A 108,905-nucleotide genomic window follows, 5' to 3' on the forward strand; every position below is an offset into this window, starting at 1 on the left:
ACAATTCTCCTTTGCCACATGTCCACACATGACCTTTCAGACATTAGCTGGGATGGTCAAAATGAATCATTTAAGAGAAATAAAGTTAACTGTGGAGAAACTACTATCTCTGTATAGTAGTGATAATATCTAAATCGTTCCTGAATCCTAAGCTACTTTACTATTAAAAGAATAACAAGGCAAAATGTCTTGATAGCAATTCAGATTTTTTCTCAGTGAAATTTATGCCTTTCAGATCATACCTCTGAGGTATGCCATTAATATTTGAAATAACACATACGTGCTATACAAAGTGACCCTGAAAAAATAAATTCCCATATTCCAAAGAAATTGAATACCCACTAGACAAAAAGATTGGAAACAAGAAGAATGCGCTTCTGTTGTAGAAAAAGTAGTCATCGGATTATTGGCTAAGTAAATATTTACTACTAATTAGCACAGCATGAGATGGGCAGTGTTTTTTTATGGCATAATGTTGTGAGGTTTGATTTTAAAACAATTACAGATGTGAACAAGGTGCTAAACTGGAAATAAAAGAACAAGTGGGTTAACCTCATTTTGAAATCTAGTTGTTGCATTTATTTGTCTTTTGCAAAATAGATAATAAATGTATATTGTGTTTGCTTGGGCAAGTCAATCTATGATCTTGCCTACACTCACACTTATTCAGGAAAAACTTTTGTTGCTCCGGGTGTGAAAAAGACATCCCTAAGTGACATAAGTTTTGCCAGCATATGTTTTTGTGTGGACAGCACTATGTCAGCAGAAGATGCTCTCCCACCAACATAGCTACCGCTGCTCATTTAGATTGTTTTATTATGTTGGCAGGAGAGCTCTCTCTTTTCGACATAACACGGTTGCACAAGTGCTTGTGCCCGCAAAACTTATGTCACTTGTGGGTGTTTTTTCACACCCTGTACAACAAAAGTTTTGCTGGCATAAGTGCTAGTGTAGACAAGGCCTTTGTGTGCCAGTTTACATCTCCAAATGGGAATAATGAAATTTAAACACCTTGTGGAGGAGGGGGGAGATGATTTAATTGTTTTTAAGGTGCTTAGATATCCTCAGATGAAAATATTATAGAAGAGCAAGGTATGGTTATTAGTAATAAAGAATAGCAGGGAAGGTCAAGACACACAATAACCTTCTCAGCAAACTGGTAAATTCGTTATAGGGTTGCTCCAATCCTAAGGCCCTCAGCCCTTGCCATATCATACTCAGTAGTAGAGTACTGCGCAACAGTTTGGAGAGGGTTGGCACACACCAAACTTGTTGATGTGCCAACTCAGTTCAACAATACACATCGTCAAATGAACTTTCTGACTGATTCCTCTTTTATGGCTTCCAATTCTGAGCCACATTGCTCTCCCTTACATCAGGAGGGATAATGCAGCTGGGAAGCTGCTTTACAAGGTATGTGCCAGCCCACACTTGGCCTTGTTCAATTACCTTTTTAGTCCCCCAGCCATACATCTTTCATCACAAACCCTCAGTGGTTGAGACTGCCAGTGCCACACCAGGATGTGACAGGAGTCCCTGTGGTGGGAAGACATGCTTAACACGAACCACCAATCAGTTCCTTGTCACAGACCCCTACTGCTCATCTGCCCAGCTTTGGCCTGCCACGTCATCAGTGGGCCCTTCTTAACTGATTCCGGACTGGGCAAGGCCAACCAGCAGCCAACCAGCACTGTTGGGGTCTTTGAGACAATCCAAACTGCAGCTGCGGCACAGATCAAACAATGACACACATTGTCAAGGAGTGCCCACTAACCAAATTCAGCGGTGGGCTCCGAGAGCTCCACTTGGCCACTAAGAATGCTATTGCTTGGCTTGGTGAACACCCAAATGCGAAAGAAAGAAAGAAAGAAAGAAAGAATATAGTGTGCAAAATCTCATTACATCAAGAGCTGCTAATTCATAATATCTTATTCCTTAATGTAAGGAAACTAGATAAAATTCAGTAGACATCAAAATCATTGCAGAAGCAATTGTTATATTTCAGAAGCAAGAATCACTTAAAACTGCAGATAACTATCAATATTGTCACATGCCCACTCTGTCCTGACATGTCCCACATTTTTCTCAGTGCTCCCAGTGTATCCCTGCAGATCTTTCTAGGCGTGCAGGAGTTGGGCACACATTCTTCATTCCTTTCTTTTCCAAGGTAATTACAATAAGATCCACCAGTAGGTACTAGGCAGCTATGCTCTAATACCTTCCTATATAAGGATTAGCAAAATGTGCCATTTGGTAGTGGTTGTCTCCAGAGATAAACAGAAATGTAAATATCTGCATTAGTCCCTCTTTATTTTCTGTGAAAAATATTTATATACAGAAAAATATACAGGAATAATGAATAAATGGGCATAGTCTTCTTTAGACACAATATAGCAGACAAGTCAGTTTACTGCAAAAGTAATTTATTTAGCTGCAAACTTAGGTGGCATATGTGACAAATATGGCAATTTCCAATAATATCTTTGGGAGATCTTACTGTATGAAGTTTATGTATCATCATGGGTCAAGGACTGTATGTAATTCCATGGGGGAACAGGACCACAGGCCTCCAGGAACAAAATACAGTGGTGGTGATGGTGGTGGGGGGGTTGTAACAACTGGGGTCCAGTGGTCCCCCCCCCCCCCGAAAGCAATTATATCAACTGATAGTATACAAGAGAGACAAGGTGGACAAGGTAATATCTTTTATTGGACAATTTCTATTGGTGAGAGAGACAAACTTTCGAGCTTTAGATCTAGAGACCTGAAGAAGAGTTCTGTCACTATGTAAGCTTGAAAGCTTGTCTCACCAACAGAAGTTGGTCCAATAAAAGATATTACCTCACCCACCTTGTCTTTGTAATATCCTGGGACCGACATGGTACACCATTGGATACAACAATGATTGTATACAATGTTATTATACTATAATACATATTCAATAAGGTCTTTTATGAAAGCCTGTAATGTTCTCAACTTGATGGTTATTATGAGGTATGAATACAGACCATGGTTATCAATATATACATGGATATATAAAGACAATTATAAATTGTAACTGTGGTGCAACTTTAGCGTCATTTCACAATAGGGTGCCAAAGCAATCAGCAAGGGAGTGACTACCTCCTATGCCAGTTGTTTAAATGAAACCAGCTTCAAGTTCCCATCAATTGTACAATGCAGGAAAAGTCTAGGATGGGCCATTAAAGTTAATAGAAAGACATTGAGACAACTGGGGATTTCCCCACTTTGAATACTTATTGTGACTGAAGAAAAGAAAAGCACCCTACAAACTCTTTTAAAATGGAAGGGGATTGACGTGAAAGACATCCAGAAACTGAAGAACAGCCTCTAGGCAGGAAGCTGTCCATGAAATGTTGGATCTCTGGCCCTATAGTTAAAGGATATGCTGGGAAACCATTCAAAAGATATATAACTTGTATTAGTCTGGGATTTCGTCTAATATTGAAGTGTAAATCCTGTGGTTGCATCTGTATCTTTATTTACTGTGTAACTTGTATACGTTTGCTCTCCCTTACTATTTTGTCTTTGCATCAGTGGTTTTTCTATTAAATAAACCTTTTGTTTATTTTACCCCAAGTATGTCTCTGTTGTGTAAACTGTGTGGAGTGTGGGGGCCAAAGTAATCTGGTATCTGGGGATCTGGATTCATGCCATCAGGGGTGATGAACCAGAGGGGAAAAGTCTGACTGTCTGGTAGTTAAAAGAACCCAGGGAGCACAAATCTATAAAAACTTGGGACCGGAAGGCCTATTGGTGTCATCCTGCAAGGAGTAACTAGGCTGGTGGAAGTCAGGCTGAGACCTTGTCTGAAGGCTACTGGTGTCAGGGATCTGAGCCATAGCAGCACAAAATTAAGGCACCCCAAGGTTACAGGACAGGCAGTTACAGAACCCCTTACTGTTCTGGGTGATCCCCAAAACTTCTTAGAACATGGGATGAGAACGTTTCCAAGGGTAGGGCTTCTCAGGGGGAACCTGCTAAGGTAGCTCACTGGGAAAGGAAACCAAGGAACAATAATCATAGGTGGGAGAGGGTCCGAAAAGGAAGAGCATTGAATGCCAAGTCTCAGTGAAACCTGGCCCCCATGGAAGTACTTCATCAGGTAGCAGCAGAAGCCCCATATCAGAGGAATTATGTGCTATTATGAGGAGGGTTGTCATGGTTTGACCTCTGTGAGGACCTTGTTGATAACCGAGTTGATAACAAGAGACCTTGGCTCCAAAAGAGGAATGCAGGTCAAGAGGGCCTCATTGGTAAGGGGCCTAGACAAAAGTGGTGTTGATCGACTAAGATTAACTCAGCCTTCTCCAGCAGAGATGCTAGAGTGGAGGCCTATTTGTATAATGTTCCACCTTTAAGTTAATTAAACTAGACCCAGGAAGGGCACTGTTCAGTATACAAAAGCTTCTTTAGACTTATGGAAGCCCACTAGGGATAACTGATGCAGAGATGTAACTGAAAAGCTGAATTGGGCTGCCCAGGGTTGCTCTAGGAGTGAGGGCCCCCACTACAGTCCTTAACTGTATGACCTTTCACTTTGTACTATTACATTTCATTCTGTTAGTCCAATCCCCAGGGTCAACCAATCATTCCTGTACAATATTCAGATCCTCTTCTGTATTGGCAATGTCTCCCAAATTAGTGTCTTCATCAAATTTCAGTAGCATTCTCCTACTTTTTGTGCCAAGGTCACAAATAAAAATATTAAATTAGATTGTTCCTAAAACTTGTAAATCCACAGAAAAGTAATTCTATTTTCAAAGAGTAAGTACTTCATAAATAATAAAGTGTTTAAGTGCCAAACTCAAATTCAGCCTTAACTATGAAGCTGTAACTGGCACCTCCATAATACAAGAGCAAGAAAACAGTCTATGAAGTCAACAAATTTAAAAGTGATAAAATACCTTTTTACAGATGGCATTATTAACCTTTGATACATTGCTACAAGAGATCAGAGGCCAGGAGTCTAATAGGATTCAAGAAAGAATAGACATTCACATGGATAATGAGAACACCCACTATTATACTAGAGGATAAAAATATTATAAGGAATATAAACCCCTTCTACTTCAGAGTTAATGTCAACCAGGAAATTACAGGTATTAGGAGGAAACTTCCTTTATGGATAGCTCATTCCATTAAGGGTTGTTAGAGTGGGGGGCTGTTTACATTTTGCACCTTCCACTGATGCATTTGGTACTGGCCACTGTTATGGCCAAAACACTGGATTAAAGGGATCAAGTGGTAGCCTGCATAGATTGTATTAGATTAATAAATTAATTTAATTGTATGCCACTTCTTGGGAAAGATCTGTAAGATGTAAGTTTAGGTGCAATTCAGAAGAAGATATAGAATTCCAGGAGAGATCTCAGAGAGACAAGGTGGATGAAGTAATATCTTTTATTGGAGCAACTTCTATAGATAAGAAAGACAAGCTATGAGCCACACAGAACTCTTCTTCAGGAGAGATCTCAGTCAGTTGATATTTAAAGTAAATGCATAGTAAAAACTGGCCTGAAAATGAATGCTTCAAATCATGTCTACACCAGTAGCAGATATCTTCTTAAGGATTAATGCAGTACATTGCTATATTTCCACTTGTCATATAAACCACATTATTGATACAGTGACATTGAATGATGACTACAAGAGTACATTTTAGTTGTGCTGGTGTTGAATTATGTTTACAAACATTTACATCAGAACTACATTTCTGAAGAAGGAAAATATGCTAAAAAATGTGACTATTCCATGAAGCACACTACTAACACAAGTTCAGATCAGTGGGACGTAAGCACTTGCTTAAAGTTAAGCACATGTATAGGAGTTTTACTGAATTGGTGCCTGTGTTAAATGGTGTTAAAACCAAAAACTTTAACTCAAACCTTTGTATATTTGTACAGCTACATATCAGCTCAAAGCACACAGCCAAGTTTCAGGTTTTATGTGGGAAAGCAAACGAGAACTTCTGGTCATCAGATTGTCCTCTAATGATCTAGCTAAACAAAATGTTAGTGTTTTTTCAGCAGAATTTATAAAGTGGAGTCCAATAACTCCTGAGTCTGTGACTGATTATAAATGGAACCAATGCAAAACCCACAAAATTCCAAGACTATTCACGAGCTGTGGTAGCAAGAGAGATGAATCTGAAAGTTCCAGAGAAAATGTCAATTTCAGGGTGAGGTAGGAGGAATAAACACAGAGTGCATGCAGTGCTGAAATCTCCAGTTTAAGTCTTGCCAAATCATATAAAATCTTGGAGAATGGTTTGACCCTGAGCTCTGAAACTAGACTTACACACAGATGTACAAACTGTGCACAGATGAATGTTTTTTATTAAAGAAATAGAAGTCCTTTCATAAAACTTGGCCTACAACCGTTGTTAATCTGCCTTATATTGTACTCTGTGTCTGCAAAAATGTGCATTGACCACCACTGATAATACTACAGTGCATCCTTTCTACAGAAAGGAGACTAAAACTAGACAAATTCCTTGAATGCACTGCTGATTTTCTTGAGTTACATCTGGAAAAGAGACAGCAGCAATTCAACTTAAAGGAACATCCCTGCAGGTCACATGATTTTACTATAGTTTCAAGGCCACCCCAAAAAAACAAAAAAACAAAACAGCTCTGATATATCTGGAAATATATTTTTGGATTTCCAGATTTACTGGATTCTTTAGAAACCAGCAGACAAAGAAAGGAGTTTTGGATAAATAGTGTGAATTTAACCCGATTCAGGGACTTCTTTCTGATCTAGCAAATTGACAGGATGTTCTGTCCAAAGAAGGCCCCAATCCTTAAGGCAGGGTTGGAAGGACTTGATCTATTCATGGGGGTTCTGATTCTGAGCTAAAGGGGTTATGAACTTGTAACCACAGAAAAACCCTTGGCGGAGTTTGAAGGACTCTACTTCTGGAGCCCTTGTTGAAGTTGGGGGTGGGGGAGGAGTGATCTCTGGTAAGCTTATTAGCATGTTTATAGGTTCTTATATTGATTTAATATGTTTTCCCTAATGCTTTCACCTTAAGAAAAAATGTGCTTGCTTTCAAAGTACTATATGATAACTGAGGGGAACTATGCTGTTTATAGCTTCTAAGGAGAAGGCAAAGCAGGCATGCTTAGGTAGTGTGACTTGCTGGGGAATTCATAGTGTAGGTAGGGAACTGTGCAGCCTGGAAAAACCTTGCTCAGTAGGGAGAGATGCATGGGTCTTTATCCAAGACAGGTGACATCTGAGGAGCCTGGAGCCTAGAGTGGGTACCCTTTCTAGACCACAATGGTGAAATACAGATACAGTTGCCCTGAACTGTGACAGCATATATAAACCACCAGATGTTCACTGTAATTCTGTGTTCATAAAATCATAAAAATGTAGGTCTGGAAGGTCAAGAGGTCATCAAGTCCAGCCCCCTGCGTTAAGCCAGGACCAAGTAAACCTAGACCGTACTTGACAGGTGTTCATCCAATCTGTTTTTGAAAACCTCCACTGGTGGAGATTCCTCAGCTTCCCTTGGAATCCTGTTCCAGAGCTTAACTACCCTTATAGTCAGTAAGTTTTTCCTAATATCTAACTTAAATTTCCCTTGCAGCAGATTAAGCCCCTTACTTCTTGTCCTACCTTCAGGGGACATGAAGAACAATTGATCACTGTTCTTTTTATAACAGCCCTTAAGATATTTGAAGACCGTTATTGGGTCCCCCCTTGGTCTTCTTTTCTTTAGACTAAACATGCACAGTTTTTTAAATTTTTCCTTACAGGTCAGGTTTTCTAAACTTTTTATTATTTTTGTTGCCCTGCTTTGGACTCTCTCCAATTTTTCCACATTTTTCCTAAAGTGTGGGGCCCAGAACTGGACAAAATACTCATACCGAGGTCTCACTAGTGCCAAGTAGAATGGGACAATTACCTCCAGTGTCTTATATACAATACTCCTGTTAATACAACGTAGACTGATATTAGTCTTTTTCACAACTATACCAAATTATTGGCTCATATGCAATTTGCAATCCACTATAGCCTCTAGATCCTTTTCTGCAGTACTACCACTTAGCCAGTTATTCCCTATTTTGTAGATTTTTCCTTCCTTAGTGTAGTACTTTGCACAAGTCTTTACTGAATTTCATCTTTCTGATTCCGGATCAATTCTCCAGGTTATCAAGGTAACTTTGAATTCCAATCCTGTCCTCCAAAGTGCTTGCAACCCTTCCCAGCTTAGTGTCATCTGCAAATTTTATAAGCATAGTCTCCACTTTATTATACAAATCATTAATGAAAATATTGACTAGTTCTGGGACCCAGGACTGACCCCTGCAGGGCCCTACTAGATACACCTTCCCAGTCTGACAGTCAGCTATTGATAACTACTTTTTGATTATGGTCTTTCAACCAGTTGTGCACCCACCTTATAGTAATTTCATCTAGATCTCATTTCCCTAGTTTGCTTATGAGAATGTCATATGGGACTATGTCAAAAGCCTTACTAAAATCAAGATATATCAGGTCTACTGCTTTCCCCACATCCATTAGGCTAATATCCTGCCTAAGAAGGAAATTAGGTTGGCTTAGCATGATTTATTCTTGATAAATACATGCTGTCTATTCCTTATAACCCTATTATCCTCTGGTCACTTACAAATGGATTGTGTAATAATTTGTTCCAGTATCTCTCCAGGTATCGAAGTTAGGCTTACTGGTTTATAATTCCCCAGGACCTATTTATTCCCCTTTTTAAATATAAGTACTATGTTTGCCCTTCTCGAGTCCTCTGGGATCTCACCCAACCCCCTTGAGTTCTCAAAGATAATTGCTAATGTTTCTGAGATTGCTTCAGCTAGTTTCCTAAATACCTTAGGATAAATTTCATCAAGCTCTGCTGACTTGAATACATCTAACTTATCTAAATATTCTTTTAAGTGTTCTTTCCCTGTTTTGGCTTGCGATCCTTCCCCCTTCTTCTTAATATTAATTGAGTTGAGTATCTGGTCACTATTAACCTTTTTTAGTGAAGACTGAAGCAAAATAGGCATTAAACACCTCAGCCTTCTTGATGTCATCAGTAAGGTTAAGATTCTGTCGTGAATATTTTTAGTAAAAGTCAGGGACAGGTCATGGGCAATAAACAAAAATTCACAGGAGCCCGTGACCTGTCCCTGACTTCTACTAAAATACCCCGGGGCAAGGGGGACAAACAGAGCGCTGCTGGGCTTGCAGATGCTCCAGCCCTTTACTGCTCCTATGGCAGGGGCTGATGGCGACTGCTCCAGCTCCATGGGCTGACCCAACCCTCTGGCAGGCTGGGCCTGCTGCAGCTGGCCGTCGATCAGCTGTTTGGCAGCTCCCAGGGCTGGACATCAGTCAGCTGTTGGGGCCTCAGAGCTGGCCCCTGATCAGCTGTGTGGCAGGGGGGTCGGGGAGCTGGCTGCCAGTCAGCTGTTTGGGGGCCTGCAGAGCTGGACCCTGGTCAGCTGTTGGGGCCCTCAGAGTTGGCCCCTGATCAGCTGATCGGCGCAGCTGGGAGGGGCTGGCCACTGGTCAGTTGTTCAGGGGCCCCAGGCAGCTGCCACCGATCAGCTGTTTGGGGGCCCCTGGGCAACCACTGCCAATCAGCTTTTGAGGCCCCCAGGCAGCTGCCACTGGTCAGCTGTTGGGTGCTCCCCCTATGCACACACCGCCGATCAGCTGTTGGGGACCCCTGGGCAGCAGCCGCTGATCAGCTGTTTGGCGGCCCTGGGCTTACAACTGCTCCAGCCCTGCCCTAGAAGACTGCAGTGATCTCCGTGACAGAATCGTATCCTTAGTCATTAGTTATTAGCTCTCCTTCCCTGTTGAGTAGAGGACCTACTCTTTCCTTCCTCTTTCTCTTATTCCTAATGTATTTAAAGAACCTCTTCCTATTGTCTTTTATGTCTCTTACTAGGTGTAAATCATTTTGTGCCTTAGCCTATTTTGATTTTGTCCCTACATGCTCATGCTATCTTTTCTACTTCTCCTTAGCAATTTGTCCATGTTTTCACTTTTTGTAGGATTTTTTTTTAAATTTTTTTTATTTTCAGGTCATTAAAGAGCTATATCTTTAACATGAAGTAAGTACGGCTTACAGTGTAATTTTCATATACATTAAATTAATGGATTTTGCTTGGGTGGATACACAGAATAGCACAGAGTGCTAAAAGGTCTACATATGCGTATGCAATGTAGTAGCAAAAATGTTTCATATTATATTGCATAATTAAAGGCAGGGTTGATAGCACCACTTATTAAGGTTGCCCAGCACTTCCTATCATCAGACCCTGTTTTCAGTTACTTATAACTTTGCTAAATTATAACCATCCAGGCTGAAATTTTCCATGCTAGATATCTGTCTCATGCTGAATTGTTTTGGAAGGTTTCAGTCAAAAAGATTCTGCCATTTCTGAGAGCTAGGCTAGTTAAAATATATTGTTTTGCCCATTTTAAAAAATTCTGCTGACCTTTTCTTTGAGAAGCTCTAGTGCCCCTATGCTTTGGAGTAAGGGCTTAAAATTTGGCGAGGGGATGGACTTTGTCTCAAAGGTGTGCCTTTTGCTATCTCCATGAAAATCTGCCCAACTTTGTCCAAGTTACAGCTTTGAAAAACTGCAGTTTGCACATGCTCAACAGAGACTTGCTCAACGGTGAAAATCTCTGAAGATTTCATCTTCACTGAACATACTCGAGCCCTGGGTTTAGCCAGGCTACCCTGCAATTGCAGCTCTGGGTTGCTGAGGGTCATGCTATGTTCTGGCACTGGAATTGAAAGCAGAGAACCTGTCTCTCCTTTATTCTCAATTCCCTCTCCCCCACCAGTAGGTTGAGGCTGCATGAGGAGGGAGCTGCTTGATTTGAATTCACTGGGAGCAAGAGTCAGATTAGGGAGAGGGGTTGGTGGATGGAGAATTGAGGCTGGCGGCATGTGGTGGAAGGGAAACTGGAAGTGGGAGTTGGGATGAGGGGGGACTGGGACTGCGACACAGGGAGGAAATGGGGAGGGAAACTGGAAGGCAGATGGGAGGGAGATTGAAATTGGATGAGGAGACTGGAACTGGAAACTGGTTGGGGAGAAGGGGGACAGATATGAGGAGTCAAGGTGCAGAGGTAGAATTGGCACGGGCTGGGCAAGGACACTGGGACAAGAAGCCAGGGAGTGGGGAGATTGGAACCAGGAGCAGGGAGAGATGAGGTGAAGACTGAGACTAGATGAAGAGTGCAAAGAGGGAGACTGAGGCGGTGAGCCAGTGAGGACAGGAAATGTGGGTGGCAAGGACAGCAAATGGAGGGTGGTTGGGAGTGGGGAGAACTGAAACTGTCTGGGCAAGGAGAAAGGAACTGGGAGAGGGTGTGAAGTCTGGGCATACGGGGGAGACTGGGACAGGGAATCTGGATGGGGAGCGTAGGATTGACTGGGTAAGAAGACTGGTATGAGAAGCTTGAGATATGGAGAGTGGCACTGGCTAGATGAGGAGAATGGGACTGGGGCGAGCAGAGCAAAGGATGAAGAAGAGACAGGACAGGGACAAATTGGAGGGGATGGGAAAGAAGGAGTCAACTGTGAGGGGAAATGGGCAGAAGAGCCTGGGACCAGTAGAGTACACTCTCCTCCAGAGCTTGAAATGGAACCCAAGATTCCTTAATCCCACCATTCATCTGCTGTAAAAGTCATTGGCACAGTGTGAGTCTGTTATGATAATTGGGCCTATACATTTACCTTAGTTGTAAGCTCAACTTTCAAAAGTATGTGAAAGTTCGTAAGATGTCACAACCTATAATAATAAATATTTCTGGGAAAAGGTACAAAAGCAAGACATACTGAATTAGTCCAAACAAAAAGGTCTACTGATATAACTCAGGGATTGTGCTGAAATCGTGCGTGGTCAACAAGAAGAGTGTGGAACCAGAAGTCAGTGAACCAAAATTGGTGTGATGAAAACTAGGCCTAATTGACGGACAAAACAATAAGGGAATGGGCTGTTCTGCCAACTATTCCTTTGTAGGTTCTTAAAGAAAGAGACTTTGGGAGAAAAATTGGCTCCTGGAGCAAGCTTCACCATAGCTGCCACTCCCGTCCCCTCATCTTCTGGGATTCCAGGCCTTTGTTACCCTGATCCTGAGAGATGTCCCAACCAGATCAGGTAGAGCGAGGGACCCGGAAGATACCACCACCTCTACCTGCTCTAGCTGACTCCCAAGCAATGCGTGAGATGAAACAGGATCAGATTTTAACATCAACAGCTCCAGCTCATTTCAACTAACTTCCATACTTTTCCCCAAAAGGACAGGTATTACCATTTTTATGCCATCTCAGTGTTATTCAAATAACAAATGTCACAGGATCTTTTTCAGGGGATAAGGCAACAAGCCACGTTTATTGTGAATACAGAAATTTGGTAAATGGTATCAATAGAAAGAAAAGTATCAACACTGTAATAACATCAATATTGTTCTTTACTTAGTGAAATAGTATCAATAATGTAAATACTATGAAAACAATATCAACATTGTGTCAATACTACAATTACAGAGATTCTTGTTAATAAAGTATACTTCGTTGACACATGTTTCAAATGGTACTTTCATTCACGCTCACACATACTGACAGGCGTACACAGACAGGGAGACAGACAAACATACATAGGGGGTCTCACAGATGTTATAGTTACCAGCCTCTTGGTGCTCGTGGTAGTCACTGGCCAGATGACTGTAGCACGAGGGTGAGGAGCAAGGTTCTGCTGATGCACACCGGTACTCCTGGCTGGTGTGATGATGTAGACCCGAACCTCCAGCCTTCATCTTTCTGTCCCATTTTATAGGAAAAAGACCCCATGTAAGTCTATGGGTTTTTGCTTTGTCATGCTGCATCTGCGTTTGGTGTGATCCTTAATCACCCACATTGTTGCAAGTCTGATCAGATTTTGTTCTTTGAAGTGGACTGGCTCCAAAGTTTATCAGGGGACTCCTCTTCAGCCATTTGAATGGTACAAGTTATTATTTTCGCTCCTTTCTTTTTTCCTCAAGCGTTTTAGGTGAGGCTGGTGTTTTCTTCGTGTCTGTTTCAATATTCCTTACTGAGACCAATTGTTCAATTACTCTTCCTGTCTACATCCACCTCAATTGCTCAGCCATTCACACTTTAATTACTCAGTGCCAACTCCTAGCTGAAGAAATCACATATTATTTTTAAAGCAAACATTATTTCATTTTTGCCAGTATCTTTCACAATTAGATAGGTATATTACATTTTACAGTGTGGTTTTTTATACTTATAATAGGATTTTTACAAATATATTGAGAGTGGGTAAAATTAATAGATAAAATGGTCAGTGGAGTGGTTTTACAATTTTAAACCAAATAGAATTATACAAAATACAGACAGACTTGAATGTTATGCAGTAAGTAGATATTTTAGAAAGACTGAAGTGAACATTTCAAAGGGTAGAACAATAAAAGTCAGTTGAGGCTTTAGCTTTTGATTAAAGTTACAATGTATCAGGCTGAAGTGCCTCTTGGTAGAAAGAGTGTGGGGGAGTGTTTGTGGCTCTGTTCTTTCATGAAAACAGGATTGAGCCAACATCCGAGACTGTCTAACAAAGGCACTTTTCCATGCAAAAACTCTCTCCAGCTAAAGTGAAATGGAACAAGGGATGTTATTAAAATGAAAGCTGTATTTAATACTTCACATTTAAAATGCTTTAACTGTTTCTCTTTAATTAAAGGTTAAAGGATTTTGAATGGGTCTTTGTCATGGTACTAAGCAGGCTCGAGGTCTCTGTATACCAAACCCCGAACCTTGTTTAACAGTTTCATGTTGGACAGTGACTAGGTTATGTTAACACCTTTGACCTTTTTTTCTATATAGTCCATCTAAATTAATACAACACATCCCATCCCACAGAGGATGACAACCTACAACTGCTATCATTCACTTGATTAGCTTAAGTGGCAGAGGTCTATGTAATTGAATGCATAACGGTATTATATTGTTCAGCCACTAGGTGGCGCAGTGTGTAACACACATTATTTAAGGTAACCTCAGTTTTGTTTGGCAGTACATTTAAGGATCTCTGATGTCTCTCTCTGAGAAGGAGGCTCTGTAGCTTACACCTGGTGTAGGAGCCTGACCTGCTAGTACCAGCCCTGCAGCCTACCATGTAAAATGTATACATGACATGGTGTCAGGAGTAAACTAGTGTCAGAGGAGAACAGACACAGAAGGAAAGCAGCAACAAAACTTGCAAACAGAAGGAACAAAGGTTGCAGGATCCATCTCATCAACGCACCACTCTTCAGAGTGCCAGAGAGCTTCAGTTTTAATAAACCTACAGAATGGACAGACTGGAAACAGTATTTTGCAAGATCTTGCATTGCGACCAAACTCCACAAGGAAATGGAGACATCTAGGTCTTTAATTTATGCTATGGAAGCAGGCAGAGCATATCCTTAAATCTTTTGCCTTTACTGAAGAAAGTCATAAAGATGACTATGAAAGGGTTCTGGCTATATTTGATGCATACTTTTATACCTCAGACAAATGTGGTTTATCAAAGAGCATGTTTTCACCAGAGAATTCAGGAACTAGGGCAAAATGTTTAAAGTTTTATAATAGCTCTGTATGCATTGGCTAAAAACTGTGATTTGGGGACTGCAAAACATGAAAATTTCAGAGACAAGCTGGTTATTGGGTTAACAGATAAAAATCTTTCACAGCAGCTACAATTAAAAGCATAACCCTACTTAATCGTAAACACAGCAATACAGATAGCAAAGCAGGCTGAATGAGTTAAACAGCAGAACAAAAGGCAGGAGCAACTTGATAAATCTGAAATTAACTCAGAAGCAGTAAAGAGACTCAGCATAACTGATAAAAGTTATTACCATAAAAGCCTTGAGGCTATGAGGAAAGTCCAGGCAAACTACAAAGCCTTTCAGAATAATGTACAATAATTTCATAGCTCAAGACGTGAAATATGTAATAATGCACAAAATATGGACATTTTGTAGTTGTTTGCCACACTAAGACAATGAGAGAGATAACTACAGTTACAGAGGTCAAGAGCCATTGTTTCTGGGATCTGTCACCTTGTGATGACCCAGAGCCTGCTTGGAGAGTAAAACTGAATATTCATGGAAGACTATTGACTTTAAAATTGACTCTGGAGCTGATGTCACAGTCATTTCAGAAAGGATTTACAATCATCTTCAATCCCTCCCAAAGCAAAAGTCATCTGACAATGCTCTCACTAGCCCTGGGGTATTCTGAACTGCATGGGCCAGTTCATCACGGAAACAACTAACAGAGACAACAGCTTTGCATTCAGAATTTATGTGATCAAAGGATCAAAGACCTTCTCAGCAGCAGTGTGGCAGCCATGATGGCCCTAATGAGAAAGATGAAAGGACTTGACAGAGACAATGCTTGACATTGACAGAGACAATTGACAGAGACAATGGTGAATCATACGGAATAACAACATCTCTAGCGGACAGACCTTGTAAGAGACTAGCTGCAGTTTTATGCTTATTCAGAGGACATCATTACATAGTTGTAGTGGACTCTTTTTCCAGGTATGTAGAAATAATGTACTTGAAAGACACAACTTGTTGCAGTGTTATCGAAAAACTGAAGTGCACTTTTTCTTACTTCTGTATTCCAGAGCAACTAGTGATGGAGAATGGACCACAATTCACTGCAGCAGAATTTTAATCAGTCTGACTGAAATATGATTTTGATCATATTACTAACATCCCACATTACCCACAAGCAAATGGAGAGGCTGAGAGAATTGTACAGACAGCCAAGAAGATCTTGGGAAGTTCTAATCTACAGTGGGAAGATGTAATCCTTGCTCTTTGAGTTACAGATCAACACCAACAGCAGCAGAGCTCCTGGATATAGTCTGGCACAACTCCTGATGGGAAGACAACTCAGAACTACAGTTCCAACTTTGAAAAAGAATCTATCTCCAAAGTGGCCAGGCACGAAGAGAATAGCCAAAATGGATAAAAAAGCAAAAAGAGCTTGTAAACATTTTTATAACAGACATCACTTGATCACTTGATTAGAGAACTAACGGGACTAGAACTTGGTGATTGTGTTTGTGTCAAACTGGATGGAGAAAAAGGATGGACAACTCCAGATGTTGTAAAAAAAAAAGAATTCAGTGCCCAGATCATATGAGATCGAGTTCAACAAAAGCTGTTGACATCTACAGTTTGTTCCTGAAAAAGAACGATCAATAGAGCAGACTTTGCAGATGGTACATGCAAAACAGAAGAAGATTCCAAACGGGACACTGTCAGTCATTGCAACTAATGGACAGCCAGATGACCAAGTAGTTATGTGTTCAGGTTGTGTAATGAGAAATACAGTATGATTCAGAAACCTTCAACAGACTGATATGTACTGAACATTAGAGATGGTATGATAGTGTGTATTTTATAAATGGTATTTTATAAATGGCCATATTTAAAGGGGGAGATGTAATGGAATGCTAAACTGAATTGTACTGCAGCCACTAGGTGCCTGTGTGTAACATACCTTATTTAAGCTAACTTCAGCCATGCTTGGCAGTACATTAAAGGAAATTATGCTGAACACATCTCTAGTATATCTCTTTGAGAAGGAAGCTCTGTAGCCAGTCTATGGCTTTGTCTAAACTAGCACTTATGCCGGCAAAACTTTTGTTGCTCAGGGATGTGAAAAAAATACATAAGTTTTGCTGGCATAAACACTTGCGTGGACAGTGCTATATTGGCAGGCGATGCTTTCCCGCTGACATGGCTACCGCTGCACGTTTAGGTGGTTTTATTATGCCTTTGCAACCTTAACTCAGTTTCCTTGAGCTTGTGCATTATGATACAGTCTCTAATTATATGATCGCATACTATATTTTCCACAGGATCCCCGCTTCCTTCAGTGCACAGGCTGGATATGCTCTGAGGATGAATCAGATTTGTGTACAGAAGGAGGCAGTAAGACCCCTGCCTCATTTGTTGCAGAAATCGGAAGGTGCGTAGCGAGTGAGGCAGGGGATTGCAGGAAGAGAAAGAATGGTCTCAAGGTCAAGACAATTTAATGCTGCCCTGGAGAACTGAATTCTATCGTTGCCCCTTGTGATGTCCCCCCATACAAACCCTGAAGGAGTTAAGGTGGCTAGTGGGCCAATTAATTGCCTCGGCTGCCCCTGAAGGAGGAGCCAAGGAGTAATGAGGGTTAATTAAAGCAGAAGCGCAGCTGGACAGGAACAGGTGGGGCTTGTATAAAGCCCAGTAGCTGAGAATAGAAGGGGACTGTAGAGAGAGAGAGGCTACAGTCACTTTCAGGGAGAGAGAAGGCTGAATAGGAAACAGCCCACGGATAAAGCAGTAAGGTTTACAATTGTGCAGACCTTGATTACTTGTTGTAGGGTCCCTGGGCTGGAACCCAATGTAGAGGGCAGGCCTGAGTTCCCCTACCAGCCACTGGGGAAGTGGCACCGTTAAGGAAAGAGACAACTGCTTGGGACAGTGGGTCCTGAGAGACTTTGAGAATGCAACCCTCCTTCCCAGAGGGGGAAATTACAGTGACCTGGCCAAAGGACCCAGCCACGCAGCGAGAGCAGTTGAATCCCGAGACAGAGAGGGAGTGATGGAGTGCAACCGCACGAAGGGGCATTGCTCTGGCAGAGCTAATCCCCAGACATGACCAGAAGGAGGCGCTCCAGCAGTGAGTAGAACATCCCATGACACCTCTGCCAAAGAGTTCCTAGTGATGCTAGGCAAGTCATTTCAACTACATTTTTCACAGCTACTCACTAATTGTGTGTTCCTCAATCACTTGGTGTCTGACTTGATACTTTGGGGTTTGATTTACAGAAGTGATGAACAACCACAACTGAAGTCTTGGGGCTTATACTTTGAACATATGAAGTGCTTTGCCAAGAAACTCTGAAAAAATCAGGTCCTAGGGGTCACAAATTTTTACCCAGAATTAGTGGATACTTTTGAATTTAAATCTTTCTGATTCAGCTCCCTAGCTGTAAAATGAGGATAACTCCTCCCTCACCTCAAAGGGCTGCCACGAAAATAAATTAATTAATGTTTGTGAAGCACTCTGATTCTATAGTGATGAGTACCATAGAAAACCCCATCAGGAAATTAATAATTCTGACATCAGAGCAGGCTTTGATTATTGTGCTGAAAATCAGATCTGGGACCATACACAGAAAAATGAAGAGAAAACAAAATATTGAATAGTGAGCAATGTCTGTCCTGTGGACTGAATGAAGTCCTGTGGGGGAAAAAATAGGATGTGATCTTGTAATTTTAGACTGTATCATAATTAATCCACACCAGCGGGCTGAAATAAGGTTATTAGTTAACTTTAATTTTGGTATTTCCTAACTTTTGAGTGCTTAACTTTGTAACCTTAAAGTTCTTTTAACATAATTTTTTGGTGTGTGATTTTAGAAATAGACTGTGATCATGTAATTAAAGGCTATATATATGCATATATATAATGCATACTCACCAAAGATAGAGTTTGAATTACAGACTAAAGAATGAGCAGACTTTGTTTATTTTGTATCATATTTTTAAAAATCTGGTGTTATGGGAAGGCTAGAATAAAGAAGAGAAGGAACTTTAAAGGAGTTAAAAAGTTTATGGTCATCCCCTATCTTTCAGGGATGGAGTTCCTGATTTGCTGACCAATTGCTGTGAAAGCTGTCTTTCCTACACGCATGAGTTCACTTTTGAGGTTGGCAGTTTAAATTTTCCAGTGGAACATAGCTGTCATAGGAAATAATGATCACAGAGGGTGAGATGGTCCCTGAGCAATATGCTGTCTGTTGGCCATGTTCCCTATCCCAGAAAAATATAGGTATAATACATAACTCAATTCACCAATCTTTTTGCAATAAGAAATAATTGATTGCCAGTAGCTGAGAAACCCTATACCTGCCCACATTAATGTAACATATTAAAAAGTATAATTGTATATAAAGTATTTGAATAAGTTTACATCTAAAAATTTACTGGGAGCCTTAAAGCATATATTTTCAAAAACATACTACTCAGTTTGACTTTAATGAGCAATGCAGCTAAAATTTCATCCAATCTAAGAGCCAAATTTGCAAAATTACTTTAACCCAACTGCCTATAATTTGCATGCACTATCAGTTGTGCAATGAAATAACAGAAATTGCATGTCCAAACACAGACAGTGGAAAACTACCTATGTATTGGGGTTACCAACTTTCCAATTTTTCAAAACCAGACATTACAAGCTTCCCCACCCCCCGTCGCTTACATCCCCTTGCTGCCTGCAGAGCTGGGCTGGGAGGAGCTGATGCGGAGCCTGCCTGCCTGCCTGCCCAATCGTGGCATGGCAGAGTGTGTGTGGGGGGGCAGTTCCCAGAGCTAGGGGCTAGAGAGAGCTGGGGACCTGGAAGGTGGGACAGGCCATCATGGGTGGTGAGCCTGGCCCCCGTTCCCCCCTCCTCAAATGCCGTGTGCTGTCAGGATCCCTCCTCCTCCAGCAGCAGCTGCTCTTCCCGCCCTCCCGGCACCAGAGGCCGATCGCGGTTGCTGCGGAAACCAGACTTTTGGTGTCCAATCAGCAGTACTGACCGGACACTGCACAGGTCTCCTTTCGATCAGACTTTCCAGTCCGAAACCGGACACATGGCAATGCTACCTACTCTGCATGAACAGATGATAGGTTCATGAAGGTTTAGAGATATTCTTGGAAATTTGACCTACACATTGTAGGACTAGGTTGTAGGGTTTCCAACCCTCAAGGATTGTCCTGGAGTGCCCAGGAATTAGAGATTATGTCATGTGATGAAACCTTCAGGAATACGTCCAACCAAAATTGGCAACCCTATTTTGTACAAATATAAATTCAGAAACTCCTAATTTTGAACAAAATAAAAATTACCAGCAGAAGCTGACAATAAAATACTTTTTTCCCTCCCTCTTAATATTTAGAATCATTTTAGATATTGGCAGAAACTTTTCCCCTTCAGAAAATAAACTTCTGATTTTCCGCTGTCTTTCTCAGGCACGTTGATCTGACAGCTCCAAAAGCAAGATGGCTGCCATCAAAAATCAGAGGCTTCAGCTGAGGGTCACGTGACTTAGTCTTTCTTCTTTAGGATCTGTGTGAACACAGCAGCAAGCAATCCGGCAGCCTGTGCTGCAAGCGGAATAGCAATCAGTGTAGCACTCAGACTTGCTGAAAGCTCTGTAGACTTGGAGGTTTTCTGCAATCTATGGAGCATCAAGAATACAGATAGATGAAATGCATGTTGATTCTATTCCTTGGATGCTCTGTCCTATATTATTACAGTTTTTAAAGAAACTTGTGCTTGATCTGGGGGTACACTCACAGAAGGTCATATAGGATTATATGGTGGTTTTTTGGTTCACTGAAGACTGGAATGGTATCTGTTTTAGGATTTAAAAATTTATATTTCATGGGAAACAGCTGGTGCTCTGTGGAAGCCACTGAACATTCATTTACTTTCTTCTGAATGGAATTTAAGTGTCTTCTTACTATCAAGTGTCACAGTGAGCAAGAACATATATGCAAAATTAATTCATTTTTCACTGTAAGAAAAGTGGATAGAGTACATAAGGACAGCTGTAGGGGACTTGGCACTGAAAAAGAGATGCTTTTCCTCTCTTTTGTGAAAAAGCTCAGCAAAGACTGAGAATAGGGGAAAAAACATAGCTGATTGTTCTTTAAATTTTCCAATCCTATTTTATTGCACAATAAGTTGTTTTTTATTGTGATAACCTGCTGGAAGGGTAACATATGGTGTGGACTGAATTTTTCTCATTCATGTTTGTTGCAGTAAAACATGTTGAGGAAACCCTGTGGCATGAAGAAACAAGAAATATGGAACAAGGCAGAGTTAGTTTTTTTCCTTCTTTCCTTTCCTGAATATAATGATTCATGAAGTAGAGACATGACAAGTCAAAGCTGCTTTCCAGGACACAAATTCAGTGAAGACACTGTTAGATACAATGAACTTGGCTTTATTCACAAAAGCAGGATTTTTTGCCTGTACGCTCTGTTCAGTGAAAAGCCTTGGTTCAATAATGTGTGATTATTAGGTAGAGAGAAGGAAGAAAGAACACTCACCATGGGGTACAATGGAAGCTGGATTTCAAGAAATGGAAGTGACCATGCCCTCTATCAGGCTGTCACCAGAGCTTTAGAAATTAAGAATGTGTCTAATACACACATTTTGTGGAACAATGGAAGCTACAATGGGATTGGTACCTTGGAACATGGGGAGTACAGTGAGGAGCAAACCTACAGACATTTCACTACCACTGTGCAAATTGTCATCTTTATAGGCTCTCTTCTGGGTAAGTAAGCCTTGTTGCACTTTTTCTGTTATGTGGTTTACTGATGGCTGCAGTCAGTGACCCATGCACCCAAAGAATAATTACTGTGGTCACAAATTACTACCACATGGGCACCTCTTGATTGTCATTTCAGGTTTTTGCTGTCTCCTCAAGTGGAATTAATCAGCTGTGCCTTCAAGTTTTCTGTAGATTTCTGATGCTCTGTGTAATATGGATTACTGCTATCAAAAATTAGTCAGTTGAAATTGCCATGATATGCATATGTATTATTCAGCAAACTTTCCCTTGGGATAGGGAATACAAATAGATGAGAGGATAATGCATTAATTATGCTCTTATTTTCACAGGTAATGGGATATACACTAATTATAATAGACATTAATTTAAGATGTTTTCCTTAAATGATCCTGAATTTATATTTGAGACTAAATTAATTTTACATTGGTCTTTTGCAGATTTCAGTTGAATCCTTTGTAATCTTTGTGCTGTACATTCTGTTATCCATGTGATATTGTACTTGTATCTCATCTGTTAATTTAACAAATGAAGTTTAGTTAAAAATCCGGTACAGTGTAGATACATGGTAGTAACGGCTAATATATTATTACATAACTTTACACATCTGTGTATATTTGCTTTCTAAGGATTTACAATGTGGCATTTTGTTATCAATTACGTTTGTTTTTTTTACAAGAGACAAGCCTAGACAGGCATTTGAAGCCATTTAGTGCTGTCATACCTGTAGGTGATCTTGATTTGTACAGTTTGGGAGATTAGTAAAGTAGATTTAAATAAAATGTCACTTGTGGGTAAGTCATTCCAAGCTAATTATTTTAATAAGATGAGACTTTCCACATAGGAGAGCTGATCCTGAGAGCTACTGAGCACCCTGGCTTTCACGGAGTTCTAGGGGACTTGCAGGTGATCACCACCTCTCAGGATCAGGCCAGTCTTTTGAACACAACTGACTGGACGTTTTCAATGGTGCTAGGATATATTTTTATGGTGGTGATGGTTTTTAAAATGAACTTATCCCTTGTAACAATTCATATATCTTTAGTCTAGCTCAAATGATTATCCTGAATAGTTTCCTTTCTAAATGCAGAATAAGGATGGTCTTGTGGTAAAGACATTGGTGTGGGGCTCATATACAAGTTCAGTTCCTGGCTCTGCCACAGACTTACTGTGTGACATTGAGTAAATCACTTAATTTCTTTAGGCTTTAGTTTCCCCACTTGTAAAATGGGGATTTTTCTTCTGCCTTTTGTCTATCTTGTCTATTTAGGCTGTAAGCTCTTTGTGGTGTAAACTCTCTCTTATTAGTAGATTGTACAATTCCTAACACAGTAGGTCCACAAACTCAGTCGAAGCCTCTAGGTGCTACTGTAATAAAGATAATTATATGTATAGGCAGTTAAGCCCCAGTCCTAATATTGGCAGTCCCGAGTGCTCAAAAATCATGAGATGGGCTTAAAAATAAGATTTTTAAATACAAATCATTTGCCTTCTGTTTCTTGAGGCTTTAAGAATACCATGAGGTTATCTCCTCAGACTTTTCTCTGCAGGCATGAGAGATAAAAACTTACTTTCATGTGATCAGTGTCTCCCCAGGAGTTGCGGCTTTAAGAAAAATACTGAATCTCACATGACTTGTCATAAAATCATGAGAGTTGGCAACATTGCAATCTGAGGGCTTGTCTACACTTACCTCCAAGATTCGGCAGCAGTCGACCAGAGTTATGCAAGCTACGCAAAAAACGTGCGTAACTCCCGTCGACTTCTCTGCTTCTCTTCTGTGGCATCTTCACTGCACTGCGCCACTTGAGAAGGTGGTCTTAATACGTTGATTTCTGGATCGACTGAGCAGGTCTTCACTGACTGCTCAGTCGATCCAGAGAAATCGATCTGACGGCGGCGAATTTGCTGCTGTCAGTGAAGACGTAGCCTCCCAGGCAGACCCCTGGGGAAGTAACTGAGGATCTGGCATAGGTGCACAGGTCCATCTGCAGATTAGCAATCTGGGGCCTTTGTCAGCTTCCTTTCTATTTCTGTGCAGGTTTTCCACATAGCAAAAAGGGAGGGAAAAACTTTTTTTAAATGGGAAAATGTGATTGCATATCAACAAAAATTGACAGGAGGCTTGGAGCAGATGTCGTGCCTGAAACTACTACTAACTCATTATTTTTCAAACTCGATTCTCCATATATATGTCTCTGTTGCATTGCATCACTATTTTAAGTACTTACAGCTCCCTATTATCATGATATCTGAATACCTCACGCCATTTATTGTACTTATCCTCACAACACCCCTGTGAGGGAGGGAAGTGCGATTATCTCCATTTTACAGATAGGAGATTGAGTCACAAAGAGCTGAGAGACAAAGTGACCAGCCCGAGGTCACACAGGAAGTCTGTAACTCAGAGCAGGCAATTGAACCCCACTCCCCTGAGTTCCAAGATGGTGCCGTAATTACTGAACCATCCTTCCTGTTATACAGAACAGATGTGTACAGATATTGCAGATTGCATTCCATTTAATGATATTTCAGCCTGTAGAGAGCTCAATGTCTGAGTTTGTCATTTGTTTCAGGTCACTTGAATGGAACCTAATCCTATAAACATTTAAGCATGTTCTTAACTTCCCAGGGTAAAGTTATGCAAGTACTTAAATATTTGCTGGATCAGGATTCTGTGAAGTGGAATTATTTTGTAATCTTTAAGATTAAACCCTGTGAAATGGTAGCTGTAATATAAACCTAGGGACCAGGCCCACAAATAAATACTCACATGAGCAGCCCCATTGTCTTAAATACATTTTCTTGTAGTACTCAATCTATATAAGAGTTACAGTAACAGGTCTTTTTTAAGAGAGATGTACAATATGTCTTTCTTTCATATCTGCGATTTATGGGAAGTCTTGTAACAGTAGGCAGTGTATTTGTGTTAGTTTTTCCTTTATTAAGTGACGAGGTTGTTAATGTGAATGGTTTTGGTATTTGTGTAGAAGACTAAAAAGCCAAAGTAAACAAACAACTCTAGTAGTTTTTTCTTTATGGCTAGTGTTAAAAATATATTTACAGTACATTCTCAGATTTATTTTATAATTTAATTATGACAATATTAGGTTCTAGGTTTTTGTTAGTTTGCTTTAACAGGGATTGGATCCCAGCTGTCACTAGCAAGCCAAGGCCTGAATATGGACAGTGACCTTTAAATATGTGACAAAGGATTTAACTGGTAGACACAAGCCTAAAATATCAGAAGATCATGAAATGTGGTGCTCTTTTTTTAAAAAAAATGGATAAACATTTTGAATAACCTTCATATTATACTTCAGCATTTCTGACATCAGTCATAAAGAATCTGAGAACGCCAGATACTGATTGGACAAACATGAGCTTTGGTCTACAAATCCTTTTATAATCTAGTGCAGTTAGATGTAAGAATTGCTCATAAAAAACATAATAATAATGTTAATGTAGCAGCTGAACTTGGGATACAGTTTTACTACAACAACAAATAAACTCTTTATGAGGGTTTGGGTCATATTTTACAGGCCTTTCTCTAGCGCAAACCCACCACTCTTCTCTCTTCACTGCCAGTGTGGAAGGCCCTGAATTAAGTGCAACAAGTCACTGTGGCCAGGTCCTTGACTGGAAGGAAGGGGTGAAGTTTCCTAGCAAGCTGCATGTGAAAGAAGGCATTTTTAGATCCTTCTGTTACCTGGTCACCCAAGTTTAGTCATACAGAACCCTGAGACTGTACACCACTTTGATGAAGTGTGGGGGCTGTATGTCTTCAATGGAAAGTGGAGACAACATTTTGGCTAGTTCTTCAAAGAGTTTCTCCTTTTCAGCCAGCATTACTTCAATCTTGCTAGGGTATAGTTTCAGCATGTCATCCAAGAGATGATATCTTGTAGGAATTCCAACTTTTTAGTAGTGATGGTAGTTGCATCATTTGAGAATGAGATGTATAGTTGAGCGTCATCAGCATACTATTGACAGCGGAGCCTGTACTGTCTCACTGTCTTTGCCAGTGGTCTCCCGTGGATACTGAAGAGAAGAAAGAGTAGCATGGATCCCTGTGGGACCCTGCAAGTGAAGGCCTTTGGAGAGGAGGAGCAGTTATCCATCACCACTCTGAGTTCTGCTGGAGAGGAACAATTGCAACTACTGTAGTACTGAGACATCTCCTCCTGCTAAATCATATAGGTATTTTAGTAATACCTTATGGTCCACGGTGTCAATAACTGCATAAATTTTAAAAAGTGGAAGTTAAGTCCTATTTAGGAAAATATAAAGGAGTATAAACTCTGACAAGTGAAGTGTAAACACATAATTAGGAAGGCCAAAAAAGTATTTGAAGAACAGCTAGCTAAAGATTCAAAAAGTAATAGCAAAAACATTTTTAAGTACATCAGAAGCAGGAAGCCTGCTAAACAACCAGTGGGGCGACTGGACGATTAAGTTGCTAAAGGAGAACTCAAGGAAGATAAGGCTATTGCGGAGAAATTAAATGAATTTTTTGCATCAGTCTTCACGGTTGAGGATGTGAGGGAGATTCCCAAACCTGAGCGATTCTTTTTAGATGACAAATCTGAGGAACTGTCCCAGATTGAGGTGTCATTAGAGAAGGTTTTGGAACAAATCGATAAATTAAACAGTAATAAATTACCAGGGCCAGATGATATTTACCCAAGAGTTCTGAAGGAACTCAGATATGAAATTACAGAACTACTACCTGGCAGGTATGTAACCTGTCATTTAAATCAGCTTCTGTACCAGATGACTGGAGGATAGCTAATGTGACGCCAATTTTTTAAAAAGGCTCCAGAGGCGATCCTGGCAATTACAGGCCAATAAGCCTAACTTCAGTAGCAGACAAATTGGTTGAAACTATAGCAAAGAACAGAATTATCAGATGCAAAGATTAATATGATTTGTTGGAAAGGAAGAGTCAACATGGTTTTTATAAGGGAAATAATGTCTCACCAATCTACTAGAATTCTTTAAGGGGGTCAACTAGCATGTGGACAAGAGTGATCCAGTGGATATAGTGTACTTAGGTTTTCAGAAAGCCTTTGACAAGGACCCTCACCAAAGGCTCTTAAGCAAAGTAAATGGTCATGGGAAAGGGGGAAGGTCCTCTCCTGGAGCAGTAACTGGTGAAAAGATAGGAAACAAAGGGTAGGAATAAATGGTCAGTTTTCTGAATGGAGAGAGGTAAATAGTGATGTTCCCCAGAGGTCTGTATTGGGACAAGTATTGCTCAACATATTCATAAATGATCTGGAAAAGGGAGTAAACAGTGAGGTGGCAAAATTTGTAGATGATACAAAACTACTCAAGATAGTTAAGTCCAAAGCAGACTGCAAAGAGTTACAAAGGGGTCTCACAAAACTGGTTGTCTGGGCAACAAAATGGCAGATGAAATTCAATCTTGATAAATGCAAAATAATGCACATTAGAAAACATAATCCCAACTATACATATAAAATGATTAGGACTAAATTAGATGTTACCACTCAAGAAAGAGATATTGGAGTCATTGTGGATAGTTCTCTGAAAACATCCACTCAATGTGCAACGGCAGTCAAAAAAGCTAACAGAATGTTGGGAATCATTAGGAAAGGGGTAGATAATAAGACAGATAATTTTGTATTACCGATATATAAATCTATGGTACACTCACATCTTGAATACTGCATGCAGATCTGGTTGCCCCATCTCAAAAAAGATATATTGGTATTGGAAAAGGTACAGAAAAGGGCAACTAAAATTATTAGGGGTATGGAAAAGCTTCCATACGAGGAGAGATTAATGAGATTCAGACTACTCAGATTGGAAAAGAGACAGCTAAGGGAAGGGATATGATAGAGGTCTATAAAATCATGATTGGTGTGGAGAAAATAAATAATGAAATGTTATTTACTCCTTCTCATAACACAAAAACTAGGACTTTTCAGCTTGGAAAAGAGACAGCTAAGGGAAGGGATATGATAGAGGTCTATAAAATCATGATTGGTGTGGAGAAAATAAATAATGAAATGTTATTTACTCCTTCTCATAACACAAAAACTAGGACTTTTCAGCTTGGAAAAGAGACAGCTAAGGGGGGGGTATATGATAGAAGTCTATAAAATCATGACTGGTGTGGAGAAAAATAAGGAAATGTTATTAACTTCTCATAACACAAAAGCTAAGTGTCACCAAATGAAATTAATAGACAGAAGGTTTAAAACAAACAAAAGGAAGTATTTCTTCACACAATTCAACCTATTGAACTCCTTGCCAGAGGATTTTGTGAAGGCCAAGACTATAATGGGGTTCAAAAAAGAACTAGATAAATTCATGGAGGATAGGTCCATCAATGGCTGTTAGCCAGGTTGGCTGGGATTGCTGTTTGCCAGAGGCTGGGAATGGGCGGCAGGATGGATCACTTGATGATTACTTGTTCATTAATTCCCTCTGAAGCACCTGGCATTGGTTACTGTTGGAAGACAGGCTACTGGGCTAGATGGACCATTGGTTTGACCCAATATGGCCATTCTTATGTTCTTAAAATTCCAGCAGTATGATCAGTGAAGATCTTTTGACCCTGGACACAGGCAAGAATGTCATCTTTTGGTGCTACTAGAGCTGCCTCAGTGCTGTACCTTGGTCTGAACACTGATTGTGAGGCATCCAGAATGTTGACTGATGTCATATGTTGTTGGCGCTTGATGGTTATTGTTTCCAGATTTGCCCGTCACCTTGGGTTACACTCATTTATTAGGGTTACTTTCCTTGGGCCGGGGTTGTAATTTTATTAATGTACTGCTTGTGTCACTTGTGTTTGTATATGGAGCTTTACTTCTTCCTTCTGCAAGTCCACTCCCAATGGAGCTACCCTGCAGGACCTAAGTTTCCCAGGGCTGAATTCCTTCCAGACTCAAATAAACACCCACATATACATATACACACACACACATTTACAGATTAACAGAGCGTGTTTGAGCAGACTGGGTTTATCAGCACTCTCAGCTGACCCCTTATATGTCCCTGAACTCAGCAGGCTGGGTCACAACAGCACTTTCCAGCTGCCACCCTGATGTGCTCCTGGACTCAATCAGGCAGGGCAGAGCAGCCCTGCCAAGCTGCCACCCTTATATGCCACAGGTTTAGCACATCGCTGTCCCCACTCTCACTCTCAATTGTTAGTAGTAACCCCCTTAATGAGCAAACTTCACAGGATTTTTGGGCGTTACAGGGATCTTTGGCTTAGGTAAAAGAAGCGCTGCTGCAGAACAAGATAGAGAAGCCCAGAACTCGAAGGAGTAAATGAAGTTTGGAGAGAGTTTGGCAACCAGCTTGATTATAAAAGTTATTTTATTGCCAGGTATATAAAACATGATACTAATAGTACAAGGAGAGAAAAACAACCAAACAGTTATTTCAATTGGGGCACTGGGGAAATCTAGCCCAAGTTTGATTACAAATGTCAGGTTTAGAAAGTTATACCTGGACTAAGAGAGAGAGAGATCAAATTAGGTCTGAGGGAAAATGTGGGTTTAACCAGAGAAGAGAGAGAGAGAGAGTGAGAGAGAAATAGAATGAGAGAGAGAGAGAGAGTTGGGGTCTCACCACTCAGCGCAGCTTGAATGGGTCAAAGGTTCCCAGGAGACAGGGTATTCAGCTTAGGGCCAGGAGTGCTTGAGATAGGCAGAGCCCCCAACACAATCAGTCAGGAAACAGTGAAGTCCCAGTGAAACTGATGCAGCTTTTGGATCCAGGCATCAGAACAGAGGTTTGAACTTGGGTAGGGGTTTTTGTAGGGAAGAAACAATGGTTCAAGGGGGAACACCAGGTTTGTTCATGGGTAAACAATGTCTCAAGGGAGTATACCAGAATTGTTTTGTTTATGCTGGACAAATAGGAACTGATCATTCCTGGCTATGGGCAGTGTTCCTTGAGGGAGCTCACAATGCAACCAGGCAGATTCAGTGTTTTGGATATCAGTAAAGGATCTATGACTAGAATTGGTCTGATAACTGCTGAGCTGGGTATGGGTAGGTGTGGGTTCATTAACATCTGTAGCAGAGATGTCCCATCATGCTGTGCTTCCCTGCTTTGCTGATCCCAGAGTTCAGTGCGGTCCCTGTCTTGAAGCTTGGTTCTCCATTCGGTATGCTAATAGAAATGCCTCCTTACATCTTCGATGTAGATGAGGCTAGGGGAATTGCCTTAATTCTATCACCCTTGTTCGGAGGGATTTAGTGTGTCTCCCACTGCCTTTTCATTGCTTTTGGTAAATCCATCTCTGATTGGTTCTGGTTCAAGCAGAGGCTGGGGTGGGAGGGGTTCAGGTGAATCAGATAGTAGTGGTTTTGCTTCCTGTTCCCCAAGAACACAGAACTGACAGGTAACATTACTTCTTCTCTTAATTATTCTTCCGGGAATGGGAGCTTTGAGACAAGATGGTAGTAAGAGAGATCTTCAAGATTGAGTAATGACTTCTTGAGAATTGGGCAACTATTGTTAGTTTTCAAGGATTTTAGTAGATATGCATCTCTGATGGAGGTATTGGCTATTTCCATTAGTAATGGGCATATTTGTTCTTGGCTGGCTTTCCCTGCCCAGGCGGGAAATTTATCCACTTCATAGGTTGCGGCTTAAATATTTTTTCAGAGATTCTTGAATTTTGGCATATGTGATGGGGCCAAACTCTCTCTGGGGTTATGTGGTGGATAATGTGATCTGGTGATCTTTCAGTTAGTTCCAACCTTTACGCTTGTCAGTCTTGATTCTGATGTCTGGGCTACGCTATCTGAGTTGGTTAGCTAGTTTATTAGGTGAAATAGCTCTGCTGGCCGTGATTCTGCTGCATTGATTGTGGAGGAGGAGAAGGCTTGTTTAACTGCAGTGGTATAATCATATAAGAGTTGTTTGTGCTACTGACAGATGGATTCAGAGAATTGTTTTGTTTTTGCACCACTGTGACTGTTCTAACTTTCTGCCTCTGCATTTTATCTGCTGTAGCTCATCTGTGAACCATGGTGGTGATCTTTGTCATTGTAGGGGGGAGTGAGCAGTTTGAGGCCAAAGGCAGGGGGATATCAAGTGATTGTACTGTTGTACTAACTCATTGGCCACCATGGCCTTGTGTTTCTGTGGCTTATTCTCATAGGGTGAATTGCAGCAGTTTTGGTTTGCGAGTGAGATGGAGGGAAGGCTCTGATCTTTGTCTAGCTGAAGTTGTGATCATACCAAGAGAGTGTTATGTTGGTGACTAGAACTGGGCAAACATTTTGGCCTAAACCTTTTTAGCCCAAAAATACAGATTCCAGTCAATTGAAACATTTTGCAAATTCATGTTGATTTTGGCATGTTGTTTTGGTCAAAATGAAAAAGGATTGAATTTGGCAATGTCAAAACAGTTCTTTGATATTATCAAAACTATTTTTGGGTGCGGTTGCGGGGTGGGTGGAGAGGAAGGGAGAGTCACAAGAGAATAATAACCTTTAGCCAACTGGTTAGAGCACTCAATGGGGATGTGGGAGACTCAGGTTTGAATTCCCACTCTGGAGTAGGGACTTGAACCCAGCTTTCTTGTCTCCAAAGCAAGTGCCCTGACCACCTGATTATAAAGTTTTCTGTAGTGGGGCTTTTTCAATCTCTCCTTTTCCACTTTGTGTAAAATACTTGAATAGTCATTGGGCCAGAGAGAAACTATTCCAGAATGACTATGTTGCCTGGTAGCCAAGGTATTCTCCTGGAAAAGAGAACACCTGTGCTCCAGTCCCTGCTCCAATTAATATTTATTTATTTATAGAGGTACAAAACCTGTGTAGTGATAGCCCTTATGGTTCAGCTGAATCTACAGATGGTAAAAAATGTAATCATTGCAATGGTGTCTAGCTGAATGCTAAGAAGTCTGTGTAGGCTTCGTGATACTGTATTACAAGCCCTGTTGTCACATGTTGCTTTATTTTTGATTCTCTAGTACTTTCCCTTAATAGCTTTCATGTGGCTTTGATGTTGTTTGATTGTTTGCAATTTTCACATGAATCTAGTAAATAAAACTCCATTCATCTGTTATTCTGAAGTTTTCTTTCTGCCTCCACTCAGAGCCTAATCAAAAGACCCATACTTTTCAGTAATATACTAATGTTTTCCTTGCTTTCACTTTTCTGTTATGATAGTCTGTCTACATTGGTAAACTATGAACTCTGTTACAAGGTTTAAATATGGTCATTCTTTTATTATTGGAACTCAATTCTTAAAAATATTGGATCCATCTTTTGAAATAACTAAATAGTTCGTCTGTCTTAAAACCACAACAATAACAAAAATGAAATAGCACACTTTCTTATTGAAGAGGATAACCATACTTAGTAGGGAAAGTTCAACTGCTCTTATAATTGTGGCTTATCTGAAATGACTTATGGATCTCAGTCAATTTCATAAGAAACAAGTGTCCTCAGCACAAAAGTACCACCTTCATCACCACATTTAGCATCTCAATTATCCATTTCAAAAGAAAGGCTGAGAACTCAAAGAAGCATGGAGACTAGCTTTCTCCTCCGTAGGATATAGGTACAAAAGACTTCTTTGCCATGAGTTAATTAATAGGGAACTTCTCACTTTTGGAAAGGTGTGCTCAGGAAATAGAATATTGAACTTTAAACTATTGTTGTGATGTCAATGGGTACATAAAGGTTAACAATGTATGTAATCATTTGCTGGACTGGAACCTAAACTATTATGTATACTGTTTATCTAACATGATTTTAAAAAGTAGAAAATAATTATTCATTTACCTTAAAGTCATGCAAAGTCACTGCTCCTTTCTGAAACTGCAAGCTTTTGAGGTGACGCACTAAAACATTTTGTCTTAAAACTGATGCTACAGGAACAGATGTTTTTCCAGCAGTTAGAACAAGTATTATATTCTGAACGAATCTTCCTTTTCACATACCTTTTTGATTGAAACTTATCGTATGATGACAAAGTCCAGAGCATATGTTCATTATTCATTTCCTATAATGAGCTTAAAAGAATGATCCTCCTCCTTTTAAAACCATTGTATCCATGCAATAGTTGATATGATGCACTGTGGTATATTTTAAAATGTAAAAATTAAGAGTTTATACATTTTAGCATATAACGGCAATATGTTCTATCACCATCATTTTCTAAACTGGACTATGTATTGTGTTACAAATCTGAGCCACTACACGGTGGGATTATTTAGTTAATACAGTACTCATTAAGCTAAGATGGATGCGTTCAGTGTTGCTGCTTGTTCTTTACCTTTATATTGTGTCTTAGTGTGACTGATGCCAGTTCAAATCTAGATTCTGTCATTTTTTTTCCAGGCTAGAAGGAAGCTAGGAATTGCAAACTGCAGCATATCCAAAGTAAAGTTGTAAGCCATGTTAGTTTTGGGCATCCCATCCTTAGGGATTTGACACAAGTTAAATCAAAAGCCACCTGGCCACGTGATGGTTGAGAGCATGGAAATATAGGGTACTGTGGAAAAATCATTTTTAAAGCTAGCTTGTAATAAATAATCAGCACAGTTATCTTTCATTTCTACAATTTCGTAGCTATAGCAGACCTGTCCTACCCTCTTCTATTCAGGATTTTATCCTCTAAAATGGTAGTGTCATAGCTATTTACTGTAACAGCACGTGTAATAAGTTCTGAATCAAATGAAGCATGAAGCATTATCCTTTCGGTCTATAGATCAGAGGTCCCAAAACTGTGGGGCGCAACCCATTGGGGTGGAGGAATGTTTGGGGGGGACATGGCAGGGCCCGGACCAGCTCCCATAGGGGTGGGGAAGGAGCACCACCCAGCCCCACTCTGCCCCCAGCTCTGCCCTGGGCCCAGCTGCGCCCTTGGCACCTGACTTGGCCTCAGCCCCTGGTTGTGGCATGCAGCCTCATTTCCTGGTCACGGCCCCCAGCCACGACCTTGACACTTGTTCACTGGCCACGGCCTTGGTCCCTGGCTTGGCCAAGGCCCCCAGTACCTATCCATGGTCTCAGTGCCCAGTCCCTGCCTCAGCCTGTGGCTTTGGCACCCAGCCCCTAGCTCCCGGCTGCCGCAGCCCTGCTCCCAGCCTTGGCCCCGACTGCAGCCCCCTGACTGTGGTTTCGCTTCCAGACACATCCCATGGCCCTGACTGTGGCCCTGCTCCCAGCCCCAGCTGGGAGAGATGCGGGGTTTGGATGGGTAAAGGGGAGCTGGGATAAAGGGGGACCTGGGTTTGGAAACCACTGCAATAGATGAATGTTGAGATACTGGATAACTTTCAAGACAGACTATCGTTGCCACATTCACATGCATATGCTAAGTCGACACTAATCTTCTCAGGCAGATCAGGTTACTTGGTTACAAAATCCATTCCTATCTGTGGATGCACCCAAACAGCTGGCTTCAAGGGGTTTGAGGGCCCCATAGTAACTTATATCATCTGCTTGGCAACAGAAGGAGCATGTATTGTGTCTGATATTTTTCCCCCTTTATACTGGAGGCCCATGGTTGTGTAATAGTATTTAAATGGAATTTAAATCCTGGCTAGTTCTACCACATACAGAAATGTAGGGCTGGAAGGGACCAAGAGGGTCCTCTTCCACATGTGCATGCACACACACATTTGTCAAACTAAAATCTTTCAATGTCAGTGCTTCCACAACCTCCATTGGTAACCTATTCCAGTGCTTAACTACCCTGGATTATTCTTACAGCTAGAAAGTTTTCCCTAACATCTAATCCAATTTTTAATTTTTTTCTTCAAAGATAATGTTTTCTAAACCTTTTATCATTTTTGTTGCTCTCCTCTGGACTTTGTCCAATTTGTCTACATTTTTCTAAAAGCATTGCACCCAAAACTGGATGAATACTCCAGCGGATTCCTCACCAGTGCCAAGTGGTGCAGAACAAATATCTCCCATGTCTTACATATGATATTCCTGTTAATACAAAGGTCCTCAAACTGTAGGGGGGCACGGAGGAATGTTTGGGGGTGGGGGAAGGCGGCAGGGCCCAGGCTAGCCCCTACTGGAGGTGTGGAGGGAGCGCCCCCTCAGCTCCGATCTGCCCTGAGCTCTGCTCTGGGCTCAGCCATGGCCTCAGTCCCTGGCTCCCGGTTCAGCCGAGGCCTTGGTGCCTGGCCCCCCACTTGGCCTCGGCCCCTGGTGCCCGTCCGCAGCATTGATGCCTGGTGCCCAGCTCCTGGCAGTGGCCTTAGGTGCCGGGGCCTGCTGCAACCCCGCTCCCAGCCTTGGCCCCCAGCCACCATTGTCCCACTCCCAGCCTTGGCCCTGGGCTCAACTGCATCCCCCGACAGTGACCCCACTTCCAGCCCCAGCTGCAGGGAGTGTGGGGGAGCATGGACAGAGGTAATGGGGGGGGGGGGCGGGGGCACAGGGTAAAAAGCTTTGGGACCACTGTATTAATTCATCCCAGAATGATACTAGCTTATTTTGCAACTACATTACATTGTTGACTCCTATTTAATTTGTGATCCACTATAATCTCTAGGTACATTTTTGGAATGTTACTGGTTAGCCAGTTATTCCCCATTTTGTATTTGTGCATTTCATTTTTTTTCCTTCCTTGGTGTAGTACTTTGTCTTTGTCTTTATTGAATTTCATCCTGTTGATTTCAGACCAATTCTCCAGTTTACTAATGTTTTTAATTCTAATCTTGTCCTCCAAACTGCTAGCAGTCCCTCCCAGCTCAGTGTAATCCACAGATTTTATAAGTGTACACTCCATTCCATAAACTACATCATTACTGAACATATTGCAGACCCAGGACTGACCCCTTGTGGAATCATGCTAGATACATCCTGCCAGTTTGACAGCAAGCCGTTGATAACTACTCTGAGCACAGTTTTTCAACCAGTTGTGCACGCACCTTATAGTAATTTCATCTAGACCACATTTCCCCAGTTTGCTTATGAGAATGTCACATGGAACAGTGGCAAAAGCCTTACTAAAATCAAGATCTATCACATCAACTCCTTACCCACTAGGCCAATAACTGTCAAACTAGGAAATTGGGCTAGTTTGGCATGATATGTTCTTGATAAATCTGTGTTGGCTATTACTTATCACCCTATTATCCCCTAAGTGCTTACAAATTTGATTGATACCTGGAAAAATACTGGAACAAATTATTAAACAAAGTTAGGCTGACTGGTCTATAATTCCCTGTGTCCTCCTTGTTCACCTTTGTAAAGATAGGTACTATATTTGCTCTTCACCTATCCTCCATGAGTTCTCAAAGATAATTGCTACTGTTTCTGAGACTGCTTCAGCTAGTTCCTTAAGTACCCTAGAGACATGGTTCCCAACCTTTTCTCTGCCACTGCACACCTCGAACTCCAGAGGCTTTTCCTCCAGCAGTGACTGCAGGAGGGAAGGGGAGGGACAGAGGAGCCAACCTATTGCTCACACAGGCGGGGAGGAAGGAAGAAAGGGAGATTGAGTTCTGACTGGTTGCTCCTCCCTGGAGGAAGAAGAAGAGAACAGATCATCAGCCCCTGAGGAAAGGATTGACAGAAGGCAGGAGCTTCCCAAATGACTGCTGCTTGATGGGCCCTCCCTGAAGGAAGGGTGGGCCAGATTCTGGGAATCATTCCCCTCTTTCCTGTTAACTCAGATTATTTGCATTTATTCCTCTTGCTTTTTGTTCCTGGGTTAACCTGGAGGGGACTTTCAAGTGACTTGGCCAACTACCACAGAGATGGAGCGATGGTCAGCAGGAGACCCCCTGTGGGGAGAGAGCTGCTCTTCCATGCCTGGCCAGAAGGAGGCTCTAGTGGTGAGTCAACCCTTTCACACCTGTCACCTCTCAAAGAAATGAGACATCCTAGCAACTAACAAAACTTTAAGAGATGTCAGTGACTACATATTTTCACGTTACTAATAATCAAGCTATGATTAGTTTTTTTTAAGAGTACAAGTGGATTGCAGGTCACTGTATAACCCATATTAATGCAACATTGGCTTTAAATTACATGTCTGATTTATTTTTATTTTTTCTTTGCCCGGACTTTTGGAAGTGGATTTGTAGGGAAAGGAATTACTCCTTTTAGATGATTTTGCTATCATTTATACACATTTTAGGATGGCAACATCCTTCTACCCCTTGTGTGAATGCAAATATGCCTTTATGATATATAGAGGTCTGGAATTGCCATATATGGTGTCCAGGAAATAACACCTTCCAAATTTTTAACTAGGTCTTTTGTAACATCTCAATTAGAGTTAGCATCTGAAAAACCAATAGCGGGTTTTCTACAAACCTATTGCATGCTGAAACAGAATACATTGTAAATTAGTACCTTTATAAATATTCAAGAGTTGGATATATTCAGAAAAGCTACTACTTTTTTTTACCTTAATATTGAATTTGCTGGCATAATTTGATGCATCTAATAGTATGGGACACAGCAGGAATATTGTTTCTATATCAATTCCACAACAGAAAAAGGTTATACACCCTACTTTGTGCAAAAGGTCATAAAAATCCAAAATACTACCAATGACAGAACTTGGTACTAAGTATGCATCAGTTTATACGAAAGGCTTGTTTCACTGGAGAAAATGGAGAAATAGCGTATCGCCACTTTCTTAAAACAAATCTCTGATAAAATGTTTTAAGGCACATTAGTTATATTCTGTTAAGGCTCCATAAATCTTGACAGAAGTTACCTGGACACACTTGCGAAACTGGAAAATCCCAAAACATTGTAGCTTCCCCAAATAACAGAAACTTGTGCATGAGATGTGACGGACAAAGAGCTGCTATGTAATAATCTAAGAACACTGATATGTAATACTGTATGTGACCTGGTCAGTGAGGGAAAGTTGCTGCATAGCTATGGTGGGCTATTAGGATTTCCTTGTGAATGTATTCCTGTAACTTAATAGGGGGCTGTTGAAAGAACAAGCAGGAAAGCAACACAATAGTTGTAGATAAGGAAACCTCCCAACAAACACTAGGGGCAATTACAAGACAACAACATACTGCCAGACTCCAGGCTGAAGTGTACACACATACAAATACTCTGCAGTTGCTGAAATGTGCACATTCTTCACCTTCTTTTACAACCCATTCATTCTCACCCACAGGATTCCATCTAACACTATGAAAGAACAAAAAAGGAAAAATGGTTACCCATTTAAGTTTCCCTCTACCCTTGTCGAGCAACGCCTCAATATGCATATACCCTGTACACTGGCCCTTGATATTATGAGATTCAGGAGGTTCCAGGTCCTGGCGTACACTCAAGCACTTAGCCAACTCCCCAGAAAGAATACCATATGTACCATTTAAGAACCACTTTACAATCTCTTACACTACGTGAGGGTACATTTGAGCTGGGAGGTGGGGGGAGGACGGGCAGGAAGGTTGGGATGCCAGGTAGTTGAGGTGCAGTGCAGACACTGGCAGAGCTTTGATGTCTAGGCAGGTTGTGGTGCGGGGGGTTGGGGTGCACTGGTGGAGCTGGGAAGGAGGGGCGGGGTTGGAGTGTGGGAAGCTGAGGCGTAGCCAGAACTGATTTTTTGGCAGGGCCTGTGGTTGACATGGGTGAGCACAAGTCTTATGTCACAAGCAAAACAGAGGCTGATGAAAATGTGGGATAAATTGCTTAAAACCTGATTGGGTGGGCCTGCTTTCAAAGTGGGTGGGCCAGGGACCACCCAAGCCCACCCGTAGCTACACCACTGGTGGGAAGGTTGGGGTGCCCTGGCAGAGATGGGGGTGCCATGCCTCTTTTACTTGAGCCCCCAACCTCTCTTGCCTCCCTTGACATCCATCCTCATTTATGCCCCTTCCCATAATCCCTCCCATTGCTGTAGCCCCAACCCTCTCTCTCCTCCACTCTTTTACGCCTAACACTCTTCCCCTCCCAGGAAATTTTTACATCTCTAATTTCTTCCTCCAGATATTTCAGTTAAAGTCTCCCCAAAATAAAATTGCCACCCATGATTCACAAAATGCAGCAACCTCTAGCTGCTCAGTCCAAAATGCCTTTTGTCTTAGGTGGAGGCTAGTAATTAACTTTTCCTTAGCTATGGTAATTGAACTATAAACTCTTTTAAAAAGGCTGTTGTTCTGGTGTTTATATCTCCCCACCTCTGGTTCAATTGACTCCAGATTTGGATCATTAACCCTACCCTACCCTACAAGCACATCAGATTTCAAAGAAATCCAGCTAAGCATGTCACTTTTGGAGGACTTAAAAATGTCCACCTTGAAACAGATGTCATGATGCAATCTTAACTACAGTGGCGCGCTTATGCCACTAAAATAATCCTTTGCTTTAAGAAGGCTGTTTGGTCACTGTCATTGCTCCTGGAGGGAACAGAATTGCAGGCACAGGACTACAGCAATGCATATGAAATCCGGTGGTGAGTCTAAATTTATGACACATCATGGCCCAAATCTTAGTGTTTCCACTGATTTTGAATGCCCAACTTGATGCTCCGTGGACTCCATTTTGAGAGATGCTGAGCACCACAGATCCCATGACTTCAACTGGAGCTGTGGTTGCCCAGCACTTCTGAATGTCAGGCCCAGGATATCTCAAGCTGAGCACTCAGAATCGGGGGGACACTTTTGAAAGATTTGGTTCATGTCAGTAGACCTACACATAAAAGTAAATAATTGCTCAGTTAAGTTGCCTTTCTTCAAAATCACTAGTTACTTTTGAAAATCTAGGCTGTTAAGTTTGTCAGAAAAGTGCTATCAGAAATTGGACACACAGAAATAAGGGAAATGGCTGGTTGCAAATACTTCATCACCATATTTTTAACAGTGCATTTAGTGGGGTAAGGTGAATAAATTATACTTGTACTTTAGGACACCAGTTAAAATACCTGCTTCAAGTCGCTCGAGTTCACCCGAGCCTAAACTTTCGGTGTGAAATCCTGGCTTCACTGAAGTCAATGGCAAAACTCCCATTGATTTCAGTGGAGCCAGGATTTCACCTGAGTGTTTGTGCTAGCAAGAAGATCCATGTGAAATGTTTTGCATATAAAACAAAACAGACTCTGGTATACGTGTTTGCTATAATATCATGAAAAATTCCGAACCAACCAAAAGACTGCAATTTTATAGGTAAATTTAAACTTGTATGTGACCATGGACGTGGGGAGAGCAGTGCATATGGAGATAGGATAACTGAAAAGTCAAGGGGTATCTACTGGATGCATTATGCTTTTTTTTTTTTTTGACTGACTCAATACCCAATAGGGAAAGAGTTCTCAAAATATTCATAGAGTAGGCCACATCTTAATAGAAAGACTGCCTCATGGACATCTCCCCTCCCATTTGCAATTCCATGGACCACTGCCCAACCAACTGATGACGGAATAATATAATAATATCCCTGTGTGCAGCAGTTGCTTACATGGAACAGTAATTAGGAAACCATTATGTATTTTTAGCATCTTTAAAATTGATTTAGCAACTGGAAACAAGGAAGAGGATTGTCTCCATGGGTACGTCTACATTGCAAAAAAAAAAAAAAAAAAAAAAAACCAAACCAAAAAGTGGGAGTGGAAGACAAACTAGAGGGAAAGTAATACAGTTAATCATAGCAAGGCATTTGAATTGGCCCCCAAAATAATTATTTAGTTTAGCTGTTATTTTTCTTTGGGATTGGAAAGGGAAATAATATTTTTTCTGTCAGTGGCAATTATGGCAGAAGCAACAGCAGTAGAGGGGCTGGAACGGGTCTTGCATTGTGACGATAGTGGATGCTATCATCTTATCCCTCTGCTAGTGGCCTCTTGCTATTATAGGGAATGAGCATGGGAGATCACCACAGATAGACTATTGCCAGTTCGACTTCTTGATTATTTATGATGTCCTTCATTTTAATTTGTTCTCTTAACCCTTTGCTCCCCTGTTTCCTAATGTGACACATTGCAGATATATTCTCATGCTTCTGCTATGTTTTCTTGATTATGTTCCCAAATGTTTGTTTTATATAATCATGCTTGGAAGAATTTTGCATAAAACATCCATCCTCTCCCTTTTATTAAGGAGTAAATAATCTTTTCTCAATTCTCCATCTTGGTCAAAGAAATCTGAACCTCAAACAAGCTACAGATCAAAATAATTGAAGGAAATGTAAACTAGTTGAAGAGACAGCTAGACACTTTTATGGCAAAAGAGAGAGTTTGAAGAATATAATAACTAAGCAAGGAGGTGGGATTGAGACATGTTTATTGGATCATGTTACCCTTCCACACCCTCCCCGCATTCAACAGTTGGTTGGGTCTTTACTAACTGAAATACTGATGACCCATTAAGTATGTCTCTCTATTATTCACTGGCGAGTTGAACACTAGCACAACCTTAACTGTATTTCTCAGGTCTTTCATAAAAAGCTGTGCAGACAATATGGGGCTGCATCCATCTTTGGAATATTTTAGCATAAAATGTTACAGGCAGTGTGGAAAAAGTAACGCTGTTCATGAATGAATATTGCTACTGTGACAGGGTCAGACCAGATGGCTACTGGAGAGTTCTAGAAGGTTGACATATCAGCCCCAGGATCAGCAAGTCACTTTCCCCCTGGTAGCTGAGCAGGGGTTACTCCAGGTTAATTAATACACCTGGAGCCAATCAAGGCCCTGCCTAGGACTTGTTAAAAAGCCTCCCCTCCAGAGAAAGGTTGTGGCTGGAGTTGTGAGAGTGAGGTGAGCTACCAGAGAGTGTGAGCAGGCAAGATGCTGTCAAGAGACAGGAGGGTTTAGGAGAAGGAACAGAACACTGGCAGGAGAGAACCCTGCAGGTACAAAGACTGGGGGAGGGAAAAACCCTGCCCAAAGAGGGCAAAGGATCTTTCCCAGGCCTGGAGGCCTGAGGGAGTGAACCCTGCCAGAAGGGGAAGATCAAACTGGACATTTGGCTTGACACTACTATGCCCAGTGGGGCTGTCACAGAGGTCAAGAGCTTGGCAAGAAGGCCAGGAAGGGCCCCTGTCTGAGCAGGGTCCAGATGTTAAGTCAAGGGGCACAATGAAATAACCCAGGGAAGCTAGCAGCTTTCCTGAAGCCACAGCATGAGGCTGCTATTTGTAGGGTCCCTGGGTTGGGCCTGGAGTCAAGGGTGGATCTGGGCTCCCCCCACTCCCTACCAGCCATTCATTGGAGGGGCAAGAGCCCCAGTGAAGAGGCAAGGGTCTACAAGAACCAGAGACAGGACTGGCAGGGAGTGGTCATCTTATAGAAGCCGTATTACCCTCCCCCACCACTAGAAAATGGAAAAACACTAAGGGGTGAAGCAGTTCCCTGACCTACAGCTAGAAGGAAGCGCTGGACCCACTGAGGTAGAGCAAGAGCTTTGTCACACTAACAGCAGAAATTGTACATAAGCATTGCCTCTTGTCCAACACTGAAAATGTGCATCTTTGTGGTTTTAAAGATGCATATAGTTTACAACCAATTTACATTTTCTTGAACTGTGAGGTATAATTTAACAGTGTTATTATCTAAGTCTGGTACTTAGATACAGCTGTTCGCCATACATCAGAAATATCTCACATAGAATATAAGGGGAAGTTTCTAAACTCTACCCAAATTCTGAACTTTTTCAGTTTAACTTATTTATTCTGTTCCACGTAGGTTCTTACACTGTGCTCACCATTGTAGTATCTGAGCGCCTCCTGGGAGTGTGTTAAGCAACATGGTTACAAAGAAATATCAGGTCTAGGGCCTGCACTGCCTATTCATGTTGCTGAAATCAATAAATTAGGGTTAGTTTAATTTAAAAGCAATGGAAAATGCAGGAAGTATGACAATTTGTATAAATTACATTTACATTAAAATATCACAATTATATAATTGGTCATTATCGCTGGTGAAGTGTTAAACAACCTAAATCCATGTTTTATACCAACTGAATTTAATTTAGAAAATATATACATTTTGTAGTGTTGGAAATCTGGATCCAGATCTGAATTATTTTCTTGATCTTATCTCGACATATCATCCATAAATTGCTTCATGAACCTGATCTCCTTCATTGGGCATCACAAATCCATAATGTGTGCCTGAGTACCTTATTTCATCATGACGGCAGAGAGTCTTTTTTGAAATGTTTTCTACAACTGTCAGAAAAATTTAAAGGAAAATATGAAAATGAACCCTATCTTAATACAGGTATCATTTTGCATATTATGGGAATCATATGCTTAGGCCCTGCATCTACTACAGAAATTCCAAAGTTCTAAACCAGTTTTCTGTATAGTTGCCCAGGTATCTGTCTCTGCCTTCAGGTGACCTCGGATGTGTCCTGATTCCACAGTTTGCTATAATGACGGTTTCCTACATAGATTCAGAATGGCTACTGGACACATATTGTGACTGCACACCCTGGATTCCGGATGTTTCTGGCTTCTCCTGTAGAGTCACTCCACCTGGCCCCAGCAAGTCTGTTGGCACATAGTCCCCAAAACAAGAACATGAAACTGGGCTGGTCTACACTACAGACTTTTGTTGACCAAAGTCAGTTTTTTGTGCCAAAATAGTGGTGGTGTACACACTACAATTTGCCCCCCTTACTGACCCAACTCCCCTGATATTGTGACAAAATAAAACCACCTCAATGATAGGCTTAGAGCTTTTTGCGCCATACTTTTAGCAACAAAGTGTCAGTGTAGACACCACGGTTGGTTATGTTGCGGTAAATGGCCTCCAGGAAGTGTCCCACAATGCCCATCCTGACCGCTATGGTCATCAGTCTGAACTCTGCTGCCCTGCAGCCATCTGCCCCTCCCCCTTTAAATTCCTGGGAATTTTTGAAATTCCACTTCCTGCTTGGTTGGCATGGAGACATCACATCACATCTTCCCAGCTGACCATGGCAGCTCCACGCACCAAACACTCTCCTGCTTAGAGCACACTGGAGCTTCTGGATGTGATCAGCATTTGGGGAAAGGAGGCTGTGCAGTCCCAGCTCTGTTCCAGCCAAAGGAACTGTGATACCTTTGCTCATATTTCTTGTTTAGTGGCGGAGAAGGACTATGAACGGGACACGCTGCAATGCTGAGTGAAAATCAAGAGCTCCGGCAGAGGTACTAAAAGGCTAAGGATTCAAACCATCACTCTGATGCAGAGCCAAAGACCTGCCATTTCTATAAGGAGCTGGAAGCCATCCTCGGTGGTGACCCAACCTCCACTGTCAACAGACCCATGGATATCTGCAGACCCAGAAGCAGTGGAAACTGGCCTCAACTCTGACGAAGAAGTCCTGGACAAGGAAGTCAAGTTGGAGGATGATGTGGAGCAGGGGAGTGGTTGTTTGGTGACATGGGGAGTCATGACCTATTCTCAAGCCCAGAGGGTTTGAGGCAGTCCCAGCCCTCCAGGTCTGACGTACAGAATGCAAGAGAGGGAAGCTCTAGTAAGTGATTTTTTTAAGCTGATGCTGCTTGATTACATGAGGTATGGATGTCCTTTGCTTGGTTGCATTTTACAGCAAGTTGAAGGGATAAAATTACACAAGAGTAGCTGTGTTTGCATGTTCTTCCCATTTCCTTGTTCAGGTAGGCATTGCGGTGGAAAAGTCTGTTAATGCACACTGAGATTTCACGGGAATCCTCCAGAGAGATATCTAGGAAACTTTCCTGGAGGTACTTGCCTATCCTCTGCCAGAAATTCCTTGGCAGAGTTGCTATGTTTTTTCCCCGTTATAGGAAACTTTCCTGCACCAATTGGCAATTACATGTGCAGGGACCAAAGTGGCACACAGGCAAGCAGCCCAGGGATCTGGTTTGAAGCTGCTTGCATGGAGGAGATGCACGCTAGCATCCCTGCTCACTCTCAGGACTGAGATATGGGCTTCTATGGCCTCCACCTGTGGAAAATGGCAGCCAAATTGAAATGTTGTCCCTATCTACCTGCATCAATACTCCAAACAACCAGCGAGAACTTTTTCCCCAGCTTTGTGCCCCCTTTTCGCAGGCACAACTCACCATGCCCTGGTTGATAGTCGAGCTGTGCGCTTACGTGGGGACAGTGAGAAAGAGGTGTATTTTACAGTAATGAATCAGTGCTGTTAATGCACTGACAATCATGCTTCTGTTCATGTTTATTGTGCTTCTACTGATTTGCCCTTGAGGGGAAACCCCTCCACACCTGTCGAGCACCTGCGGCTGATAAGAAAACAACCATGGAGAAGCAAAGAAGAGATGTTCCAAGAACGCTTCCAGTTCTCTGAGGCAGAAAAAAAGAAAAAAGGTCATGGAGATGTATTGTGACCGAAAATCAAAAAATTCGTAGGTAGGAGAGGAGGGAAAACCATGAGCAAGTGATACAGGTCACGAACACATGAGAAAAGCCATGGAGAAGCAAACAGATCTGCTGAAGTCACTCATTACGCTGCAGACTGAATTCTCTCATGCTCACCCCTCTTGCAGCCAATCCAGAACTGCTTTCCATGCCCTCTCCAAACTCCACCCACACATTCCAACCAAATTCCTGGCCTGTCTTGGTATTCTGTTCACTCCCCCCCTTCAGACAGCTTCCAGAATGATAGCTGGACATATGTGATATGCTGTCATAGCTCATACTGCTTCTCACTGTTTATTCCCCTTCAGTCCAGCTTTTCGTGTGTGTTGTGAATAATTGTTATTTAACAAAGACACACTTTGTGAAGGATAAGCAATCTTTATTTGTCTCTTGCACACAGTGGTTGCACCTCACATTGATACACAGTGCAACCTGGCTAGCAGTCATAGCATGGCATAGTGCTGTTTAGAAAGACACCTTATTGGTGGTGCTCATTGTCAGAATAATTCCTCAAGGCCTCCCTGATTCAAATGGTCCCCCATTGTGCCCCTCTGACAGCCCTAACATCTGGTTGGTCATAGTCAACTGCAAGGCTATCTGCCTGTACACTTAACCCGGGGAGAAACTTTTCATCCTTAGCTTCACAAATATTATGGAGCACACAGCAGGCAACTATAACCATGGGAATGTTTTCCTCATTGCGGTCTAACCTGCCATAAAGGCATTGCCAGCAAGTTTTTAATCTGCCAAACACACATTCAATGGTCATTCGGCACCTGCTCAACCTTTTATTGAAGAGCTCCTTGCTGCTACCCAGGTTGCCCATATAAGGCTTCATGAACTGTGTCAGTAAGAGCTAGACTGGGTCTCCCAGGATCAATATGGGCATTTCAACATGCTTGAAAAGAAAGTCCCTGCTCGTAGCTTTCTGTACAGGCCAGTGTTTCTGAAGAGGCATGCATCATGCACCTTCCCTAACCAATCAGGGTTGATGTCAGTGAAAAACCTGCGGTGATCCACAAGCCCCAGCAGTGTCATAGAGAAGTACCCCTTTCTATTGATGTACTCCATCGCAGGATGGTCCAGGGCCAAAATTGGGATATATGTGCCATCTATTGCATGCCACAGTTAGAGGATCCCATCGCTGTGAAGCCATCCACTATTTCACTCACATTTCCAAGACTCACAGTCCTTTGTAGCAGAATGCGATTAATGGCCCCGCACACTTGCCATGACACAGTGCCAACTGTGGACTTACTGACTCCAAACTGATTAACGACCAACTAGTAGCAGTCTGGAGTTGCCAGCTTCCACACGAAGATCACCTCATGCTTCTCCACTGAGAGGGTAGCTCTCATTTGGATGACCGTGTGCCACAGGGCAGGGGCGAGCACCGGACAACGTTCCATGAAGGTGGCTTTGCACATTGGAAAGTTCTGTAACCACTGATCATTATCCCAGACCTGCACAATGATGCAATCCCACCCAAAAGTGGACGAGCACTGTGTGTAGCTGCTCTGTGAATGCAAACAGTAATCCAATGTTGTTTGTTTTCATTGCACACAGCAGGTCAGGCACCTCGGATTCCAGTTCCAGTTGGGAGCTGATGATACACTGCATGACCAGCCACGATGCGTTCAGAACATAGACAACAACAGTGCAGAGCAGTGCAGGATCCATCCTTTCAGATAGAGAAGGCGGGCACTCAGGAAACTGGGGTCGTTGAAAAATGCCATGAAATGCCATCAGAAACTCATGGAATGATGGGACAGAAATCACTGCATCATAGGATGTTGAACCCGCACCCATGATACGCTGTGAATCTCTGCACCTTCCCACAACTCCAGCGGTACAAGGTGGCGAGTTGCACAGTGGGATAGCTGTCCACAGTGCACTGCTTTCAGTGTCGTTGCTAGTGCACCAACTGTGGATGCGCTTCAGCGACATGAGTGCTGTGTGAACAGGCACAAGTGTTGTAATTACAATGCTTTTTGATCATCGCTATAACTTGCATCAACAAGGCTTTCTAGTGTAGACAACTCTTGCCACTGTTTCTTCCCTTAATTACACTGTTGCATTCATTAAGGACATTACGTAAAATCTTTTGCCGAGTGACAAATTAAATTATGTATGACAAACAGTCATCTTTTCAAAGATTTTCATTTGTGTTTTCTCTAAAAATGCTGGAGAGAGAACAGGTTTCCCAGGAAGGCCAGCTTTACAGTTTAAGAAATTCTGGAGATATAGTTTGAGGTCAACTACCTACTGCCTACTACTCATCTCTATGAACAGCAGAACTCTTAACTCCGATGCAGTGCTTCTTTATGTTGCTAATATGCTAGATGAGTGATACCTACAATTTATCAGTTAACTCATGCCTTGTCTACACGCAAACTTGCATCAGTTTAATTAAACTAATTTAGTTAAACCATTGTAAAAGATTGTTTGGACCCACTTATTTCAGTTTGAGACACTTGGTTCAGTTTATGAGTTTAAACTGAAATAAGTGTCCATGTAGCCTTTTGCATTGGCTTAAAATCACATGTTAAGATGACAAGTGCAACTCTCTGTGTAGACAAACCCTTAGTAATTCAAGATCCTATTGTTCCCTTTCATGGTCAAATCACACCCCTCTTGTTCTGAATGGAAAATAACATCCTTGGGCACTGTGATAGGGTGCTCTGTTGGTCCATAGATCAAGGCAATATGTGGGTGGTCTGGGAGAGGAGTGGGCAGATGATGTATGTGACTGTGAGGATGTTGTGCCCTTCCATCAGCCTAGCAAAGATTCATCACAGAGAATGATACATCCTACCTGTGGATCCTCTTTTAAGAGGGCGGGGAGTCATTTAAGTAGCTGGAGATGGAAGAGGTTTGTGTTGAGGGCACAGAACCAGCACAGAAGTACAAGGCCATCATACAGATTCATTAGTGTCTCGGTGGTTCACAAGGTTGTGGGCAGGTCCCATAGCCTGGCCTGCAAAGAGGCAGACCCCATCATCCTGATGGAATGATCTAGGAGAAATCTCTAAACTCGGTGGATATTCCCTCCTCTTTAACCCTCTTCTGCAGATTTTCCTGCTGGAGACAAGGATTGGGTCTGATTTTTCACTACAGCTCTTCTCAGATTGGAACATTCAACACTGATTTGGTCTGTAAAGAACTCAGACTGACAGTTAGTGGATTTTTATCTAAAAAGTGTGTGTGTGTGTGTGTTTAATTTGCTTATTCATAACTGAGCATAATTAGGCATATAAATCCAATGTCATGGAGACTACTTGCTTGTTATAGCACTACACTGATTGATGATTCCTCCCTTCTCCCCCCCTTAACTAGTTTCTGAAGCTGCAGTTCTAGAATGTACATCAATTTTTTTCTTGTTGGAAGGGCAGGGAATTCTGGAAACTTTATTCTGTTACATGGTGTGTAAAATTTTTTATAAATATCATGTACACCTCAATTTATCTGTGTAATATTATTCCACCTGGCTGCATTGAGTTAAATCAGAGGAGGCTGTTGAGAGAGTGAGGGGAACCAACACGAAACCAAACAATGGCAAACTTAAGATAGTATCCAGAGAATACAAGGGTTCTTGAAGAAGCTATTAATTGGGGAATATCCCCAGTCTGACTCCAACTAGGCTAGCAAGGTTTACTCTTCCCAAGCCAAACCTAGAATCAAAGAAGTTGATAAAACTTTAAAAATGCTGGCCTAGGGAAGAGGCAGAGTTTGAGTGGGCTACCAGCAGCTGTCTAGAGGGAAATGGAAACAGATGCACTGAAAAGGAGACAGAAACTGCAGAAAGCAGGCTTTCTCTCCCAACTCAGAGATGGAGGTACCTGGGCTGAATGAAACTCGCAAAGTTTACAAGGAAAGAGTAAGGTTTAGACAGAGGGAAATATGCGTATCTCTTTGCTCTGAGTGCTGTGTGCCTTTGGAGAATGAGAGAGACAAGGTGGATGAGGTAATATCTTTTATTGGATTAACTTCTGTTAGTATCAGAGACAAGCTTTGGAGCCAGACAGTGCTCTTCTTCAGATCTGGGAAAGGCACTCCCAGCGTCACAGCAAAATTCAACGTGGAACAAATTATTTAGCATAAGTAGTTAGCACATATTATAAGGGACTATTCAAGGTAGAGTGGCCCATTAGCAGCTCTGCAGTCATACAACAAAAAGAAGGGGTACAGTTTGTTGTAATAAGTCATAAATCCAGTGTTTCTGTTCAGTCCATGATTTTGTGTCTAGCAGACTAATGAATTTAAGCCCCCAGGCTCATCTTTTGAAAGTGTTGTGCAGGTTTCATTTGAGGAAGAGGACTGATAGGTCAGAAATAGAATGATTGGTTTTGTGAAAAGTATTCACCCACAGGTGATAAGGTGTTTCTGTCTTTTATCATTTTCCTGTGTGAGTTCAAGTGATTGTCTGGTTTCACCCACATAGTTGTTATTGGGGCATTTTGTGCACTAGATGAGGTACACCACATGTAATGATAGGCATGTGTAGGATCCATGGATCTTGAAAGGTGTGTTGTGGGGGGTTTTGGTCATTGTAGCAGTGGGTATGTCTGCAGGTTTTGCATCTGTGGTTCTGGCAGGGACAGGTGCTAGTTTGAGTTGGAGTGTCATGGTCTTTGGGGAGCTTGCTTCTGATGGAGAGGTTGGGGGGTTGTCTGAAGGCCAGAAGTGGGGGTTCAGGAAAAATTTCTTTCAGGATGGGGTCCTCATCAAATATAGGTTGTACTTGTTTGATGATACTCTGTACTGGTTCCAGAGTGGGGTGGTAGGTGAAAATTAGGGGTGTCCAGCCAGAGGGATATCTCTGTATTGAAGCAGGTATTCTGGGGCTATTTGGGTGGTGCATTCTATGATGCGATCTACTTCTCTGGTAGATTGTCCTTGTTTGCTGGAGGCAGTTTTAAATATGTTAAGGTGTATATCCTGGACTTTCTTTTCTGAGAATATTCTGTGGTATCTGAGTGCCTGCCTGTAGATAACTGATTTCTTGATGTGTTTGGAGTGGTTACTGGCTCTATGAAGATAAGTGTGGTGATCTGTGAGTTTCTGATATATGGTTGTCTGTAGGGTTCTATTATTGAAGCTGACTGTGATGTCCAGGAAGTTGATGCTAATGTGGGAATGTTCCAGATTGAGTTTAATGAACAGTGGTGGTTGTTGAAGTTGTGGTGGAAATCTATGAGGGAGTTTAAGCCATCTGTCAGAACCAACTAGTTTTGGGTCACTTTAATTAGTTTGCTGTACACAGGTCCCATAAGGAAAGGGGCTTATAGATGCCAGAAAGTGTTGGGCCTGTCATGTTAATACAGTTGGTAAACAGGGGAATTGCAGCCCAGAGATCCAGTCTAAGAGTGGTAGGACCATGTGGGTGCACACAGAGAGGGGTGGAAGTAATGAAACCTGTCCCCAAAGGGTTGCCCTCAAGAGGGACTAAAAGGGGTCTAAGGCATGGCTCGCCTGTAACTGTGACACATGGCTAGCTCATGAAGCAGGAGACTGAGGTCTACTAAGGGCAGTACTTTGAGTGCTCAAATAGAGACACCTAGGGCTTGATTTTCAGAGGTGCTGACCATCCACAACTTTCATTGACTTCAGCTGGAGCTCCGGGTGCTCATCATCTCTGAAAACCAGACCCAAGGTGTTTCCTATTAGGGTGCCCAAAAACTGAGGCACCAGAATTGCTGGCCACTTTTGGAAAAATTGGCCCTAAGTAACTTGGCTAAATTGACACAGCTAGTCAGGAGAAGAGTTGGGACAAGAACACAGGTTTTCCTACTTCTAGTGTCTTGTTCTAACTGGTAGCCATGCTGACTCCCTGGCAGTTCTACCATAGTGATTGAGTTTTGAGTTAACTTTTATTTAAATTAACTTTTGATTTTAATCTCCTTTATTCTCATAGACTCATAGACTAATAGACTCTAAGGTCAGAAGGGACCAATATGGTCATCTAGTCAGACCTCCTGTACAACGCAGGCCACAGCACCTCACCCATTCACTCCTGTAATAGACCCCAGACCTATGACTGAGCTATTAAAGTCCTCAAATCATGGTTTAAAGACTTTATGGTACAGAGAATCCACCAGCAAGTGAGCCATGCCTCATGCTACAGAGGAAGGCAAAAAACCCTGAGCCTTTGCCAGTGTTCTCTGGGGAAAAATCCTTCCTGACCCCAAATATGGCAATCAGTTAAACCCTGAGCACACGACAGCCAGTGATAGATATTCTAAAGGCTATTCTAAAACTTCACTCCTCTGATGGTTAGAAACCTGCGTCTAATTTCAAGTCTAAGCTTCCTGATGGCCAGTTTATATCCATTAGTTCTTGTGTCCATATTGGCGCTGAGCTTAAATAATTCCTCTCCCTCCCTGGTATTCATCCCTTTAATGTATTTATAGAGAACAATCATATTTTCCCATAACCTTCTTTTGGATAGGCTAAACAAGCCAAACTCTTTGAGTCTCCTCTCATAAGGCAGGTTTTCCATTCCGCGGATCATCCTGCACCTGTTCCAGTTTGAATTGCACACAGTATTCCAGATGAGGTCTCACCAGTGCCTTGTATAACAGTACTAACACCTCCCTGTCTCTACTGGAAATACCTCGTCTGAGGTACCTGCATCCAAGGACCACATTAGCTTTTTTCACAGCCAAATCACATTGGCGGCTCATAGTCATCCTGTGATTAACCAGGATGCTGAGGTCCTTCTCCTCCTCTGTCATTTCCAACTGATGCATTCCCAGTTTATAGCAGAAATTCTTGTTATTAGTCCCTAAATGCATGACCTTACACTTTCCACTATTAAATTTTATCATGTTTCTATTACTCCAGTTTACAAGGTCATCCAGCTCTTCCTATATGATATCCTGATCCTTCTCTGTTTTGGCAATGCCTCCCAACTTTGTGTCATCCGCAAACTTTATTAGCACATTCCCACTTTTTGTGCCAAGGTCAGTAATAAAAAGGTTAAATAAGCTTGGTCCCAAGACCCATCCCTGAGGAACTCTACTAGTAACCTCCCTTGAACCTGACAGTTCACAGAGGGAACTTTCCTTGCAGATCCCTCCCATCTTCCACTCCTTGTAGGCTTTCTGCTTCCTCTTAATCTCCTGTATGAGATGCTTACTCATCCAGTTTGGTCTCCAACTCTTGCCTGTTAATTTTTTCCCCTTCCTTGGGATGCAGGCTTCAGATAGTTCCTGCAACTTTGACTTGAAGTAATTCCAAACCTCCTCCACCTTTACACCCATGAGTTCTTCAGTCCAGTCCACTTCCCCAACTAATTCCCTTAATTTTTTTATGTTAGCCCTTTTGAAGTCAAAAACCCTGGTCACAGATCTAGTTTTGTTTATCCTTCTATTTAGTTTGAACTGAGTTAGCTCATGGTCGCTCGAACCAAGGTTGTCCCCTACAACCAGTTCTTCTATGAGGTCCTCACTGCTCACCAATACCAAATCTAAAATGGCATCCCCTCTTATTGGTTCAGTAACTATTTGGTGAAGGAATCTGTTATGTTGAATCCTTTTTAATTGCTTGTATTCAGAGAGAGAAACCATCACCGGATCACAGGGAGATGCAACACAAGGAGCATCTTTATTGAACTAACACTAAAACCATCCAAACCAGCCAGGACTGGCTGAGCTATCCTGTAATAGTCTAACTCTATTACTAAGGCAACAAGCTAAGCTCTGTTGCTATGGCAACACAGGCAATTAGGCAAGACACAAAATACACAACAGAATCTGTCATCTATCACATCCAGGAAAATCTGGGCCCTATTATTACTACTAGCACTTGTCCTCCAGTCTATATCTGGGAAGTTAAAATCTCCCAAAATTACACAGTTCCCAGCAGTATTTACTTCATTAAAAGCTTTAAAGAGCTCTCTATCCATGTCTAAATCAGATTCTGGTGGTCTGTAACACACCCCAAGCATTATCCCAGGGGAAACTCCAGTAGTTTTCTTCCCCAATGTGATTTTTACTCAGACAAACTCTGTCTTATCAAATCCATCACTTCTGATTTCTTTACCGTTTACCTCATCGATATACAACGCCACTCAACCATATTTGCCTTTAATCTGTCTTTTCTAAACAGCACATACCCTTCAATACTTGTACACCAGTCATGACTACTATTCCACCATGTTTCTGTTATCCCTATAATATCTGGTTTCACTTCCTCTACCAGTAGCTCTAGTTCCTCCATTTTGTTACCCAGGCTCCTTGCATCGGTATACAAACATCTTAATTTTTGCTGTTTGGCTTCGCTCATGATCCTTACCTGATTTGGCACAGTCATTCTATTACCAATATCGCCTGTTAGACTGGCATCTACACTACCCTTCCTCTTAATGTCCATTCTGCTCTCCACTGCTGTGTCCTGTCTTACTTCATTTTCCTCCCTCTCAATGCTAAAATCAGGCGTGGAGATTCTACTTAACCCAAGCTACTCTTGAAATATATTTTGATTGTAAAATTATTAAACACAGTGGAACAGTTTCAGTTAGAAACTCCCTGCTGGCAATCAAATGTTTGTCTCTGTTCAGTTACTCTGATTAACCAGATGCCACTACTGGGTGGAATAATTTTACCCGTACCTGGGGGAGTCTTCTGAGCAATTTGTTGCTACTCAAGTGTTGCTGAAGGATTGATTACAGTCTATGACTGCCTCAGAAGAGTGCAGTAAAAATTGTGCTCTCCTCTTCTGATTTACCCCAAGACAGTGACAAAGCCAGAAAAGGAGTAGGCTAAAGCAAATGAGGATTAGCTATAGATACATGAGAAAAAAAATATTTTGTGGAAAAGAAGGGGACAATCTGACTGTCACAGCCCTCTCACCATCTTGTTCCTTTAACCTCCTGGCTTTTTATTCCATCACAGTGTCTCCTAAGTGCAGTGAATGATAGTTTTTGAGAGCTGTTATTGTGGTATGGCTGCTGCTTCTGCAACAGTGACATACAGTAGCTGTCATAAATTTTATACCTTGGTAGTCAGTGGGGAGTATTAAATTATAACACTGTAATGCAGAATACCTACCCAAGATACAGTCTCCAGAAAGCCCCATTCAGTTTAATGGAGCTGGGGCACCCTGGACTGGTTCTGATCATACCTGGGAGCTTGTGCTTTATTCTTTACTATATTTGACTTGCTTGGCTTCACATCAGCCAGTCAGCCCTAGAGGCTATGTCCTCAAGATGGAAAATAAAGAGTGGAAGCTGCACGGCTCAAACTGAAACAAATGATGTTGGGTAGGATGCCAGCAGATACCAGTGATGACATTTTTCTTTTTAACCTAGCTGGAAGGACAGGGGGGAAGAGGGCTGTATGCAACCTTTATGCCCCTTCAGTCTCCAGGGCAACCAGAGGCCAGCTCGGCTTCTGGTGTAAATTAGAGAGCCTTAGGATAATCTCATTTTCAGTGGCTTGTAATGGCTCTCAAGGGGCTACTACACTGGCCAGAGGGTGCTGTCTTCACCAGTTGGGGATTCTCGGATTGATGGCTCCTTCACGCTGCCAGGATGGTTGCATGGGCCAGAATTTGGCTCTGGAGCTTGACTTCACTAAACATGAGAGAGCCAGAGAGGCTTTTAATGAAGTAAAGTCTAGTTAGGCTTTATAAATACTCTCCAGTATTTACTCTCCAGCTGCTTAGACCGTGGCCCCACCACACTTCCATCCCCTTTTTCTGTAAGGAAGGCTGTTTGTGCTTTTGCCCAGGTATCCCAACATTTTACTGATGAAACATGATGAGAAAGTTAAAAGTGACCCAGTTTCTGCTGAGGCACTTTTGAAAGGTGTCAGTATATCAAGAGTGCTTGCTGTAAACACAGCTTTTCTAGATCAACAAGTAACCCAATAGAGATTCTCCAGTTCATATTTCTGTTATGATCCACTGCTCTTGGACATGCAGCAGCATGTCACGCACCTTGGAGAGCTCCTGCAGGTTCCTTTCTTCTTTCGTTTTATATTCTGCAAAAGTCAAATCAGTGGAAATGACTGGAGGGTGTTTCCTTTTGGAAGGAGTGGCACAGATATCTCAATCTAACTGTATCATTACATGTAAGAAGGCTCGTAGTTTGAGTTTCAAGGAAAATGAGGTGGGGGCACTATTACTATTTAAAAAATCCTCTCTCATGAAACAAATGTCATGGTGAAAGGATATTTTAAAGAACAAACAGTACTTTATCTTCCTCAAATCATCCTGAGGAGTACCCAATTTTGTCATAACAGCCATGTATTGATGGCACAAGACCACCATAACCCTGGCATTCCTCTTGTGTCCGAGTGATTAATACCTCTCTTCACTTGCTTATGAATAACACTATCTGCCATGGTCATGGGGCAGCTGCTCTTTTAGGGCCCAGTCTGCCAGTGACTGCCTTATGAAGGCCCTGCTTGGGTGTAACTGGTTGCCACAGTTGGCTGATTAATAAATGAGCACCTGACCTAAACAAGGTTACCCAAGTTTAGTCAGGGCAGAACTCCAAAGGGAGATAGGAAGCTCCTGTGGAGGTGGGATTGCATGAGAAGCTTGAGCTAGAGAGCTGAGCAGGGACCGCAGAGGGTGGGCTCTCTGGAGAACCCACCAGGATGGGGAGCCTGTATGAGAAACTTCTGGAGAAGAAAGCCTCCCAGAGGGCTGCAGTCAGCAGGCATGCAACAGAGCCTGGTCTCAGCTAGGGGTCTCCCAAACACTAGCTGAAAGTCTGGCCTGCTCTGCCATCCTTGGAGAAGATTCGCAGAGGATGGCCTCCCCTGACTCCAGCGAAGGATGTTACTACAGTAAAGAGGCCAGGGGCAGAGACTAGAACCAAGATCACCCTGGGGGAAGAGCCTGAGTAGAGGCAAACACTGGGCTCAGGTAGGGGACATGGACTAAAATAGACCTAGTCACCCTGCTGGGATGTTGGGGTGACAGTTTTGTTTATGTTCCGTTGACTTTTCTGTTAATAAACGAGACCTTCCACAAGGGGGTGCTCCTTAGCATTTAACAGGCTGTTTGGAGTTGTTCAGAGTTGACTTTTCCCCTCCCCAAAGGAAAGGCTCTCCTGCTATATCATGCCTGCCTGCGGGAGGAAGGGGGAAAATAAAAACGGGGAGAACACATCCCAGCAGCCCCGACATACATCTATCTCACTGCAGCCCCCAACACCTCAGCCCCTTTGGCCACAGCCCCCAGCATCCTCCACTCACCTCCTGCATTCTGGTGCCCAGCCCCCACAACATTCCCCACTCATTGCCAACCCCTCACCCCACAAAAATTCCCCACTCATCCCATAGACTACTAATAACTCTCCCCGGTCCTTTTCCCCTGCTACTCCTGAGACCTTCCTGGATACTCATCAGCACTCTTTTCGCCTCCCTGCCCCCTGCTCCCAGCTCAGCACCCAATTCCCGTCCCACACTAGGGTGACTTCTTCTGATTGTGGCTGCCCAGCTCTGCTTGCTCCCATTGCTCACACTGAACTCACACGGCACCACACTGCTCAGGTTCGGAAAGATGACCAGGCTACATTTGGTTAATACCAGGTCTGCAATAACTTCAGCTTTCCTATCCTGGGGCCATTTGGGCATTGCAAGGTAACAGTACTCTCTAACTTTGTGGTGGATGGGGATGTCAGCAGCACTTCCTCACACCCTCTGGTAAGGAGTTACAGAGCAATGCTGGAATCCTAGAGGTAGCTGTTGTGGTAATCCGTGTGTTGGTCACCGATGTTTATCAGTGTAGGCTGCATGCGTGTGTCCCTGTGTAGATGCTTTCCCAGCTCCGATTAGGAAATTGAGATGGCTTTCATGATCGAATGAGTCGACACGACCACAAATTAGCTGAGCAACGAAGGCACCCAGGCCAGGTTTATTGCGTGCGGCACAATGAGAAATGACTTACAGAGTATCTCTGGGTCAGTTTCACATAGGCGGCATTACAATGGTCTTGGCCCAACGGTGGGACTTTCTGTTATCCCCTAGACCGGACGCCGGTATTCCCTCTGACACCTTCTTTTATATACTGTTACATACACTTTCGTTCTGCCCCCTTTGACATAGGTAGTTGCCACCCTCTTGACGTAGTCTAATACCACCTTTTTCCGTTGATTGGCTGATTTGGGCACCGCCACTCCATGTATCATTTCTATCCATAAAAGTGTCATTTCAGAGAGTTAGTATCTTGGTACCTCTTATATCTACTACATATTTTAGTAATATTTTGGCAATCTTACAATCTTGCAGTATCAGCACTTTCCTGTACCAGTTTCAGTTAACTTGAGTGACCCCTTATACTTCTGTTCACTCGGCTTTTTCCATTTAGGCCTTAGCCTGTTTTACAGGCCTTAAGCTCTCACTTCTTACTACAGCTGTTGCTCTAAGTGTTATCTTACAGGGTGGGGAAAGTGGCTAAAAATGAGGAATGGCTAAGAAGGAAGATGGTATCTTGGGATCCCCACTTGGACCATCTATATGAGTCACTGCCCCTGGCAAGCGAGGCCTCCTTGGCACATTTTTTAAATGGCCATGCTTTTTGCCTTCCAAGTCTGTTACATACTATTTATTATTGTAAATGCAGAGGAACATTTTGGTGTCTTATGTCTAATTAGTAAGAAACGAAGTGAAGGTTGTCTGAGTTAACCAAAAAAACCCAATGTTATAAAGAGACACACATTAACAGGGTCTTGGCTTAGTAGAGAAAGTGTCTCTACCCATATGACAATGTATAGGAGGAATATAGATATGGGAAATGCATGATATACTGGTAGGAGAGAGGGACAATCTTACACTTTACTTTGGTTGCAAGAGAGGTTTACATTGATTCTTGGTCACAGATTATGTTAAACAATATTTATATAAATAAAGTTGTTAGCCAGTGTATGGCTCATTTTGTTTAATTTGCGATCAGTACACATTGCTGCTTTGGGGTTCTATGCTGGTTTGTCTTCTGTGACAGTTGTTGCCCTAGTTTTTCCTGGCAAGAGCTCTGATTATTTGTCTTGAAAATCTCTTAGGAAAAGTTATGAGATGGCCAAGCTGAAAAGAGAAAAAAGAGTAATTAAAATAGAGATTTAAAAATCACAGGCATTGCTTTATAACCAAACCACCTTCTTTTTTTTTTAAATAGAACAAGCCACAATAGTAGTCCATGCCCTATGATAACAATTCTGAACGTAAGAGCTGGGAAAATCAGAGCCTTCCTCTGTAAACCTAACCCAGATCTCCAAATTTAAAAAAGAAATTGTGGGAGTTTTTTACTTTTCACCTGGAATGGATGTGTGGCTGTCAGGAACCTCAACATAACTTCTTGAGCAATAAGCCATGTTGCTGGTCAAGCCTTGTTTTTGCTGAGTTTCCTCCCTTTCCTACCCTCCCATACAGCCTTAGATTTAACATTTCAGGACTCTGGACCCCCGCAGTGAAGCTTGTTCAACTGCTTTCATCACTGATTGCATCCGCCCACTCAGTCGTGTACAAGTCTGTAACTGTGAAGTAATGGATTATGATTTTTGGAACCTTGAAAGTTGTGACAAAATTCCTCCTCCTGATAGCAATTTGATAGGGAAGCTTCGCAGCCAGGGCCAAACAAAATCTGTAGAATCCACAATGGCAATATTTGTAGCACATTACTTTAACCACCTTATATAAAATGGGCTATCTTTGTAACTGGACTTTCTGGGATCAAAGAATCCAATTAAGCTTCGGGTAGTAGAAAGCCTCTAGAACACTAAGTTTTGGATTTTGCTTTTTACTACAGATCTGTATTAATATAACCATGTCGCCAAGGGATATGAAGAATCCACACCCTGGAGTTACGTAGTTATATCGACCTGACCTCCCGTGTAGACAGGAGGTCTATCACCTCTCTGGGAGGTGGATTAACTACACTGACAGGAGAGCGCTTTTCCATCGGCATAGAGCATCTTCATTAATGCACTACAGCAGTGCAGTTGCATTGGTGCAGCTGCGCTGATGCAGTGTTTGAAGGCCACGTCTATACTACACAGTTTTGTTGACATAAGGCAATTTATGGTGACCTAACTATGGAGTTGTACACAGGCTGCAATGCTCCTCCTGCTGCTGTAACTTGCCTGCTACGCCAACATTATAAAACTACCTCGAGAGGCGTAGTGCTTAGGGCGACGTAGCTAGACTGATGCAGTGTCAGTGTAAACGCTGCATTGCTTACATTACCCTAAGTGGCATCCAAGAGGTATCCCACAATGTCCCACCATGACCACTCTGGTCACTGTTTTGAATTCCACTGCAGCCAGATACACAAGTGAAAGCCCCTCTTCTGTTAAAGTCCTGGGAAATTTTGAACTTGCTCTTCCTGTTTACTTGGTGTGGAGAGCTCACATAGCAGCTGCCCAGCTGAGCATTCCAGCTCCACACAGCAAATGCACTCCTGCATGGAGTACACAGGAGGTGGTGGATTTCCTGGATTTGTGGGGAGAGGAAGCTGTGCAGGCACAGCTTTAATCCAGCTGTAGGAACCTGCTCAGGGCATGGAGGGGAAGGACACGCAGCAGTGCCATGTAAAATTAAAAGAGCTGCAGCAGGCATAACAGAAGGTGAGGGAGGCAAATAGTCGCTTCAGGTGCGGAGCCGCAGACATGCTGCTTCTACCGGAGAGGACGGGGGTCAGTATGGTGGTGAATAGCCTCCCCAATGAGCTCCTCTTACAGCCTTGTGTTCATAATGCACAGCACAATACTGAAGAGCAGTGTAAGATCCATGCTTTCTGACATTGATGCCTAGCTTGCAGGTTATCAGGGCAGTTGAAAAGTCGCTGGAAACCTGATAGGATGTCCATGGAAGGTTGGGATTGAGAAACCTGCATCATGTGACGCTGAACCTGCCCCTATGATGAATCATTGCAAACCCTTCCCAAAATACCCTGCAGCCAGTTTTACCCATGGTGCACTGCTCTCTGTGTTGATACAAGAGCAGTCTCTGTGGATGCACTCTGCCAACACAAGGAGCATAGTGTGGCTATGCAACAGCAGTTTAATTACAGTGGTGGCTGTACGTCGACATAACTTAAGTTGACTTTGTAGTATAGACATAGCATAAGGCCTTGTCTACACTAGAAATCTTTGTTGATGCAAGTTACAGTGATGATCAAAAAGTAGTGTAATTACAATGCTTGTGCCTCTCCATACAGCATTCATTGTCTCACCAAAGCATGTCTGCAGTTGGTGCACTAGCAATAACAGTGAAAGCAGTGCACTCTGGACAGCTATCCCACTGTGCAACTCACTACATTGTGCTGCTAGGAGTTGGGGGAAGGTGGACAGGATGACAATGCATCATGGGTGTGGGTCCAACATCCCAGGATGCAGTGATTTCTGTCCCATCATTCCTTGGGTTTCCGACTGTCTTTCGTGGCATTTTTCAACGCCCCCAGTTCCCTGAGGACCTGACATCTCTATCTGACAGGATGGATCCTGCACTGCTCTCCACTGTTGTTGTCAGTGTTCAGAACACATCGCGGCTGGTCATGCAGTATATCATCAGCTTCCAATTGGAACTGGAATCTGAGGTGCCTGACCTGCTGAGTGCAATGAAAACAATGCCGGATTACTGTTTGCATTTACGGAGCACCAACATATGGTGCACTGCTACTTTTGGGCATGTGAAAAGAACACTAAATGGTGGGATCAGATCATTATGTAGGTCTGGGATGAGGAGCAGCAGCTGCAGAACTTTCAAATGCCCAAAGCCACCTTCATGGAACTCTGTGTGGAGCTCACCACTGCCCTGCGGCACAAGGACACCCGATAGAGAGTGGCCCTCTCGGTGGAGGAGCACGTGGCAATCGCTGTGTGGAAGCTGGCAACTCCAGACTGCAATCAGTTGGTCGCTAATCAGGAAGTCCACCGTTGGCGTTGTGTTATTGCAAGTGTGCAGGGCCATTAATCGCATTGTGCTATGAAGGACTGTGAGTCTTGGAAATGTGCATCAAAGAGTGGATGGCTTCACAGCGATGAGATTCCCTAACTGGCAGGTCGATAGATGGCACGCATTTCCCAATTTTAGCTCTGGACCATGTTTCAATGAGTACATGAATAGAAAGGGGTACTTCTCTATGGTACTGCAGGAGCTTGTGGATCATCATGGGTGTTTCACTGACATCAACCCTGATTGGTTTGGGAAGGTGCATGACGCATGCATCTTCAGAAACACTGGCCTGTACAGAAAGCTGAAAGCAGAGACTTTCTTTTCAGAGCAAAAGGTACCAATGGGGGTTGTTGAAATGCCCATATTGATCTGGGAGACCCAGTCTATCTCTTACTACCATGGTTCATGAAGCCTTATACGAGCAACCTGGAAAAATCATGGATCAGGTCCTCAAGGAATCCATTTTAAGGCACGTGGAAGAGAGGAAGGTGATCAGGAACAGTCAACATGGATTCACCAAGGGCAAGTCATGCCTGACCAACCTGATTGCCTTCTATGAAGAGATGACTGACTCTGTGAATGAGGGGAAAGCAGTGGACGTGATATACCTTGATCTTAGCAAAGCTTTTGATACAGTCTCCCACAGCATTCTTATCAGCAAGTTAAAGAAGTATGGATGAATGGACTATAAAATGGATAGAAAGCTGGCTAGATCATCAGGCTCAACGAGTAGTGATCAATGTCTTGATGTCTAGCTGGCAGCCAGTAACAAGCGGAGTGCCCCATGGGTTGGTCTTGGGGCCAATTTTGTTCAACATCTTCGTTAATGATCTGGAGGATGGGGTAGATTGCACCCTCAGCAAGTTTGCAGATGACACTAAGCTAGGGGGAGTGGTAGATACCCTGGAAGGTAGGGATAGGATACAGAGTGACCTAGACAATTTGGAGGATTGGGCCAAAAGAAATCTGATGAGGTTCAGCAAAGACAAGTGCAGAGTCCTGCACTTAGGACGGAATAATCCCATGCACACCTATAGACTGAGGACCGACGGGCTAGGCAGCAGTTCGGCAGAAAAGGACCTGGGAGTTACAGTGGATAAGAAGCTGGATATGAGTCAGCAGTGTGCCCTGGTTGCTAAGAAGGCTAATGGCATATTGGGCTGCATTAGTAGGAGCATTACCAGCAGATCGAGGGAAGTGATTATTCCGCTCTATTCAGCATTGGTGAGACTGCATTTGGAGTATTGTGTCCAGTGTTGGGCCCCCCACTGTAAAAAGGATGTGGAGAAGTTGGAGAGAGTCCAGCGGAAGGCAATAAAAATGACTAGGGGGCTGGAGCACAAGACTTATAAGGAGAGGTTGAGGGAACTAAGCTTGTTTAGTCTGCAGAAGAGAAGAATGAGGGGGGATTTGATAGCAGCCTTTAACTACCTGAAACGGGGTTCCAGGGAGGATGGAGATAGGCTGTTCTCAGTGGTAGTAGATGACAGAACAAGGAGCAATGGTCTCAAGTTGCAGTGGGGGAGGTCTAGGTTGGACATTAGGAAAAAGTTTTTCACTAGAAGGGTGGTGAAGCACTGGAATGGGTTACCTAGGGAGATGGTGGAATCTCCTTCTTTAGAGGTTTTTAAGCTGCGGCTTGACAAAGCTCTGGCTGGAATGATTTAGCTGAGGTTAGTCCTGCTTTGAGCAGGGGGTTGGACTAGATGACCTCCTGCAATCCCTTCCAACTCTAATCTTATATGGTTCTATGACTCTATGATAACTGCAAGGAGCTCTTCAATAAAAGGTTGAGCCCATGCCGAATGACCGTTGAATGTGTGTTTGGCAGATTAAAAGTTCGCTGGTGATTTCTTTATGGCAGGTTAGACCTAAATGAGGAAAATATTCCCATGGCTATAGCCGTCTGCTATGTGCTCCATAATATTTGTGAAGCTAAGGATGAAAAGTTTCTCCCAGGGTGGAGTGCACAGGCAGATAGCCTTGCGGCTGACTATGAACAATTAGATGTTAGGGCCATAATGGGGGACCATTTGAATCACGAAGGTCTTGAGGAATTCTTTTGACAATTGAGTACTAATAAAGCATCTTTGTAAACAGAATTGTGCCACGCTATGACTGCTAGCCAGGTTGCACTGTGTATCGATATGAGGTGCAACCACTGTGTGCAAATGACAAATAAAGCTTGTTTATTCTGCACAGAGTATGTCTTTATTAAATAACAATTATTCACAACACACACGAAAAGCTGGGCAGGAGGAGGGAAAGCAGTCAGGGGCAGTGTGAGCTATGACAGCTGGGTGTATGTCCAGCTATCATTCTGAAAGCTGTCTGAAGGGGTGGAGTGAACCGAGTCTCAAGACAGGCTGGGAGTTTGGTAGGAATGTATGGGTGGAGTTTGGGGGGCCATGGAAAGCAGTTCTGGACTGGCTGGAAGGGGGTGGAGCACACATGAATTCAGTCTGCAGCATTATGAGTGTCTTTAGCAGCTCTGTTTGCTCCTCCATGGCCTTTATCATGTGCTCGTGACCTGCTATCACTCACTTCTGGTTTTCCCTCCTCTCCTGCCTATCAATTTTCTGATTTTCGGACACAGCGTGTCTCCGTGCTGGGTTGGGGGTTTTTTCACCTCAGAAGACTGGAGGAATTCTTGGAACATCTCTTCTTTGCTTCTCCACTGTTGTTTTCTTGTCAGCCACAGGCACTTGGCAGATGTGGAGGGGTTTTCCCTCATAGGCACATCTGTAGAAGCACAATAAACAAAAGCATTATTGTGAGTGCAATAACAACATTGATTCATTACTGTAAAATACACCTTTTTCTCACTGTCCCCTGGCAAGCGCACAGCTTGACGATCAACAAGGGTATGGTGAGTTGTGCCCTGAGGGAGGGAGCGCTCAAGCTGGGGAAAGCATTCTGGGTGATTGTTCAGAGTATTGATGCAGGTATATAGGGACAAAATTTCAAATTGTGCCACCATTTTCCACAGGTGAGGGCCATAGAAACCGATATCTCACTCCTGAGAAGAAGCTGTCAGAAATGCATGGAATGAGGGGATGGAAATCACTGCACCATGGGACATTGAGGCCACATCCATGATACACTATGATCCTCACCCCCTTCCCACAACTCCTAGCAGCACAAGGTGGTGGGTGGCCCACAGTGCACTGCTCCCATTGTTGATGCTAGAACTCCAACTGTGTATGCGCTTTGGTGACATGAATGCTGTGTGAACAGGCACAAGCGTTGTAATTATAGCACTTTTTGATCATTGCTGTAACTTGCATGGACAACACTCTGTAGGTAGACAAGGCCTTAGGTTGTTTCGGATGTCTGCAGGAACCAAAAGTCAATGGCTTTAGATAATCCAATCTCACTGGTACTTAACAAACAATACAGATATCAATTCCTTTTAAATTTTACCTCCATCATGCTCTGATCAAAAGGCTGGTTGGAAGGAGTAGGGAGGAATCAAAAGGGGTGGGGGGATTAAACAAGGAACTCTAGCATAGATAAAAGAACCCTCTACATTGAAGCTGAGCAAGACACAGAAGGTGGGTAGGTCTATAGGGAAGAAGTCATCCCTATTACTGTGGACCAAGATTCTGTCTGGGATGTAGTAGGCCTACCTAAACTTTGAGGGAAATGCTAAGCTGTAAGTAAGACATATGCATGTTGGCCCTTTTGTTGAACTTTTTTCTCTGAATGATACATTCCTGTGGAGATGGTGCACCTGTGAGAGAGACCTAAGAGGGGTCAAAGGTGCAGCTGACCCTGAGCCCTGCTTCAGTAGTTACCAGGGGAGTGAAATAAAACAAACAAACAAACAAAAATTCCTGAAGAAGAGCACTATCTAAGCTCAAAAGCTTCTCTCTCTCACCAACCAAAACTGGTCCAATAAAAAATATATGCTCATCTACCTCATCTTGCTAATATCTTGGGACCAACACAGCTACAACAATTTTGCACAAAACAGAAAATGTAAGTTCAGAACTGCTGCATTTTTAAGACCCAAATGAAACTCAAACCTCAGAAGATACAAGCTCTGCTCTAAATCTAAAGCATATTTGCAGGTCTAAGCCTGGACCATCCAGTATGAATACATTATTCATTTCATTGTGTGTCTGAAACAAGATTATATTTACTAACAAAAACATCCAAGAACTAAAGTAACCACTCCCAGGGTGAGGAAGCTATTAAATGCTGTACTTTACAAGGGTATTTATGCAGATTATGAAGGCCCTAATTAGTTTTTTATGAGAAAAAGATGTGGAGCCAATTTTAAGGACTCCCCATTTCACATGATCAACAAGTTCTGTGAAACACGATGTGATTTGCCCAAATGCAAATTGGGAGAAATGTTAAAAAACTGAATTTACAGAGAGGGATAATGAACCTAATCAAATATGTTGTAATTTGAGAAATACAATTGTGAGGGTGCATTACTGATGAATTAAGGTGCCACATTTTAATAACAAGTTTTCAAACCTGGCACAAAGCCCAGAAGAGAATAGAAATGGACTCTTAAGTTACAGAGGAGCAGAGGCATACTTGACGTAGTTCCCAGCACCCAATCAACTTCCTTGTAGAAGTGGCAAATAGACAGCTCATTCCCTGTGGTGTGGTTTTTCTCCCTGGTTTGGCGGCAGGCTGACTTGAGGCACTTGACCAGATATTGATCTTGACCTGGTATTGATCAGTGATCCAGTGGATCCGCAACACTACCAGCCTTTCCAAGATACTTTTGTACACATGCTCATTTCTTGTGCTCCTACTTAAGCTAAGAGTCTTGCTCTCCTCACACCACAGATTTACCACACTGATCCAAGAGATGGGCAGCATTCCTTCCTCCACTCTGAAAGTGAGCACTCTCTGAAGTTGAGCTTGAGGAGCAGGATGGCCTTGGAACATACTTGCTTTAGTGGCGGCATGATGCAGTGCACAAACAGGCTGCAAGGGTCCAATCCTGCATTCCTTGTGTAACCAGATTTCCATTCTGCATGGGATCTTAGGCCTCCTCTATATGAACAGTTAGTGTGTGGTAAACTGGAGTGTAAATCTACTTTGCACTAGCCTGCCATGCCTTGTCAGTGTGGACCCTACCACTGCGCACAAAAGGTTCCATAGTGCGCTTTGATCTACTTCTGTTTAAAAGCAGGAAAATCAAAGCACATTACTGAACTTTTAGTGCGCAATAGCAGGGTCCACACAAACAAGCAGCACACAGCAGGCTACTGTGAGGTACATTTATACCCCAGCTCTCTGCAAACTAACTGTCTCAATAGACAAGTTGGATGTACAATGCGTCCATACATTTGTAAAAAAATTTTGTGGCACAAAATATGTTTATCATGTTAAATTTATTACTGGGATAACACCATTAACTTCATCAAGTTTGCTCCAGGAATGAATTTGATCCATATTAATAAGCAGAGGTCTTCTCTTAAAAGCAGAGAACATTGTTTGGTATAGGCAGTTGTGTGTTAGTATATGTAATAAGACTACTGTGCAAGACTTAATGATTTGATCTGTGTGCATTTGTGAAAGTTCTTTTTGCTTTTAGCTCATGTGGTTTTATAACCAAAGTTTGCTTTCAATTTTGGGTTCAAAATGAACCAAAAAAATCCAAATGAAACTCAGCCTCAATTGCCCATTTTCAACTGGTTTCACATCAAAACCATTAATTACATTTTTGTTCGAGTTTAGTGCAAAACCAAACAAACAAAAATTGCAAAACATGCCCATGTTTGTTACAAACTTCAAAACCATGTGAGTCTCATAACAAAACTTTATACAGCCGTAGTAGTTATTACCCAGAGAGAGAGAGAGACAGAGAAAATTATACAACATCACTGACCAAGAAGTGAATCGGGAGTCAGAATGAGACAAGATGTAATAGGTCATATTCATCCATGGTGTAACTTTATTTTTTTTCAAAAGAGTTTCACCAGGGCAGGATGTGGCTTAATACACTGCAGAATTATTACTCCTGGATTAAAGTCTAAAACCAAATTTTGCTCTGATTTACCTTTTTGTACTCTGACATTATTGGGATAATATGGGTGCCAATCAGACCAGATTTTGGCCCTAGACAGCTTAATAATGTCAACAGGGAGAGAATAGTAGCAAGGAGCGCCAAAAAATGAGGTTTCAGGTTATTTAAAATTTGTTGTTTTAAGGAGATTCTCCTTGCTTTAAATTAAATAAAACCCAATAATATTCTAGCCCTCTAGTACTGATCTAAGTCAATGCACTTCTGCCTTTTCTGTTCAGCACCCAGGCACGTTGAGTCAATACAGCAACAACATAGATGACCTTCCCCCTTCCATTTTAAGGAGTGTTAGCATCTAACTAGTCAGATCAACAGTTCTCAGTACATTCTCAGCACCTGAGGGCCGGTGGAGCTCGCTCTCCCCACCCCGACCCCGAAGGAGTTCTGTCTGTGTCTCTGCTGATTGGGAGGGGCACAGAACTGCATGATAGCCCACAGTGCTGTATGACAGTTTCCTGAATGGGGATGATGTGCTTATTTTATCATGGTCAGTGGAACAGTAGTCAGAGAACCCATGTTCCCTGGAGGGACTGTTATTGATGGGTCACCAGAAAAGCCGGGAGTTAGGCAGGAAGCCACACAGCCCCAAAGAGCAGTTTAATGAAGTTCCACTTGTTCAATTTAACCTGCATTCAGCTTCATTCTTGGCAAATAGAACATGGTGGCAACATCCAAGAGGTGAAGTTTCTGCAGTGCGGCAACTAACAATGTGAGCTATGGAACTCGATCTGAAGCCCTCTGGAGCCCTAGATTTTGCAGACGCAAGCCTAGCCCAGCGATGGACCCAATGGAGGGAGGAGTTTGAGCTGCTCACAGGTCTGGCCATGGAGGATGACAACAAGAAAGCAAAACTGTTATTTTACCTTACTGGGGAGCATGGCAGAAAGATCTGCAACACAGTGAAGCTCACCCTTGCCTCACGCCTCATAGCAGTGCTAACAGTCCTGGAGGCATATCACTCCCCAAACAGAATGAAACTATGGAGCAACATGGGTTTTTCACTAGAGACCAATCTAAAGGGGAGGGGATAGACCCCCTATGTTATGGACTTACACACACTGTCTGCTACCTGCAATTCTGGGGACTTGACAGATTTCCTGATTCACAACAGCATAGTCTGTGGCACTTGGGGTCAGTACCTGCAGGCACAGCTGCTCCAGGAAGACAATCTCACATTAGACAGATGCTTAGGCATGGGGTGTGCAGCAGAGAAAGGATGAAAGCCCTAGGAGGCACAAAGACCTCCAGAAGTACATGCATTGTGACAACAGCAAAGGAGAGCAGTGGCTAAGGATCTAAACCCATAGTGAGATGCTGGGTAAGATGTATGAATATTAAGTTTTTACCAAAGGGTGGCATGGGAGGTCTCTACCAAGAGCCAGCTCATCCTAGTCACTGTGAATTCTGTGTATGGATAATATTTAAAGAGTTATGTATTTATATTGGAAATTATATTCTCAAAGCCTTGGGGCTAAGGCAGGTAACCAAGAGGTGACATGTATGAAGGTAAGAACATAAGAATGGCCATACTGGGTCAGACCAATGGTTCCCCTAGGCCAGCTCAGTATCCAATGTTCTGATAATGGCAAGTACCAGATGCTTCAGAGGGAATGAACAGAATAGGGCAATTATCGAGTGATCCATCCTCTGTTATCCAGTCCCAGCTTCTGACTATCAGGGTTTAGGGACACCCATAGTAGGGGGTTGTGTCCCTGGCTAATAGTCATTGGTGGACGTATCCTCCAAGATATTAATATCACAGCTTTTAAATCTTAGTCTAGAAGATAAGGCAATAGTTACTTTATTTGGATGTGATTTAAAAAAAATGTGAAGTCCATATCTAAAGTAAAATTTTCAAAATCACCTAAATTCCATCTTCAAAAGTGATTTAGGAGCCTAGGTTTAATTAAAAGCCAATGGAATTTAGGCTCTACATCATGTCGGTGCTTTTGAAAATGTCATCCCTAGTCTAAAAATCTTACAATAGCCTACTTTTCCTAAGAATGATGTCTTACTTAGGCAAAGCCTTTGTGATCCTGAAACATTAAGATTTAAAATTTTCTAATCCTGTTTATCTGTTACCACTCCTGGAGAGATTAAAAGCCCCAGAGGTTTCTTCAGAACCTTTTCCTGGTTCTGAGATGTTCTTATCCATTTACAAAAAAAAAAAAAAAATCACCACCACATTTGTGACTGGTCACCCCCTTTGAATTCTAAATACTGGGTATTGAATACTCATCACAAACTGTGATTTATCCATATGGGGGCAAAGCTGAAATATTTCATTTAAAAATATGAGTAAATTGAATTCATGCTCTGTTTATGAACATTCTCTGAGCAGAAAGAGGCTACATTCAAAATGATGTATTAGCTTAACTCTATTAGCTACCAGATTTGTTGCTGCTACAGCCAAACAAAAACCAATAAGTAAGTAAGTAAACAGTCTAAGTAAGTAAACAGAGTCTTTGTCAAACTCTATGCTTATCTTTGTGAAACAAAATTATTAGGGATGATGCTAACTCTAGGAGGGATGTGTATGGGTAAAGGGAAGAGAAAGATCTTATCCTGTTGCTGACACTTGTTCTTCAACATGGTGTTCTGTTTCCTGGCAACATGAACTGGATGCAAAATATCTCTTCATCTTTAATAAGTTAACAAAATAAAGGTTGAAAGGGGGGGAGGGAATAAATACAATTGGCACTAAAATGGATTTCAGCATTATGTATTACCACCAGTGTGAGACCAATAATTGCATTATTGTTTGTTATTTTTAATTGCTATATTGGAAGACAATAACAGTATAAGTATAACCAAATAATGCATTCTAGTTCCTCTGGTTGACTGCAGCTGGGAGTGTCAGGTTGTATTAATATTGATCACTGGGGTGAAGTTGGCAGATCTAAAGGGTAAATTAGCAGCATATGAGAAGTCCCCTAGCAGCGCTGAGGTATTTTATTGAAGAGCAGAACAAGAAAAATGGCAGGCCAGGATGAAGTAATAGATTAAAAATGGTAAGGCCCCACTTGCATTGATCTGACGTTTTGAGTCCATGACTTTGGGAGCTGAGAGTGCTCCTTTTATACACCAAACATAGAAGTTGCATCTAGCATATGAAGGTCACAGAGTGCAGCAATAATCTGCATATTATTAAGAGTAACCATTTGTCCCCTGCTCCTTTTGTTATCTGGGGGGGAGGGGAGTAAATGACTTCATCTCTTGTCAGGAAGCAGTTTACTCCCATATGTGAGCCTGGCCAGAGAGTAGAAAGGGCAGAGCCGGAGCTCTTCCCACTCCTTGCCCCTTTCCATTCATTTGCTGGCATCAGAGTATATTGTAGTAGTTAGTAGTCCATTCTCCTCGCAGTCTCAGCAGAGTTGAACAAAGGAGCCCAGTTGTCTTACTCCCCTGTGCAGCCACGTTAGGACTGTGACAGTCTAGGTCTATGGTAGTGGCCTGTTTGAACGATGGAGGAGTAGCCTTAATTCTGAACTCCTGTATTTTTATGGGTTCACTTTTATAGTTTTGTTTATAGCATGAGCCCTCTTCAAGCTCCATTTTATCATAGTGACCTTCCTTCCAGTAAAAGGGGGGGTGGATATGAAATGTTCTGGAACCAGTCAACACTGTTCCTGAATCAGGCAGGATGGTCTCAGTGGAGTGATATTAAGTTTTGCCTTTCACATGCTTCCAAATAAAGCTTGCCCAGAGAACAAAACACTGAAATAGATCTGAGGCCATCCTGCAGTTTTATTTTACCATAGATTTTTTAAATTTGCTTTTAATTTACATTTTCCTTGCAGCATTAACAAGTAAAATTAAAAATATATAACTTTGAAAAAGCCAGCAACTTCCATTGGTTTTTGTAAGAATGTTTCTTGCTAACTACTTGTGTTTGTGGAATACAGTTTCAAAGCATTGCAGAGGTTTTAGCTACATGGCTGCCATTAACATTATAGTTAAGTGTGGTAGAATTTGATTTTTAATATTTTTTATAATTTCAATAAATATCAACATTTAATTTTAGCATCTTTTAATTTTTATTGATTTACATTTTCACAGTTACAGTAAATTTTTCAGGGTGAGACAATTATTTAATGACTGTAGATGTTGAGATTCAAAAATAAAAGCGATATAGCCTTTAAAACATAAATTGTCAAAATCACGTCAAAATATACAAAGTAAATATTCTTATATCAAATGTTAATAAGTTTTCTAGCAGCATTTTTTTTATTTTGCTTATCTGTAAATTTTGTTTATTATTGATGGAAATATTTTTTTCATCAGTTCCTGTGTGTATGGTGAAATTGACGTTTAGTGACAATTCTGGATAAAAATCTACTTCTTCAAGCCTAATCGTAGTAAGTCATGAGGCTGAAATCCTGAACAAATATTTTTGTTCGGGGGGAAAGATTGGCTTAAAAACCCCTACGAAAGCAGGTGCAAAATAATTATGTTAATGCAATTTTAAAGTTAAGCAGGTAGACACAAGAAAAATTAAGGAAATGCAAGCATTATTTGTTCTGCAACAATGCCAGATATGACATTTTTAGTGCTAAGTAGGTTGTTCAATGTGTTTGTTCAATGTTACTGAGTTAATGATGTAATAAGAACTTTAACATTTGCATTTCTTGAATTTTTTTGGGTATCTAAATACTTAACCTTTAATATTTCATTCACACTTCTTTTATTATTATTTTATTATTTTTGGCAAACATTTATTTAACCACCTAAGGTATTGTAATTAATTGTGGTTTTTAAGAAGAGGTTAGAAAAACAAATGTCAGGGATGGTCTAAGTTTACTTGGTCATGTCTCAGTGCATGGGGTGGAATTGATGACCTTTTTAGATGCCTTCCAGCCCTACATTTCTATGATTTTATGCTTTCCTTTAAGATACTTGATAAGTAAAGCTTGAAATGTTAAGCAGATTTTTCCCTCCTTGAAATGCTGAATATTTTATTTCTCTAATCCTGAGGCACTTTCAAATTTGAAGCAAAGACTGATGATTTAGGGTTATTTAAATGGCCCTTTAAAATGGTGTTTTCAAACGGGACTAAAAGGTTGTAACACATGAATAACTTATTGTGTAGGCTCCAAAGCAGACTGGAAACTTCAAGGTCACAACCTTGCTGTTCTAAGGGGTTTGATTATATCCGTTTTCAGCTGCAGGTGTTTTTTATGAAAGCTTTTATACAAGTTTCCAGTAAGGTGCATGTGCAAGCATATGTCTTTCTGATTCAGCTGCTACTTTTAGACAGAGCCATTACCAAAGTCTAATTACCTTATATTCCACTTCAGATAAATAGTCATTGTCATTCTTTGCTTCAGTGTACCACAAGACACTGCCTTTTTATTCAAGCAAACCCAGTGCAAAATCTAGAGGAGTAAGGGTAACTTCACACAATATATCGGTAGGTTCTATGAGTGCCTCTTCATTAGATACAATTTGTACTTCCCAGGGCACTTCAGCGCTTGAGCTGCTATTTTCATTGTCTCTTAAAAAATCTGAGAGGAATTTCTGTAATTACTGTTCAATAATTCATTTTTCAATACAATATCTTTTCCAGAATGTGTTATTGTAGGCAACTGCTCCAAAAATCCATGTTCATTAGTTTGCCTATGTAAGAATAAAATACAAAAATGTTCTTTTGAGAGTGGTGTACTATGATGGTTTGTTTTTGTGTTTGAAATGGCAATATAGTACCAAAGTAGCAGATGCTATAAATGAAAATACCTAGATAGTGTGATGTACACTATTGTTTTTACTTCAGTTACCTGTTTTTCATCACACACTCAGTGCATACACACTAAAACTAAGTACGGTGATTGGGTACAGCAACTCTCATCGTGTATCTACTTTTTTTGTAATCCTATTGCTATGAAATTACACAAAAATAGGTGTCTACAAATCCAGCTATCCAGCACAAAAGAATGGAATTTTTACAGATGTAGGGGTGTATGTGGGTGTGTAAAATTGTGTTCTGTTCAGTTTTTATACAAACAAGGGTACTACTGCTGTAAGTAATAAAGGATATATAAAGATCAAAACAATCTTCAGCATAAACTGAGATGAAAAGACATTGATAAGGAACTAAAATTATGATTGTCTCACAAAGTAATAAAAATAAGTGTATCATAGATTTTAAATCTCCTGTTAGCTTCTTGAAAAAGTTTCTTCCTGGAATTGACACATAATAAACATTCAAATAAGGGGAAACTATTGTATTTTCAAATTCAATGTCTGACAATGCCAATATGTCCAGTACAATGAAGAATCTTTTGTAGACTTTGGAGTAACGACTTTTTTAAAAAAATCCAATATAATATTGTGGTATTCTTTTGTAGCAAGATTTTTTTTGCCCATAGAACTCTATCACTATGGTCCAAATTCTGCCACTAGTTAATTGCTTTTTATTTCAGTGGGAGCTGTGCATATATACATGAGGGTAGAATTTGACCACATAAATGGAAGTTCAGTAAGGGCCGAAGCCTGCATTCTATAATATCAATGGGGGGGTTTTATTTGAAGTTTGCAAAGTGCAATGCACTGACATGTTTTGGATATTAACTACAAGTGGAATTTCAATAAATATTTGAGTGTATTAGAAGAGGGTTCCAGATTCAAAACAAAAGAAGCCAGTAGCAGCAACTTTATGCCCAAGGACCAGATTCACATATTTTTTAAATCCATTTTAGGTCAATACTACATGGCCATGAAATAAGTCATTATTAACATGAAACAATTTTTTTTGGCTGTGCTATCTGTGAAGAGATCATGACCTCTGTATCTGCTACAACAGCCTTCTAGAGTCAGCTGAAAAACAAGGGCGTAATTTTGCATACCTTATTTCATATTCAAGATCAATTACTCACACAAGAAGTCCCTTTGAAGTTATTGGGGACTAATCAGCTGAGTAAGTGCTACTTGATGTGAACTGGGCCTTGAATATTTCAGTATTTGGAAGACAGTCTCACATTTGTCCGAGTTTTGTTCATGAATGGAAGATTTTAAGGTCTTGTCTACACTAGTACTTATGCCGGCAAAACTTTTGTCAGTCGGGGGTTTGAAAAAAAACACACCCCTGAGTGACATAAGTTTTGTCAGGATAAGCGCTTGTGTGGACAGTGCTATGTCAGCGAAAGATGCTTTCCTACCAACATAGCTACTACCGCTTGTTTTGGTGGTTTTATTATGTCAGTGGGAGATCTCTCTCCTGTGGCTACATAAGCGCTCTTCCAGCTGCACAACTGTATCAGTACAATTGTGCTGCTATAAGTTTTAAGTGTAGACTAGCCCTAAGTTCCTGTATGGAGTCCATATGGTACTATAAATACAGATCCACAACAAGAAGCAATTGAAACTAGCAAGTTTTGGTAATTATACTCATTGAGGTATCGGTATCTTAAGTTCCAGTGAGAATGCATGGTGTTCATTTAAATTAGAGGGGCTCCTTTTCAATTCCATTCTTTTCTTCCACACTTTTTATACTGAGAACATACAATATTGCTTTCATATTTATAGTCATGGTGTATTTCAAATACTGCTATTGCAAAGGTAAAAGCTACAGAAATAATTATAACAGCAGGAGCAGGAAAGTGTTCAATTTTAATAATTACTGTAGTTTTTGATTGCTATTCATGCCTGTTAATCAGCTGTCAGTTTACTTCACCAAGGATACACTATTTTTGTTAATGCTTCTCTAATGCAAAACATAGACCTGGTCTACATTAGAAAGTTTTGTCGACAAAAGTCAGCTTTTGTCGACAAAACAGTCCACGTGTACACACTGTAGTGACGCTTTTGTTGACATTGCCCTGTTTTGTCAACAAAATAAAACGACCTCGATGAGAGGCATAGAGCTTTTTTCACCCAACTTCTGTCACATAAGCATCAGTGTAGACACTGCTGTATGTTTATGTTGTGGTAAATGGCCTCCAGAAATGTCCCACAATGCCAATTCTGACCACTCTGGACATTCGTTTGCACTCCGCTGCTCTGCGGCCACCTGCCCTTCTCCCTGTAAAGTCACAGGAAGTTTTGAAATTTTTATTCCACTTCCTGCTTGGTCGGCATGGAGAGCTTGCATCTCATCTTCCCAGCTGACCATGGCGGCTCTACACAGCAAACACTCTCCCACTTGGAGCGCACTGGAGGTGCTGGACCTGATCAGTATTTGGGGAGAGTCAACCGTGCAGTCACAGCTCCTCTCCAGCCGAAGGAACTTTAATACCTACGGCCAGATGTCTCATGCTATGGTGGAGAAGGATTATGAGCGGGACATGCTGCAATGCTGAGTGAAAATCAAGGAGCTGCAGCAAAGCTACCAGAAGGCCAGGGAGGCAAACTATCTCTCTGGTGTGGAGCCACTGAGCTGCTGCTTCTACAAAGAGCTGGAAACCATCTTCAGCAGCGACCCCATGTCCACCCCCAAAATTCCCGTAGACACCTCCATGGCCCTGGAGCTCAACCCTGACTAGAAGAGGTCATCGATAAGGAAGTGGAGCTAGAGCCAGGGATGACCTGAGCCAGGGACCAGTTTGGTTGGTGAGGTTGGGAGTCAGGAGCTGTTCTCGACCCCAGAAGGCTACAGCCAGCCCAGCCCTTCAGCTCAGGCACTCAGGATGCAGGAGATGGGAGCTCTGGTAAGTGTTTGGAAGTTGATGCTACTTGTGTACAGGAGGCATGGGGGTCCTTAGTTTGGCTAAAACATACAGGTAGTTGAAAGGATAGAAATGCACAGGAGTAGCTGTGTTTGCATGTGCTTTCCCACTCCCTTGCGCATCTAGGCAGTACAGCTCAGAAGCATGTTAATGCACTCCGAGATTTTGCAGGTATCCTCCCGTGTGACCTCTAGGAAACTTCCTTGGAGGTACTCTCCAATTCTCTGCCTCAGATTCCTGGGCAGAGCAGCTATGTTCCTTCCCCCATTGTAGGACACTTTCCCCCGTCAATTGGCAATCACTTGAGCAGGGACCAAAGCAGCGCACAGTCACGCAGCATAGGGACCCGATTTGAAGCTACTCATGTGGAGGAGATGTATCTTAGTATCCTTGCTGACTCTAAGAAGTGAGATATCAGCTTCTATGGCCCCTGCCTGTGGAGAATGGTGGCACAATTTGAAAATTGTTTTCCCTATGTACCTGCATTTATGCCCCAAGTGAGCATCCACCCAGAACCTTGACCTGCTTGGATGGTCTTGCCCCCGCCCCAACTCACCATTCCTTTTTATTATTTTTTTTTATTATTAACTTGGTTAGTTTTGATTACTTTTCAATTTAATTTACTTATTTGGTTTCAATCATAAAAAATAATTTCCAGATGAATTTAGTCATTCCTGCACTGTCTAGGAAGGCTGTGCCCTATGTGATCTTCTGGTGACTCTTTTGTAATCAGCTATATGTCTAGTTGGTAGCTGGTAAGAAGCAGAGTTCCCCAGGGGTCAGTTCTGGGGCCAGTTTTGTTCAATAATGATCTGGAGGATGGAGTGGATTGCAGTTTAGTAAATTTGCAGATAACACTAAGCTGGGGAGAGTGGTAGATACGCTGGAAGATAGGGATAAGATCAGTGTGACCTAGACAAATTGGAGGATTGGGCACAAAGAAATCTAATGAGGTTCAAGGACAAGTGCAGAGTACTATACTTAGGATGAAAGAATCCTGTGCCCTGCTACGGACTGAGGACTGACTGGCTAGGCAGCAGTTCTGGCTGTACAACAAACACGGATTTCTAACCCTAGTGTATCCTAGTTTGCCACTAGGCCCCAAAACTAAAATGTGCAATAAAATATTTTTTAAATCCGCCAACCATAACTATCTCTACCCCAAAGGCCCACCAACAATTAAAACATATCACCATGTGCTCTGATTAAAAAAACAAAAGTTTTAAACACCCCAAAATACTTTTCACAAAACCTACTGTTTAACACCACCTTTTGCACAGAATTTAAAAACAGTCATTTAAAACACCCTTATCTCTAGCCCCAACAGTAACTCAAACTTTAAAAAAAAATTTAAAACACGCCATCAAAATACTTTTCAAGGAACACACTGCTTAACTTCGCTCAAAGCCTGCCTCATAAACAACAATTCAAACATTAAAAACACACCACCTTTTGCACAAAAAGAAAAAAATCTCCACAGACAATTTAAACACATAAAATAAACCCTGGCCTCACCAACTTAAAAAAAACCCAACATTTTAAAACACAAATTCAAAAACCAATTGCAAATATTTACCATCCACCACAGGGTAAAGACAAGCTGGCACATGTGTAGCTGCACCTTTTGAATGAAAGAACAAGCATAATTTGAGTTAGTATGATACCACAAATGCATCAAGCCCTCCACCCTGCACCTATTTAATACCCAGGTTTTTTAAAAAAATTGAACAGCATTAAACTCCAACTATATAGTTTAAAAATAGGGGGTTTTACCTTGCCCTGGTGAAAGGCTGCTTGAAGGTGCTGTTTCCTGATCAATAGATCACACTGCAATAAAGACATGTATCATCCTTAATAAGGATAGCATGAACAAAAGAGTAACATTATATAATATATACATTTTTCAGAGTTAAGAATAAGCAACATACCTAGTCCAGCAGCAGCAGCAGCAGCAGTTCAAATAGTGTCTGTTAGGAGAAAGGACAGTCTCCAAAAGAGCTGAGGTTTTTATACCATTCTGAGTCTTTCAAAGTCCAGTTAGCAAGTTGATTTTATCACTACACCTCTTAATTAATGGATACCCTACCCCAAATGTTCCCTTTTGTAACATGCACAACTGATTTCTGAGATCTGTACAACTGGGGTACTTTTTTTTTTTAATTTTTAAATTAAAAAAACATTTTCCTGTTTGATTGAAACTGTAGGGTCTTCTTATAGTATTGAAGTAATGGCCATACATAACAGTCCTTAATGTTACTTTGTAACACCCACCCCTCCCCTCTGACTGCAGGACCTTGTAGATATCAATGAATGGCTTGGGTTTTTTTGTTTTTTTTAATGCTTAAAAGTTTTGAAATAAAATGGGTGTACCACAGCCATAGTAAACACTCATAGCTTTTAAATGTTTGATTGTTCTTACAACAATTTTTTTTAAATAAAAAAATATGCTGAAACCTTAAAACATTTTAAAAATAAAATGGATGTACCACAACCACAGTACACATACTACAAATAACATTGATTGTTAATACAGCAAATGCTTTTTTTAAAATATGAAAGGTATGGTGGAGGCTTTGATTTTTTATTTTGGTTATTGTTAATATAGTATTTTAAACCTGTTATGACTTTGAGTTGCTAGGAGAAAAAATGACCCACCAATTCCTGAGGCTTTATTTTTTGAACTGTCCATTTGCGTTCTACAAATTCCCAAGATAATATTTAAACTATCCAATAGCATTCAGCCACCTCCCTTACTCTGAGTGAGGCCCAGGAGACCTAGTTACCTGATAACTCTAGTCCCTGGTGGAAACAAAGATTGGCTCCTTGGAATTCAGTGTGGTGGGGGTGATGAGTCAGAGCCATTGTACTCAGACACTTCTCAAACATTTCTGTTTTTTACAGATTTTTTTCCTTTTATTTTAAACACTTTTTTTTGTTTATTTTTTCCCACAGGTTTCTACTACACACATTTCAGCTTTTTGCTGTAAATACACAAAGACACAATAGCAGGGTTCTCACAAAAACATTTTTTATTTAAAAGAGATGCAGCCACCTTGAAACATTTATCATATATATATAACATAAGGCCCACACAGACCATCTTACAGAAACACAGATAGTCACAAAGCTCCTTTTCAATACTTTTATTCACAGCTAACAAGCCTGATATCATGTGTAGCGCCCCTCGCCATTCTCTAACTTAATCCTTTAGGATTTCTTACAAATAGTCTGCTTCTTAAGTAGGGCTCTGTAACTTTTTGTGTGGACCAGACGATCCATATAACACTCTAAACAGGCATCCTCCAGTTTGGTCATTTTCTTTAAAACACTGCTGGGGTCTTGACCAAATTGTACAGCCTTTACCAAGGTCACCCCTTGTGCTAAATGTTCTTGAGTTAAGCAGAGACAATGCATAACGTAACTTATGGCAATAACAGAGTTCAACAAGCTTTCAAAACATAGTTCAGCACACAGGTCCCAAAGTGTGCAGTTTATATCCTCTGAAGTCCAAGTCACGCAGTCATGGTCCCATTGACCTGGAGTGTCTATGACACAACCCTCATAATCTTCTAAAAGCTTTTCCCTAAGACAGTGATTAAGGATAGCATAAACAGCAACATGTACAATAGCCCGCATGGCTTTTTTACGCTTATGACGTGGCACCGGCTCAGTTCTTTCCATGCCAAGACTCCTCTTAAACTCCATATAGGCGTCATCCTCGGGGTCATCCTCTTCATCGATTTGTATCGGCATTGAACAGAAACTAGACGGGCATGATTCATCTACGCTGTCTGATGCAACGTTTTTTGGGGTCACCTGTTGACAGATTTTCAGAAAAGAAATAGCTGTAAGTCTCTACGTCTTGGCTTTTGTTTTTAGATCTATGTGACTCAGATTGGTTACTAACCCTATCACGCTCCCCACCCATGCTCGTTCCTTTACCTGCATCTCGTCTTTTTCTTCAGTCTGCCACGTCGACGGCTCTGTGGGGACAGACAACGTGAGGCCGTCAGACTCGTCGGGCTGCCTCATGGTCACTCAGGTTTTGGGTTCCAGTGTGTTGAACAAAGGCTGAGCCAAAGGGCTGTCCTCAGAACTATCACTGATGTAGTGCTTTCTACGCAGGGGGGCCAAGGCCTTAGGAGCCAAAACAAATTCCGACAGCCTCATGGGAGTGGTGAAGGCGTCCATGTTCTCCTCTCGGCGTTTTTCCACGAGCTGTGAACCACGCGATCTCGAAAACAAGACATTTTAAAGGCCCTGAGATTTCTGGGGACAGTGCTGCCGCCCAACCAACCACCGAGCCCCACAGATTCCACCCCATCCCGATTGGTGCACCTTTCCCTTCTGGGATGGCCTAAGACCCCTCCGATTGGTGGAGGGGGCGCCCTGCTCCTCCCTGTGCCCTTTCTGGGCCAATCCCACTCTCGGCGTGAAACACGCTGATTGGCGAAGGGGTCACACTGCCCGCTTCTGGTCAGGTGGCCATCTGGGGTCCAATCCTGCTCTCGGGGCGGTTCCGTGGGGCAAAACCCTCTCCCATTGGTGGGGAGTGTGCAGGAGGTGTTCTCGGAGGGGTTGCACCACCCGCTTCCGGTCAGGTGGCCATCTTGACCTGGAAGTCAAAACCCAGGGCGGGACTGATGTCAGGTGACCGGAGGGTGGGGCGTAAGGGTCAGGAGCGGGGTCTCCCGGGGGCGGGGCAGAAGTCAGGTGACCGGAGAGGGCGGGATGTCTGGTGACAGGTGGGCGGGTGGGGCGGGACTTCTGGTAACTGGTGGGTGGGGCTAACGTTTGATTCATGGTAGGCCCCTTGTACTACTCCTCTAGATCATAGAATCACACAGTTGGAAGGAACCTCAGGAGTTCATCTAGTCCAACCCCCTGCTCAGAGCAGGACTAACCTCAGTTAAATAATCCCAGCCAGGGCTTTGTCAAACTGCAGTTTAAAAACTTCTAAAGATGGAGATTCCACCACCTCCCTAGGTAACCCATTCCAGTGCTTCACCACCCTCCTAGTGAAAATTTTTTTCCTAATGTCCAACCTAGACCTCCCCCACTGCAACTTGAGACCGTTGCTCCTTGTTCTGTCATCTGCCACCACTGAGAACAGCCTAGCTCCATCCTCCCTGGAACCCCGTTTCAGGTAGTTAAAGGCTGCTACCAAATCCCCCCTCATTCTTCTCTTCTGTAGACTGAACAAGCCTAGTTCCTTCAGCCTCTCCTCATAAGTCTTGTGCTCCAGCCCCCTAATCATTTTTGTTGCCCTCCGCTGGACTCTCTCTAACTTCTCCACATCCTTGTTGTAGTGCGGGGCCCAAAACTGGACACAATACTCCAAATGTAGCCTCACCAATGCCGAATAGAGGGGAATAATCACTTCCTGTGATCTGCTGGCAATGCTCCTACTAATGCAGCCCAATTTGCTATTAGCCTTCTTGGCAACCAGGGCACACTGCTGACTCATATCCAGCTTCTTATCCACTGTTACCCCCAGGTCCTTTTCTGCAGAACTGCTGCCTAGCTTGTCAGTCCCCAGTCTGTAGCTGTGCATGGGATTCTTCTGTCCTAGGTGCGGGACTCTGCACTTGTCCTTGTTGAACCTCATCAGATTTCTTTTGGCCCAGTCCTCCAGTTTGTTTAGGTCCTTCTGTATCCTATCCCTACCTTCCAGGGTATCTACCACTCCCCCTAGCTTAGTATCATCTGCAAACTTGCTGAGGGTGCAATCTACCCCATCCTCCAGATCATTGATGAAGATGTTGAACAAAACCGGCCCCAGGACCAACTCCTGGGGCACTCCGCTTGTGACCGGCTGCCAGCTAGACATGGAGCCATTGATCACTACTGATCACTACTGAAAAGGTAAAAGGTAAAAGGAGAATATTTTGCTCCATTAACTATTGGTGCAGAACAGCTATAGGGAAATGCAGACAGTTATAATCAGATCCAACTACATATTCAAGTATCAGTTTGGCAGAACCTTGCTTCAGTGTCTGTATTTCTGGATGAATGTTGTGCAAATTACACAGCTCTCCAGATACAGAGAAAATTCAAATACCATTGAACTAATATGATTACAAGATGGCAAGAGCAAAGACCAAGACTTCACTCTGACATGTATACATGGGATAGTCCCTAATTTTAGAAGGAGATGTAGCCTTCTTTCTTCTATTTCCAGACAGTCTTCAACTATTTGGATCTTGTTTGGTCCCAAGCGTTTGTTTAGTGCCATAGGACTTCCACTATTCCTAAAGCCAGGTAAGTCTGGCTAAAAAACAATCTATTTTTGATTTACAGAACTTCTTCAGACAGTATGATTGGTTCTGAGTCCCTTCACTTCAGCAGACCCCATGCTTCTTCCTCATGGCCTGTGCTGTGCCTGGTATGATCTTGACCCAGGTACATGCCAAGGGGGCTTGCACTTCCCTGAAGGAGGAAATACAGAATTTGGGTCAGTCTGAACTACATATCTACAAATGTTCTGACTCTTGCAATAGGAACATATAAGGTTGGCAGAAAGTGACAGGGTTTCCATGGGGACATTCAAAGGACCCACAATGGTAGCCAGCACAAAGGAATCTAGGGCACTTATTAGACCTAAAAGTGCCAGGCAACACAGAATTCAGTTGAAAACAGCAAAATTATTTTGTAAGAGGATCCAGGTCAAATGGGGAATTCAGTTAGTGGCTGGAAAAGATACTAAGATTGCAAGAAAGTTTGTGATCAATGGATGTTGCAGAGGCATTACAGTAATGTCCCATTGTTAGCAGGACTATGCAGGAAAAAATAAAAAAGATATGGACATCTTTCTATACCCAGAATTAAAACAGTTCTGCTGAAATCAGAAAACTTGAGTGGTATGGAGCCGTGGGGTGAAATCTGGGTCTCATCTAGGTCCATGGCAAAATTCCCATTGACTTCAGTGAGGTCAGGATTTCACCCTGGTTTTTGATGTTGATAGTGCACTGCCTAGATATTTAATTAATATGTCTTTCTTTCCTTGCAAATCTGAATAAAAAAGGCTGGGACTCTATCGACATATGTCTTAGAGAAATACCTTAACATGGCAATTAGACAAAATATTTGTCCATGTAATTTTGTTTGTCATACTGATTTTTATTGTTGTTTTAAATTATATCATCAAATACCTGAATCTTTGAAACCATGAGTTAATAGTAGCTTGATGCTATTTTTCTCTTCCTGCTATTTATTCTTTGATTCTGTTCATAACGTTTATAGGATCAGCAAGAACTTCTTTTGTTACAAAGGCAACATGAAACCGGACAGTTTAGAGAGTCTTAAAATCCTTCCACTAATGGATAAAAGAAAAAAAGCTAATATGCTAAAGGTATTTCAGGTCCAAGTAATTTCTCTGTAAAGAAATCTATGTGTAAAGAAACAAAAGTAAAAGAATCTTAAGGACCGTAGATGGCCTGGTGAGTAATTTACATTGCAAACATTCATAAGAAATAAAGTTATGGCTCCTTTATTTTGTTTTGTTCTGTTCAGTTATAGGCATATTAGAAGAGAAGAGAGAAGGCCAGTCAAATTGCTTCAGAAATGGCACCGGATCTTCATGTGCCGTCTTAGGTGTAAAACAAAAAATGACTCACAAGTGTATGTTCCTACTGAGAAAATCATTTTGGCTTCACAAAATAGCGGTTGCTATGGTAACTTTGGGCTGCAGCTTTATAGTCTGAGCTCTTAAGGAGAATAGAAGTTGATGCTAATGGGTGAGAATCAAGTCTTTCTTCAGTGAGGAAGAAAGTATACAGGAGGACCTCAATTACTAATAATAGAAAGATTGCTTTTTCATAATTACATGTAGTAAACACAGGTTTTTTTCAGCTGTTCATTCACATGTTAAACAACATTTGTTACTTGGTAATTTTTAACTGCAAGTATCTTCTTTCTAGATAACTAAACAGTAAAGCAATAAAAGTAAAACAAATTGTTCAATGGCTCCTGTATTTTGATGTCTGAAATATAGCATTATGTAGTACAACATGTTAGTGATCAGCTTCCTTTATGAGTATTGTCTCAATAGCAGGACCAAAAACCAGAAAAATATTTAATACAAAAGAAATATCGTTTTGTTAATATGTACAGAATCATAAGTCATCTAGTCTAGTCCCCTGCACTTATGGCAGGACCAACCATTATCTAGACCTTCCCTGGCAGGTGTTTGTCTAACCTGCTCTTAGAAATCTCCAATGATGGAAATTCCACAACCTCCCTAGGCAATTTATTCCAGTGCTTAACTACCCTGACAGGAAGTTTTTCCTAATGTCCAACCTAAACTGCTCTTGCTTCAATTTAAGCCCATTGCTTCTTGTCCTATCCTCAGAGATTAAGGAGAACAATTTTTCTTCCTCCTCCTCGTAACATCTTATATTCTTGAAAACTGTTATCATGTCCCCCCGCAGTCTTCTCTTCTACAGACTAAACAAACCCATTTTTTCAATCTTCCCTCATAGGTCATGTTTTCTAGACTTTTAATCATTTTTGTTGCTTTCCTCTGGACTTTCTCCAACTTGTCCACATCTTTCTTGAAATGTGGCACCCAGACCTGGACACAATACTTCAGTTGAAGCCTAAGCAGCATGGAGTAGAGCAGAAGAATTACTTCTTGTGTCTTGTTTACAACACTCCTGCTAATACATCCCAGAATGATGTTTGCTTTTTTTTTGCAACAGAGTTACGCCGTTGACTCATATTTACCTTGTGATCCACTATGACCTCCAGATCCCTTTCCCCAGTACTCCTTCTTAGGCAGTCATTTCCCATTTTGTATGTATATCATGGTATTGGAGCCAGCTTGGATCATTTGATACTCCACTGCCTTTATTTTGGTTTGGTAGCATTTTACATCCACTTTGCACAGGCATAAGTGTGCAAGGCAGAGGAGAATCAGGTTTATATTGGGTTCGTATTATCTGCAGTGTGGGAGGGTCACTGCTCATGACTTTAAATAAGAATTGGAATAAATAGTAATACACCATTTTGTGCCAACATCACAGAGGCATCTGATGGTAGTTTGGGTAATTAAGGATGGGATTCACAAAGATATTTAGGCACCTAACCTGTAGATTTGAGCACCTAAGTCCCATTTTTAAGCACCACTGCAATTCACAAAATTCCCACTCCTAAACTCACCTGGTGCCTAAGTTTCTGTAGTAAAAGTTACCTAGGTGATTATGTTCCTGCCTCTGAGGAAGTGCACTGCTTCCTCACTCTAGGCAGGGAACATCTATCTTTCACCTAAGCCCCAAACCAGGGAGATAGATGCCCAACCAGGGCTGTCTTGCCCGAACCAGGGAAAGACAGCTGTTCCTCTGCTTAAATTGTGTGTGAGGCCCAATTCAGTAGGCATCCTCAGAAGCTGATTAGTTCCACACAAAATAGATGAGAAGAGGGGGACCTCCCTCATAACTTTTAGCTCTTTGGTGAGGACACTCATTTGGGATGTGGAGGGGAGACCACCAGTTTGAGTCCACCCTTTGCCTGATGAGAAGAAGGTATCTAAAGAGGCATCTGCCACCTCTACCAGATTGGGCTCCACATGCAAGTTAGACAGAGAAGTGCCTATCTTTCCCCCCATTCATGGCTCTCTAGAGATAAACAAACAGGCTGGATTTAGGTGTATATTTCTGTGAGATGGGAGGGGCTTAAGTCACACCCCTTTTATCAGCATCTCACATTGGCTAGTTTAGGCAACTCCTTACCCAATGTGATAGCTTTGTGAGTTGCATTCCAAGGGGCCTGTCTCTCCCCATTCATTGTATAGGGAATCCAGGTGCTTAATTCCGGGTTTGTGCATTGCAGTGTTCTTGTGATTTCCTAGGTATCTAAAAATTAGTTATTGAAACACTCACAGCCACAATGCCTAAATCCCTTTGTCGTTGTCGTTAAAATTCAAGATTATACGAACCTATTTTCCAAGAGGCAAAGGAATGACTCTAATGACTTCTCTTTGATTCAGAGAAGAGGGGGGGGAAAAGGCCTGTAATTTGCAGACAAAGGACCAAAATACCTTTTAACAACTGGACTAATCCAAGTAGTTTGAGGTATTTATTGGACAAGATTCTCAGCTGTGCTTCTTAGGAGGCACAGCACAAAAGACACAGGAGGTGGAAGGGTGACTTTGAACTAAAAATTTATTTAATTAAAAATCCATGTAAATGTTCTAAAAATAGAACATTTATCTGGTTAAACTCCTGGAGAGGAGCCGTGCTGGACTCCGCTTCTCACTGCCAAGTGAGGAGCTGCCCAGCTGTGGCTACCCTCGCCCCTGCGCTGGGCTCTGTGCTTCCCCGCCGCTTGTGGGGAGCGAGCTCAGCTGTGGCTATCCTCTCCCCTGCTGGGCTCCAAGCCTCTCCACCAGAAAGAACTGCCCAGCTGCTCTCGCTTGCGGGGAGTTGAGTCCAGCTGCCACTCCCTGCCTCCCCAGTTTAAATGGTAATCAGCTGTTTAAAACGTTGAAACAGCTGATTACAGTTTAAATGTTTACACTTTTACATCCCTACTTTGAACCACCTTTAAATCTCACAGATTCTAGCCTGCTCGGGAGTGGGGGGGTCACAGTGGCTCCTAACATAAATTAAGGCAGCCCCTGGTTCCATCCAGAAATTTTTCTAACTTACAACAGCTTCCCCATGGCCCCACGTAAGCTACTGTACTCTCCTGAGTACTTTAGCCATTCCCCTTCCAATCCCCATGTTTGGCATGCCCCTATGCTGTGGCTGTACCTGTCCTGACCCCCTATGACACCTCTGCACGAAGGGGCTTCCCCAGGGGGAACATAGCAGGGGCTGAAATCCAGCCCAAAGACTAACTGACTTCTGCACTAATTAGCACCTGGGAAATGAGAAAAAGAATCTCAACAGTATCATCCCCTAAGCACATAAACTTGAATATACATATATGGTCATGAATTAGTGAAGTTAGCCAAAAGAGGGTAACTGGACAGGAATTCAGACCATATTTAGCCAAGTCCACCTTCAGAGTGGTTAAATAGGAATGAAAGGAGAACGGTAGGTAGCAGAGTCACTCAGTCACACTCCCTCCAGTTTTGTATGCTTGCCAGTTACAGCCAAAAAGACAGTCTCCTGGAAATGATTCTTTTTAAAAATGAAGTTCACTCGCTCTGTTACATATTTCCTATTTGCAATTGAATTCAACCTATTAATCAATGCTCACACTGATTATCCAAATTTGGATAATTTTATAAGCTTTTATTAAGATAACATAAAATGATAGACAAATAACTGATTAAAAGAAAAATGAATAATCAAATGGATAATGGATGGGATTACAGTCTTATTTTAGAGACTTATGTGATATATATATTTCTACGGTATGCTTTGGATTAATATACCCACACCCTTCCCTGATGACCTGGTTGAGATAGATGTCCGGTTCCTCAACTCTTGAGTAGAGGGGTGGAGTAGGCAATGCTCAAGAGCTAAGAGTTATAAGGCTAAGACTAACACTACAAATAATACTAAGTATAAACAAAGAACAAAATCTTAACACTAACTAAAAGAAGCTTCAAGAAGGAGTAGCTGATGATCACCCCAAGTAACACGATTTGCCCCTTCTTATACCCTGAGCAATATGGGTCCTTCTAAGTCCAAACTTGGATTCTTCACCCCCAAATTATTAGGGTACACTTATTTTATAGGCTGGCAGGTTCGTGTGTAATGACATATCCACATCCTTTCCAGACGGTTTGTTTATCTCACCTTTGTTATTTCTGGCCCTTTTTGTGGGTTCTGTGAAGTTTACTCGGGGCATAACCTGAGACAGCCCCCGCTGTTTTGATGCCTCCTGACTTATCTAGGGTAAAGGTTATCACCATATATGTCTTATCCTTTAACTCATTATTACTTATCTGGGCCACAGGTCCCGAACATATGTATACTAACTGCCTTAGCTTTCATATAGGATGTGGCTTGTAAGGTACCTTGTATTACAGCCATAATACTTTAATATGAATCTATGACTCTGTTATAATAAAACAACAATACTTAAATCTATAAAGAGAGATATATGTATATATACAAGCAAGCAGGCTAGTCCTATAGGCTACAGTACTTAACTGTCCCAGTCTGGACTCTTCTTCAGGGCATCCTTTCGCTGAGGATTCTGAACTTCTTCTTGCCTTTGGGCTGACTCATTTATAACTTCCAGTGGCAGCCCCTCCTTCCTTATTACACCACACTCAATGCACCTGGACTAGAACAGGAGCGCTGAGCCTGACTTCATTTAAGAGTCACTGAGGCAAGAAATTCTATCAAATCAACTGTATTTTAATAAAACAAAGGTTTGTTTTTTCTTGACAGTCTTGAATGCTCTTGGAAAAATTCCAGATCTCCGCAGTGTATTCAGAGCGAGGTGGGCAAGGGGAAAGGGTGGAATCAGAGTGTGAATATTTTGTGTCATTGACAAACTGATCAAAGACAAATAATGACTGTGGACAGTCCTGAATGCTTCAAGCCAAGAATAATAATTAAAAGAGTCATATCAATCACTGTCCACTTTCAGTCTGTTGGAAGAGAATAGGATGAATCCTTGAAAAGGTTCTTTAGATCACCGCCTGAAAAGCTGTGAAAGGAGAATGAAGTATCTTTTGAGCATTTCTTATCACCTTTGACTCAAACTTTTTTTATTTTGTTCATTTTCTTGCAGTTGACAGCTCTCATATTTTGAAGGTAGTTTTGTGTTACCTTGCTTTCCAAAACTTCCAGAGTGCAGAGCACTCTAAACATTCCTCTTTCAATCCCCATCCTTGGCATGCCCTTATGCTGGGCTGTATCTATCCTGGCCCCTACAACATAGGGAAACATAGCAGGGGCTGGAATCAACCCAAAGACCGTAAGTGAATCTTGACTAATTAGCACCTGGAACATGAGAAAAAGACTTTCAATCATATCCCCTGAGCACATAAACTTGAATATACATACATAGTCATGAAGCAGAGTGGAGTTAGCCAAAAGAGGGTGACAACAGAAATTCAGCCTGTCTTTAGCCAAGTCCATCGGGGGGGAGGGTAAATAAGAGGAATGAGTGAAAGTAGTGGAGTCACTCACTCACTCACATTTGGGCTAGAGGGGCTTGCCCTCTAAAAATAGCTGTCAACTGCTTTGAAGTTGTGACTTGGGCTGGAACTCCGATATATGCTACGAAGGACAAGTTATGTTTGCTATAGGAATCAAAACTTTGAATTTCTCGATGTTTGTGTGTTTACTAACTTATTTACCTCAAAAGGCTGTTGTGAGGATTAATCTTTTGTAAATGGCTTTGGGTTTGTGCGGCACTATATGAGAGCGAAGGATAATTTAAATTCCAAACCATAAAGCTGCAATAATGTAGGTGTTTTGCATGGAATACGGTTGTGCTTTTACTTTAGCAGTCAGTATCAGAGGAAATAAATTACTGCTTGAGAAAGGAAAAAACACAAAATGAAATTACTGAAAATGAAATAAGGTTGCTTGAAAGGGGAAAAGAAGGAGGTGATGTGTGGGTGAAGAAGGATTTGCCTTGTTTGCTGAAAGGATTGTTTACTTCTAAAAATGTGTTTAAATTTGACACTAATATGGCACTTAAATTTAAGGTTCTTAAAAGGTTCACTGTTCAAAAAAGAAATATTTTAAGTAAGTAGTAAACAGAAAACTTTTCTGATAATTATACCAGTATAACAGCAGATTGAAAACTAGTTTAAAATCTCTCGAAGCTTCGAAACTATCAGTGGGACAAATCATATCATTTATATCAAGATGGCTGCCACCAGAAAAGCCAATTATAATTAAAAACTATTTTTCAAGCATAGTATGTTTTTCAGTTTGTTGAGATATGTATTTATGAACTTTCAGCCTGCTGGACTAAAGATAAAGCGTTCTGTTATGGCAGATCATTTGCTGATATTTCATGCATTTTTTTCATGTGACACCACTACGGTTTGGAATGTGAGATTCTGGATCAAATGAACTCAAAAATCTCAAAATAAAAATCTACAAATACCAAATTTTTTCCCAGATTAAGGGAAATAATTGAGATAACCATATAAAAAACACTCATTTTCACCAAAAATGATTAATCCAGCACTCAGAGTTTAGCACAGGTTCTTAAATCTGACCCAAACACCCTGGTTTCATTTTTGACATGTTTCCAGGGTTTGTTAAAGTTTTGCACTGTTCTATGTATTCTTGTTTCACAAGAAAAGTCATTCTATATTTTAAGGAATATAGACAATTGCAGTTTCTATATCAGCCTATGTACATTATTGGTTACTTGCTGAAATATAAAAATATCAATTTCTAAAGAGTTTTTCTTTTATTTAAAATTAGTGAGCAACATCTACTTCTCTGACCATTTCTTTCATCGCTAGTCAAACTCATAGGGCCAGATTCTTAGCTGCTGTAAGTCTGTGAAACTCCATAGACGTTATGCTGATTTTCATCAGCCAAGAATTTGGTCCCTAATATCTTTGGAGAAACCTTAAAGGCTTCTATGGGAAAATAATTCTGTCTAGTATCGGGAACATAAGCACTGCGTAGTCAAGATATTTCTGACCTGGGCCCAAACCAGGAATTATTAGAAATCTCACCAAAGAACATAATATTGCGAGATTTACAGTCAGGATTTTGGACAAAAGAAGATGAAATAAGTATCCCGGCTAGGATATTTCTCCCAACCATCACTGAGACAAAGTGGATGAGGTAATAACTTTTATAGGAACAACTTCTGTTTGTGAAAAAGGCAAGCTTTCGAGCTTAAACAGAGCTCTTCTTCTGGAAAACGTACTCAGAGAGCCACAGCTAAAGACAAAATTGAACAGATTGTTTAACATAAGTAGTTAATGCATACAGGGGGTGTAGTCCTGTATGGGCTGCACACTACTGAAATGCCCCTGCTGGCATAATCTTGCATGCACATGCCAGGTCACACTATGGAGCAAAACGGTGTCCTCCATGTGGCAAAAGTGCTGGGACACTGCTCCTGCACATCCTGGCTCCACTACACTTATGAACACATATTTTAAGATACATTCAAGGTGAAGTGGTCAGACCTGCCACCCAACACTGGAACCTGTACAGGGTATCATTAAACAGCTACAACACATGCTCAGTGGGGACCCCATCCTGAAAGAAATCTTTCCCGAAGCCCCCACTTCTGACTTTCAAACAACCCCCCGCCTCACCAAGCTCGTCATCAGAAACAAGCTCCACATAGACCAGGTCACACCAACTCAAAGCGGCACCAGTGCCTGCCATAACAACAGAGGTAAAACCTGTAGACAATCTCTACCCCATGATGATCTGTACAGTCCCACAACACACCTTTTAGGATTCATGGATCCTACACATGCCTATCACAACACATTATGTACCTCATCCAGTGCAATAAATGCCCCAATAACAACTATGTGGGTGAAATCAGATAATCACTGTGCTCTCAAATGAACTCACACAGAAAAATGATAAAAGCACTGGATTGCATGTGAGTGAACACTTTTCACAAAGCAGTCACTCCATATCTGACCTCTTAGCCCTCTTTCTCAAAGGAAACCTAATCAACACCTTCAAACGATGAGCCTGGGAGCTAAATTCATAACGTTGCTAGGCACTAAAAATCATGGTCTTAATAAAGACACTGGATTTATGGCTTATTACAACAATCTATAACCCACTGATCTCCCTTTCTGTCCTATGACTACAGAGGTATTAACTGACTACTTCACACTGAATGGTCCCTTAAATAACTATGTATGCTAAATTATCTGTTTCACCTTGAATTTAGCTGTGACACTCTGAGTACCTTTCCCAAACCTGAAGGAATAGCTCTGTGTAAACTTGAAAACTTGTCTCTTTCACCAACAGAATTTGGTCCAATAAAAGATATTACCACACCCACTTTGTCTCTGTAATGTCCTGGGACCAACACATCTGCAACAACACTGCAACCATCACTGGTTTACAATAAATATGAGATATGCTATTAAGTGCTGATTCCAAAGAGCTATGCAATTTACTGCTTTACAAAATCATTCTCTAGGTTTGAAACTGATGAAAGTACTACCTATTGGAAGTTAGGAAGAATTTCAATCATCACATATGTACTTCCCACATACTGTGCCAGTGATATTGATGCAGCTTGGAAACCCACTAATTTACCAAGTGGAAAATCAACCAGCCACAGAAGTAAATGCTTTTCGCCTCCTCCTGTGTCCTCCTCCCGTTTGTAATGGATAATAGAAGAGGTCACATCTCTACAAATTCCATCTTACTTACATCCTAGCAGCATTTATTGCTGGTGTCCGAACTAGCAGGAGAGTTAAATGATATGGCACAGAACGCAAGGTGAGATTAGAAGAGAAATGCTTGATGGAATAGCAGGCTACTGCTGTTTTTTAGAATTTGGATTTAAACGGTTTCTGAGCTGGGATAAAACACGTGTTTTCCTTGGCTTTTCTTGCAGTTAAATCATGTCTAGCACTAGCTCATCTGCACTCATTGCTGTCACTTGTTGTCAGCAACAAATACTTTTGATAGGGTAATATTGGCTTGAGACCATGTCATTAGGGAATTTTAGCAAGACATTCAGTGGCAGGAACATCCTGAGCAGCGTTAATAGACATGGTGGTAAAAGCTCCAGTAGCCAGCAGTGCTTGCCCACATGAGGGGTCCATCTGATGCAGCTGCACCATCAGTAGGGATTCTTTTGCTACAGTTCCCTAGAGCAGACCTGGCTTGAGAGTGAAGATGTGGTCTTCGAGAGGGCCATCTGCATGTGGTATAGAGAGGCTCTACCATTACTCTTCAGATGGAGTGGAGGGGAGCATTTGTCATATTGGTGTTCACCTAGTATAGTGAAACCACACTTCTAATCTGTGGGCAAGTCTATACTTAAAACACTGCATCGGCCCAGTTACAACGATGCAGCTGCGCCGCTGTCGCGCTTTAATAAAAATGCTCTTAGCTGATGGGAGAGAGTTCTCCGGTTGGCTTAGTTTCCACCTCTCATGGAGATGGATTAACTATGTCAGCGGAGAAGCTGTCCCACTGACCTAGCACAGTCTACACCAGTGCTTAAGTTGGTATAACTATGTCGCTCAGTGGTGCAGTTTATTCACAGCCCTGAGCGACGTAGTTATACCAAAGTAATTCTGTTCTGTAGACCAGGGCTGTGTCTACACTAACTTTTCCTTAATTTCTCCTGCTGTTGTACCACTGCTGCCACTGGTAGCCACAGTGGGAGTCCTAGTACAGACAGGCATTGGCTTTTTAACCCCATGTCATCTAACTGCTCAGAATAGCTTTAGACAGCTTTAGATGAGGTAAAAGTGCCAATGCCTCATCTGTACTAGCATTAGTTTTTTGAGTCCTACTCTTATGCTTTTTCTTTCCATAGTGTGATCAAAAAGAAAATAGCATGTTCTGCTATTTCTTGTTCTCATGTTGTGTACATACCATTGGGTACTAGTGATATAACATGTGGTGTAATTAATTATTGGATACAATATCGCCCCAGATTACACTGACAGTACATTTTGCAGTCAGAAGTAAGTAAATATGTGAAACTTTTATACCTGTAAAAACAGACAGGCATTCACAGAGGCAGAAGTGTGACAGACAGACTGTATTGCCAGAAACAGATTCAAGTTACCAGGCATACGGTACTCAGGGATAAGCCAAAAAGCATAGGTTTGAGATTGTGATGGTCACTTTCAAGGTCACGTTTTATCTGCAAGTCAGTCCAGCTTAGCTCTGCAGTCTAGTTCAGGGATATTCAAAGTTCAGCCTGTTGATGGAATGCAGTCCCTAGTACACTAGAGTACAGCCTGCTGCCTTCCTCATCTTGGAGTGAGAGGAGGATCCTTGTGAAAAGCTGTTGGGATCAAGATGAAGCTTTGAATCATGGCACTTGGGTTGTTATTTCTACTTGGAAGGCACTGAGATACTATGGTAATAGAGGCTGTCCCAATATCTAGATAGACGTGAAAACTCCACATCTTTATGATTGAGGTGAGGGTGGCTTCCATCTGCTCCGCTTTATAGAATTAAATGCAGCATGTGAGCTCCTGGAAAGCTGTCAAATGCTTTGTGGGCTGGGCAAAGGGTTTTTTGTACTTCTGGTTTACCAAATCAGTTACAGAGAGTAAACAAATGGCAATAAATCTCACAATCACCTTTTAGTAATAGTTCGAGGACACAAGACATGTATTCTTTCAACAGGAGAATTTCCTCAACAAAGATTTGCCAGTGAGTCTTCCACAAATACTCCATGTTCCTACTCTCTATATTTATACCTCATAAAGGAAGCTCACTCTTGGGAAAGGAAACCAGCATAATCACAGAAAACAGTCTAAATAAAAGGGCTTCAAAGATAATTTACATCTATAAGCAAATGTTTCACAGCTGATTACCATGTATCAGCCAAATTAATCTCTGATGTAACTCCATTGGTTTCAGTATGTTTGCACTAGGGATAAATTTGGGACCATTATGGGCCTGGTCATACCAGCTCTCTACATTCTTAAATCTCATTGACAAAAATGGGAGTTGTGTGTGTAGCGCATTTGCAGCATGAGGACATATGTATAAATGGAAGAAGCTAGGTCTGGAGTATGGCTTGTTACTGAAGGCCCATTCCAAAGCTATTGCATTATGGTTATTAAATCCCTTAAAGCCAGACAAAGAAGGAAGTGGGGAGAAGGAAGGAACATGCTTAGTGAAATCTCAGCATGATGGAGGAAATGTTATACTTCTCTATTTAAAGACTGCTATATACATAAAATAATTTAAAAATGTATTCCAGTTCCTAAAAGTGAGAGTACATAATATGGATGCTTAGTGCATTGGACAGAGATAGAACACAACTGGCATTTTAAATGCAGGAACAAGCAACAACAGTCGTCAATTTGCACACCAGTTTCAAACATCTTAGAGTAATGTGTGATAACTACAAGCATGTGAAAAAGAAGCAGTATCTTAAAAATAAGGAGTATGTGACTAGAATGGCCTGATTCTTGAATGAAAAAATAATACTCAAGTTTATAATGAACTTTGCTCAAAAATACAAAAATGCACACCTAGAAACATATTGGAAACAATTAGATTCACCTTCAGTGGTGAACACTGTTCTGGAGCTGTTGTATCTTTTCTCTATGGGAGCATTTGCTGTTCCCTGTGATATGGTATTGTGTGGCATCACAGAAGGATTACCTAATGGTTTTAGCAGAAATGATTAAAAAAATAAAACAATTCTTAATCTAGACTGTTTGGGAGAGCAATCCTGTAGCAGCCTTTGTCGCATGGAGATGGGGAATTGTGCATCACCTCAGATGTGCAATGAAATATCATAAAGGTGAAATTCTGGATCCATTAACGTTAATGGGAGGTTTTCTGTTGACTTAAATGGGCCAAGATTTTACCCTACATGTAAAATTTTACCCTAGATGTGTAAACATCAGTCTGCATCCTGTGTTATTTACCAGGAGGTTTTAAAATACCCCTCCCTATGCACTCCCTGTCGGTGTGTATGAAAGAAAGAAAGAAAGAAAGAAAGAAAGAAGTGTGGCATAGGTGGGGTAGAGTGGGTGGCTCTCTGTACTGCTGATCATGAAGCAATAATTCTAGTGTGCATCAGCCACTATGTTTAACGTTCATTACTCCTGCAGCAGACATTTTGCCTGAGATGTAAAAGATCTTCCTGCATGTGTGCACAAACTAAGAAGTGAAAAAACAAGAGTTAAAAAAAAGAGTGAAATTAAAATTAATTGGTCATAGATTTAACAGAAGTGTGTTCATGACATTAATGTAAGCAAGCAAGAACTATTATTATTTATTTATATTACCATAGAACCTAGGAGCCATAATCATTATAACATTCATTGGTTAGGGAATTTAGAAACTTTGATTTATATTTTCCGTATGCAAAGAGAATATATACTGTCAGTCTACAAGACTTTTATTTCAGGTAAGGAAAATTCAATAAAGAATGAAGAAATATAAAATCTCTAAAGGAATAAAGTCAGTGCATGATTCACTCTGTAGTAGTTAACTTGAATCCCCTCACATTTAAAAGCACAGAAGACAGAAAAGGGACTGATAGCTACCTGCTAGAATTTTTCCATCATAACTTTTATTTTTGACAGAAAATTGGGTTTTTAACAGAACAAGAACTTTTGCAGAATGTTTCTGCTTTCTTTTGAAGTTTTTGATTTTTTTAATCAGAAAATAAAAGATTTTGTTGGTGTGGTTGTAGCTGAAAATTGATGTTTTTTAAGAGGAGGTGTCAATGTTTTAATTGAAAATTTTGTTTTCAATGAAATTGTGCATGGGGGAACCTATTTTCCAACAAGTTCTATTACCAACCGCATAGTTTTTGTTACTGTTATAAAGATACTTACATCCAGTGAACTTCACTCTAGGTGGGAGGTAGGAGTTCACGAAAGAAGCAAGTAGGAAAGGAGAAGTCAGATTTAAGTGTGTGGGCTTTGTATTGGGAGAAGTTTTGCTTCAATCCTGGTCTAGCTAATGTTAATAAAAGTATAATTTGGTACCTAGCTGAAGACTAAAAACATCAGTGTATGTTACCTAAGGTTCCATTAGTAAATCCACAATAACAAAAACTTTATTCTGACTGCGTGGCAAAGGTATGTCTTTTAGATGACCATCTCTGGTTTCTATGGGGATCATCTTGCTGGTTGTTAAAGATATTATTTAGGGTTTTATTTATTATTAGAGTTATTACTAAGAGGTGTTGTTACAAAATTTCTCAGATTTTAATGCCTGGATCAACACTTTGAGTCTAGCAAAGACATCTGAGAATGTTGGGGCTTGGAGGGGAAAAAGGTGGATTGACAACTGAGTTGAATAAGTTTCTACCTGATTCTATTTTGAATCAGAATGCAACTTTATTGATAACAATAAAAGTTCTGAGTATATTGCTATCCATATATTCCATGAACATGAAACACTGTAAAAATGTTCACTGGAGTTTATTGGCGTAGTAGACGACTTTTCAGTGTGATGTATTCACCTATTTTTGTAGTTTCTTTTTTTTTCTGACTCTACTTCTTTGTGTATTTTCATTATTGTAACTCTGCTTACAATGGTCTCCATAAAACTCCTGGGAAAAAAAACTGGGGTAATGATGTATTTGCATGTAATAAATGGTTGCCTTAATTTATTACATATAAATACATCACAATGAATGTACAGATGTGATGGGTTCCCCTGCAGTACAACCTGGAACTGGGGTACTGCTTTACCCCCTTAACTCCCCAGTCTGGGTTGTCCCTCAATGCTTTGCTAGTGACAAGCAGCAAACCCCTCCAGGAGCTGTTATCACTCAGCCCAGTGATAGCATAGATTTCATGAATGCTCCCAGAGCCACTCATGAATCTTACAGAAAAAGGCACCAGCTAGTTCACCCCACCTCCCTGCCTTGCACCCCAAAGTTGCACTGTCAGAAGCCTGACCAGTAAAAGTTTATTACCTAGTCCACCTCTCCCTCAATGTTGAGAAGACATACACAAGCTTTGTTAACTGAGTTGAGATTTTCCAAACCCTTGAGCCAAACACACTGTTTTAGTTAAGATATAAAACAGATTTATTAAGTACAGAAAGTACAATGCCCCGTAGAAAAAAACCTTACATTTATAGCATATTTCTTTGAACAACTATACAGTAAAACTTACTTGATAACTTGATGCATACTAATGATGCACATATTTTGACAGCATAATAGGTGTTAGCAGATTATAATCTTTCCTTAGCTATCTTATATGGCACGCTTAGTATGAACTATTACAACTCTATAGAAAATGATGAATATGGGGTTTACAATGTGCTGCTTTGAGGTACAGTGTGTCACAACAGTGCATAAAGACATTTACTGTGTATTAAAATGTAGGTAGTACAAGTGAATAAACTAACTGTATTTACATTAATTTGGCAGGCTACATACTTAAATTTGTTTCTACACTTTAAAAGATCTATTTCTCAGTGAAGCAAGCAGAAGCCATTGATCACCTTAGCTTTTACCTGTTCCTCATTGTTACTGAGAGAGATTTTCAAAGGCCTGAATGGGCGTTAAGCATTGATCTGTCACACAGAGTGACAGCAAGGTTGCCAACTAATGCCAGTTGTAGTGGTGGTTTTATTGTGGACATTTGCCCACTAAGAACTACTACCAAACAAGAATTTATATTTCTCCTTTTAATTAAAATACAGTTTTGTCCTTCGCTCTAACATGTTTGAAATCTTAAACAATCAGTGTATAGTTAGTGACTCATTATACTAAGATTGCCATAGGAGATGCTTATATATTGACTTAGTACTGAGGGGACAGTGCCATCTATTGTATCACCAGAGCCACGTCCTATGGAAGTCTCTCATCCAAGGATTGACCAGCACAATCCGGTGTAGTTTATAAAATCTGAGCCCAGGGTGGTCTGGCTCTAGATGAGTTATCATCCAAAGCACCTAGGAAAATAACTTGTGATAGAAAAGGTCTATAGTATTTTCAGCTGTAAGGACCTGAAACATGGAGCTACTGTATAAACCAGCCAGAATACTGATAGCAGTCTGTGATCTTTCACAAATTCCAACAGCTAATGACAGAGGAATGTGGACAGAAAAGGGGAAACACTGGCTATACAAGAATGAAAAGATTCAAAGCACAGGCTGCTGTAATGCTGGTTAAATAACTCAATCACCTAGAACACTGTCATCCTCTCCCATGAAAATAAATGTGTGATGGGTGAGCAAAATTTATATGGAAAACTGGAGCAGGCTTTGATCACCTCCAAACTATCTGGACCCTATGACCTGGCTGTGCCACCTGAAAATGCCAAGGTCAGGGCAGGCTGTAAAAGGAGAGCAGATTCTTCCAGCACTGGTGAGTGACACTGAAGTCAGACTTCCCAACCAGCCACAAACAGTGCATCTGATTCCCCACACTGGTTATCAAGAAGCTAGAACAAAATATACACAGCCTTCTTTACAGCATTTCAGTCTCTGGCTCCCAATAAGCCACTAGGTCCAGTAAAGAGATCAGTTATTTAAAACTCTGTGCTCTTTACCAAAAAGGTTCTCCAGACTCCAAAGGGTCATCCACAGTACCAGATCAATATAAGTTTGGCTCTTACCCAAAATACCACACTGCCAGCCAATCCTTTAGTAACTAAAACTAAAGGTTTATTATAAAAGGAAAGAAACAAACCTTATAAGAGAAATGTTAAATGATTAAAGCAATCACATACATAAAAATGATTGCAAAGTCCATATACATCAGGTTTCCAGTAGAAATGTGGAGTTTGTAGGCTTGTGTAGTCCCTCTGGTGTACATCCAGTTTCTGGATGGATCTCAGTCCTTTGTTTCACCACTTCATTTGTAGATGAGTAGTTGATCCAGAGGTAGGTGAAAACTGACAACTGAAGACAAAATGGATGTGGTGCAGCTGCCTTTTATGTCCCTTGGCCTTTGCCATGCTGCTTGTGGAAATTTACAGAAATAAGATGGAGTTTAGGGTCACATGAGTAAGTCCTGGTGACTCATCAGGTGTATCCTGTGCTTCTCCCCTTGGGCCCATTGTACCTGTGAGTTTCCTTAATGAGCCACTAAGCAGCTAGTCCTGCAGCAATCCTGTCTGGGGTGTTGCCCAGAAACACAGCACAAATTGAAATACAGATACATCAAACATATACATAACTTCCAACACAAATATGATACATGCACATAAACAATATAATCATACTTAGCAAATTATAACCTTTCTAAGGGTACCTGACATGGCCAAGCTCATATGAATTATTGCAATTTTGACATATTGTTAAATCACATTATAAATGGTCCCCCTAATCAAGCCAGCATCACAGACCCCAGGTGGAGTTTTCAATGCATTATTTTCTCTGAGGCAAAGGCTTTGTGGCATATGACGGGAAATCTGCTAATTTCAAGGTATCAGCATGGAGAGCTAGCTAGCCATGGCTGCAGGTAGAAATAAACTTAATGCTTCTCTGAGTAGCATTAGTGCCTGATTAATTTTCCACTGGAAAATCCATTGGTTTTGGAGGTACAATATACCCTTTTGGGTGGTTACACTCAGCTCTGTCCTCCAGCTATGGTTGATATGACCCACCAAACACATGTGGGGTTCCAGTTGCATTATGTCTGGGTAAAGGCTTTCTCCATCTTAGAGTTAGAGAGAGAGAGAGAGAGAGAAAGAGGAACAATGCCTTGTGGGCTCTATTCCTCCGACTCACCAGCCAAGTTTGGTCAGTACTTGCACTATTTTCATTTCCTCAGTGTCTCCCAATGGAAGAAATCATATGACAACTCGTGCTTTATAAAACTGACTCCTAGGTTGTGTGTTTTGAATTAGACTGTCCTACTCCATTAGACCTTGTGCCACAGGAATATGAAACAGTTCTCAAGCAATGTCTGAACTATAAAAACTCCCAATAATTGCTTTTCTTTTTCAGCTTCTTTATTTGTATTCATTATACCAGAGGTGAACCTTGCAGTGATTTAGTGATTTACTATGAAGACCTACTAAAGAAATTTAAAGTAGGTAATGATTTCAATTTAAAAACAAAGCCATCAGCTTCTCTCCTGTTCCAGGGCATCACAATAGTTCATTGTTACTGTCTGAAGTGTCCTTCTTTAATAACTGGAGGATAAGAATAACTAGGAATACTTTGTTAAGCAAGTAATTTGATTGACTGAATATCACTTATTTCTTTAGGAAGCTTTAAACAGTGCTGACTGAATGCTGCTTGGTGAATATTTTTTCATGCCCAAGGCACCTGCCAAAACTAGATGATGATTCCATTTTTAAATACATCAAATAGTAAATACTTAGCTAAATATTTTGTCAGCTACCAAATATGAATTAGCACATCAGTAGGGAATATTTCAGAAGTTATACTGCACACTTTTCTGAAATTTTATACAGTAAAGCTACTGGCTAGTTTCTAAAATGCTAGTTGGCAGAGAGAAGCAAAGACTTACACTCAGTTCAAAGGCATTTCTATATGTCTGTTAATGCTAGTTGTGTTCTCTGGTTGCGCTTTTTCTGTTATCTTTTCTGTAAAAATGTCTCTCTTGCAATCTGTTTGTGCTCTGTCTCATAGCTGAGTTTTTGACATCTTGGTTTGCAGCAGGAGGGTCGCAGCACAACGTGCTGCAAAGGCAGATTGCTTCTTTTCTCTTTGTGCTGCAGCTGTGAGATTATAATGTCATGGGTAGGGAGCCGGTCTCTGTACAGTGACAGCAGTGCGCCTTTAACTTCTTCTTGTGAAACCAATTACCAATTTCGATTGGTTGTGTCTTCAGCAGAGGCAGTGATGTTTCTCTTGCCTTCTGTTTTTTGCTTATAAGCAGGGCTAGATTTAGGGGCAGGTGACCCAGCCAACCATCTGGGGTGCCGGGCTTGGGGAAGTGCTGGGCTCGGGGTGCTGTTTTTGTTGTTAGCGACAAAAGGGAAAATAGAATGTGTGAGGTAAAATGTTTCAGGTATTCCATATGTGGATTCATTTTTCACTAGCCTGCTAGGATATTCTGGACCTTTGTAGAATCTCATGGAACTTTCCAGACTTTCTGAGAACTACATTTTCCTTGAACCTCCTAGAATGTTGTCAGTCTTGAGCTTGCAGATCTATAAGGGGTGGGGCGTTGCCAGTCAGTCATATATAAGAATGAATTGGCCGATGAGACACTGACATTGCTTGCTGTTTTATTGCTTGAAAATCCGATTGGCCAGTCTTTGGATCTCTCTGATGCGGTGCTTCAGTTCACGAGGGTAAAGGTGAGAAAAACGACTTTTTGAACTAAAGGACTAAGGTTATCATTTTAAGGCTGTCACTGTAACACTATTTAATACTGGTCCACCCATTGTTGGTGCACAGTTCAATTTATTGATGTTAGTACATTTCAGTTATTCTTAAAATTAAAAAGTTTCTATATCTTAGAGGAAATTCATTTTTTTATTTGTTTATATATGGCACGTATACATAAATACAGATTTACAGATCCTAGTGTGTAAATTTATCATTTTATATGACAGGGATAAATCATGCATGCAAATCATGCATCGAAGTCATGAAATGGCTACAAATGCAATAAAAAATAAGGTATTCAAAAGTTTAACAAATGGACGGGGGGAGGTTGCCAAAGATGCTCCTCACCTGGGGTGCCATTTGTTTTAGGGATGGGTCCTGCATATAAATCTTTCTGTTTCTGTGTGTTAAGTGATGAGCTTTGCGGGTAGTATTTCTGATCCACTTTTGAAAAGGTTGGCAAATGCAGCTCTCTATTTGTAGTGGCATATGCCTTGTCACTGGGTATATGTGTTCTGTTACTGGTTCAGTTTAAAATTAAGGACAACACAATGGGATTTTAGGGTCTACAGTTATCCTGAAAAATGGCATGCTAGCCTTGCCCCTTCTTCTGACACCAGCGTCCTGAGCAGTAACAAATATATGGGGCCTTGCAGGTAAGCTTCCCAGTAGAGGAGATATCAGTGTTGTAGAGTCCTGGGTATATGCTAAGTGTAACTTGTTTTATTTACACCCAGGCACGCGTGCTGGAACAAAGGTGGTCACACAGCATACAGGGCAGTCCCTCTTTCCAGGAATCTCAGCCCAACACCAACATGAGTTACTGCCTTAAGAATTTATTCTAATCAAAGCTCATGGCAGATAGTAAACTTTTCTGCTGCTCACAAAACTCCCTTTCTTCGGCAACTACCTCCTACAGACAACCCTGCCTAAGAAATACGAACAACAGCACAGCATGTCTTCCTAAGACTGAACATTATGTTTCACACTAAAGAAAAAGAACTTGGAAGAGTATGTGTAAAAGCACCTGCCATAACATTATCTATTATTAGTTATTGTGGAGGTTATTCAGGAAGAATTTTTCTTTGATGTCAGACTTTTTGTGTCAGGAGTAGAGCATGATCAGTGATAAATACTATCTGAACTAATGTTGATTTCTGCCTTCCTTTTTCTTTTCCTCCCCACTCCTTCATCCCATATTTCTCTTCAAACCATAGACTATGTATATCTTGCATACTGGGAAAACTTGGTTGATTCCACCTCGTGTGTTTCTCTTCTCTTTTTTTTCCTTGGTAGAATTACACATTGTCTATATGGAATCCCATAAACTGAAAAGTAAATGAAGACAAATCTCATTCAGTTGTTGCCTGATATAGGCCTGGATGCATGACTGTAAACTTGTACCAAGGTCTCCAGAGGTAGTAAAAAGCAGGCTGCTGTCCCTTTTTCACCAGACCAATAGTATAAAATCACCTTTACCTGGAACCTTTGTTTTCTTACTGTGTATTTATCTTTAAAAATACTGTGTGCCAATCTTTTTGAAATGTGGAGACATTAACCAATTTCTAGATTTGGATACTCAAAACAAACTGCCTATTTGAATCACCTGTGTGTCAACTGAAGCATCTAAGTGCATGGCTTGAGCATCCTATTTAGCCACTTATGTTTAGAAATTCAACTCTTTGTGTCCAGTTCTGCACGCACATACATGTGTACTCTTACTCTGCCTACATAATACAAATATTAGACTGAATCAAAGATATATAGCTAATTCTAAACAGATGCTTTTATTTGCAGTACTATGAAACATTCAAATTAGTTAAAAAGTATGGATTTGTATTTTGTCTTGTCTTTTTCTTCCCCCTTTTCCCAGGAAACTTTTTGGTGCTGTGGTCTACCTGCAGAACATCAGTATTTAAATCAGTAACGAACCGCTTCATTAAGAACTTGGCCTGCTCTGGGATCTGTGCCAGTCTAGTCTGTGTGCCTTTTGACATTGTCCTTGGTGCCAGTCCACACTGCTGTTGGTGGATCTACACCATGCTCTTCTGTAAAATTGTGAAGTTCCTGCACAAAGTCTTCTGCTCAGTGACCATCCTTAGTTTTCCTGTCATTGCTTTGGACAGGTAAGAGATCAAATTTACTAGCATCTTGTTTTTGATTTTTTTTATTTCCATCCCTGCTTAATACACACATCTTAATGTTAAATATTGTTTAATGGTGCCTTGTGTGAATATATCAACTGCCCTCACCCCAGCTTTGTGCCCAGAAAGTTCCATTTCCTTCCAAATATATGTTGACATAAGGATTAATCTCTGTTATCTGGAACAGTTTCACTTCAGTTTATACTGATATCTGTGGACTTCACAAAGGGGTTTTGAGATACAGATTCGTCTTCAGAGATGCTTCTATCATCTCATTCCTCCTGTCATTAAATCCTTGCTTAGTAATAAGTCTTTGGGCTGAACAAAGTTCTTGGACACTTGTTCATTAACTTGCTCAATATGTGATTAATACTTTGTGATCCCACTCATCTTGAAGCAGACCTCTATTAACAGGGTAAAGTACAGTTTCACATGAGTGGTTCTGTGAGAAAAATACAGAGTTTTGGTTCCAGATTAATACAAAATTATTATTTGTATTACCATAGCACATAAATCCCCAGTCATGGACCAGAACCCATTGTACTAGGTGCCGTACAAACATAAAACCAAAAGAAGGACCCTGCCTCAAAGAGCTTACAATCTAAATAGACAGACAGACAAAGTGTGGGGGATTGGGTACAACACACAAGCAGAGTAAACAGTGTGATGGCAGCAAACATCATGTTTTTCCACAGTTTTCTCTCTCTCTTTAGGTGGGTATAGATGGGAGAGGATAAAGTAAATGGTAAGAAAAGGGAAGGGAGAGGGGGCACTGAAGGCGAGAGGGTGAGGGGGGCAGGACAAGTGAGAGGGTAAGAGGAGCAGGTCTGGAGTGAAGCTGTGTGGGAGAGGGGGGATTGGAGCAAGCAGCCAATCAGCACAGGGCAGAGAAAGTCCAGTCAACACTAGAGAAAGTTCTCCAAAAGACCAACAGTCCTTGCTTTGGCTGCTTCTTCCCCTACCAGCTGGAGACTCTGGCTGGCTCCTCTTGGCAGCTTTCTCCCAGGCCAAACAGTGGGCAGATGGGTGGCAGCTTGTGGATCCTAGTGCCCGCTGGGTGGGCAGCTGTCTCCCTGCACAGATCTGGGTCCAGCAGGGTGCTGGACCAAAACAGAAATATGCATATCAGGTAAGATTAATATTGGACAGGTTGGTCACATGACATAAGATGTTAAGTCTGCAAAAGGAAAGCAGGCTGTCTAGTAAAAATCAGTGGTGACACAAGTTAATTGCACAGTTAATGCCAAATACATTGTTACCTGACATCAGAGTTGTATGTTAGTTGCAAGTAATGATCCCTACATTGTGTATCACATCAGTGCTGTCTGTGCTAATCTGTTTTAAAAATGTGGTTAACCTGAGTCACTTCTGTAAGGAACCAAATCATTCACTGATTTCAGCAGGGTTAAATCAGGTATGAATTTGGTCCAATACCTTTTAATTAATATCAGGCAAAAAACTGGATACTAGAGCCATGCCTGGAAGTGCCTCCTTAGATTTCATTCTAATCCTGGTATTTACTGGTCTTTATAATTTGACTCTTCCTTTTCCATATGTTGCCAGATTGGGAGAAAAGAGAATTGTCTCTCGGGGTGTTGAGGATCCACTACATCCTGACATTTCAAGCATGAGCAAGAGGGAGAATTGTGTTCCACTCAATGCAAAATAAATTCATAAACCCAAGAAAAACAGAATTTTTAAAGGAGGAAAAGTGATTGACTCATAACTGTTACTGCACTAGTGAGCATCAGGATAATGTATATATGTAAACACAGGGACCAATCCTGCAGGGTTTCTGCAAACAGAGCTCTCATTGACTTTTGAGTAGGTGCTCCAGACAGCCACTCACACAAGGCTTGCATGTTATGGTTCCATGATATACACCCCTGTTTTGAAGGATTTAACTTTGTAACTATAATTTGCTAGTTTGGGTTTCATTAAAGAGTTTGCAACTTGTTTGAGCAAAACTGGCCAAGTTTCAAGAGCACTTGAACTGATTAATGGTATGGGTGGAAATCACTAGAAACTCAACTGAGTGTTCCTTTGAGTTGTTGATATTGTTTAAACTCAGAGCTCAAAATGAAACTCAGGATGCGAACTCACCTAAACTAATTAAAGAAGAAGTTTGCAGAAAGCCCTATGAATCCATATGGCTGTGTTTTGAACAGCTCTATTTGATTAGACACATTTCTTCTTTACTATACACAGCTTAAGGACAGTGTTAGCTAAACCCAACTCCTGGACTCTTGGATTGTTCTGGTTTGAAGAGAGACTGAAAAAGAATTGCATTTTTCTCTTTAAAAAAAAAAGGGGTCAAGGGGTTGATTTTTAAAACCTCTCAACTTCTAGTGCCCTAGGCTTCATTAATTACTTGTGCTCCTGGTGAGATACTGTATGGACACTTACAATGACTACTGCATATACATAACTATTGTATCAAGTGAAACTGATCTCCATGGAGGGAGGCTTCTTTTTAGGGTAGTCTGATATCAGCAATTTCAGCTTCTAATAGCAGCTCAAGCCATAAAAACCACAAGCCTGTTTTTGGGCATATCTGTGGTATTGTGAGATGCCTTTGAAGTCATAATATTTTTATGGTTATTAATTGGCTGGGGCTTAAACTGAAGCTATTTAATTTGTTCATGTCTGACATCTTCAAGGAAGAGGATATGGGGGTTTTTCATGGGAATTTAGTGAGATCAGAAATACTCAATATTCAAGCATCAGTAGAAACAATAAACACTATATAATTATGTGCAATCATATACCACAGTCACGAGTGAAACTGAATACTAGGTGGGCCTCAGTGATAATACTCATGATCTTCAGCATCAAAAAGCACAAGCCCCATCACTTAACAAGGAGAATCTCTGTTTCCTATTATTAGAAATAAATCTCCTAAAGGACAATAACACCACGAATACCTGAGCAGATCCTGATTTTAAAAAGCTCAAACATCTACATCTGCAAGCAAAAAAGAACATGAATTTGAGCATAATTTATTCAGTTACCACAGATGCATGTGCAAAGTGGGCATTTATGTGTGCAAATTGCTAAGTATTTGTTTACTATACATTTGCTATGTGTTTAACTATCCATTTACTGATGGCCCTGGTCACCAGAACTTTTGAAAATCAAGTCCACACTGTTTTCTCCAGTAAAGGGACGCATACAGTGCTACATACATTGCACCTAGATGCAGAAATCATACTGTACTGACACTGGCTTTGTAGTTAAGCACCAACCATACTACAAAGCCAAATGTTTTAAAAATCTCTTGTACCTGTTTTCATTCACATGCCCACTAAAATGATATCCAATTTATTTTTAGTGCTCTCTCTTGAAGAGTAAAGCTAAGACTCCTGAATTTTACAGAACTCATAGACATCATGCTTGCTTACACAGGATAGGTGACTTATCACAGGCAAAAGCATGTATGTGACTGCCCTCTCACTTCACTGACTTGCATGCCACAAAATACTGCAACCATGCTCCAATCATATCAGTCAGGTATATTGCATTACTGCTCACAATTATATTTTGTTTAGAAACAACATCAGAAGCTATTTAGGATGAAGATATTGATAGTGCTTTAGATTACTGTTCTGGCAAAATTATTCAAATTTCTTATTGTACAACATATACAATGTTGGGATGCATTAGATATTATTCTGTCCCTATTTGTGACCCCTGACACTTTTTTTTTTTTGTGCTAAATGCCTTGTGAGGTAATCCATCATAGGACATCCTTCAGATTAACATTGAGAGTCTGGCATTTTGAGTGAATGTAAATGTGCCTCAGTCATTAATTATTATTATTATTTCTGAATATGACCAGTGCAGTGTGAGTGGAGGTAAGAAAATGATGAGAGATCCACTTGGAAATTTCAAGACCAGTATAAAATATTTTTCATGAACATAAATCCAAACAAAAATGTAATATAATCCCAGGTAGGGGGATAGCTATTGGCTGATCATATGCTTCCCAGGTGTGGATCTTCAGTCCTGTTCTAGAACTGTAAAGCCAGATTCTTGTTTAAGAAAGAGCAGAAACTGGTAGTCATTTGGCAACCCACATCACTCTCAGATAGCTATCAAAACATTATCCTCATGTCACTCCTTCAAGCCATGACACTGTATGATCCCAAATAATCAATACATATATCCACGTGTCTTTAAATTGTACTTGTTTTTTGGCAGGTATTACTCAGTTTTATACCCATTGGAAAGAAAGATATCTGATGCAAAGTCTCGAGACCTGGTTATCTACATATGGGCCCATGCCGTGGTGGCCAGCATTCCTGTATTTGCTGTGACCAACGTGTCAGATATTTACGCCATGTCCACCTGCACAGAACCCTGGAGCTACTCCCTAGGCCACTTGGTATATGTCATTATTTATAACATCACCACTGTTATCGTACCAGTGGCGGTGGTGTTTTTCTTTATGATTCTTATCCGCAGGGCACTGAGTGCCAGCCAGAAGAAAAAAGTCATCATAGCTGCCTTAAGAACTCCTCAGAATACTATTTCTATTCCCTATGCCTCCCAGAGGGAAGCTGAGCTTCATGCCATGCTCCTTTCCATGGTTATGATTTTTATTTTCTGCAGTGTTCCCTACGTGACTCTGGTGATTTACCGTACCATACTCAACATACCAGATATTTCAGTCTTCTTGCTCCTCACTGCCATCTGGTTGCCTAAAGTCTCCCTGCTAGCCAATCCATTGCTCTTTTTGACTGTAAACAAATCTGTACGGAAATGCTTAGTAGGGACACTAGTGCAGCTACACCGGAGGTACAGTAGGAGGAACATTATCAGCTCTGGGAGTGTTGCAGATGCCAACTTGGAGCCTAGTGTCCGTTCTGGTAGCCAGCTTCTGGAAATGTTTCACATTGGGCAGCAACAAATCTTCAAGCCCACAGAGGATGATGAGGAGAATGAAACAAAATCCATTGGCTCTGGTGGCTTTCAGCAGAAGGAAATCCCTACCACCAGTTTAGAGGTAGAACAGACTTTAGTTCAGAAATGTATACCACACCCCATTGCAGACTCTGCTGCTCAGGTGGCCCCAGCTATGCCCACAGAAGCGGATCTGGTCAATGACAAATATTCCATGCAGTTTGGCTTTGGACCTTTTGAGTTGCCTCCACAGTGGCTCTCAGAAAATCGGAACAGTAAGAAGCGACTGCTGCCTCCTTTGGGGAATACCCCTGAAGAGCTTATCCAGACAAAGCAGCCCAAGTGTAAAGCAGAAAGAAAAATCAGCAGGAACAATAAAGTCAGTATTTTTCCCAAAGTGGATTCCTAGTCGGAGCAGGAGCTCTGAATGGCAAAGGAATGCCACTTTCTACTGTATGTGTGATCCCATGGATCTTTGTTATGCTGAAATTTGTTACGGGCTGATTTTGTGCCAAATACATAAAAACAAAAGGGAAACATATAACAGAAGTGTTCCTTATGAATGTGTTTTCATAAAATATCTGGAGATAGTCACTTCTGTTTTACTTGTGAAATCCAGATAGTGACACAGGTCTGTTCACTTCCATACAGGGTATGTATGGCTTTGTGTATGTAATGCTGAC

The 108,905-nt window shown here is 41.4% G+C and overlaps 1 protein-coding gene across 1 annotated transcript; it reads left to right on the forward strand.

Moving 5' to 3' along the window:
- Window positions 1–21,170: 21,170 nt before the first annotated feature.
- GPR176 (G protein-coupled receptor 176) lies at window positions 21,171–108,631 on the forward strand. Its single transcript, XM_067558167.1, has 3 exons — window positions 21,171–21,399; window positions 103,050–103,302; window positions 107,521–108,631. The coding sequence occupies exons 1-3, from the start codon at window positions 21,171–21,173 to the stop codon at window positions 108,629–108,631; spliced, it is 1,593 nt and encodes a 530-aa protein (XP_067414268.1).
- The last annotated feature ends 274 nt before the right edge of the window (window positions 108,632–108,905 follow it).

The sequence above is a fragment of the Emydura macquarii genome, unplaced genomic scaffold (genome assembly GCF_026122565.2).
Source record: "Emydura macquarii macquarii isolate MOO-44397 ecotype Brisbane River unplaced genomic scaffold, CSIRO-AGI_Emac_v2 contig_1876, whole genome shotgun sequence".
NCBI lineage: Eukaryota > Metazoa > Chordata > Testudines > Chelidae > Emydura > Emydura macquarii.

Excerpts from the sequence above, each read along its gene's own strand:
- GPR176 (XM_067558167.1), top strand. The coding sequence starts at position 21,171 with ATGGGGTACAATGGAAGCTGGATTTCAAGAAATGGAAGTGACCATGCC. Across the intron at positions 21,400-103,049 it reads CTTTATAGGCTCTCTTCTGG|GAAACTTTTTGGTGCTGTGG; the intron begins GTAAGTAAGCCT and ends CCCTTTTCCCAG. Across the intron at positions 103,303-107,520 it reads CCTGTCATTGCTTTGGACAG|GTATTACTCAGTTTTATACC; the intron begins GTAAGAGATCAA and ends GTTTTTTGGCAG.